This window comes from Schistocerca cancellata, chromosome 2, assembly GCF_023864275.1.
Source record: "Schistocerca cancellata isolate TAMUIC-IGC-003103 chromosome 2, iqSchCanc2.1, whole genome shotgun sequence".
Lineage (NCBI taxonomy): Eukaryota > Metazoa > Arthropoda > Insecta > Orthoptera > Acrididae > Schistocerca > Schistocerca cancellata.
The window spans coordinates 968,218,700-968,362,878 of NC_064627.1; positions in this window are offsets into that span (position 1 = coordinate 968,218,700).

Genomic DNA, 144,179 nt, shown 5'->3' on the forward strand with positions numbered 1-144,179 from the left:
TGCATCGCGTGCAGCAAACAGAAGAGCAGACAAAATGTAATTAGAATTCAATGATGTATTTCTTTCGGACTTTATTACTCGTATGTGTTTCCCGTCTATAGCTCCTATGCTACGTGTAAATTTGGCTTTTTGTTAAAATTTGGTAGCATCCTCTTGTAAAAGTTCTGAAGATAGAACAGAAAAACATTTTGATTTCCACGTCCACCACATACCTTCGGAAATGTCGCAAACGATCTCACGTGTCGTTGATAACTCAGCGCGATAGTCGATCTGCAGCTGGCACACGCTGCTGTCTGAGCCTTGGTACCTGGAGCAAGGTGTTCGTGGAAGTTTATAATCGCAGCGTATTACACATTTCGTTGTATAAATATGTAATGTGACAGTTGCACTTGAGGCAAAATAAGGCTTTTTACGTTGTTTTTGCAGCTAGTACTTGATAACGGCAAGAGAAAAGTCTCCGTGATTAATTGGAAGTGGAAACAGCCAAGAGGAGAAAGAATGTTGCATTAGGTTTTGCAGGATAGTTCAGGAGACAGTGTACAAGGTGTAACTCAATCCCTTTACAGACTTGTAGTGGTGACCAATACTTAAGGTTAGCAAAGGACCTTAGGTCCGGAAATGTACTGTACTCCCGCTACACACAGTCTACCACGACTCTTTCAAATGCTCGCATTTTCGATGTGTACTTAATTCACCGACCAGTTGATGTTCCATACCCACTACCGGTTGGCTTACATACCATTCATTTGTTCAAATGGATCAAATGGCTCTGAGCACTATGGGACTTAACTTCTGAGGTCATCAGTCCCCTACAGCTTAGACCTACTTAAACCTAACTAACCTAAGGACATCACACACATCCATGCCCGAGGCAGGATTCGAACCTGCGACCGTAGCAGTCGCGCGGTTCCGGACTGAAGCGCCTAGAACCTCTCGGCACCGCGGCCGGCACCATTCATTTGTGTTTGTGCTGTGCCTAGAGAGATGTGTCCCTCATATTGCGATTGTCGCCTTTTTTTGTACTATGCTAATGTGCAGTGATAATCATTCGCTAAATTGCAGAATGCAAGCTGTTACAGCATTTTTAGTGTATTGGTGTTGACCATGGTGAAATACACATTTGCGGAATACGCGACATGATTCTATAGTACGCTAAAGCTCTGTGCGATAGGAGGATTGCTCGTCAGTTGTATGTGGAGCGTTTTCCACATCTCCAGACACCTTCGCACTCCCTCTTTGCTATGGTGTACTAATGGATCTCGGAGACGGATATATTCATCATCAGAAAGGGCGAGTTTCTCTCGGCGGTGCCGCACACCCGAATTTGTAAAGGCTGTACTCCACGCATTGGAAGAGGACGCCACGACGAATACCAGAAACGTAGCAGGTAGGGTGAATGTGGAGCACGTGTTCTGCGTGAGCAGCAGCTAAATCCCTGCCACACACAGAAGATATTGGCAGTGCAGCCACAGACTTTTGCAACACTCTATAATGTTATGTGAGCCTCACTGCCCCTTTTTTTAACTAATTTGTGTCTGATTTTATTCTAAGAAGCTCACTAATGTATGTAAATACCGTAAATGTAAATTTGATTCAAAAAGTACTTACAGTGAAGTGAAGGGCAACTGGACAGCAACAAACTCTTTAGCGCGCAATCCCCGCAACGATAGGAGTTGTGAATCTTTGAGCATGGACTCTAAAAAAAGACAATTGACTTATAAAAAAAATAACTGTTAATCTGTATCTTGTGGAAAGGGGACGTGTTGCTAGGCCGTCGCTCAGAACGTATTGTTAAATTTAATGAAAATTGATATTTTAGTGATAAAACCGAGTAAAGTATGCGTAAGAGTTGCCAAACATTTATGTATACAAATTTTCTGGAAGTGAAGGATACAAATATCTTGTTTTTGGAAAAGGACGTGAACTCCATTGTTTCGCCGTCTATCAATCGACAGAATTGTAAGTGTACAAAGTTCACTAAAATACAGGGAAAGAAATGCATTCTCTATAGTTTTCATTCAATAAGGAACAACGTCTCATAATTTCTTTATTACAGTAATTGGATTATGTTGTTGTATAATAGTGTGGTGCTGAACTCCACTGACCAATTTTGATGTAGCAGGACGTAGAAGGAAGTTTGTGTGCTAAGCAATCTTCTTTCCTCACGAAAAGCAGATTGCTGTTTGAACTTATTTACTTACAACAGTGGTCCCTTAGGTATGGAAAGCTACGAAAACTTGGGCTCAATGCTATCCGCAATACGGCCAAGTAACTACCAGAGTCGTATTTTAAACCTTAAAGAACAATAACTTCCTCCAAATTGTAATACGTCACCGACTGGTGCAGAAGCTGATCATTCAAGGAGGCAGCAACCAAAATTCAGGTACCAGTTACGACTTAAAGTAAAAATCTCAATCAAAAATCTATCTCTCTCTCTCTCTCTCTCCAAACACATACATAAATATTCATGTTATTAAGATAAAAGTCATTTTATAACTCGCCCATTTTTGCAGGTGATCCTTGCACCATTGTGTGGACGAGCCCAACTTCCCACAGCGGATCCTTTCCCCACAGTGCCGGCCGGAATAGCAGAGCGGCTCTAGGCGCTACAGTCTGGAACCGCGCAACCGCTACGGTCGCAGGTTCGAATCCTGCCTCGGGTATGGATGTGTGTGATGTCCTTAGGTTAGTTAGGTTTAAGTAGTTCTAAGTTCTAGGGGACTGGTGACCTCAGATGTTAAGTTCCATAGTGCTCAGAGCCATTTCAACCATGGCGCTCCGACTGCTTGGGCTGCGCGTTCTCCCGATTTGAACCCGCTAGACTATTATATGTTGGGTCACATGGAATCTTTGATTTACGAGACCGCTGCGGCATCCGAGGAAGACCTACAGGGGAGGGTTATGGAAGCAGCGGACGCTGGAGGACCAGGGACTGGTCGTCGTGTGTGACGGAACGTGGTAAGGAAGTATCGTATCTGAACTGACGTCGTCACAGGCTCTCCACTGATCATCGTACGTTGGCTGGGGCGCGGCGGCACACACAGGGTTGCGATAAGTAATATTATTGATTTCGTACGTATGTACCGTGTATTTGTAAAAAAATTTTATGTGGTCTGGCCGCTGTATGTGTTGATTTTAGCCTTTGACTATGCCTATTTAGGCAAGCTGTTTTATATTTGTTCTGAAGAAGGCGTGGTTACCCGCGCTGAAACAACAGGCAGTTTGTGCAATCGATGCGGATTTTTCATAATTATTTCGATACTTAAGATTGCTGACGCGCTACAATGCTGAAAGTTCTTCAGTTAAGAAACGCTCTGAAAAAAAAAATAAAAAGAAAAAGAAAATATACGACGGACCTCGATAGATGTGATATACGTGTACAAACAATCAAATTATTACAATTCAGAATAACTCGATGATTTATTCAAGAGAAAGAGCTTCGTAAATTAAGCGCATCAGTAATGTGTCGGTCCACCTGCAAACAGTTGTTCGGCTTGGCATTCACTGAGGGATGTTCTCTTGAGGTATATCGTGCGAAATTCTGACCAACTGGCGCGGTACATCTTCAAAATCACTAGCTGGCTGGTGGGCCCTGGCCATAATGCTCCAAGCGGTCTCAATTGGTGAGAGGCCCAGCGACATTGCTAGTCCAGGTAGTGCTCCGCACGCACGAAGACAAGCAGTAAAAACTCTGGCTGCGTGCAAGCGTGCTTTCCCTTGAGGATGGCTCACCATGAAGGGCAACAAAACAGGGAGTGTATTATCGTCGTTGTACTACTGTGCTGTGAAGAGTCCTGCTACGAACTGAGATGGCACTCCAGACCATCAGTCCTGGCTATCGGGCCGTAAGGCCGCCGACAGTCTGTCGTGTCTCCAAATGCATCTTCGCTGGCCATCGGGGTTTAGTTCGAAGCGATACTCATATGAAGACAATTCTACTCCAGTCAATGAGAAGCAGGCCGAAGACGTGTCCGGAGATGTGTAGTGGGATTCCAACCAGACTGTGGCCCAATGCAGGGTCCGATAGCCGGGAGCGATGGTCTTGGGTGCCATTTCTTTTCATAGCAGCACGCCTTCAGTTGTCATCCACGGCACCGTAGGCTTACGTTTCACCAAGGTAACGCCCGCCTGCACACAGCGACAGTTTATGCTGCTTGTCTTTGTCCTTTCCAAACCCAATCTTGACTAGCAAGGCCCGCGATGTCTCCCCAATTGAGGACGTTTCGAGCATTATGGGCACGGCCCTCCAACCAGCTCGGGGTTTTGAAGATGTATCTTGCCTGTTGGACGGAATTTGGCACGATATCCCTCAGGAGGACATCCAATAACCCTGTCAATCAATGGCAAGTCGAATAACCGTTTGCATAAAGGCCGAAGGTGGACCAACGCGCTGCTGATCTGCTCAATTTGTGAAGCTTTTTCTTTTGAATAAACCACCCAATTTTTCTGTAATTACAATCATTTGTTCGTCTGTACGTGTACATCAAATATAGCGAATTCTCGTTTTTTCTTTCTTTCTCGGATGCTACCTCAACACTGATCGAAGACAGTCATTAAGGGACTAGGAAGTGAAGCAGTCATGGAATAAACAACTAACAATGAGAAACCACGAAAGAGCGGGAACAGACAAGAAGAAAAAAATATGTGAGGATGAGGAACTGCAAAAAATCCTGAAGACTATGTATTGGAAGTAAGAGAGAGAGATGCATGCGATGATGATAAGTTATTTTTGCTTTCGTTGCATCATGATTTAAAGATTTTCCCAGACCACATGAAGTTGTCTGAAAAGGGTCAGATACTTGAAGTGCTGTGCATCCAACTGCTTCTCCTGTAGCCTCTACCCCTCCGCAATTTTACACACCTGAACAATGTGGGCCCCCGACAGCAGCATACACTCAGCAAGCGCCTTTGCGGTTGCGCCACCAACAAACGACGCTCAGTCAGGTCCTTCAGTTAAAGCTTCCGGGCTGAGAGGCCCTGACCAGTGTATAAGACTGCTTTCTAAAGTAGCCGTTTTACTTCGAAAGATGTCTCCCGCAGTAGGAGACCAAACTTTACGAAGCATCGACCACGCTCTTAGCCCAGAAGTTTTAAATCAAGAAGATGCCGACCGTGAAAGCCTATACTGCATGCCTTAATCGGAGTGCTACTGCGTTCCTATACAAGGACAATGAGAGGAATCGACTGGGTGTACAAAGCGAAGAAAGCTCAAATCACCGTTACTTCAGAGTAGTGGTGCAGCGATTTTAGTAACTAAAGTGCGCGTCATTTATGTTGGCGGCCGAGTTTAGGTTCGTTCTGCGCCTCTGACGTCACAAAACACAGTCAGCCAATGAACAGAGAACGACGTTGCCAGATCTCGACTGCAGAGCAGAGCACGGACGAGTGTCTTCAGTTTTAGAAACGTACAGTCATAAATAAAGTAATAGAACAAAAGCAATGTCTTGATAGTAGACTTTCTTTTATAGAAAGTTTTGAAAAAGCATTCTTTATACCAATTGCTTCATATTCTATTAATTAATTAAACCAAACAAGCAATAAGACTCCTAATTCAGGCGATAGCAAGGAAAGGTGTTTGTATCAATCTCACGAACCGCTTTTTCGCAATAGAGAACAGCGGTAATTGTTTATTTCCTATTGTACTTCGACGAAGTGTGAGTAATTCATAGTCATACCAACAGTGTTTGTCAGTATTTTGCGTGACCTGTTAGAGTCCTCATGGAGTTGCATTGTAAGACCCTCATGGAGTTACGTTGTATGACGAGCTGCGTAAGTGAAAGGTGAAGAGTTCCAACCTTGAGCAGTGCCTAATATTTTCTTTATTTAAAAACTATATCGAAGTCTCTTACTTCACGAATTTAATTCGTTTGAATGCAATTTTTTGATTTTGCTAGTGCTTTGTCTCTTCATTAACCCTTTCGCTGCTGCAGACACGTGCTCCCCGCATTCAGCGCTGCGCGCGACTTTGTCATCAATGCACTGCTCGCATTGTTCCCACTGCTTTCACACACTTATCATTCGATTTCACAAAAACTGTTTGACCCAAAAATTAGATTTTTACACATCTTCTTGACCGATACCTTCCCCCCATAATTACTTGTGTTCTTTATTTATTTATTAGAAAGCACATGGGTGCTAGGTTACTGCCTATAGCATTCAAAGCTAAGAAGAAAATTGTATTGGTTTTATGTAAAAGGAATAAACGTTTATTATGTAATGGATATTATTTTTTCTTTATTTAGAACGTGAAAGTGGTCAAGCTTTGATTATTTAAATATGTTAAAATGTAAAATAATGTAGAATAAGCCGTAGCCAATCAGATGGATGGCTTCAGTAAAGGGAACTGCCCTAGTCAGCTGAGCGAGGATGTTCGGCGCACGGGCAACGCGGCCGTGGACGGGCAGAGGACAGTGCTGGTGCAGACGCGAAAGAGGACAGTTCGGCAGGAGACACCAAAGGATACAGTTCGGATGCAGACGCGAAAGCAGACGGTCTGCCTTTAGGCAGCTAGGAAGTGAAACGACTTAGAAAATTTCGCATTGTGTGGTGTCGCAAGACTTCGTCTCTGAGCGGTGAGCCGCCGCACGCCTGGTCTGAGCTCTAACTTCTAGTGTAGATTACTTGTATTTCGCGATGAGATTGTGAATGATCGAACTGTTTCAAATGGATATGCGCTCGAGTGTAACAGTAACTCTAAATACGACGCTATTATTTTGCTTTCTGAATATACGAGATGCATTCAAGTTCTAAGGCCTCCGATCTTTTTTCTCCGGACTGGAAAGAGATAGAAACATGCGCATTGTTTTAAAATGAGGCCGCATTCATTGTCAATACATCCCAGAGATGGCAGCACCGTATGGCAGATGGAATTTTACCGCCAGCGGCGAGAATGAGAACTGTTTTAAATACTTAAAATGGCGACGTTTTCCTTACTTGAACAGCGTGCAATCATTCGTTTTCTGAATTTGCGTGGTGTGAAACCAATTGAAATTCATCGACAGTTGAAGGAGACATGTAGTGATGGAGTTATGGATGTGTCGAAAGTGCGTTCGTGGGTGCGACAGTTTAATGAAGGCAGAACATTGTGTGACAACAAACCGAAACAACCTCGGGCTCACACAAGCCGGTCTGACTACATGATCGAGAAAGTGGAGAGAATTGTTTTGGGGGATCGCCGAATGACTGTTGAACAGATCGCCTCCAGAGTTGGCATTTCTGTGGGTTCTGTGCACACAATCCTGCAAGACGACCTGAAAATGCGAAAAGTGTCATCCAGGTGGGTGCCACGAATGCTGACGGACAACCACATGGCTGCTCGTGTGGCATGTTGCCAAGCAATGTTGACCCGCAACGACAGCATGAATGGGACTTTCTTTTCGTCGGTTGTGACAATGGATGAGACGTGGATGCCGTTTTTCAATCCAGAAACAAAGCGCCTGTCAACTCAGTGGAAGCACACAGATTCACCGCCACCAAAAAAATTTCGGGTAACCGCCAGTGCTGAAAAAATGATGATGTCCATGTTTTGGCACAGCAAGGACGTAATCCTTACCCATTGCGTTCCAAAGGGCACTACGGTAACAGGTGCATCCTATGAAAATGTTTTGAAGAACTAATTCCTTCCTGCACTGCAACAAAAACGTCCGGGAAGGGCTGTGCGTGTGCTGTTTCACCAAGACAACGCACCCGCACATCGAGCTAACGTTACGCAACAGTTTCTTCGTGATAACAATTTGAAGTGATTCCTCATGCTCCCTACTCAACTGACCTGGCTCCTAGTGGCTTTTGGCTTTTTCCAACAATGAACGACACTCTCCGTGGCCGCACATTCACCAGCCGTGCTGCTATTGCCTCAGCGATTTTCCAGTGGTCAAAACAGACTCCTAAAGAAGCCTTCGCCGCTGCCATGGAATCATGGCGTCAGCGTTGTGAAAAATGTGTACGTCTGCAGGGCGATTACGTCGAGAAGTAACGCCAGTTTCATCGATTTCGGGTGAGTAGTTAATTAGAAAAAAAAATCGGAGGCCCTAGAACTTGAATGCACCTCGTACATTACTCTAACCAAATCGCATCTGTGTGGCCTATATCATATATGGGTCTTTAATTTAGTTCCCGATATTATCATTACTGTTATTGTATGTTATGTTAACTTTGTATTTCGCAAACTTACCTTCAGCCAGACAATTTAGCCAAAGGGTCACAAGTATCTAATTTGGGGCATGTACTGCAACACCGGCGGTTCAACCCCCAGACGAGTTTGAGCCAAGACATTTCGACGAAGAGGAATCGCATGTGATCCCGAACAGTAGTAGCGCCACCAGCGTCAGTAAAAGCGCTGCTTGCGTGGCCAGGTGTGCAGCCAGTCTAAAATGTGGCAGAAGTGACAGTGAAGAGAGTGACAAATGAAAAGGGGACTGCAAATTCAGCTGAAAGCTCTGCTCTTATGATGCCTGAACAAAATCAAACAACTTCTGGCATGTGACAAATATTGACTGTATTGAAGGAAATACGATTTAGTGTAATATACGAGGAGTGTTTGAGAAGTCCGTGCTAAGTCCAAGAGATGGCACCACCAGCGCGTATCGAGGTCATGTTTAGTTAGTAGCATCTTTGGAAACAACGCACACCAAGTTTCAGCCATATTGGTCTATTTCTTTGCGTGTGGCATTCGTGTAAATCAAGGAAGTCGAGTGACTGTCAGAAAATGGACGAAAAAGAATTTCGTGTGGTGATTAAACATTACTTTATGAAACGCAAAACGCCTCAGGACACTAAAGAGAAGCTTTATAAACATTACGGTGACTCTGCACCTTCGATTCGAATAGTTTATAAGTGGTTTCAAAATTTTCGGAGTGGCCATATGGGCAAAAGGGATGCTAAACGTTTTGGACGCCCTGTGGAGGTTACGACTCCAGAAATCATTGATAAAATCCATGATATGGTGATGGATGACAGAATAGTTAAGGTGGGTGAGATTGCTAATGCTGTGGGCATCTCGAATGAACTGGTACATAATATTTTGCATAAGCATTCGGACCTGAGAAAGCTATCCGCAAGATGGGTTCCGCGATTGCTCACGCTTGACCAAAAACGGAATCGTGTGAAGTGTTGCAAGGATGGTTTGCTGCTGATCAGGAAGACTCCGCAGGGCTTTAAGCGCCGTTTCGTCACTGTGGATGAAACATCGATACATTACTATACTCTTGAGACCAAACAACAATCTAAAGAATGGGATACCAAAAGAGAATCTGCACCAAAAAAGGTGAAGACCATTCCTTCGGCCGGAAAGGTTATGGCAATTGTCTTTTGGGATTCGCAAGGGATAATCCTCATCGACTATCTGGAAAATGGCAAAACTATTACAGGTGGATATTATTCATCGTTATCGGACTATTTGAAAACCGAGCTGCAAGAAAAACGCCGGCGATTGGACCGCAAAAAAGTAATTTTCCATCACTACAATGCACCAGCACACACCTCAGCAGTTGTGGTCGCAAAATTAATGGAAATAGGATTCCAAATCGTTTCAAATCCCCCCTATTCTCCAGACCTGGCTCCATCGGACTACTATTTGTTCCCCAATTTGAAGAAATGGCTGACGGGACAAAGATTTTATTCAGACAAGGAGGTGATTGCAGCAACTAATAGCTACTTTGCAGACTTGGACAATTCCTATTATTCGGAAGGGATCAACAAATGGGAACAGCGTTGGACGAAGTGTATAAGTCTAAAAGCAGACTATGTCGAAAAATTAAAAAGGTTTACCCAAAACAACTAAGTAGTTTTTATTTTTACACGGACTTCTCAAACGCCCCTCGTATTAGGCTGGTGAGTCAGTCACTAATAATATATTCTCCTTCATCGTTTACAATAGTCTGCCAAGGCTGGGATAACTTTTCGGTTCCCTGACTGTAGAAATTATGTAGTTTTGAGACGAAGAACTCGTCGAGCCATGTTCGGAGCACATTTTCATCCAGAAAGGAAAATTCTTGAAGGTAGTGCGGCAGAGAGCGGAAAAGGTGTAAATCTGAGGGTGTAAGATCAGGTAAACAAGGAGGGTGTGGAATGACATCCCATCTCAACTCCCGTATGACTTTTCTTATCAGCCTAGCAGAATGAGACTGGCGTTATCATCGAATAGCATCACTTCGAGCAGTCTTTCTGGACGATGTTTTTGGACTGCGTCTTTAAGACGTCTCATTTGTTGACATCAAATGTCAGCAGTTCGTAGACCACCACACCGTCGCTGGTCCACCATATGTATAACATTAAGTTTTGCTTACGCGCTGAGGTCTTTGTACTGTGAGTTGCTGCTTAGTTTGGCCTCAACCATTCGTTTATTTTCCTCATTTCAGCATAAGGACACCATTTACCGTCACCAGTAACGATACAGGATACGAATGGTCGGTGTTGTTCACGAGCCAACTAATGACGAGCAAGCAGAGATACACACATGGCGACAAGCTGATTTTTATGATTTTGGCTTAGAGCATACGGTACGCAGACACCCGATTACTGAGTCTTCCCCATAACACGCAAATGCCTCACAGTTGAGGAATGATCGCAGTCCATCACAGTTCTCGAGTACACTGACGTGTATCATTGTGGATTAACGCGTTTACACGATCTTCGTCAAACTCCGAAGGTCTTCCTGAATGTAGAGAGTCACTACATCTGCATCCATACTCCACAAGCCACCTGACGGTGTGTGGCGGAGAGTACTTTGAGTACCTCTATCGGTTCTCCCTTCTATTCCAGTCTCGTATTGTTCGTGGAAAGAAGGATTGTCGGTATGGCTCTGTGTGGGTTCTAATCTCTCTGATTTTATCCTCATGGTCTCTTCGGGAGATATACGTAGGAGGGAGCAATATACTGCTTGACTCCTCGGTGAAGGTATGTTCTCGAAACTTCAACAAAAGCCCGTGCCTCCTGCAGAGTCTTCCACTGGAGTTTATCTATCATCTCCGTAACGCTTTCGCGATTACTAAATGATCCTGTAACGAAGCGCGCTGCTCTCCGTTGGATCTTCTCCATCTCTTCTGTCAACCCTATCTCGTACGGATCCCACACTGCTGAGCAGTATTCAAGCAGTGACGAACAAGCGTACTGTAACCTACTTCCTTTGTTTTCGGATTGCATTTCCTTAGGATTCTTCCAATGAATCTCAGTCTGGCATCTGCTTTACCGACGATCAACTTTATATGATCATTCCATTTTAAATCACTCCTAATGCCTACTCCCAGATAATTTATGGAATTAACTGCTTCCAGTTGCTGACCTGCTATATTGTAGCTAAATGATAAGGCATCTTTCTTTCAATGTATTCGCAGCACATTACACTTGTCTACATTGAGATTCAATTGCCACTCCCTGCACCATACGTCAATTCGCTGCAGATCCTCTTGCATTTCAGTACAATTTTCCATTGTTACAACCTCTCGATATACCACAGCATCATCCGCAAAAAGCCTCAGTGAACTTCCGATGTCATCCACAAGGTCATTCATGTATATTGTGAATAGCAATGGTCCTGCGACACTCCCCTGCGGCACACCTGAAATCACTAATGCCAAAACGATCCTCCTCAAAAGGGAAAACCATTTCTGGCAGTGTTCTGTCCAGTAGCATCGTCCCCATACACGGTACAAATATTACTGGCCTCCTCCGCTGCTGCCACCCCTCTACTGAACTCAAATAGCAGAATATGTCGAAAATGTTCCGATTTCTCCCCTTAGTACAACATCACAGCTCCACTCATTATCTTCGGATGATAAAATCTCAGTATTACACTCAACTACCAAAACTGAACTACAAATAAAAAATGCCAATCGTTAAATAAACTCATCTCAACCTGAATACCAACATGCAAAATAAAAACGCTACGAACTTATGCACCAACCTAATATTTGTGAATTACAACAGAAAATATTACTCTACTCTTGAAAAGTGTATTATCTCCTAATTAGAAAGCGACTTAATCTCAGACATCACAAGTCTTTCCATTATTTAAGGGAAAACATATACCTGCCATTCATGGTTTCAAATAGAGGAAAAACGGAAGTGTGTAATATGAATCAATCTTTAATGACATCTCGTAGTGTACGTTAAGAAAATTAAGTAAGGATGGACAGATAAATTGTGGAAGGTGGCTGTAATTTCGCACATTACAAGCACTCATCCACATACTTTGCCATGAACTACAACCACAATTAGATATCATTTGATAGGTTTTACATCGTATATATGAATATTTTAAGGAGACTGACGTTGTAAATAATTGTTAACGCTTATTGCATGAAAGGTGACGGAATGTCTTTATCATCAAAACGGCGAAATGAATGATTACCTGTACTAGTAGAGATTGGAACGCCAGTGGAGATGAAACGGTAGGCGAAACTCAAGCCCTGGATGGAAGGCCCACACAGGTGTGTTGGTCCTGCTTAAACACGGGAAGTAGCAAGACGGACGTCGTGACACCTGAGCGCGAACAGAGAATACAGGGGCGACCGGCCGCTATTGTAGTAGGGGCCGCAAGGATAACCGGATAATACTTCCGAACTCTGCAAATTTTGGACGCAGGTGCGAAAAGCGAAGAAGCGGCACCTCGGAAACCACGCAAGCCGGGTTATTTCCAAGGATTTTTACTCAGAAGCGTACCATTGTACGAGTACAGGTTGTAAGACGTATGCGTTGCCGGCGATGGGCAAGGCATAGGAGAGTCTCTGACCAGAGAGCAGTATGTAATTAGTTGTTGCTTGTCGCGAGTCGGCGTCTGTCGGCGTTAGTCTTCATTCCGTGCTAGTAAGCAGTAGTCTTGAGTAGTCTGCGTGAGTCGACAGTAGTCGGCGCGTGCCTGCGCGTGTCGGCAGTCTGCTCTGGTCGGGACTCTGGAGGATGAGTATTATTGTAGAAGGTAAAGAAGCAGCCTTGCGCATAGCTAGTAATGTATATTAACTGTCAGTAATTTCTTTTAAAAAAAAATGCCCCAATAATAATTTTTATAATATAAAGTAATTTTTTTAAGAAAAGCATTCATTTCAATTTAAAGAATATTTCCAATGCATGATCATTCCTTCCAAGAATCAAAAAAAAAAATTATATATATATATATATATATATATATATATATATATATATATATACGCCAGCATTGCACGAAGCTGTGCCGAAAAGTTTTTACGTAAGAGCAGATACATTCGCAGTTTTTATTGAGGTAAGAATTTTTCCATTTTTTATTCAGAATACAGGGCCGAGACGCAGCGCTGCTGTCGTCATAAAATTTACCGGGTTACTGAATTTTTTTTATTATTTTGGTGTTTAGGAATTTTTCTGTTCCCAACTTAACATTAAATGAGAAAAGAATTTTGTGGTTACATTAAATCTGAATGCATTTCAGCATAGAGATCATAAATGGGAGCCAATTTTGTTCAGAGGTTACAATATTCAAAATTCATTTAATTATTATTTTGTGCGGAGGTTACACTTGGTTTCTTTTTTAAATGTTTCCGTGGGGAGTTTACACTTGCTTCATGGTTCTTGGTTCCTTCTAAAATAATTTTGTGGGGAGGTTACACTTGGCGACCCTGCCAGGATTCGAACCTGGAATCTTCTGATAAGCCATATATCTGCTCTTATTTACTTAAACGTAGTTTGCATCTGGCGCAGCGCATTTACTAATTTGTCATTCTTTCTTTCACAGATCATCGGCAATTTGTTGCTCTTTCTTGTATTTGTGTTTGTTGCATTTTGCATTGTCCTTGTTTCGTTTGTGCTTAGTTTTGATTTGTGAAAAATGCCACGAAAAACTGTTAACAGTACACCGCGATGTGCAATGAGTGAAACAGCCGACTCGAATAATTTGACCGATAGTACTTGCAACACTCAGTGTAATAGTGACAGTCCTCCATTTACAGACAATCAGTGCGTACCGACCACTAATATTGACTTTGATCCTAGTGATGAGCAAATAAATTCAGTTGTGTCGTCTGTTAATTTAACGACAATGGATGACGCGGCACGTTCTGTTACAATGAATGCTGCCCAGCTTGACACACCCGGTTTGCAAAATTTACGTAATGAACAGATAATTGTTTCTAACGAAAATTAACAATGTACTCCAAGTACGACAGATTTATTTGATTCCGATTTAGTGACCAACAGTGCACATTCGATGAGCAAACCTTTTCAAGAATTACAGAATGACCAAATGGTTACAGATAACATGACAAATGCAAATACACCAACACACAGCATAGAAAATAGAGTCGCTAATTTTGGCTTGGATCAAATTATGGCAGTATTGCTACAGTTTAAAAAAGAACAAGACAACAATCACAAACAAAATAGTGAAAATTTCAAACAACTTAATGAAAATAATGAAAATCTCAAACAACAACTTAATGAAAGACAAGACAACAATCATAAACAACTTAGTGAAAGTCTCAAACAACAAATTAATGAAATTAATGAAAAACAAGACAACCTTAATGAAAAACTAGACAACAGTTCCAAACAGTTGAATGAAAAATTAGACAACAATTCCAGACAGCTTAGTGAACAGATTACAGCCGTTGCCGCGCAATGTCATGATACTAAAGAACAATTACGTGAGGAAATTAACGCTTGTGCTAGGAAAAGTAGTGAGGAAATTAGATCTGTTGCTCAAGAATTAAGGAATACGCAGGCAGCTGCAACAGAATCACTTAGAGACGAAATTAATGCAGTCGGTAAACAATGCTCTGACAACGCGACACAGTTACGCGACGAGTTTAAATTAATGTCAGCAGAACTTTCGCGCACATTGGATGCAAAGGTAGACGCGAAATTTGAACAACAGAACAGCCAAATTGACGAACGCTTTAATCACCACCTACAAAACAGTGAAACGCGTTACCATAAATTTATACAGGAACAAAATAAAGTAAAACGACAAGTCATGGAAACAATTACCGCACAGAGACTGGAAGATAAACGTAAATTGTTTACGAAAGCAAAAACATACGTAGACAACAATATTGCTGCTGTATCAGACGAAATTAATACAATCAAACAGTTGAACACCGAATTGCGTGATGAAATTTCCGATCTTAAATCAAAAACAGATACACACACAGTAGACTTTCAGACAGTGACCGACAGACTTGAACAATTAGAATTAATACAGAATCCCTATGCTATCAAAGCAGACGTTAAAAAATTGAACGAAATCACACGTAAAATACAAAAACAAATTAATGCTTGTGACACTAAAAACGATGATCAGGTAAAAATACTGACTGAAAAATATGATGAATTGGCCAGTCGTATTGACGTTATTGAAAGTAATAATGACAGCAAATCAGACGATACTTCACCGATTTCGTTTAATCAAACACCTGAATTTCAAAATTTACAGCAGACGATCAGTCATATAGATTCGTCCAATAATACATTACGTTGAAAATTGTCAACTGTACAGCAAGAAGTGACAGAGATGAAAAATGTTTCAGTGAATAACGCGTCACAGCATACGGCACATTCCGAACATTTGTCACACTCACACAGCCAGTATAATTTAGGTAATTTACAAAGAGTACATGACTTAGATTCCGAACAATCACAGACAAATAGATTCTCATACAATTCTGAACCTGTTCAGACATACAGAGACGATAATTTTGATTACAAGCATTTTCTATCCGTGAGAAAATTTAAAGTATTTAAAAATGACAGAACACATATTCACCCCTTGGATTGGATACAACAATTTAGCTTTGCTTTTCCACCAACTTGGCCTGTAACGCACAAACTTGAATTTATTTGCAGTTTTTTGGAAGGCGAACCGGCAACTCGTATGAGACCGATCGCGAGACAATGCTACTCGGTAGAAGAATTTCAGAATGCTTTTCTGTCAGCGTATTGGTCGAAGACGACACAGAGCGGAATTAAGGATCAATTAATTAGTTTACCGAATTATGAGAACTCAAATTTTTCCACTGTCACGCAATTTTTTGAACACATGGTCCAACAAAACCAGTACTTAAATGAACCGTACAGTGAATCTGCACTTATTCAATTATGTATTTCTAAGTTACCACGATCATTAAGAGTGTCACTTTTAACGGGTCAGCAGAAAGAAAATATCTCGGCATTCAGAGATCTGTTACAGCTTTTGGAAGTGCAGCAATCGGATTATTCCTTTATAAACAAAAATTTTTCATATAATAACCAAGGTCAACAAACATACAGCAATTACGATCAGCCACGCAATTTCAATAGCAAAGGTAATAGACGCTTCAGGAACGACAACCACCAGAACTTTAATAACAGACAAAATGTTAATTATCAGTATCGACAAAATTATCAGCAACAGGAACCACATTTTGGTAACAATAGACGTTTTTCACCGCAACAGCATGACAGCCAACCGGTTAGCATACCTAACCAACAATGTAATGTACAAGGTCAACCAAGCTTTAATGTTTCGCCGCCTACACGTATGGCGTCAGCTCCAACAAATAGTAACGCACAGCAACAAGGGAATCAGTACGTACAGAAAACACTCTATTTCAATTCCTATCGCAATGCACCGTATAGAAATGACTATCATGACAGACGTAAAAGTAATGAACACAATTTTCAGCGTACATTTAATAACAGTCGGTCTTATCAGCAGCAAAATCATCTGCAACAACATATTATCATGAATGAACCAGACAGTAGATATCATCCAGAACGTAATACGTCAGGAATAAATAACAGAACAGTACAAATAGTTGAAATGCCACAGCATCCTCCTGAAAATAATAGCGCGTCAGATAGAATTTGACTAGATACAGTACAGGTTGCATCTTAACAGTAACGCAAGCAATGCTTTTGACACGCAGAATTATGTTCACGAAAATGTTATTACTTTTGACGACATCCGAGATACTCTTTTGCAGGAAAGACCAGTTATTCAAAAAACCATTTCACACCGTCATTGAAGTAAAAATTGGATCATCGAAATTTTCAGCAGTAATCGATTCTGGACCTCCTATGTCAGTCATAAATGAGGAAACTTTCAATGAATGTAACAAAGAGAATACCTATCCTACGTTACCATTAGGCAAAACTAAAGTAAAAGGAGCAATATCTGGTAAAGGAGTAGATGTTAAATTACAGACACATTTATCATTTTGTATTGCAGGTCATACATTTCACTCAATTTTTTGGATTGTTCCCTTATTGACGACCGATGTTATTATTTTAGGTACGAATTTTCTGGTACAACACGACGCAATTATTGACTTTCAAAACTCTATTTAATGTTGAAGGATGAAAATATACAACTGGCTCTAGAATTTCAGCACTCTTTATCTGCAGAAGAACAAACAGTTAATCGTACAGAGGTCATTTTCGCATCACGTAACACAGACTGTCATTCCACATTGTTCACAGATACGTACGTACACAACTATAATACTCCAGACGAAGCCGACTATGACGTTATACAGATGATTTCTGATAAAGTTAAACAGAGCAGTGCAAATACAGACGACGAACGCACACAACTACGCAAAATTCTTTTACAGCAAGCTCCAATTTTTGACAACGTGCCTGGTACTATGTCCGGTTTTATGTATGAATTTCAAGTTAAACAGCACGACACATTTAAAGCCAAACATTATCCCATTCCGTATATTCACAGAGAACAAGTTAAGAAAGAATTGCAAGCTATGCTTGACCAAGGAATTATTGAACCGGCAGTTAGTCCGTACATAAACCCGCTCCATATTGTTAAGAAAAAGGATGGTCCACTTCGCCTCGTACTTGATTCGCGTCACATCAGTGACATTATTATTAATGAAACGGATCGCCCACAGACACTAGAAGAACTTCTACAGAAATTTGGTGACTGTTATCAATTTTGTAAATTACCGTTCGGTTTAACTATTTCTTCAGCAGCATTTATTCGCGGTTTGAATACAATACTTCCGACAGAACTTAAAGACAGAATCACAACGTATGTAGACGACATTCTTATTCCAGAAGATAACTGTTGCAAACTTTTCGTGCACAAGGACTGACAGTTAATCTCAGTAAATCGCACTTTGGTAAAACTTCTATAAAATTTCTTGGACATGTAATTTCAGCAGAGGGCATTACGCCTGACCCGGAAGAACTTCACGCTTTACGTGACATTACTGTTCCAACGACGAAGAAACAACTAAGCAGCTTTTTGGGTTTAATTAACTTTTTTCGTAAATTTATTCATTACTCTGCTTTAGACACCCCTAGATTACGTCAATTGACAGGTAAAAACACTATTTGGTCCTGGGATAAGCAAGCACATTCTGAATTTATGAACCTGAAACATGCTTTGTTGAATGCACCACTTTTAACGCACCCAGATCTTACTAGAAATTTTTCCGTTGCCACCGACAGTTCTAACACCGCTTTAGGCGTACATATTTTTCAGGAAATTGAAGAAGATGGTTGTACAGTAATTAAAAACATAGCCTTTGCGAGTCGCATTCTGTCACCTGCTGAACGCAATTATTCTGTTACAGAACTTGAAACATTATGTGTTGTATGGGCATTTACCAGATATCGGCATTTCCTTTATGGAAGACATACGACTGTTTATACAGACCATAGAGCGATACAGTTTTTAATTTCCGCTAAATTTACACACGACAGATTAAGCAGATGGAAACTTTATTTGCAGGAATTTAATTTTACAATTGTTCACATTCCCGGCACACAAAATATTGTAGCAGACACACTATCCCGTTCTCTCAGCAACAATCAACAAGACATCGTAACAAACTTCTGCAAAGCAGATTTCAGCGTCATGTACATTCAACAAGTTGCATTTGAAAATTTCATTTCGTCGTCATTACAAGACATAGCACAAGAGCAGAGTAAAGACAACGTATGGAAAGAGATTAAACACCTTTGGCAAGATAGGAATAACGTTACCATTAGAAACCATTACACTGTACGCAATAATATTCTGTTTCGCCGCTCTCACCCTGACAGCAACAATTGGTTATTATGCATTCCTGACGAAATTGTTAACAAATTAATCTGGTATACTCATTTAAGTTACGCACATTACGGAGCCAGAAAATGTTTTCTTATACTGAGACAGAACTGTTATTTTACCAACATGGAGAAACGTATTCGACGAGTTTTAGCGTCATGTAAAATCTGCCAGAAAGCTAAGTCAGATACGACTTCACATATTCCTCCATTAGATCCCATTGTACCTGTTAAATTGAGACACATGGCCGCTGTAGACATTTTTGGTCCGATTCCCAGAACTAATAGAGGTTTTTGCTACATCTTTGTCGCTGTTGAACCCACTTCAAAATTTGTTACCTTCACTCCGTTACGCAAAGCTATTGCTAAAACTGTTTCGAAAGCATTTGTAAAACATTTTCTATTTCGTGTAGGGCATGTATTGAAAGTAATTTCCGACAATGGACCACAGTTTCGATCTGCTATATGGACACGTATGTTACGAGCTAGAAACATTTCTCCAGGTACCATGCTTCTTCGAACCCTTGTGAACGATTAATGAAAGAAATTGGTAAACTGTGTAGAATATACTGCCATAAACGACATATTGATTGGGACACATACATACTCTCATTCCAGGATGTAATTAATTCCATACCAAATGAAACTACTGTGCTATCTCCGTCTGTTATACTGAAAAATGTTGAACCACCTAACAAAATTAAAAAATTAGTAACCTTTCCTACATCTCGTCGACTACGACACCATGAAATAATTGACATTGCGCTCAACAACATCAAACGTGCCGCAGAGCGCCGGAGAAGACAGCAAAAACAGGTTTGTACACGCCGTGACTTTCACATTGGACAGAAGATATTAGTACGTACACACCATTTATCCAACAGAGGAAAGAGTAGATGCAGTAAATTTGAGCTTCTATACGCAGGTCCATATCGAATTCGCAACATTCCTCACCCCAATGTAGTACACGTCGAAACTTTGAGAACCAGAAAAAGCAAGGGCAATCACCATGTCTCCAACATCAAATCCTTTATTGAATGAACATACTTTATGATTTATCACACTGTAATGCCATTTCCTAATTTTTTATGACCACTTATGCAATTATATTTATGTGACTACTTACTGATGATTATCGTATTTTTTCTTGGCAAGTGCCCGGCAAGGTAAGGTTAGCAGATCGCTTTTCTTGTCGTTACACATCAGATCGTGCATATTTTTCCAGATGAACTTACACATTTTATGACCACTTATGCAATTATATTTATGTGACTACTTACTGATGATTATCGTATTTTTTCTTGGCAAGTGCCCAGCAAGGTAAGGTTAGCAGGTCGCTCTTCTTGTCGTTACACATCAGACCGTGCATATTTTTCCAGATGAACTTACACATTTTATGACCACTTATGCAATTATATTTATGTGACTATTTACTGATGATTATCGTATTTTTTCTTGGCAAGTGCCCGGCAAGGTAAGGTTAGCAGGTCGCTTTTCTTGTCGTTACACATCAGACCGTGCACATTTTTCCAGATAAACTTACATATTTTATGAATAATTATGCAATTCTATCTACTGACATATTAATTTTATCAAATTCTCTCTCCATTAAAGTCTTCAATTCTCGTCTCTATTAACGACACAACATACAAGCCGAACACAAAGAAAGTCATTTCTTGTCGTTATATATCAGACTGTGTATATTTTCCATTTTTCATGTATGTATGATTGTTTTCCTGTTTTGTTTGTATGCACTATGAAATATTTAAGATATAATAAACACCAGTTGACTTTAACATTTTGCCTTATGATATCTGAACATCGTGACTACTTTACTTTTTCTTTTTTTTTCTGCTACATTGTGATACTCTGTGTACATTTTTGCCTCTGAACACTGTCTATGTTTTGACATATTACGTTTTCTGTCATGCTATGCTGTATGCTCAATTATGTTACTATAAACCAGTTTTTATTTAATGGGTATATGATTTAAATGCAAGACATTAATCTTTGTTCATCATTTTCAGAAAGAAATAACGTGTAAAAGAAATAAATTAAACAGAAATGGGAATTTCACCTTCGCAATGAACGAAAGAAGATGCAACACCTCGTCACGAAGAGTAAATGGATAAGAATTAACAAGCATTAACAAGAATATACTATACACATCGTAGAATAGCAGTCTTAACTAATTTTTTCTTTCAGAATACGAGGCGATTGATGCAGGCTGTCAGACAGAGCTACACATCTTAGTTTTAGTGATGAAATATGCTAGAAATAAGGAATAGTTGTATAATGAATAATGAAGTGATTTTTTTGCAGATGATAATGAATGATATGAATAGTGATGAAGAGTATGCTACTATAGATAATGAAGTTTTTCTTTACAGGTGATGATAATAATGGAGTTACAGTGATATGGATAATGAAGTTTTTCCTTGCAGGTGATGATAATGAAGTTTTTCTTTGTAGATGAAAATTATGATGAAGTTTATATATTTACTGTTAGTTAAGAAATGCTATGTAGTTATTTAGGTATTTGTTGCAGTTCGTTTTGACAGTATGTCTTATGTCTCATGGTATGATGACTGAAGGTTTTGGAAAGGACAGCTAGAGAACATATATATTTTATACACATTTCACTACCTGTTAATTCGAAGTTCACTACTTTTCAGCATAATATGCGTTTCTTCTTTCAGCTTAATAATCCATTTTGTATTTTTTGCAGGAGAAATTATTCACGAAAATAATACGCTATAAGCAGTTAATCATTAAACCTGTTGTAGTACTTGCATTTTTTCTTACCCATTTGTGTGTGTCATTCATGAATGTGATCACATATACTCCACTTGTTTCATAACCTTGCTACAGCTGACTCATGATGAATGACGTTACACATCTTCATTTGCAGCAATAACTCAAAAGCAAATATTGTTATGCCCCAGTAATTAATTATCGATCTCAACGCAATTCATTGCTAGCACCAAAAAAAATGTATTACCAGTCCCAAATAATGCTACCAGTTTAAGAGAGTTCTGAGTAATACTGAATAATGTTTTCTAACCACAGACCTTGAGTAATAGTTACAGTGTGTTACATTTTCAGTAAGTCCTATGTCACTGGAATGATCAGTTCTGAGTAATATGTCATTTGAATGATGAATTCTGAGTAATACTGAATAATGTTTTCTAGTCACAGACCTTGAATAATAGTTACAATACGTTACATTTTCAATATGTCCTATGTCACTGGAATCATCAGTTCTGAGTAATACTGAATGATGCTTTGTAATAATGCATAAAAACTATGCCAATAATTTCTGTAAATAATATTTTGTTATACTCTATAAATGCTATGCCAATAATTGACTCTCATTTTGAATGATAACTTCTGAATAATACTGAATAAGGTTTTATAAAATTATAAGAATACTTTGTAACTGGCCAATGAGTGCCAATAATTATTTTAAATATGTCGTATGTCACTTGAATGATGAAAAATGTTTTGTACTACTCAATACTCGCTATATGTTTTGTAACTGGCCAATGAGTGCCAATGATTACTATAACAAAGTGAATTATATTAATACTATGCCATTCATTAGCTCCTGTTTTGAATGATGACTTCTGATGGTTTGTAACTGGCCACTGAGTGTCAATGTTCACTGTAATCAGATGATTTATGAACATTATTCTGTAATACTTCATACATGGTACAGAAATGTTCAGTAACTGGGCGATGAGTGCCACCAATTACTCAAATCAGTTGTTAGACTAGTGTAATTCTCAATGAAGACTAGTATGTGACTTAATGTCCTTCACCTTCTGACCTAATTACCAGAAATTACTGCAATGTTCGTTTGTCCTGTCTATCCTCATGATCATGGAGCACTATATTTGGTTTTTGCACTAATTCTACGTTGGTGTACCTTACAAGAACGTGGTGTGGACACGACATGCTGTCCACCACCTTGAGCGATGGAGATGTTACTATGGTCCCACTGTTTGGTGTACCTAATGTACTACCAAAATGATAACATGGAATATTAATACGACATTTCAGTGTCTTGGCTATACTGATTGATACTTCTGGGAAAAGAACTTCAGATTGTCTCACTTGGTGTTGTGCTTCTGTAGAAAGATATGGACTTTCAGTGCAGCTGCGTGCAACCTAATGTGCTACAACCATGACGCAATCCTTCCCATTCCTTTCCTAGTTCTTGTAAAATGATAAAGACATATACAGTGCGTGTGCACTTCATTTCATTTGTTAACAAGATCAGTTGTCCTAAATAGGCTAAAGACTTCTACAGTGCGTGTGCACTTTATTTCACTCCATGATATGTTATGCTAAAGACTTCTATAGTGCGTGTGCACTTTATTTCACTCCATGAAGTGTTATGTAAAAATGCTAAAGACGTATACAGTGCGTGTGCACTTTATTTCAGTCCATCACGTGTTATGTAAATATGCTAAAGACTTTTACAGTCCGTGTGCACTTTATTTCACTCCTTGATATGTTTATTTGTTGTAAAAATGTTTAAGACTTCTACAGCGCATGTGCACTTTATGTCATCTTTAATATGATTTGTACTCATTCTGTATACTTTGTGATTTCCTGATATGTTCTGAACTACAGTGCGTGTGCACTTTATGCCATTTGTTAATATGATTTGTACTCATTGCTTATACATTTTGTGATTTCCTGATATGTTCTCTACTATAGTGCGTGTGCACTTTTGTCATTTGTTAATATGATTTGTATTCATTGTGTATACATTTTGGGATTTGCTGATATGTTCTGTACTGCAGTGCGTGTGCACTTTTGCCATTGTTTAATATGTTTTGTACTCATTGTGTACACATTTTGTCTTTGCTTGATATGTTCTGTACTCAGTGCATGTGCACTATATTTTATTTCATATTCTGCACTTTTATATATGTATATATTCTGTGACTGTAAACTTAGTTAATTAAGAAAAAATTTGTTGCTCATGGCAAGTCCAATCGACTCACTATCGCTGCCAAATTTTTGCCCTCCCAGTGGAGGGTTATGTAAGACGTATGCGTTGCCGGCGATGGGCAAGGCATAGGAGAGTCTCTGACCAGAGAGCAGTATGTAGTTAGTTGTTGCTTGTCGCGAGTCGGCGTCTGTCGGCTTTAGTCTTCAGTCCGTGCTAGTAAGCAGTAGTCTTGAGTAGTCTGCGTGAGTCGACAGTAGTCGGCGCGTGCCTGCGCGTGTCGGCAGTCTGCTCTGGTCGGGACTCTGGAGGATGAGTATTATTGTAGAAGGTAAAGAAGCAGCCTTGCGCATAGCTAGTAATGTATATTAACTGTCAGTAATTTCTTTTAAAAAAATGCCCCAATAATAATTTTTATAATATAAAGTAATTTTTTTAAGAAAAGCATTCATTTCAATTTAAAGAATATTTTCAATGCATGATCATTCCTTCCAAGAATAAAATATATATATATATATATATATATATATATACGCCAGCACTGCACGAAGCTGTGCCGAAAAGTTTTTACGTAAGAGCAGATAGATTCGCAGTTTTTATTGAGGTAAGAATTTTTCCATTTTTTATTCAGAATACAGGGCCGAGGCGCAGCGCTGCTGTCGTCATAAAATTTACCAGGTTACTGAATTTTTTTTATTATTTTGGTGTTTAGGAATTTTTCTGTTTCGAACTTAACATTAAATGAGAAAAGAATTTTGTGGTTACATTAAATCTGAATGCATTTCAGCATAGAGATCATAAATGGGAGCCAATTTTGTTCAGAGGTTACAATATTCAAAATTCATTTAATTATTATTTCGTGCGGAGGTTACACTTGGTTTCTTATTTAAATATTTCCGTGGGGAGTTTACACTTGGTTCATGGTTCTTGGTTCCTTCTAAAATAATCTTGTGGGGAAGTTACAAGGTTTTTCCTCGCAAACTTTCCGCGATGGACGACAAAAGACTAAAATATCGTTGGTCGGCGTTCGGAAGAATCTGTAGAGAGGGAGAATATTCCGTGGTTTTGAGAATATGATTCGTTTTCGGAATTACGAGGGTGGGGAGCCGAGCCTTGCTGTGAAGCCAGCGGTGGAGAGACAAGGTCTTCAGTTGTGAGCTGCCGTGTGTGACGGTCGCTCGACATCAGCTTTTCTTGGTGCAGACGGACTTGCTGTCTTTGGTCTCTGTAGAGTTTATAGTTAGAACAGTTAGGCACTGTACTGTTCCGAACCTATACGATTCTCGACTTCACCTCCGGGTTAGATGTCGTCGTTGAGTACGCAGCGTTCAGTAATTGAGAGCATTTCCTCTGCCTATACTTACGTTGAGACGTTATCTGAACTCCGTCCTTGTAGCTCACAGAGAGGAGAAGACAATATTAGAGTATATTAGTCAGAGGACCGCCTTCTGCCGTCCTAGTGTTTCAAAGAGTTTATTTGTGGCTGGAGTCTTTAATCGTCGCAGACGAGTACGAGAACCATCAGTTCGACATATCGGACGCAGTACGTACGGTGATATCGCAAATTGCTTCGGCTTATTAGAGCTATAAAAGCTAATCAGCTCTGATCACGTTAGTTTATTTCCACTGACGTTCCACACCATTGTATACCACCTTTGAAAGTAGTGTCTTCTAGTGTTTGGTATCTAGATGATGTCAGTCATTTCGCGTTATTGATATTAGATCGCGCACTCATAATAAGGGGCAGAGTTGGGCAAGTGATTACAAATTTTATTTGGGAAATGTAAACTTTGTAATATAAAGGTTTTTTCATCTACAATAAATATATAAGTAGGAACAACATTTATCATTTAGTAGTATTAGTTGCCTTAATCATTCATTTATGTTTAGGTTGTAATTTATATGTTAAAGTCCATTAAGAGATCCTAAGATCTCCTTCAGGGGGGATAGTCAGACAGGGCCAAATCTTCATTTTAGCGTTTATTATTTTCCGTTGCGCACATTCATTTTACACCCGCCAGGAATAGAATCTTGGATATTATTTCTGGTAAATGAACAGCAGAAAGTATGGAATACTATAAACACCGTACGCCCTTACATTGTCGCAGTAAAAATTTACAGCTTGTAGAATTCTAATTCCGGATCTCTACGAAACTAGGTGTGGAACTTTGTTATGAATTGCAGAGTTTCTGTGAAGCAATCTCAATTGTTACATCTATTTGTGAAATTTTCTCCGACTTAAGAGTTGAGGGTAGCGCGTTGAGTGCTAGCATTACACACCTAGAAGGAGCTCAATGTACAGACCATTGGTCTGTAGTCTGGCGGGGCTTTTACGCACCTTCCAGAAGCCATATGGACAAAAGTAGCCCTGATCCATCTTCTCCTAATCAAAAGATAACAAGCACGGTACCACAAGCGAAATTTAGATACTTTGCACTGGAACGACGTGTCGTAACAATCCTTCATGTAGAATAAGGGACATCATGGCGTTAGGAAGCCAACAATATAGAGAATCAATGACCAGGCACACATTAGAGTATGACTCATCGTGCATTTACCCTCAACTCAAATTAATGCAACGAAGGAAAAGAAGATTCCAGAGTGTGCACTGGCTACACCACGAATTAGCGATAGGCCACCAGAGCCGAAGACAATTCTGAGCGACTCTGCCGGACACAGTACACGAGAAAGCTCTTATATATCATTCCTCGGAACCAGGCCTGCCTAGATTAGCAGTCGACACTGCATCAGTAAGTAAATAACGTTACTCCCGGAAGGCGGATTCTAATGGAGAAACAACGCGGGAGGGAACGCAGCTAGTTGAATGAAAGCACCGAGTGACCCTGGGTAATGCGACTGCAGCGTCGCCCGTGATTGGATTGCCGGCGCCAAAAATGGGCAGATTAACGAAGTTGGTGGCCCCTGCCCAGCAAATTACCTGCTCTGGAGTCGGTAAGAGGTCGAATTACACGCTTAGCAACTTGGCTCTTAAGGAAACACCTCGCAAGTCCACGGTCCTGAGTACGGGGAAAAAAGTCAGTTTAGGGTTAACGCCGAGAATCTTCTGGTATGGGGGATTTGTACTTAACAGAGGTCTGTTTGGTGCGAAACTGAGTACTGGTTAAACGCCGAGGCTGTAACTGCAGGGAACGTAGAATAGAACTTATTCATAATCACATATTCCACGATCGTGCAGGAACACTTCAAAGTTCCTTAATAGCTAGGTTTTAACACCTTATCGACGGATCAAGTCTTGAAGGAGGCAGGGAGAGAGTAGCTGCGATTTGTGGTAGAATGCATGTGGGAACCCAAATCATCATGGCTCGATCGGTAGTTGTCACCGATGTTCCAGATACTGAATGCAATGTGTCTGTCATTTCCACAGCTAGTCTGATGAAACAAATGTATTTACAATCCTTTCCTTAAATATTATTACAATCTTCCTCTTATTAGACATCGTGAGCGTATTTCACCTGAAAAAGCTCCCAAACCATTGTTGCCCTTTCTGATACGCATTTCACTTTGTAAGACCATAGCTAGAAAGAATATCGCGTATCTGTCGGAAAACTCCGTCCGGAATGTATATCGCAAACAGAGGGTGAACAATGGTGTTAGAGGCGTGTTTATTGCCCATAAAAAGTATGACAATATCTAAGGAGATTCAAAAGTATCCTGGATATTTAAGGGAAAGAAAGTTATGAAGAATGGTCCCCAATCTGGAACAGGTTTCGTTGTAAACAAAAACACATTAAACTCAACAATAGAATCGGAATCAATTAATGATTTCCTACATTAACGTTTTTATCATCAAACAAAGTTTACACTGTTTAAAATATACGTGCACCAACAATTGAGAAAAACAGACCACAGAAAGAACAAACAGAAAATGTTGGAAAAATTTGTCACCCTAGATTACATTCCATTGAAAAACACTTTTGGACACTTTAATGCTGCACAAATTCGCAAAGAACGTCAGCACACATCAATAGTAGGACCGTCCGCCCCCGGTAGCTGAGTGGTCAGCGCAATGGGCTGTCAATCATAAAGGCCCGGGTTCGATTCTCGGCAGGGTCGGAGATTTTCTCCTCTCAGGGACTGGGTGTTGTGTTGTCCTTATCATTTCATCCCCATCGACGCGCAAGTTGTCGAAGTGCCGTCAAATCGAAAGACTTGCACCTGGCGAACGGTGCACCCGGCGGGAGGCCCTAGTCGCACCACATTTACATTTAATAGTAGGACCAACGCAAACGGAGGCTCTTAAGCCTGTGCAGATAGCATAACGTAGTACTAGAACCTATATTCTTCAAAAATTTTCTAGAAAACAAAGTACGTGGGTATCATCAAATCTGATTTTTGGTGAGAAACAACTCGATCACTTTGCTCTAAATAGATTCTCTAAAATGGAGGTGTTCAACGTAAAAGTTGCCAAGTGCGCCGATTTAGATTCAGATCACTACCTAGCTATCATTAAATTCAAGATTAGACAAATATTAAACAAAGGGACTAATACCAACTCAAAAAGTTTGACATACAGAAGTTATCTAGAGAAAATGATTAAAAAATGTATTGGATAAAATATTACCGACATGTTGGGAATAAGCTGAAAAATACATAATTCTGACTGCAGAAGAACTATTTCTCTTAAAAAGAAATGGAAACTTGCCTTGTGGAATAATGAGTGTGATGAGTTAATTATAAAGAGACAACAAGCTTGGAACATATGGACAACAAATAAAAATGATATCATCATCATCATCATCATTTAAGACTGATTATGCCTTTCAGCGTTCAGTCTGGAGAATAGCCCCCCTTATACAGTTCCTCCATGATCCCCTAGTGCTAACATTGGTGCCTCTTCTGATGTTAAACCTACTACTTCAAAATCATTCTTAACCGAATCCAGGTACCTTCTCCTCGGTCTGCCCCGACTCCTCCTACCCTCTACTGCTGAATCCATGAGTCTCTTGGGTAACCTTGCTTCTCCCATGCGTGTAACATGACCCCACCACCTAAGCCCGTTCGCCCTGACTGATACATCTACAGAGTTCATTCCCAGTTTTTCCTTGATTTCCTCATTGTGGACACCCTCCTGCCATTGTTCCCATCTACTAGTACCTGCAATCATCCTAGCTACTTTCATATCCGTAACCTCAACCTTGTTGATAAGGTAGCCTGAATCCACCCAGCTTTCGCTCCCAAACAACAAGGTTGGTCGAAAGATTGAACAGTGCACAGATAACTTAGTCTTGATACTGACTTCCTTCTTGCAGAAGAGAGTAGATCGTAGCTGAGCGCTCACTGCATTAGCTTTGCTACACCTCGCTCCCAGTTCTTTCACTATGTTGCCATCCTGTGAGAATATGCATCCTAAGTACTTGAAACCGTCCACCTGTTCTAACTTTGTTCCTCCTATTTGGCACTCAATCCGTTTATATTTCTTTCCCTCTGACATTACTTTCGTTTTGGAGATGCTAATCTTCATACCATAGTCCTTACATTTCTGATCTAGCTCTGAAATATTACTTTGCAAACTTTCAATCGAATCTGCCATCACAACTAAGTCATCCGCATATGCAAGACTGCTTATTTTGTGTTCACATATCTTAATCTCACCCAGCCAGTCTATTGTTTTCAACATATGATCCATAAATAATATGAACAACAGTGGAGACAGGTTGCAGCCTTGTCTTATCCCTGAAACTACTCTGAACCATGAACTCAATTTACTGTCAACTCTAACTGCTGCCTGACTATCCATGTAAAGACCTTTAATTGCTTGCAAAAGTTTGCCTCCTATTCCATAATCTTGTAGAACAGACAATAACTTCCTCCTAGGAACCCGGTCATATGCCTTTTCTAGATCTATAAAGCATAGATACAATTCCCTGTTCCACTCATAACACTTCTCCATTATTTGCCGTAAGCTAAAGATCTGGTCCTGACAACCTCTAAGAGACCTAAACCCACACTGATTTTCATCCAACTGGTCCTCAACTAATACTCGCACTTTCCTTTTAACAATACCTGAGAGGATTTTACCCACAACGCTGATTAAAGAGATACCTCTGTAGTTGTTGCGATAAAAATGATAAGAGCAGGAAAAAAATAATAGATGGAAAGTTTCAAAAAGATGAAAACACAACATATAAAAGATCAACTAACGCCAATTGAGTAACATTTTAAACGGGACAACACAAGAAACTTTTGAAAAACTTTCGAAAGTAGTTTAAAGAAGTACACACCATCAAGTTTACAATTTATAGATCCAAAAACACAGAAGACTGCATATAATACCACCGAGAACTGCAGAATACTTGCGGACTACTTCAAAGAAGTACACAACTGCGATTGCGCAAAAAGAAGAATTTCGTTTTGAAATGTAATAGAAAAACAACCATCCTCAAAGCCACGAACAATAGAGGATACCAGAAAAATCATAAAACAACTTAAAAATAACGAAGTAATCATTCTATGTTTAACAGAAATCATTAATGAAATTTGGATAACATACAGTTTACCACCAGAACGGACATCGGCATTAATACGTCCACTACACAAAAAAAGGAAGGAAAATTGATCCTAACAATTACAGAGGAATCTCCCTCTTTCCAGAGACGTTCAAGATCTTGTCCATAGCAATTTAAAAGAGAGCTAAAGGAATACTCGACCCACAACTAGGACAGTAGCAAAGAAGATACAGAAAGGGGTCTTGTGCAGAACAAAACCTAAATATAGAGAACGTAATAGAAGTGAGGAAAATTAGAAACATGAAATTCGTGAAAACCTTCGTAGATTTTAAAAATGTGTATGATGTAACTAATAGAAATGCACTAATCAACATTATAAAGGAATTCGGACTCGACAGTAAAACAAGAGAAATAATCAAAGGAACTTTAACAAACACAACATAAAATGTAAAATTCATTGGGAGACTGTCGAAACCTTTTGAAATAAAATCGGGTGTACGACAGGGAGATGGTTTGTCACAACTATTTTTCAACTATGCATTAGAGAAGGTACTGAGAGAATGAAACAAATCCATCAATACTAAGGGTGCTCAACTAGAAGGAAACCCAAATAAAACCACCCTAGACTACCTAACTTTTGCAGACGACATGCTATTAATTACTGACACAATGGATAACGCCACAGAAATCACAGAATTACAAAAACAAGCAGGCACAATACGACTAAAAATATCATTTCAAAACGAGAATCTACGACAAATATCAATGATGCCACTTCAAGTCTTAAAATTCGTAACAACACAACATCTAAAACAGTTTTAATTTACCTAGGTGAACGGATAACAACGAATACCAAAGAAAGACAATCAGGAAACAAAACAGTACATAAGATAGAAAGGGCATTCCAAATGTCAAAAAAAAAAACATAACAAAACCACTGTGTCCTGGAACACAACCTAGTCAGTAACTGCCACCTCCCTTTCCCAGGTGCCGCACCTAGCTCACCGTGTTTTAGAATTTCATCATCATCACCTTTGATCCATTTAATGACATCAGGGCTTTCCACAGACCTTTCAGTCGGTGATACTTTCTCAGTGCGGCACTGTAACAGCTGCCATTCACATACGAGACAGTTTCACTGACAGCGCATGGCCTCTCTGGTAACCACATTGTTTACTCACATTATGGCTTGTCAGATGAAAGCGTGGATGCCAACCCGTCATACAAACAGTGCACAGAGCAAGATTTTCACCTGATGGCCACAATTCAGACTAGTTTCTTTCCAAGTGTAAATCGGTTTCACATTAACGCAGTAGCATATCTACCAGGTTTTGTCACCATATGGTAAACACAGCCCACACTGGACTTCCGTGAATATCTGCACTTTACGGCATATTCATAATTTTTACTTATGGACCGTCTGACAGCAACTGAATAAAACACAGTTTTAGTGCCATATGCGTTTCGCTATTATTTTCTGCAAGGCACCATCAGTGGCCTGGGATATGTACATATGTTAGCTATTTAATTTACATTTTTTGTCACTGTGCCTATAGGTTATAATCGGTTCTGGTGGTTGGTATTTCCTATTAAGTAGTAATGTTTTGAACTGTACTTACAGGTTGCGTGGTCAATTTCTTACATATTACGCTCCTGATGCATTTTTGGTGTTGTTCTACTTCTTATGAATGCCAGTTTGCGGTTTTTTCCCACATTCCACAGCACTATGAACTGAACGTTTGTTTCAATGCAATGTTTTGGTTTCTGTTGGCGAATGTTAAATGTTTTTGCCAAAGATCGAATGTTATTGCCAAACTTTCGAGTGTAATTATTGAAGTATCTGTGATCTGTTCGTGCATGCATTTGTGTGTGCATTTGTGCGTGTGTGTTTGTGCGTGTGCGTGTGCGTGTGTGTGTGAGTGTGTGTGTGTGTGTGTGTGTGTGTGTGTGTGTGTGTGTCCAGATGGTGTGGGGAAGAGTTTTTTTCTTTTATGTTATCATTTCCTTTATTAAGTGCAGTAGGAAGCCTGTGTTGATGTGCGTTTGTTCATTTATCACATGTTTGTTTTCTGCTATGGCTTTCTTGATGTGGAAATTTTCTTGCGTTTGTAGAAGATGTTTGCCATGGTTCCTTATTCTCATTATTTTCATTTCTTGTTCCGTGTTTGTAGGATGATGGTTGTGGTGTTTTAAATGCCCTGCAAATTTGGAATGGTTTGTTTCATACTTCCAACATCTGATATGTTCTTTGTATCTTGTTTCAAAATTCCTGCATGTCACGCCCATGTTTACTGCATCACAACTTTGACATTCAAGTTTATATATTCCTGATTGTTGGAATTTGTCCCTCCTGGTAGCTGGCTGGCTTAGATGTGATTGGAGGATTTGCCCAGGCTTATATGCTGTAGCATAAAACAAAACACTCTTCCCCACACCATCTGGACACACACACACACACAGACACACACACACACACAACAACAAAAATTATACCACACAAAACCACATACACACACACACACACACACACACACACACACACACACAGCACAAAAAATATTTCACACCAAAACACACACACACACATAAATGCATACACGAACAGATCACAGATACTTCAATAATTACACTCGAAAGTTTGGCAATAACATTCGATCTTTGGCAAAAACATTTGACAGTCGCCAACAGAAACCAATACATTGCATTGAAACAAGCGTTCAGTTCATAGTGCTGTGGAATGTGGGAAAAAACCGCAAACTGGCATTCATAAGAAGTAGAACAACACCAAAAATGCATCAGGAGCGTAATATGTAAGAAATTGTCCACGCAAACTGCAAGTACAGTTCAAAACATTACTACTTAATAGGAAATACCAACCACCAGAACTGTTTATAACCTATAGGCACAGTGACAAAAAATGTAAATTAAATAGCTAACATGTGTACATATTCTAGGCCACTGATGATGCCTTGCAGAAAATAAAGGCGAAATGCGTATGGCACTAAAACTGTGTTTTATTCAGTTGCTGTCAGACGGTCCAAAAGTAAAAATTATCATTATACCGTAATATTACACGCAACTGAGGAAGATAGGACTAAAAAAAGTTGAAGAAGTCAATACAGCTATGTCAAGCATTCCCTGTCAACGTGTACAACAAGTTCAAGAAAATACATCTGAAACCCCATAAGACGATACAGCACATAAAATGCAACAAAACAAGCAAAAAGAATGATTTTATTCAAAGTTACATTAACGTAAAGGTTAAAAACAGTTCTACAGTGGAACAAAAGTCGAAATCATTTGCAGAACGATATTGGTTACTACATGAAATTAAGATGCTCTATTCGATAAAACAGCACCTAAACATGATGCTCTATGAGACTCATCTAGAATTGTCAAAAAAACGTAGGAAACGACACAGTTTTCATGGCACTAGTAGAAAAAACTGAACACAACACATACACAACAGTGAAACATTTACAAAACAAACATAAACAGAAGATAATGAAACTAACAATAAAAAAGACGCAAAAATACATTTACGTTTTAAATGTGAAACCACATGAACACCAACACACATTCCATCCACGTTTATTTAACCTATCAGAGAATGAACTACACGAAAATGAAAATATTTTCTTGGAGAAAGGTTTGAAACACTGTACCAATAGCAAAGTGAACAATCTATCCGTAGAAAATCTCATAGTAGAAACTGAACACATCCGTACACATGAAGAACAACTAAATAATTGTGAAACAAACGTAGGACTGACAAGCTAACTAGTAAAAGAAGAAATAAAAAGCATAATAAAACAAACACAGCAGACACACAATAAGAACAACCAAACAGAAGCAGCCACTACGAAAAGGTTAAAACAAAAGTTAACGAACAATAACATATTAATAACAAGAGCAGACAAGGGAAATGTAACAGTACTCATGGATAAAGAGCAATACATCACAAAAACCAAGGAATACATAAACACCAGTGCCATACAAAAACTGAAGTCCGATCCAACTACACCATTCCAGGCAAATGTGAAACGAACACTGAAAAACATTGAACACATATTCACAGACAAACATAAATACTACATAACACAGAAAAACCCACAAGCACCAACACTCCGAGTGAACCGAAAGTACATAAAGATGGAATGCCAATGAGAGCTGTCATCAACTTCAAGAAAGCCCCAACATACCACATAGCAAAACACCTACAAATGTTAGTTACAAAACACTATAAAGTAGAAAACAACAGAACAGTGATAAACACAGGAAACCTAATAAAAACATACAGAACATACAGGTACCACACACAGCATCACTGATTTCATTCGATATAGAAAATATGTATACCTCCATCCCTACCACAGAAACAATAGAAATCACAGAACAAAATCTCTCATCTCACAGCAACCTCACCAGAGACGCAACAAAAGAAATAACAGATATGCGCAGACTGACAACTGAACAAAACTACTTTCAGTTTGAGAAAGAATATTATCTACAAAGTGATGAACTGCCCATGGGATCCCCAATCTCAGGAACACTAGCAAACATTTTCATCAGTCACCTAGAAAATCAGATATTTGAAAAGATAACCACTAATGAAACTTTCAAAATCATATACTGGTACAGATACGTGGATGACATTATTTGTCTGGTAGATGAGCCAAGCGAAAAAATAGATGAACTCCATTCAGAAATAAACAAAGCTCATCAGAACATAAAATTCACACTTGAAAAAGAAAAAGATAATCAAATAAATTTTCTTGACATTCCATTAAAAAAAGAAAATGGCAAACATACCTTCAACAGCTTTAGAAAACCAACAGCCACAGACACAATAATACTTTCCACATCCAACCACCCCCACAGCCAGAAACTTGCAGCACTAAGACACATGTTATATGGATTACACAGAATCCCACTCAGTAAGAGAAACTATGAACAAGAAATGAGTACAATCATACAAATAGCTAGGAACAACGGGTACGACACATGTGTGGTACACAGGCTCAGTCAAAAAAAAACACAAATACAGAACAAACACACCATTTCCAGAATACAGAAGAACTCACAAACTGAAAACTTACTAACACACTCAACAAACACTCATAATGACAACACCACACAGAAAAGAACCAGATGGTAGACCATGACCTACACACAGAAAGTAACACACAGAGTTGCAAACTTCCTAAAGAGACAAGGCTTCAAAATAGCATATAAGCCTGGGCAAACCCTCCAACCACATCTAAGCCAGCCAGCTACTGAGAGGGACAAATTCCAACAATCAGGAATATATAAACTTGAATGTCAAAGTTGTGATGCACCATACATAGGCATGACGTGCAGGAATTTTGAAACAAGATACAAAGAACATATCAGATGTTGGAAGTATGAAACAAACCATTCCACATTTGCAGAGCATTTAAAACGCCACAACCATCATCCTACAAACATGGAACAAGAAATGAAAAAATAATGAGAACAAGCATCCATGACAAATATCTTCTCCAAACACAAGCAAACTTCCACATCCAGAAAGCCATAGCAGAAAACTAACATATGATAAATGAACAAACGCACATCAACACAGACTTCCTACTACACTTAATAAAGGAAATGATAACATAAAACAAAAAAAACTCTTCCCCACACCATCTGGACACACACACACATACACACACACACACACACACACATACACATACACATACACACACACACAGCACAAAAAAGTTATAACACACCAAAACACACACACACACACATACGCACGCACGCACACACATACACTCACATGCACAAACACACACACACACACACAAAAATGCATACACAAACAGATCACAGATACTTCAACAATTACACTCGAGAGTTTGGCAATAACATTCGATCTTTGGCAAAAACATTTGACAGTCGCCAACAGAAACCAATACATTGCATTGAAACAAGCGTTCAGTTCATAGTGCTGTGGAATGTGGGAAAAAACCGCAAACTGGCATTCATAAGAAGTAGAACAACACCAAAAATGCATCAGGAGCGTAATATGTAAGAAATTGACCACGCAACCTGTAAGTACAGTTCAAAACATTAATACTTAATAGGAAATACCAACCATCAGAACTGTTTATAACCTATAGGCACAGTGACAAAAAATGTAAATTAAATAGCTAACATATGTACATATTCTAGGCCACTGATGATGCCTTGCAGAAAATAAAGGTGAAACGCGTATGGTACTAAAATTTTGTTTTATTCAGTTGCTGTCAGACGGTCCATAAGTAAAAATTATCAATATACTGTAAAATTACACGCAACTGAGGAAGACAGGACTACAAAAGTTGAAGATCTGCTCTTTAATTACAACTATAATTATAACTACCCAGTGTAAAATGTACACATTCAACTTATAGACAAAAGTGATGCAATGCAATGGGGCTGTAATCATTGAATTTAGCCTCGAAAAATGTAATCAGTCAAATGCTTTACTAACCCAATGAAATCATAGCTTAATTTAAGAAAAAATCTTCACATATTATTGGATATAAGAACCCTCTCACTGTCTTCCACTATCGAAGAAATATCTCACTATTACACGAAACCACAACGCATATTCTTCCAAAACAGTATTAGCATTCCAGTACCGCATCCAGTGACCTACTTTTCTCCAACTGTAATTTGATTTATGAAAGTAACGGAGTATTTATTATTAATGGACAGCAATAATAGTATAGGACCGAATTATTTAACAATTCGTACCGTAACTGCTCAGCCTGAAGCTACAGGTCATTACAAGATGGCAGCACAGGAACGTGGAACTACACTCCTGGAAATTGAAATAATAACACCGTGAATTCATTGTCCCAGGAAGGGGAAACTTTATTGACACATTCCTGGGGTCAGATACATCACATGATCACACTGACAGAACCACAGGCACATAGACACAGGCAACAGACCATGCACAATGTCGGCACTAGTACAGTGTATATCCACCTTTCGCAGCAATGCAGGCTGCTATTCTCCCATGGAGACGATCGTAGAGATGCTGGATGTTGTCCTGTGGAACGGCTTGCCATGCCATTTCCACCTGGCGCCTCAGTTGGACCAGCGTTCGTGCTGGACGTGCAGACCGCGTGAGACGACGCTTCATCCCGTCCCAAACATGCTCAATGGGGGACAGATCCGGAGATCTTGCTGGCCAGGGTAGTTGACTTACATCTTCTAGAGCACGTTGGGTGGCACGGGATACATGCGGACGTGCATTGTCCTGTTGGAACAGCAAGTTCCCTTGCCGGTCTAGGGATGGTAGAACGATGGGTTCGATGACGGTTTGGATGTACCGTGCACTATTCAGTGTCCCCTCGACGATCACCAGTGGTGTACGACCAGTGTAGGAGATCGCTCCCCACACCATGATGCCGGGTGTTGGCCCTGTGTGCCTCGGTCGTATACAGTCCTGATTGTGGCGCTCGCCTGCACGGCGCCAAACACGCATACGACCATCATTGGCACCAAGGCAGAAGCGACTCTCTTCGCTGAAGACGACACGTCTCCATTCGTCCCTCCATTCACGCCTGTCGCGACACCACTGGAGGCGGGCTGCACGATGTTGGGGCGTGAGCGGAAGACGGCCTAACGGTGTGCGGGACCCTAGCCCAGCTTCATGGAGACGGTTGCGAATGGTCCTCGCCGATACCCCAGGAGCAACAGTGTCCCTAATTTGCTGGGAAGTGGCGGTGCGGTCCCCTACGGCACTGCGTAGGATCCTACGGTCTTGGCGTGCATCCGTGCGTCGCTGCGGTCCGGTCCCAGGTCGACGGGCACGTGCACCTTCCGCCGACCACTGGCGACAACATCGATGTACTGTGGAGACCTCACGCCCCACGTGTTGAGCAATTCGGCGGTACGTCCACCCGGCCTCCCGCATGCCCACTATACGCCCTCGCTCAAAGTCCGTCAACTGCACATACGGTTCACGTCCACGCTGTCGCGGCATGCTACCGGTGTTAAAGACTGCGATGGAGCTCCGTATGCCACGGCTAACTGGCTGACACTGACGGCGGCGGTGCACAAATGCTGCGCAGCTAGCGCCATTCGACGGCCAACACCGCGGTTCCTGGTGTGTCCGCTGTGCCGTGCGTGTGATCATTGCTTGTACAGCACTCTCGCAGTGTCCAGAGCAAGTATGGTGGGTCTGACACACCGGTGTCAATGTGTTCTTTTTTCCATTTCCAGGAGTGTATATTACGTGCGATAATAAATGAAAGACCTGGGTTGGGTGAAGTGATTAGGAGATATGTGACAAATAAGTTGTATATTGTTCTCTAAAAAGTGCAGACAAAACACTAAGACACATGGGTCCTCAAAGCATATAATATGCAGTGAAATTCTAGAAAAAAAATTACAAAATCATATGTTTTCAAAACAATATTTTTAGCATGGTGGAGCAGAGTCAGCAACTGTAAAATGTAATTATATTAAATTTCAGCCTCCAGTTGCATAAGCAAAGAAACTTTACGTAGGTACTCAACTGAGTTATGACTCAGCGCCCGCGGCCCACCTGTCTGGTCCGTTTGTGTGGCCTATCGGCAAAACATTAGTAGAAGTGACGCAGTCTTATGACTTTGTACCGTACTACTAACATTTTAAGTTTGATAAGGCTAATATCTGGCATGTTTTAATTTTATATTGTGACATCTCTGAAGAAGGCTACATTAATGTAGCCGAAACCTAGGTAAAGTTTCTTTGCTTACGCAGCTGGAGGCTAAAATTTAATATAGTTTTCAAAACACATCTTACAGCAAGGTAATAAACCACTTATAAGTGAGGATGATAAGTCTGAAACTACAATGCAAGGGATTGATAAGATATTACTCGATCCTATATATCAACTTCCATTTTACGAAAGACGAGCAATCTGTAAACGTCTGTATCGGTAAACCCAAAAATACCGCTTAAAATTACAATTCACTGCAAGTTCTATACGCAGAATAATTGCAAAAAATTACGCAGATATTTAGAACGCACGATAGAAGTAACCTATGCATCGTCTACTAGTCGCCACGGCAGGTAATTGTAAAAATTCAACGTCTTCATCATTGGAGGATAATGATACGCAACACGGTGATTCCAGAACACAATAAAAGCAAGTAGAGGAAGGCAGCTAACAGAATGTAGAACCGACGTGAGGAGATGACAGAATGGCACGAACTCTTCGATCTAACACGACCTTATGGTTAGATACCGGTGAACGTTCCCCTGGCTGAATACCGCAGCGCCATTGCAAAGATGTAAACACGACACAAACACATATCTCAAAGAGCTTGGCTCGACTAATAGAAGCTGACCGCAGGATTATCGATTATAATATTGAAAAGATAAACTCGCGAATATAGAAAACTACAAAAAAATCGTGATCAAAATGAGAGCGCAAACTGAACAGGCAACGCTCCAGCTTCGAGTCTATAGTATCCTTTCAGTGTACTGGCAAATAATACAATACGGACCATAAGGACATCAAACGCACTGAAAAACAGGTCAAACATTTATTTCATATCACAGCGATCTTATCCTGTAATTTTAGTAAATTTTTTGCTTGAGAATTATTATTCCACATTATAAACGTAACTTCGCTTGACCATGTTATCCCTATTTGAAATTAACCTATCAGGCATATATATATCTGTGGGTGTGTGGGTGGGTGTGGGTGGGTGGGTGGGAATGTGGGTGTGTGTTGGGACATCTGTTAAGACATGAAGGAATGACTTCCATGGTACTAGAGGGAACTGTAGAGGGCAAAAGGACAGAGAAAGACAGAGATTGGAATACATCCAGCAAACGATTGAGGACGTAGGTTGCAAGTGCTATTCTGGGATGAAGAGGTTGGCAAAAGAGAGGAATTCGTGATAGGCCACATCAAACCAGTAAGAAGACTGATGACTCAAAAAAAAAAGTTGACACAATCGGCAGGTATGTAAGTAATTAGTGACCTCATTGTGGGTCTCCATTCGGCCCGCTGGTCGAATCGTGGAGTATGCCGATTTGTGGGGAATTCGGATGTGGTTGTAAGAATGGTAAAAGTCTGATTTTCAGTCTATCAGGAGACAGTTAAATCTCTCTGCCTTGTATTTTTTATTTTTGTTTTTCTGCATGTTGACCCAAAAATTTAAAAAATAAACATACATCCAGTTTAAAGTATTCGAAACACACTTTAACCCTTCTACTAATCTAAGATTGTCACTATTTCCTGTAACAAACTGAAGAATTACGAATGAACGGTTTAGGAACCTAATTCATATTTATAAAGTAATTTATTCTATCAGTTTTCTGATATGAGCTGCGAAATGTCATCCCACTTAAGTAAAAAAAAAAATTGATATCTGTAATACAAACGATCATAAATTCGCATACGAATTTCGAGCAACTAATATGTGGTAATCAGGTAACACAGTTCACTCCCATTCCAGCTACTCCTGACAGTCTTTATTGTTTAACTGCTCATTGAATTCTGGAGCAAAACTAGATAATCTCCAAGAAACTAGTGATAGCAACAACAAAGTAATTTCTCTTTTCCATAAGGAGATATTATTTATGTTAATACAGTAATATAAGTCTAGTGCACACTCGTAGTACAGTAACACATTTTTATTTTGTAGTCCATATTATTTGAATCGTAAAGTGCTCAGAACTGCTTTTACAGCTAATCTGTTTACCATAGGCTGGCGTAACAGCCTCACTCTTTCTTACTTTAGATTTCATAAACACCTGAAAAAGAATATCGCGCACTAATTTTATTTATCTGTATCTCTGATGCAACACCATAAAAGCAACTGCTATACGAGTTCCAGTCAGTTTCAATCAACCATCAAGATTCATTAGTGACATAAAAAATAGTACATTTCCTTTTTTCCAGTGTATATTCTGACAGTGCAAACGTTTCTCTGCCCACCTCCAATTTATTACCTATTTGTTTTAAGCTAGAAAAACTGTCAGGTAGCATAGCACTCCCTTACCACAACTATCAAGTGAGAGCAGAGATGTTTCCTGATCATTCGAAGTGATGACCCAATACAGTCTTGGCAAAGTTATGCCACTATTTAGAGCAAACACTAAACCTACTTTTGATGTAGTACCAGCATAAAATTGAGCTGCAAATACAATAACGTTAACACGACTGAAAGATGTACAAAAACGAAAAAAAATCTATCAGTGAACATAAACGCCTACCTGCCTACCAACAAGTTGCACAAACAGTACACCTTTTACGTTAATAATATAACTAATTAGATTTCCAGCTTAGATATCTTCTCATTTCATCTAAAAACAAGCAAGAGTTGTGCCTCGTCTGAAGCTTAGTATGTTGATGATATGGTAAACTGTATGTTTCCCTGTTTTCAACATTTTCGAAAATAATAGAATAAATGGAAAAAGATGGTTAATTATTTATCTGAATAAATATAACCTAATCTGTGATTGTGACTTCGGTTTCTGAAATATGAGGTACAGATTTCGAATATGATCAGTGGGCAATAATTATCTCACACACATATTTTCTAGATCTCACCAGCTCTTTGATACTGTTGACAATAAATTCTACCAAAGATCACTAATAATAAGATGGTTAGACAATGACTGATCCAAATCACATATAAAAACAAGAATTCAGAATAAACTCAGCTCTAAAAATAAAGAGCAGTTTTTATGAAATATTTACAATATCCAAAATACGTTAAGATAGGAATATATTGAGGTAACATCTAAATGCTGTTATTGTTTTGACATATATCAGTGCTACATCATGCAATTTGAACAACGTCTCTTCACTGCTAATAAGGACATCATAATCCCAGACACAATACCAGGACGGAAAAAGAAAATTGAAACCTCAAGAATATTAACCAGTAGATAATGTGCAGTAAACTGTCACTGAACATAACAAACAACATGAATTGCATCTTAAAGAGGAAAATAATATTGTAAAACTAAACATAGCTGATGCCTTCATAGATTATGTAAATTCAGAGCAAGTTTATGGGTGAACAGTGACTGTCATTTGTAGTCTATGAACACATAATGACTCTAGCAAAGTGAATTTCATCAACCCTTAAATACACTGGTCATGAAACTGTTTTCTGGGAGTCAGATGCACTAACATTAGAAACTATTTTCAAATTATAGCATTGGGTCTTAAGAGCAACAGTTAAAAACAGTAATCAGAGTCGCTGTGAAGTACAACTTGAAAACATAAAAGATTTTTACTGCACAGCGCAGGTAAGTCTATCGAGTCACTATTCACATCAAAAAATATTTATAATTATTATAGACAAAACTCTATCCATGATAATAGAACTAAGAAGCCTAACTTAACTTGCTGTTACCAAGAAAAGTCTTCTTAATTCACAAAAATCATTATTTTTTACAGGAAACTAAAATGTGGAACAAACTGTCAAAGTATATCAATGATACAAACATATCTCTGAAATAAAATGTACTGGCGCGGATTATTCACATAGTACAGAATTGAAATTAGATAATATGTACCATAAATAAATTATAAAACTGCCACGACGTTGTACAATATGCTTTCACTGTGAAATATATATTAGTGAAAAATCGCATACCGAAGCTCTGTGTTGGACAATAACGACGTCTATTTCTTTTCGGGATATGGAAGAACGCTAACTTATTCTTTCCAGACAGTCAAAAGGGAAAGAATGGAAGCTGTCATGGAATGACAAAATTGTAGTCACACTACTCATGACCGTTGAAAGTGTGTGTGTGTGTGTGTGTGTGTGTGTGTATGTGTTTGTGTGTCAGGTGTAACACGTGTACATAAGTAATATACATACATAAAAGAGCACTGTACATGTAAAACATGTGCGGCCCATGCAGCAAATATTCTTATTTTTGTATTCTGACTCATTATCCACGTCCAAAATGATCGCGAAAAGTTATCCATGGATGAATCGAAAACAAAAAACAAACTAACTAAACATTTCAAGTGTTTTAACTCAATGGAAGAACACGAACACGATACTTAACACAGGTTAAAGAGCCGCGCGGAGTAGCCGCGTGATCTAGGCGTGTTGTAACGGTTCGCGCGGCTCCCCATGTCGGAGGTTCAAGTCTCCCTCTGGCATGGGTGTGTGTGTCGCCCTTAGAGTAAGTTAGTTTAAGTTAGATTAAGTAGTGTGTAAGCTTAGGGACCGATGACTTACGCAGTTTGGTCCCACAAGGTCTTATCGCAAATTTACAATTTTTACAAGTTAAAGATATACCTCAGTATCAGCACACGAAGTCAGCGTGAAGTAAGTCGTATAACTAATTTTTACACTGATCTCACTACTATGAACACATTTACGGGGGATGTATATCTTGGTAATTAATCACATACATCAGCTTGCGAAAGACATTGTGCATGACGGGTTATCTTACAAGAAATTGCCAGATTTCTTTGTAAGCTTCTGCATATTTATGAGTTGTTTCTTCAGGTCCTGATTCCTCCATTCTGTGGACATGAATTGCGACGGATTACATAAAAGTGCTTTTACGTCGAGTGCAGCATTTCCTGTAGCCACAAAATAAATTCTTATACCTAAACACGAGCGTCAACAATTAATCTTTCCTTGCATCGCAGATCAGAGATAGTATGTGTGTCCCAGTATCGAAATATCAAACTGACCATCGATACAGCAGTTTCATAATCTTTTGTGTTACAAATTATTCAGCCTACTCGAAATTGCCAACGGACTTTCCGTGGTAATCCGCTGTATATGTAGTATAGTAAATTTCATTACCTATGTCAACTGCACAATCTCGTGTTGTTATAGTCGTTGGCATTCGGACTTCAGTAACTTATTATCAGCTTCCCCACTTGTACGAAATCGCTGATGCTTAGACATTAACGTTCTGTGCTGCAAAATACTAAAGGGAAGTAAAAAAAGCCAAATCATTAAACACGGAATGACACTAGTGTGCTACTTCATAATTATTGCCACTGTGAAGCCTTAAATATGACTTTAACTTGTAATTGCAAAGTCATTATGAAAGATCTGTAGGTGAGGCTCAGCAGTTTCCTACTTGAAGTCAGTCCATACGTCGTGAATGTCTCATCAACGTCCGACAATGAATACAACTGACATTGATGTTCCAACCTTATCCATGATAAAAGTATCACTACTTGCTATACTCAAGTGATATCGTATAAAACTCGCAAGAAAGGAACGTGGTCGCTGTGTAGTCAGAACTTAAATTACACCAAATTGTGATACGTGAGTGCAATACAGGAAATCCTGCTTCATTTCTGTCTGGCGCAATAAAAGGTATCTATTAAACATGTAACAGCAGTCAATTGCATATATTATTTTGCAAACTTGGGACAAACTACGATCCGTAGGCACCTGGACAGTAAGTGACGCTTAACATGTAGTCTAATGGTAGAGGACTTAACACTTGTGTATCATTGGTGACGGAACTGATGTTTCATTGGCTTTGCTCTGAAGCAGGCAATGCTGCAAAAAAAAATCAGTAGGTAGTATGACGCGTTTCTTGCGTACCAGCCTCGCTACAAATATTAGCGCGTCTGGCTCTATTTACGTTACTCTTACTTTCGGTTTTAACATTCACAGAGCTCGTATTTGGTGCTTTTTGGAGACCATAGAAAGCTGAATATATATAGTGTACGATCCATCCGATGATGAACGCTTTAGTTATGTTTAATTGGTTCAAATGGCTCTGAGCACTATGGGACTTAACTGCTGTGGTCATCAGTCCCCTAGAACTTAGAACTACTCAAACCTAACTAACCTAAGACCATCACACACATCCATGCCGGAGGCAGGATTCGAACCTGCGACCGTAGCGTTAGCACGGTTTCATACTGTAGCGCCTAGAACCGCTCGGCCACGCCGGCCGGCCTACGTTTAATTATTTATACAGTGTTGTCAGAAACAGTCTGAGAGTACTGTAAGGGTGATGCAGGATAGGTTGTGCTGAGATATAATTTTTAAGACAAAAATAGATACTTTGTACCGTTTCCGAGTTACTTAGCACTGAAATTAGCGAATCAGGCCGCTGTGCACTAAATTTCAAGCGGCCCACCGGAGAGGGTGTTGCCAAACGTTTTCTTCGTTTGATTTTCTAAAACTGGACACTAGAGCGATGCAAAACTGGACGTGAGACGGCACAAAGGATCGAAGCCTGCCAAACGCTGAGCAGACTCGTGCGCTATCATCTGCGCTATGATAACAACTAACATTACCTGTATCAGGTGAAGCTTGAATTTGTTCGCACATCGAGGCGATTTTCTAACTTTAATGCCAATTATCTCGGAAACCGGGAAAGATATCGATTTTCTTGTCAACGATTATTTCTCAGCACAACCAATCCTCCAACACCCTTACAAGCTTTGCGAGGCTGTTTCTGACCGCCCTGTATACATACATTATTTATTGGCTACATCATCCATACAGTCACCATCATTTACAGAAAGACAAGTTTAACATATACATTAAAATGAATTATGCCGGTGTCACAAGTGACTACAGTTTTCTGTTGAATTCAATGTCCTTGTGAGCATAATTATTTACATATCCACTTTATGTATATGTCGAATCTCACTTGGCTCCTTACGCAGTATGGCATGGGTAGCCACAAAGACGCTCTTGCGTCGATGGAGAGCGCCTCGTGTGGACTTTTCAGATATTTCCAGTACCTTGGTATAATACACGTAGTTCCAAAAACTGTCAAGTACAGTTGGTCAAATGCCGAAACATGACACTACAAAGCCTTCAGAGATTAAATCTACAAAGAAGAGTTTCTTGATGCATGCTGCTGTTGCTTAGTGAGATAGCTGCCAGTAGGTAACGTTCTAGACCGATTTTACAGTTAATGAATTCCGTCAAACAGTTTCTGCTGGAAAAAGGAATATCTTTCCCTCAGCTTTACGACCAATCCTGATTGTTATATATATATATATATATATATATATATATATATATATATATATATATATATATATATATATATTTCATTAGATAGAGAGGTGGCTCAGAGTTGACGCCCCGTCGACAATTAGGTCATTAGAAACAGAGCACAAGCTCTTTTTGTGGAAGGATAGGAAAGGAAATTGGCCGTACCCTTTTCAAAGGGAACATCTGAACATTGTCCTTGAGCGACTTAGCGAAAAAACACAAATCTGGATGGCCGCACTGAGATCTGAACCGTCGTCTTCCGAATGCGTTGATTCTTGATTCTGTTAGAATAGTTATCCAGCATTACAAACGATAAAACTACATTCAAAAGAAGCGAAAAATCTATTTCTGATATTCGCGTTAAGTGTGACTTAAATCTCACAACACATTAAGAACGTTTCGGTGAGATCTTGAGACAAAGCATTCGCTAATTTCAGTGCTTGAAAAAAATTACTGAAGTTCCTCCTGATATACAACTAGAGACAGAAGATCATGTAAAGTGTCTGACATTACTGAAGTAATCAATGAGAGATGTAATGATCTGAGGTGACCTAAAACCTCAGATTCGTTTCTGGAAAGTCCTTTGATGTTTTTGGGGATGACTATCCCGTTTTACCAACGATTATTCGGAATTCAGTAGTTTGTCACCTGTGTCATCTACGACTATGTGATCGTCTCATTTTATATACCTACAAATTGTTAAATATAGGTATTTGTATGAGTTGACCTATCCCAAAAGTGATTCATTGGTATTATAGTCAGAAGATACTATGGTTTTCTGTTTAGTGAACGGCACAGCTCTACATTTCTGAACATTTAAAGCAAGCTGAGTATCTTTGCAACATTTTGAAATGTTATTAAGGTCTGACGGAAAATTTGCACAGCTTCTCTCAGACAGTACTTCATTATAGATAACCTCAGAGGCGCTGAAAATTCTGAGGTTGTTTTTAATATTGTCTGCAACGTCATTAATACACAGTTTGAACAGCGAGGATCCGTTAGCACTTTGCTGCTTTCTTCTAACCAGTAATCCTCATTCTGGTCATGTACTTTTGAAACTAAGCTTAGACGTGGTACCGAGTCAGATGTTCGGAAATCGAGGAACACTGCTTCTACCTCATTGTCTTGATCCATGGCTTTCAGAATACCATGTGACAAAAGCGCGAGTCGGGTATTACATGTTCTGTGTTTTCGTAATCCATGCTCGCTGGCACGGAGGAGGCCATTCTGTTCAAGATAACTCATTACGTTTACCATGTGTTCTAAGACTCTACAACAAATGAATGTTAAGAATGTTGGACGGTACTTTTTCTGGATATCTTCTGCTACAATTCTTGTAGACGGGTGTGACGTGGTCTTTCTTCCAACTATGGGCACTGTTTCTATTGAAGGGATCTATGGTAATTGTAGCTAAAAGAGGAACTAACTCAGTGTGCAATCTGATGTGGATTCTATCCGGTCCTGGAATTTTTTTTTTTTTTGTTGTTGTTGCAATTCTAACGATTTCAGGTGTTTCTCAAGACCACTGACACTAACATCTATTGCACTCATCTTTTTAGTGGTACGAGTTTTAAACTAGGACAATACTTCTGGGCTTTCCTTTGTGAACATTTGAAAATAGAGTTAACTGTTTCTGTATCATCCACGGGAGACGCTAACTTTGATGCCACCCGTACATACGACTAGAATTTCTTTGCTTTTATGAAAGATCTTTCGACATTATTCGGGTAATGTAGTCACTGCAAGCTTCACGCGTTGCCCTCTTGATAGCCAAACGCATTTAATTCAGCGTAACTCTGTCTGGAGACCTCTGCTTTATTTTACACATATTATGCAGTAGCCTCTGTTTATTTGGGCATTTTTTACTGTGACTGTACATGATGGACGGTCCCTCCCATCACGAACTGTTCTGCTGGGTACATATATATCTTCTGCATGGTCAATTAGTCCTTTAAACTTGAGCCATAGTTCCTCTACATGCGCACATCCCGAGCTAAAAGCTTCAAGTTCCTCATTGAGGTATGATACTTCTGCTCTTTCATCTACTTCGCCAAACGTCTATATCTTTCTACTTGTTTTAGTAGCTATTTGTAATTTGGTAACCTTTGTTACTACAATTGCCTCATAGTCACTGATATCAGTTTCGATGCGGATATCCTCAAATAGGTTAGGTATATTTGTTACCATTAACCTTAACATATTTCCGTTACGAGTGGGATTCCAGACTATATGTTCTATTTATTTATTTCATGTAGGTGATTTTCAGATAAGGCATATGGCAGTGTTTCACAAGCTGTGTTGTTATGACCAACATTAACCAAAATCGTAATAATCCCAGTTGATTGTTAGTTGACTCAAGTTCCCTCCGATGATTGGGGAGCTTACGTAGCAGTGAACTGAAATTTCCTCAACAGATCTCGGTTAAGTTATGTATGACATTAGTTTTAACTCTTAAAAGTAAACGTTTATTAGTTAATGAAATAAAAAACTTAGCAGCTATAAATTAGATAGCCAAGATACGGAAAAAAGTTTCATCAGTAATGTCAACTATTAGTCTCTAAACAAAGTGGATCTCTTAGAATCAGTTTCATAAACTTTCGCCTCGCTTAGGTAGGGTTAGAGACCACCACTGATATATGGCATCAAATTCAAAGTATTTTTTTGAGTCTTCAAATCTTATATAAATTACAGCACCACACTGTACGTAAGTCCTCAAATGTTAATGCTTGGATAAAACACAACAAATCCAACAATCGGTTATTAATTACGATTTGAATAACGTGTAGAAATAGGTATTATGAGGATCAATGATCAGTCACAGTCTTTACCACAAGTAAACCTCAAAACTGGGTACAACATCAATTCTCTCTCAAAGAAAGTAATGGTTTGTAGCTATGTCAGTAATCAACCACAAAAGATTACCATTACGTCGAGAGGCAACCGAAAAAGGTAGATTCTATTATTCACTTGACATAACATCCTGCGTACACACCGCGAAATCAATAATACATAACACTAACACTAACAGGAAGTGCGATTTTTCAACGTTGCCGACTCAAATTGAAAAAACGAATACTAAAACGCAAAAAACGATCGTTTTCGACATAAATGTTGGTTGCTCGTAGGTTTTAAGACGAAATATCGATGCATCCTTGGGATTTAACCGATATGTTAGATTGGCAGAAAAATACCAAAACGACACATGTTTATTTAATTTTCCCAGAATGTAGCAGAAATCATTGGGCAAATTTAGATCAGGGGATCCTCAAGCCAAAACACAGAGAAATGTGACAAGAAAAGACCCCTTATTAAATTATTATTGAAAAAAATTATAAAAATCACATTAGATGATTACCAATAAAAGTTTTATCTGACTGGAATTGTTCACAATGTCGTGACCCAACAGAAATTCATAGGAAATTTTCGGTTCATCTTTATCCTGTTCTGTAAGCTCAAGGTCGTATTATCTCGTTCGCTTTCACGCTCTTTCAAAGACGTTCAAACAGTATCGAAAGTTTTCGTTCGTTTTCAAGACGTGTTGGTGAAGTATTTCTCCATGCAGAATTTCCATTGCATAAATTGTCTCAGATGTTCCAAGCGTAATAATTTGCAGAACTGAAATCGGGCGGATGTGTAGTTTACGGAACTGATTCTCCCACGCCTCTCCACATTTTACGGTGTACCACGTTATACGTGACATAAATGTAATAGATCCTAATTGTTCATAAGCCTGTAACAGGAGTGAAAGATTACAGATAAAATGATTTTCAAACCACATGTTGGAGAACAGAAGTACGTTTGATGATATATTTACAAGAGGATTTTATGACGATCCGCTAATAACTCTGTCCAAGCATATTTTAATTACACTGTAGACATGTTACATCGCACTGAAAGGCTGATTAACGCTAGGAACTCTTATACAAAACGGAAGATTCATCCAGAATGGTGTCTTTGGATACAGATCTGAAAATCTAAGAGCAATCACAGACACACACACACACACACACACACACACACACACACACACACACACCCATACACACACACACGCACACACCACACACGCACTACATATGCGTGTTCTATGGCTGTCGTAAAAAGAATCTGGAAAATAGGGTGCACTACCCCATAGAATGTTTAACTATCCAATCACGAAAAACCTTTCTTTATTGTATTCATTAAGGGATTGCTGCAGTTTCTAATGTGTTTATATTACGAACTACAAATTAATATTATATTTAATTAGATTCATTAGGCAATTGGCTTCATTAGTATTAAAAACGTGTCAAAATGTCACTGAAAATTATTCGTTGTACTACTCGTATTGTTACTTGTATAAGAAAAGTAATGATATGTATTTAGGTCAAATGTATTTCGCTTTGTATTTCTGAATACATCATTTGTGACCAGAAATTATAACGAAGTTTTAGGAAACAAAAACGTATAGATTTCTTAAGCACCGCAAATGACAGTGACTGTGAAAATACGTGTACCTAAACACAGAGTGTGTGTGTGTGTGTGTGTGTGTGTGTGTGTGTGTGTGTGTGCTGGGAAAATGTGCATTGTCAGAATGAATTTGTCATGGGTAACACAAGGCAGTGCAGTTACCATACCCCCTAGCGTCTAACGACAAATGGCACAGAGTACAATATTCTTGTAACACCTCCATCTGATAATGAGGCTGCGATGGCACAAAAACTGGTACGAAATTACAAAAGCGTCTGGTTGCATACTATACTCACATAAACGGCCAATTTCAATGGCAGTTGCAGTTCTTCATCCTAAACAGATATAAAGAAAATAATTGTTGGTATACAGGGTGAACCAAAACTTCACCGACAAACTTACACAGGTAGTTCAGCGACACCTTCTGAGTGTTTTGCTATTAAGCGATCCACGGTCTCTGGCGGCTGGTTACAGATTTATTGCGTTTCCGTTGTTTTCTTGCCCCAAATAGTTTTTCATCTGTATTGCAATGATAATAGTCCTCAAGATTCCTGCTATTGACGACAGTTACATGCTCCTTACCCCGTTGCCGTCAAGTTTGCATTCAGTACTGTTCAGTTGAGCAAGCAATAAAGAAAACAAAATAAAAATTCGGAGTAGGAATTAAAATCCAGGGAGAAGAAATAAAAACTTTGAGGTTCGCCGATGACACTGTCATTCTGTCAGAGACAGCAAAGGACCTGGAAGAGCAGCTGAACAGAATGAACAGATCTTGAAAGGAGGATATAAGATGAACATCAACAAAAGCAAAACGAGGATAATGGAATGTAGTCGAATTAAATCGGATGATGCTGAGGGATTAGATTAGGAAATGAGACGCTTAAAGTAGTAAATGAGTTTTGCTACTTGGGGAGCAAAATAACTCATGATGGTCGAAGTAGAGAGGATATAAAATGTAGACCTGGCAATGGCGAGGAAAGCATTTCTGAAGGAGAGAAATTTGTTAACATCGAGTATAGATTTAAGTGTCAGGACGCCTTTTCTGAAAGTATTTTTATGGAGTGTAGCCATGTATGGAAGTGAAACGTGGACGATAAATAGTTTAGACAAGAAGAGAATAGAAGCTTTCGAAATGTGTTGCTACAGAAGAAAGCTCAAGATTAGATGGGTAGATCACATAACCAATTAATTGGTATTGAACAGAATTGGGACGAAGAGGAATTTGTGGCACAACTTGACGAGAAGAGGGGATCGCTTGATAGGATGTATTCTGAGGCATAAAGGGATCACCAATTTAGTATTGGAGGGCAGCGTTGAGGGTAAAAATCGTAGAGGGAGACCAAGAGATAAATACTCTAAACAGATTCAGAAGGATGTAGGTTGCAGTAGGTACTGGGAGATGAAGAAGCTTGCACGGGATAGAGTAACATGGAGAGCTGCATCAAACCAGTCTCTGGACTGAAGACCACAACAACAACACTGTTCAGTTCAGTCTAGAGTTTTGTTTTCCGGCAGTGTTAATTGTGCGTTGACAGTGGTACGCAGCAGTAGTGTGGACAGATTTACCAATGGAGACTTGGTCGACGTGCTCCTCGTGTTTGGGTTGGAAGAGTGCGAGGGGGAAGCGGGACAGCGACCGCATCGCAGTACTTTTGCATCTGCACAAAGGAGCCTACCGGAAACTGGGCCCTTTCCTGTCAGAAACGAAGATACTGGCTGTGTGAGGTATGCTACGATACCCGGTACTGAAGACAACGTGTTACGCGCTATTGGTGACATTCCTGCCGCTAGTAGCCGGCGTATTGCTCGAGCTCTGAACACAAGCCCTTAAACTGTTTTGAGATTGTTACATGAACAACAGTTGCACCTATACCATCCACAAAAGGTTCAATCATCGCTGACTGCGCACGTAACATTCGAGTGGCTGCTTCAGATTGGTTCCTACCGTAACGTTCAGAAAACCCCAATTTTCCAGTTTTGATGTTTTCTGCGGTCGAGGTCACGTTTACAGTTAGTTAGTTAGTTGGCTGCGTGTTCCATTGATCAGTCGCACGGTACAGTAGCCGTTATGATGTGGAACCTTGACACGTTCCTCATCACACGTTCACATCACAAAAAATGCACATATGATGCAACATTATATATATATATATATATATATATATATATATATATATATATATATATATAGACTTAAAGATTAATATTTCTATTATTTATCCCATTTCCTTAAAAGGCACAACATGCATATACTATATTTATAGATTTATTTGTTCCTATTCAAGAATTCATCTATGGTATAGAAGGAGTTGTCAAGGAGATATGATTTCAACTTATTTTTGAAGCTATTACTGCTGTCTGTCAGACATTTTATTTAATCTTGTAATTTGTCGAAAATTTTTATAGCAGCATATTTTACCCCTTTCTGTGCCAAAGATAGGTTCAGTAAAGGGTAGTGTAAGTCTTTCTTTTTCCTGGTATTATAATCATGAATGTCACTGTTGTTTTTAAACTGGTCCATGTTGTTGAGAACAAATTTCATTAGTGAGTAAATGTACTGTGCCGCCGTTGTAAGAATTCCCAATCTTTTAAAAAGATGCCTACAAGATGTGCGACTATCAACCCCACACATCATTATAACCACTTTTTTTTGAGCGTTGAATACTTTTTATCTAAATGTTGAGTTACCCCAAAATATTATTCCGTATGACACCAGAGAGTGAAAAAATGCAAAGTATGTTACCTTACTAATTTCTATATCCTCAGAATTGGCAATTATTCTGATTGCAAAAGTTGCTGAACCTAGTCGCTTTAGAATATCCAAAATATGAATTTTCCAATTAAGATTCTAATCTATATGTATAACCAAAACCCTAGCTACTCACTTCTTTTGATTTGTTATGTTTGTTGAAGGAATTGGACTTTTTGCAGCAGGAAATTGGATGTACTGTGTTTTTTCAAAGTTCAGAGCAAGCTCTTTCGCGGAAAACGAATTAATAAATTTTCCAAAGACCTTATTTGTATAATTTTCAATTAGAGTTTCTTTTACTGGATTAATAATGATTCTGGTATCAGCAGCAAACAGTGTCAGTTCAGCTTCCTGTTTCAGATAGGAACGGAGGTCGTTCACATATGACTGAACCCTGTGGAACACCTAATGCAATTTCACCCCTGTTAGTTGAAGTGGAAAACTTATTTAAATCACTTGACGCATATAAGAAAACTTTTTGCTTCAAGTTCTGTAGGTATGACTTAAGCCACTCATATGCTATTCCATTTATACCAAAGAATTGTAATTTCTGTAACATAATGTCATGGTTCACACAATCGAATGGAATCTACAAGAGAGGAAGTGTTCAGCAGTAGGAACAGCCATGTATGGATGACAAAAACACACACTCACCGGTGTGTCGATCGTGTCAACAGACGTTTGCCTCCCACAGTCCCTAGAAGATGTGCCTCTGAGAATTTGTCAGCTTGTGTGGTTTCAACATGAGGGAGCGCCGGCACACTCCACTCGAGGTTGGAAATTACAATGAAGCATAGTCTAGATGACAATGGATTGGTCGTGGTGGTGCTGTTCCATCGGTCACTCCGAGCACTACTTCTTCTGAGGGTGTGTGAAGAGCCTAATTTACGAGACTGCGCTCGATGTTCGCACTGTCTTGCCCTATCACAGCTGCGGAAGTATTTTAACAGGTCACACCAAACTCCTGGAATTCTTGATCGTGTAACACAGTCGACCGTGCGTCGCTGAAAACTCTGTCGTGATGGTGGTGGTCGATATTTCGAACAATATATGTAAGTGAACAGTTCTGCTTTTGTTACGTGCTGTACTGTGAACTGACAGACCAGACTGAACACACTGTAATGAAACCGTACTTGAATATTTCGTTCATAAAGGACGGCAATATCAGGACATCAGAGACATCTTTTCACAGCAATAGGCCAAGAACAGTGAAGGTAATGTTGCGTCTTTGAAAGGCGGTAGAGTCATAAAAAGTCTGCATACTACTACCTTTTGTATGTCCTCTCCACTGTGCATTGTCTACATTATCTCTTCAAGCAGATATGCTTGCTTACTTTGGATAAAACGATAAATGATTAGATGGTTATGAACATAAATATTTTTTCGTTTCATTTTAAAAAATATGAATGGTCTGCACTATAATATGACACACTTCCATTTTTATATTAATTTCTTATACATAAAAAGATTACAAAAGATCTACTTAATTCTTTTATAGAGCCATATAAATATCAGAAGTTAATGTAAAAATGAACTATTTTCTGGTGTAACCTGCTCGTAATGTTTGCAAAAAGAAATATATATTTTTGTAGGAACCATTTAATCTTTTATCTTTGCATTCAGTGCAAGCAAGCGTATCTATAACGTATCTTAACTGACGGGGGAGAGGACATGTATGCAGAATTTTTACGACTCTACCACCCTGCAAAAGACGCAACGTAACCTTTACTGTCCTTGGTCTACTACCGTGCAAAGACGTCTGCACTCTTCACCAATACTGGTTGTGTAAGTAAACGATTCTCCACCTGAAGATAAGGAGTGAACCATAGAAACGCGTAGTGGCAAAATAAGCAAGTGACTGACGCAGAAAATTGCTTTATTTCTAAAAGCGCACGTGTTTCGTCTGATGGTCGTTGCATTCCTATGTGTTATATGTTGTACGTTTTGACAATTGCGTATTACAGGTTTTTTCGTAGTTTTAAAGGATTGCACAGAAACAAGGGAGATAACGGCAAACAACCGAATAAATCATAATTACATTATTAGTCTGCACCGAGCCATCGCAGACTGTAGGTCCCTTATATCAAAGAACTCAGAAGATATCCGTGAACGGCGCACACACGGCAAAATGACCACTTTAGGCGGCCAAAGTTCAAATATGTTAAATAATATGTGCATTTATACTTAGAAAGGCTCCTGACCTTGGGGTTGATGTGTATTCGGACTTGACAAAATTCTGGAAGTACCTACCAACCTAGAAGGTGATTTATAGGAAGCTGAAAATGAAAATTAGTATATTTTACTTAAAGTTTACAGATAGTATCTTTCACCATAATCATCCATTGTTCCGTCGTCGTCGTCGTCGTTATCATCATCATCATCACCATCATCATCCATTGTTTCTTCGTCACCATTATCTTCAAGCATTTTCACAACAGGTTCTTCTAACATTAACAGTACCTCCTTAGGAAAGGGTTTTCTTTTTTTAATGTGCCTCCTCCTCTTGGACGCAATGACCGGATCTGAAGTTACCAGCATCCAGTGGACAATATCCGTATTGGTATGTATTCTTGAAGTTTTCCTCGCATGGAAAAATCTTAAACCTTTATATTCTTTCTGACTACATTCCAAGACATCTTCTGAAAAAAGGCCCACAGGCAAACGTATTTCCTTTATTATGCCTGCACCATGTATTAGCAGCTTGTGCACAGATGCACTAGTTTTGTACCACTTGTACGTTTCTAAACAGATTTTTGCTGTTTCGAGGCAATAATTTTTAAAATTACTGTAATTAACATTAAATCCACAAGACTAAACTCTTAGGATGTTTCCAAATCTGTGTATAATTTCGGGCTCTAGACCTGTTATAGTCGCAGATTACGTGGGCTCCGCAAAAAATTTTCTTGCAGTATTCCCGTCATTGGAGTTACCTCCTCCTTGCATGGGCTGGTCTACCACTAATCCCATTTCACGATAGAATTTAGTGGTTATTTCTTCTTTTCTTCATTTTATATTTTCTTTGGCTTCTTTACCTCTTGCTTTCCGCTGCTTCAGTTCCAATTTATATGATGTATGTAACAAGTACTCGTAACATCTAAGGTATTAGTGTAAAACAGATATCCCAAACTCAAATGAACTAGTCGTAGAATATTATTTTTGCAAAAGTAACTCAAGGTTGTTGTGTTCTTTGGGTGTTGCCTTGCACATATTACACGTTTGTGTTGACGATGTGTCTGTGAGCACATCACACGGTTTTCCGTCCATCATTGTACATACAGCACGATGGTTAAATGTGTAAGATTTAGCCCCAAGGGTCACCTCGGTAGGCTGCAAATTTGGTATTTGTTCCTCAGTTGCTTCGTAATGTAGTTTTACTGATTTCTTTGTCTCCTTTCCAATCTGCAGGCGAATGATGCGATTATATCTCGGCGAAGGACTCGGGTTTTGCCAGAAAATCTGTTTACCATTCGTTGTGACCTCTGACACTTGCAATGGAACTATAGTACATATAATTATGTTGGTATCTCCATACAGTGAGTTGTTGGCAACACATTGTTTGTAAATAGAACGTCCACCACTGACGTCAAGGGCCCACTTGTAGATGACTTCAATCGCTGAGCTTGCAGTGTGATCGTGGTGTAACAGATATACATCCTGCTGTACATGAGCAAGTCTTTTGATTGTGTGGTCCAAAATATCTGGAACTGCAATTTGCACTTCGGTCTCCGTGATTGTTATGTTACTCGGGTAACATTGCTTCTTTGTTTGTGCTATGACATTATAAGGTGGACAGATGTTCGCGCCTCGAGATTTCGCCCCTTTTTGCCAATGAATATAATGTTCTTTTCCCATGTCAGAGTCAATAATGAGCGCTAAAGCTTCTTCGTGTGAGTAAGGCTTCATAACCGAATAGGATGGCTTTTCGTGAATGTGTTTTCATGCGTTTGTATCTGCGAGGGCTTGTGGCTTGTGCGCAGTTATTCTTTCTCCACTCTTATTAAGGCTGCTTTGAACAGCAGTACACAAAAGCTCTGGGGTTGACTCAGCAATAATTGGTTGCACTATTCTTCGTTTTGATCGTTGAGAGCTCTCTTCAAAAGATTTTGGAGGCCTTCCTCTGGGTTTTTCACGTGTAAATCTTCGTTTGTGGTTCTAATGCTTAGAGCTGGCAAGATCAAGTCGTTTTTTTAACCATTGTGAATTAGATTTGTTAAATCTTTCCATATTCCAATTGGATTTTTTCCACTTTTGTAGCAATTTTGGGACAAACACTTTTAAAACTGACTTAATTTTACATACACTGTCTTTTGACTGTTTATATTCACTAAATTTATCAAATATGTGAGTCGTTAATCGTTCTTAGACTGTGACTGTTTGTAAAAGTTCTCCTTTTTTAACACTAAAACTAGAACCATTTTCCTCATATTTAATTCTGAGTGACTTGGTCCACTCCGACTACCTGTAAAGGAAAGAGTCAGGTGTCACAATGCGTTGGTTTGAGTTCCTAGAATTTACAATACTAATAGCCAACAAATGCACAAGTGTACATATTTAGGACAGAAAGCGGTACTAAGCGGAACTTTTTTTGAAAGTCTAAGGAAAAATATTTTTTATAAAATCGTCATTTACTATTAACATAGGTAAAAAAAAGGAATTGTAACGTTGTCTATTTAATGAACACACCTGTGTCTTCCACCTCCATGATAAATATTGAGATTTTCGCATCAGATGATGAAAAAGTTCACGTTATAATACTCTCGAACTATCAGTTTAATAAGTCACAGCTGCAAAATACTAACGCGAATTCTTTACAGGCGAATGGAAAAACTGATAGAAGCCGACCTCGGGGAAGATCAGTTTGGATTCCGTAGAAATGTTGGACACGTGAGGCAATACTGACCCTACGACTTATCTTAGAAGAAATAATAAGAAAAGGCAAACCTACGTTTCTAGCATTTGTAGACTTAGAGAAAGCTTTTGACAATGTTGACTGGAATACTCTCTTTCGAATTCTAAAGGTGGCAGGGGTAAAATACAGGGAGCGAAAGGCTATTTACAATTTGTACAGAAAGCAGAGGGCAGTTATAAGAGTCGTGGGGCATAAAAGGAAAGCAGTGGATGGGAAGGGAGCGAGACACGGTTGTAGCCTATCCCCGATGTTATTCAATCTGTATATTGAGCAAGCAATAAAGGAAACAAAAGAAAAATTCGGAGTAGGTGTTAAAATCCATGGAGAAGAAATAAAAACATTGAGGTTCGCCGATGACATTGTAATTCTGTCAGAGACAGCAAAGGACTTGTAAGAGCAGTTGAACGGAATGGACAGTGTCTTGAAAGGAGGGTATAAGACGAACATCAACAAAAGCAAAACGAGGATAATGGAATGTAGTCGAATTAAGTCGGGTGATGCCGAAGGAATTAGATTAGGAAATGAGACACTTAAAGTATTAAACGAGTTTTGCTATTTGGGGAGCAAAATAACTGATGATGTTCGAAATAGAGACCGTATAAAATGTAGACTGGCAATGGCAAGGAAAGTGTTTCAGAAGAAGAGATATTTGTTAACATCGAGTATAGATTTAAGTGTCAGGAAGTCGTTTCTGAAAGTATTTGTATGGAGTGTGGCCACGTATGGAAGTGAAACGTGGACGATAAATAGTTTGGACAAGAAGAGAATAGAAGCTTCCGAAATGTGGTGCTACAGAAGAATGCTGAAGATTAGATGGGTAGATGACATAACTAATGAGGAGGTATTGAACAGAATTAGGGAGAAGAGGAGTTTATGGCACAACTTGACTAGAAGAAGGGTTGGTAGGGCATGTCCTGAGGCATCAAGGGATCACCAATTTAGTATTGGAGGGCAGCATGGAGGGTAAAAATCGTAGAGGGAGACCAAGACATGAAGACACTAAGCAGATTCAGAAGGATGTAGGTTGCAGTAGGTACTGGGAGATGAAGAAGCTTGCACAGGATAGAGTAGCATGGAGAGCTGCATCAAACCAGTCTCAGGACTGAAGACCACAACAACAACAACAATACTTTCGAGTTTCGAATGCAATTTGCCTGTCAGACCCTCACACGCCCTTATTATCAACATAACTAGGGATATTTTACGGCAGTGTGATAGACCAGTTACCTGAGGTGAAGAATACAAGGACCTTTAGACCTAATCTATAAGTGTGAAAATCGATTTTTGGCCGCCTAAAGCGGTCATTTTGCCGTGTGTGCGGCGTCTGAAAGTTTGGCTGTGGAGTCCTGGTACACCCAATACAACAGTTACTGCGGAAAATGGCCGTGCAAACAGTTTTGTGCTTCATCTCGGAGTAGTTCGGCCACTTACAGCAACTGTAGTGCGTCGTTCAGGGGAATCGTTAGCGGTAGGATATCACCTGGAACTAGACCCGCCCACTCACCCCCGGTTTCCCCGGTCTTTGTTCGGCGCCTGGGCATCGTTCCAGTTGACCCACGTGGTTTACCGCGATGGGCTGCACTTGGAGTGAATGTTAAATTAATATCTTGCTAGGTCTTAAATTTTGCCAGATAGTTCAAAGACACGTTACAAAAAACGTGCACAATTGGCCTCAGCTGTGCCAGGTACTTCCACAGCAAACATAAGAGAATACAATTTAGCACTGAATTCTGTAAATACGAGAACTCGGTATGCAGATGAATAGCCTATGACGAAACATACTTCTATGTGAGAAAAAGCACCCAAAGCTAAAACAGGAAAAACCTACCCTTAAAGAAATATTTGCTTGGAGAAAGAGAAACCACACTATACTTGACACTCAAGTTTCAGAACTCAGACAGTATGTGTGAAACAAGCACCAATGTTCACTATACTTCCAGAAGGCATCAAAAGTACTTTGTTCTTGCGAGATCGATCCAAGCTGTTTTTGCGTGTTATTCACTGAATAGTTTTGCTGAAAAGTTTTAGGGGTGGAAGAAGAGCTAGCACAGCTTGAAGGACGTTTTACAGCCGTGAAACACTGCAGCATTTATTTTCTCCGTAACTGCTCTGTGACAAACATACATATCATCATTATTATTTTTAAAAAAATGGTTTGAATGAGATTTACGAAATTAATAAGTCTTTTGGTTAAAAACAGACAGGACAAAGAATAACGACAGATTATTTTCCTGAGACGTTTGTAAGAGCATATAGGACACTAATCACACAGAAACAGTCACAATTTTTTATAACCTCGTTTATAATGAGCAGGTATGGCATTGGAAGATTTACAAGTTAAAATTCACGCATTACTCGTGCAAATACTAACGAAATATGTCATATAAGTAAATATCTTACTGCTTTCAATATGCATTTCTACTTTATGACACTCTTATATTCTTTCATTTTCGTGAGCTACTATGAGGGCCTACATAAACAAAACGACTTTGACTTATTTCTATAGAACGTTGATTTTAGATAACAGAGTTATTATACTGCATCCGTGGCTTTACTACCGACACGACAGATTCAAGACCATTGTTTTCGCATTGTATGTTTGCTCTGCTGTTTCCCTCAAATAAACGTATTATAACAAGTGAATCAGTTAATGAAAATTATTGCCCTTGAATAACATCACGTCATTTTTTGTTTTCTATTGCTGGCAATGCTTTCTATTGTCTATAAATATTTTTATTTCTTTAATAATGCACATTCATATTATATTACTATCCAGAAAAACTTAAATTTCTTATCATTACTGAATTTCATCACTGTGTAACATGTGTTGGACTGTGACGATAGCAACTTCAATGTAGCTTCCAGTTTGCGGAACTGGCCGCTGTTTAGGGGAAGGCCTTACACTATGGATAGACGTGGAGGCGGGTGAATTGGCGGAACGATTTGAAGTGGAATGATCATATAAAATTAATTGTTGGTAAGGCGGGTACCAGGTTGAGATTCATTGGGAGAGTCCTTAGAAAATGTAGTCCCTCAACAAAGGAGGTGGCTTACAAAACACTCGTTCGACCTATACTTGAGTATTGCTCATCAGTGTGGGATCCGTACCAGATCGGGTTGACGGAGGACATAGAGAAGATCCAAAGAAGAGCGGCGCGTTTCGTCACAGGGTTAGTTGGTAACCGTGATAGCGTTACGGAGATGTTTAACAAACTCAAGTGGCAGACTCTGCAAGAGAGGCGCTCTGCATCGCCGTGTAGCTTGCTCGCCAGGTTTCGAGAGGGTGCGTTTCTGGATAAGGTATCGAATGTATTGCTTCCCACTACTTATACCTCCCGAGCAGATCACGAATGTAAAATTAGAGAGATTGGAGCGCGCACAGTGGCTTTCAGACAGTCGTTCTTCCCGCGAACCATACGCGACTGGAACAGGAAAGGGAGGTAATGACAGTGGCACGTAAAGTGCCCTCCGCCACACACCGTTGGGTGGCTTGCGGAGTATAAATGTAGATGTAGATGTAGACTTGTTCCGGGAGAAATCCCAGCGCTAAGGGCACGTATCGTTCGGCTGTGGGTCGACCGCGAAGGACTTGGCAACGTGCGGCTTGTGAAGGGTGGCCGGGGTGGGTGCATCGGCGGGTCCCAGCCCCCAGAACAGATGAGTAACGCGCCGCGCCGCGCCGCATCCCTGACCAGCGGCAGAGCGCCGCAGATGTGCGCCCGCCCCCTCCGCCCCCGGCCTGTGTGACTCACGCCGCCGCTCCTTGGCCCGCGCCCCGCCGTGCAGCGCCGCTAATGCAGTTGCACGGGGTCGCCGCGATGACGTGGCCGCCGCCTCCGCGGGCTCGGGGCTGCCAGAAGCGCAATATCGAGCAGCGCTCTCCTTATTAGCCGCTACAGGGGACGCAATTTGTGTCCGCAAGCGGGCGCGCAGTACAAAGCAACGGCCGCCGAATGGTGAGAGGCTGTAAGAATGGACGTTCCCCACTGTGCTGGACTCGTCAGTTGTCCCTTGGCCTTTTTTTTTTTTTTTTCATGTCTACGGTACCAGACTTTTCATAACAAGTCTACCCAAACTCTGCAAACTAGTAAGACGCACCACGATGGAATTATCCAAATATGATAGAAAATAGATATGATGTACACGTACAGACAATCAAATGATTACAATTTTGTTGTTTGATGCAGCTCTCCGTGCTACTCTATCCTGTGCAAGCTTCCTCATCTGCCAGTACATACTGCAACCTACATCCTTCTGAATCTGATTGGGTTTCATCTCTTGGTCTCCCTCTACGATTTTTACCCTCAACGCTGCCCTCCAATACTAAATTGGTGATCCCCTGATGCCTCAGAACATGTCCTACCAACCGATCCCTTCTCGTAGTCAAGTTGTGCCACAAACTCCTCTTCTACCCAGTTCTATTCAATACCTCCTCATTAGTTACGTGATCTACCCATCTAATCTTCAGCATTCTTCTGTAGCACTACATTTGAAAAGCTCCTATTCTCTTCTTGTCCAAACTATTTATCGCCCATGTTTCACTTCTATAAATAGCTACACTCCATACAAATACTTTCAGAAATGACTTCCTGACATTTAAATCTATATTCGATGCTAACAAATTTCTCTTCTTCAGAAACGCTTTCCTTGCCATTACCAGTCTACATTTTATATCCTCTCTACTTCGACCATCGTCAGTTATTTTGCTCCCCAAATAGCAAAACTCCTTTACTACTTTAAGTGTCTCATTTCCTAATCTAATTCCTCAGCAACATGCGACTTAATTCGACTACATTTCATTATCCTCGTTTTGCTTTTATTGATGTTCATCTTATGTCCTCCTTTCAAGACACTGTCCATTCCGTTCAACTGCTCTTTCAAGTCCTTTGCTGTCTCTGACAGAATTACAATGTCATCGGTGAACCTCAAACTTTTCATTTCTTCTCCATGGATTTTAATACCTACTCCGAATTTTTCTTTTGTTTCCTTTACTGTTTGCTCAATATAAAGATTTAATAACATCAGGGAGAGGCTACAGCCCTGTCTCACTCCCTTCCCAACCACTGCTTTCCTTTTATGCCCCACGACTGTTATAACTGCCCTCTGCTTTCTGTACAAATTGTAAATAGCCTTTCGCTCCCTGTATTTTACCCCTGCCACCTTTAGAATTTGAAAGAGAGTATTCCAGTCAACATTGTCAAAAGCTTTCTCTAAGTCTACAAATGCTAGAAACGTAGGTTAGCCTTTCCTTAATCTTTCTTCTAAGGTAAGTCGTAAGGTCAGTATTGCCTCACGTGTTCCAATATTTCTACGGAATCCAAACTGATCTTCCCCGAGGTCGGCTTCTACTAGTTTTTCCATTCGTCTGTAAAGAATTCGCGTTAGTACTTTGCAGCTGTGACTTATTAAACTGACGGTTCGGTAATTTTCACATCTGTCAACACCTGCTTTCTTTGGGATTGGAATTATTATATTCTTCTTGAAGTCTGAGGGTATTTCGCCTGTCTCGTACATCTTGCTCACCAGATGGTAAAGTTTTGTCAGGACTGGCTCTCCCAAGGCTGTCGGTAGTTCTAATGGAATGTTGTCTACTCCCGGGGCCTTGTTTTGACTCAGGCCTTTCAGTGCTCTGTGAAATTCTTCACGCAGTATCATATCTCCTATTTCATCTTCATCTACATACTCTTCCATTTCCATAATATTGTCCTCAAGTACATCGCCCTTGTATAGACCCTCTATATACTCCTTCCTCCTTTCTGCTTTCCCTTCTTTGCTTAGAACTGGGTTTCCATCTGAGCTCTTGATATTCATAGAAGTGGTTCTCTTTTCTCCAAAGGTCTCTTTAATTTTCGTGTAGGCAGTATCTATCTTACCCCTAGTGAGATAAGCCTCTACATCTTTACATTTGTTGATTACAATATCAGAACACATGGATGATTTACTCAGTAAAAGAGTTTCACAAATTGAGCAAGTCAATAACACACTGACGCAATCCGTAAGTCGGCTTGGCATTGATTGATAGAGTCGTAGGATGTCGTCCTAAGAGATATAGAGATATCTCGGTGAATTCTCTCCAATTGGCGTGTTAGATAGTCAAAATCCCGAGCTGTTTGGAGGGCCCTGCTTATATATATATATGTGTGTGCCATCTTTCCGGAGTTGCTGTTCACTTGCACAGCGCTTACTTGACGCAGTCTTGCGTTGAAAATGAGATGGTGGTCACTTACGGAAATATCGGCGGTTATCGACAACGTCACTCTGCTGTATTCCAGAAAATTATTTGAAAAACTTCTGTTTTCATCCACACACCGTGACGACGCTGCCTATAAGCCCCAAAAACTGAGTATATGATGATGATGACGAATGATTTGATTTAAATGCTGCCATTATTAGTATTAGATATTTGTCTTCGTCTAAATATCTACGTGTAAGTTGACCTGCGAAACGTAAGTTAACGCAGATGAGTAGCAAAAACTAACTTCGAACGTTGGAATGCAGTGTTAGTACAGGACTGCCTGACACAGTGACGTCGATTAAATATCCTGAGTTAACTTTGCAAAACGATATGAAATGGAAAGATCCTGTATGGTCGGTAGTGGAGAAGGCGAACGGTCAGCTTCTGTTTATTTGGAGGGTTCTAGGGAAGTGTATCCCACAGATAAAGCAAACCGCGTATAGAACGCTAATGTGACACATTGTTGAGAGCTCCTCGTGTATTCGGGATACCCACCGAGTCAGATTAAAGGGAGACATCGAAGCAATTCAGAGGCGTGTTCCCATATTTGTGATTGGAAGGTTCTTTCATCATGCGAGTATTATGAATGTGCTCCATGAATTCAAAATTGAGTCTTTAGGGGGAAGACAACTTTCTTTTTGCGAAACACTATTGAGAAAATTTAGAAAACCACCATTTTCGAGTGACTGCAGAACGATTCTCCTGCCACCAACATATATTTGGCGTAAGGACCGCGAAGACAAAGGAATTTAGGGCTCGTGTAGAAGCATAAACGTAGTCGTTTTTCGCTCGCTCCATTTGCGAGTGCAACAGGAGAGGGAGTGGCTAGTTGTAGTAGTACAGAGTACTTTCTGCCATGCACCACATCGTGGCTTGCACGAAGTGTGTATCTAAATGTATACGAATTGGAAGACTGTAGAAAATATTAAAAATACTATTGGATAAGGGAAATAATCTCAATCCTTTGTAATAAGCTCTCAAACAACATTACGACGATTACACACAAAACAATAATAGAAAGCTTACGTATATATGGATCGGTAGTCTGGGAATCGGTAAGATAAAAAAAAAAATATGAACTGCTGTCAATGGAAATTTGTTACTGTAGACGAAGTGCTGGAGACCAAAGATTAGAACACTTCAAAAACGAAGGAATTAGAAAAATTATAAAAGTGTAATGGAACACAATAGAACCTACCGAAATGGTAGTGTGGTCATTTAGAATGAATAGGTGATAATAGATTTCCAGGTATCAAGGTGGACCTTAGAGAAAAAAAAGGATAACAAGTGCACTGCCCGTAAGATGTCAGGGGAGATACGACTCTGCAAATTTCCGAAGGGGTGCTGGGAAGACCGTAAGCTGCAGTGGCTGATAAGCGAGAAATGACATTACCTGTAAACAGCTCACAAACGTAACTTCCAAATATAGTTTCATACAATCTTGACAACGTGGAAACCACGAAAAAATTGCAGTTAACAAACTGTTCTGATATTTCAGCAACGTACAGCTACATGATTTATCAGGAAAAATGTATGGAACCCACTGATGGTGGTGAAACTCTTCACCGATGCACAAATGGCTGGAAAAAAACTAGAAAATTTTGTTTGCTTAAGGAGTAATCATTTCTAAACGTATTTGTACGATGAAACAGTTTGAACTTCATGACCATTCACAAACGAATGAAATATCTTCTTACAGACTGTTTCGAAGCAAACCATCTCATCGTCAGATACATACCTCACATTTTTTCTGGTTTAGATTTCGTACGAGCGATGTTATTGTGGTGTTTAGCATAGAAGCGCAGTGTATCGCTGATAAGTGAACATAATTCTATCACAAACTCGCCTGCTCTGCTCTACGTAAAAATACCACAATAACACGGGCTACACAAATATCAAATTATAACGTAATGAAATTATTTATCTAATGATAACGTGGTGTATGCAAATATTTCATAATAATGTGACTGGTTATGCTGTACAATCTGTTATATTACTGTGCCTATCATTACAACTTTTGTGTAAATTGATTGAATACTTCTCCTTTGTCCTAATCTTAAACCAAAAACCTGTTGCATTTACGTTGTAGAAGTACTTCATACAAACGGAGTTCGGTGGTATACATTCCGCCACAGCTGAATAGTAAATTTCTAATGGTTTTTATTGCACCGACCGTCACTACCTTAAGTTCTGTTACGGAGTAATGGCTTCCTTCTCTGCTACTCTGACCTAATAAAGCATGATAATACGTTACATCCTATGAGAGTGGCACTAGAAATTGCTTCTGCATGCTCTGGGTAATGGGAAGTTTAACTGGAAAGCAAAGTTTGGAGGGCAGACTGAAAAAGTCTGAACAAAAATGTACGTAGTTGCAGACGAAACACTTGAAGGATAATTAAAAGTGTAAACAATCCCGAAAACTCAGCAACAGTAAAAAATAAAATTAAGAAAGACGTCGGAAACTAAATTAAAATGTAATCGTCTTGCAGTTAGATAAAATTGATCGACATACGGAATTGGACTATTAGTGTGCAATGTTCAGTGCGAGGCTAGGAACTAAGAAGTAAAGTTATATCAAAAAACACATATGTCGTGGCAGCAACGCAAAAAACCTGACAACAAAAAAACACACCGAGAATTTTTATAGTATGAGTAGACCAATTTTTTTTTCTTAAGGTCCAATATCACTACTGTAGAAACTGTGTATATCAGCAAAACAAACAGCGAAGTGCCGAGATGTGTGGTGAAAAATAGTCGTTGTAAAATAGTGAAACATATATGAGATTAAATAGATAAAGACATCTGCTCAGTAGCCTCTCGTATTACCAAATAATTTGAATGTATGGGTAACTCTATTAAAACATTCGATTACAAGATATCCGACGGATGGAAGTGTGAAAATCACATCACGTTACAAATGACCGTTGAAACATTTTTTTTGTCCGTGGAGTAATCCAATTTAAAAAAACCTTCTGATGCTGAAGAAATGCTGGGATGCACAAGATTTCGATTCAGAGTCTGATTTTTCAGAATGAAAGGTGTGGTAGTGACTTGATGCGATAGCTGTACTTGCTATGTTGTTTATGTTGTCGAAACTGCTTGTTGTATTCATGCCTATGTCTCCCTCGCTTCTTTTAGTTAAGTTATGCCGTAAATTTCTTCTCCTCCCCCTCCCCCTCTCCCCCCCTTACCTATCGATTCAATACCTCGTTATCAGCTACTCTATCTATCCACTAATGTTCAGTAATTTTCTGCAGTACAACATTTCAAAAACTTGCGTTCTCTTTTTATCTGAAGTGCTTATCGTCCACGTCTCATTTCCATGCAAGGCTACATTCAAGATAAGTACCTTCAGAAAAATTTTCTTAACACCTAAATTTGTATTAGATGTTAACAATTTCTTTTTCCAGAAATTCTTTTCTAGGCATTGCCATTCTACATTTTACATCTTCACTACTACGCCCACCACTAGTTATTATACTGCCCAAACAACGAAAGTAACCGACTGCTATTAGTCTCTCATTTCCTAAGATCTTCAGCATCGCTTGATTTAATTCAACTACATTCCAGTACCATCGTTTTACTTTAGTTGATGTTTCTCTCTTATCTCTTTTCAAGACATTGTCCATACCGTTCATCTGTTCTTCCAAGCCGTTTACCGTCTCTGACAGAATTATACTGTCAGTGGCAGACACCAAACTTTTAATTTCTGCTCCCACAGCTTAAATTCCCTCACCAAATTTATCCTTGATTTTCTTTATTGCTTCTTTAATGTGCAGATTGAATAACATTGGGGAAAGACTACAGCCTTGTCTCACTCCCTTCTAAACTACGGTCTTCCTTTCATGCCCTTCGATTATCATAACTGCCGTCTGTTTTCTGGAAAAGTTGTAAATAATATTTCACACCTTGTATCTTATTCCTGCAACTCTCAGAATTTCAAAAACTGCAGTCCTGTCAACAGTGTCAAAAGCTTTCTCTAAATTTACAAATACTATAATTTTAGGTTTGCCTTTCTTCAGTCTGTCTTATAAGGTAAGTCGTAGAGTCAGTACGATGAAGATGTGGCCCATTCAGCGACTCTTCTTCAACCAGTGTAGTGTTCCGAAGATGCGGTGTCCATTCAGTCTCACTATCACCGGTACGGAGGAGCGCCATTGTCGCTGAACGTTACTGGGCACTTTCACGCAGTGTCCAGGTCGACTACCGTCCATTCGGCCACTTTGTCGAATACTTCTCGTCGTTTACAACTCTTAGCATAAAGTACGAGCAACGCAACTTTATAACATAAGCAATCAGCATACCACAACTCTCTGGGACCAGTCGTTGTTTAATAGCCTTACTTCAACAAGAAAGAAGAGAATAGACAAGAAGATAGTAGAAGGTTTTGAAATTTGGTGCTACAGAAGAGTGCTGAAGACCAGATGGTTAGATCACGTACCTAATGAAGAGGTACTGGATAGAATTGGGGAGAAGAGGAATTTGTGGCACAACCTGACTAAAAGAAGGGATCGGTTGGTAGGACACATTCAAAGGCGTCAAGGGATCACCAATTCAGTATTGGAGGAAAGCATGGGTAGTAAAAATCGTAGAGGTAGACCAAGGGATGAATATACTAAGCAGATTCAGAAGGATATAGGCTAGAGTAGTTACTCGGAGATGAAGAAGCCTGCACAGGTTAGAGTACCACAGAGAGCTGCATCAAACCAGTCTCTGAGCTGAAAACCACAACAACACAGAGAGAAAAGTGCAATGAACAGAAATGCAGCGTTTTCGTCATTTTAATAATTTTGCAGATAGGATATATGGAACTACAGCAACTGAATATCATAAGACTGACCACATAACAGTCCATGTCCCTTCTTATTTATACTTTAGCGAGCTAACCCAGCTTCGTGGTAATAAATTATACACCCAAATCTTCTTCGTGAATCAGTACCGATTAATTAAAATCGTATCACAGACCTTATATTAGTTATGAGGTTAGCCACCTCACATAGACAGAAAAATGCGGCGTGGGTCTTTAAGGTATAACGTATGTAGATGGCCGGTTACAATTAAATAACCATCTTCAGACCAAACTTTCTGTAGGCAAATGGCAACACTGGTAATGCAGTACCTTACACTAGATACTAGTCGGTTGTGCAAAGTAAACAAAGCAGTACCTAATACTAGTTACCTGTCAACCGTGTACAGTAAATGACTTGAAACAATCATGTTGTTTGCCTTACGCGAATAGTTGGTCTCGGAAACATCTAAAAACAGTCCAATTAGCTTTTCGCTTACAACTGGCAACAGGTTTCGGTAAAATAACCATCGTCAGACCAAAATTTTTGTGACGAGCAGGCAGCGTTGAAGAAATAGACCTAACTAATAGTGCACTAATACCTGATGGTATTACTTCATTATTACTGCCAACACAGTCTCCTCATCATAAAGAGCTCCGTCTGGCGATGGTTATTCCACCAAAATCTGTTGCCAAATGTAAATAAAAAGCGAGTTGGGCTGTTTGTAGATCACTTTCCGTGACTTTTCTTGAAGGAAGCACGATTCACTTCCGTTAGGTTCATAGTTTCAAATGCCTTTTTCTTACAGCTAATAATAATACTTGACTTCCAGATGCCGTTCGCCTTTTGTATTGAAAGGCATCATCAATGGATCTTTAGTTGCTTTTTGCCTGCACTGTCAAAATCTGCTCTTCGTCCCAAGTTACCAAAGGTTAACAGATACACCTCCACTTCAATTAACGAAACGTTTGTACATATTCGCAACGAATTTACTAAATGATACAAAACATCGCGCTGTAGATACGACGTCAGCTTTACAGTTACAGAACACTGACGATTTTTGCTGGAGGTACTCTCTGTTTAGTTGGTGTCTGTTGCCCTCTTTGTCTCAAACAAAACGTAACTAAAAATCCACTGATAATAACGCAGGCAAAATGCATGTGGAAGTTGTTGTTGTTATTGTGATCTTCAGTTCAGAGACTGCTTTAATGCAGCTCTCCATGCTACTCTATCCTGTGCAAGCTTCTTCATCTCCCAGTACCTACTGCAACCTACATCCTCCGGAATCTGCTTAGTGTATTCATCTCTTGGTCTCCCTATACGATTTTTACCCTCCACTCTGCCCTCCAATACCAAATTGGTGATCCCTTGATGCCTCAGAATATGTCCTAGCAACCGATCCCTTCTTCTAGTCAAGATGTGCCACAAATTTATCTTATCCCCAATTCTATTCATTACCTCCTCATTAGTTATGTGATCTTTCTCATCATTAGCATTATTCTGTAGCATCACATTTCGAAAGCTTCTATTCTCTTCTTGTCTAATCTATTTATCGTCCACGTTTCAATTCCTTACATGGCTACACTCCATAAAAATACTTTCAGAAATGACTTCCTGACACTTAAATCTATACTCGATGTTAACAAATTTCTCTTCTTCAGAAACGCTTTCCTTGTCATTGGCAGTCTATGCTTTATATCCGACCATCATCAGTTATTTAACTCCCCTATTTTTGGAAGTTAAATATTATTAATTGCAGCAAGGAAAAGGCGTTAGGATTTTTAGAACTAATATTTTTATTTTTTCTATGGAACATCGTTTCCACTAGGCACGAAACTAGCTTAATAAAGTACTACTTATAAATAACCGCCTGGAGTAAACAGTGACGTTCTTTAAATTTATCAAGACTGTGGTACGTACTCAGAAACATTCAGTTTGTTCGGGGTGTTCCCGGAAGAGCGTGCAAAAATGTAACAGGCCGCAGAGAAAGCGCCATTGAACAATTTGTGGTAGAGAATCTGGGATCGGAGAAGGCGGCTTAAGGAGAGGTGGTGGTGGTAAGTTCCAATGGGATCAAACTGCTGAGGTCATCGGTCCCTCGACTTACACACTAATTAATCTAACTTAAACTAACTTAAGCTAAGGACAACACACACACTCTTGCCCGAGGGAGGACTTGAACCTCCTATGGAGAGAGCCGCGGCTTAAGGTGTAAGTAGGCTGTTTAGGTTCTTATATTGGTAACGCCGCCGCCACGTAGCGCTCTCTGTATGAAAATCACTGGCTGTGCTGTGTGCAGTCTGTGGCTAGTTTGCATTGTTGTCTGCCATTGTAGTGTTGGGCAGCGGCAGCTGGATGTGAACAGCGCGTAGCGTTGCGCAGTTGGAGGTGTGCCGCCAGCAGTGGTGGATGTGAGGAGAGAGATGGCGGAGTTTTGAAATTTGTAATACTGGATATTATGAACTGCTATGTATATTATGATGTTTCAACACTATTAAGGTAAATACATTGTTTGTTCTCTATCAAAATCTTTCATTTGCTAACTATGCCTATCAGTAGTTAGTGCCTTCCGTAGTTTGAATCTTTTATTTAGCTGGCAGTAGTGGCGCTCGCTGTATTGCAGTACTTCGAGTAACCAAGATTTTTGTGAGATAAGCGATTTGAGAAACGCATAGGTTAATGTTAGTCAGGGTCATTCTTTTGTAGGGATTTCTGAAAGTCAGATTGCGTTGCGCTAAAAATATTGTGTGTCAGTTTAAGGACAGTCTCGTATAATTGTTCTAAGGGGATGTTTCAAAGGAGAGATGGAAGTAAACTTGTCTACAGCTTTGTCTAGCATTACTGTTTCTCATCGTATTTGCAACTAAGATGCTCACAAGGTTACACTATTGTGCTGTTTATTTACATGTTCATTCTTTATTTTCTGAAAGGAAGCAAGGAAGACGAGCCTGATTACCAGGAAGTCATAGTGCATGTTTCGTTTACTTTACTTGTCCATAAGGTGGCTCTGTTGTATTGTAGTTACATTGTCCCATGACAGAACGTGGTATGAATCAACGACAGAACCAATCTTTACTCACAAGGGAACCTCCCCATCGCACCCCCCCTCAGATTTAGTTATAAGTTGGCACAGTGGATAGACCTTGAAAAACTTAACACAGATCAATTGAGGAAACAGGAAGAACTTGTGTGGAACTATGAAAAAAATAGGCAAAATATACAAACTGAGTAGTCCATGCTCAAGATAGGCAACATCAAGGAGTAACTGAGCTCAGGAGTGCCGTTGTCCCGTGGTTAGCTTGAGCAGCTGCGAAACGAGATGTCCGTGGTTCAAGTCTTCCTTCGAGAGAAAAATTTGTTTTCGCGAAGTTATGTTCTGTCAGTTCGTTCATTGACGTCTCTGTTCACTGTAATAAGTTTAATCGGACGGACGGGCGGACAGATAATAATTGTCTGAAAATAAAAAATTAAACTTTTCACTTGAGGGAGGACTGATCCAAGGACCTCTCGTTCCGCAGCTGCTTGACTATTTCGTATAGGGATATAGTAATACCACAAACTGAGTCCACCTTCATGAAAACACCGTGTTATTTGTTTATTTCTTTATTATCCCAAACTAGTTTCGGCGACAAATATCACCATCATCAGTGGTTTCTTTTTTTTTTTTTTTTTTTAATCTAAAGCATTCGGAAAATGTTGTGGTTATACAAACACTGTAAAACATAATTACATTTTTACAAATCGTCTTATGAAATATAGTTTTATATTGGTACTTTTATACTACCTTATTTATTGTATGCTACAGCATGATTTAAGCTTAATAGCTTATTGGCGCTGTTTGTGACATATTTTCTGTGCTCTCTTTCTGTTGCCGTTTTTTTATACTTAGCGAACATCAAGTCATCTGCAACCATGTGAGCGGCTGTTAGTAAACAAATACTCAAAGGTGAACTTCGTATGTCAGCAGTATATACTTGGGGTTGTGGTAGTGTTTGTGGAAACTAGTTATTTTGGTGTGTTTTTAGCTGTTGCTTAGCCGTGGTCCCGTGGTTAGCAGTGAGCAACTGCGGAACGAGAGGTCCTTGGTTCAAGTCTTCCCTCCTGTATAAATTTTAACTTTTTATTTTCAGGCAATTGACGTGTGTCGATTATCAAAGTTCAGGCACTCACACATAATCAACTTCGCTCTCCAAAATTCCAGGACACGTTCAGATTTGCTTGGACATATGCAGGATTTGTCGGTCTACACAAGGAAAAAATTGGAAAACGTTAAAAACATATGTTTTGACAGAGCACAGGGAAAACTGTGCGACTATGAAACTGTTGCATTCATTTGTTGTAGTTTATGCGACAAACTCTTGTTATCATCACTTTTTTGGGAGTGATTATCACATCCACAAGGAAACCTAAATCGGGCAAGGTATAAGAATCTTTTTACCCATTGGCCAAGTGTACAAGTTAGGTGGGTCGACAACATATTCCTGTCATGTGACGCACATGCCGTCACCAGTGTCGTATAGAATATATCAGACGTGTTTTCCTGTGGAGGAATCGGTTGACCTATGACCTTGCGATCAAATGTTTTCGGTTCCCATTGGAGAGGTACGTACTCTCGTCTACTAATCGCACGGGGTTTTATTGGAATAAAAAAAAAAGGTATTGCTAGACGCGTGAAAGATCTCTTGCGCGCGTCGTTTGGTGATGATCGTGTGCTCAGCCGCCACTTTCGTCATGCTTGGCCTCCCAGGTCCCCAGACCTCAGTCCGTACGATTATTGACTTTGGGGTTACCTGAAGTCGCAAGTGTATCGTGATCGACCGACATCTCTAGGGATGCTGAAAGACAACATCCGACGCCAATGCCTCACCATAACTCCGGACATGCTTTACAGTGCTGTTCACAACATTACTCCTCGACTACAGCTATTGTTGAGGAATGATGGTGGACATATTGAGCATTTCCTATAAAGAACATCATGTTTGCTTTGTCTTACTTTCTTATGCTAATTATTGCTATTGTGATCAGATGAAGCGCCATCTGTCGGACATTTTTTGAACGTTTGTATTTTTTTGGTTCTAATAAAACCCCATGTCATTCCAAGCATGTGTGTCAATTTGTACCTCTCTATCAACATTATTCCGTGATTTATTCAGTTTTCAAATTTATACTGACTTTTTGATCACCCGGTATATACAGGGTGTCCCAGCTATCTTGTCCGCACAAAATATCTCTGGAACAATAACAGCTATTGGAAAACGACTTTCACCGGTATCAATGTAGGGATGGGGCCCATGAATGTACATATTTGGAAACATTCTAAAACGAAACCATATGTGTTTTTTAACACAAAATTATGTTTTTTTTAAATGGACCTCCTATATTTTTTCTTCAGCAATCCATAGCATGACAAAGCACATACACATTGGCGTTGATTGCATCGCAATATTCCCATTACATCCCGAGATATTGAGACGCGAAGTTGACGCTTGAAACACCCGACATGCGCTGCTAGCGCACGTCCTGATGCTCAGGCGTGAACCCCATGCTGCCCGTAATCGCGATGTGATTGACATGTGTAATCACACCTCCATACTTATCAAGAGGTCCGAAACGAATAATACGGTCTGCTGCCATCAACTCTCATAAGCACATAATGGTTTCCCTCTTGCACGTTTTACGTATCTACGTACACAATATGAACCAGTACCGGTCGGTGTACACCCGTCAGGTTGTCTTATTTATCCTGCACACCCAAAATAAGGTTTATCTAATGCGTTATATAACCCATTGTGTCTGTCGCGCAGGGCCTGGCTCTACCTAGTCAAGTGTCCAACGTAGTTCCCACTACTGCCACAGTTACCACTTCGTCTTGTTTATGATTTGCGACCCATGCAAACTCCTGTACTCCACCACCCACCGAGCATCCCATTTGTTGTTGCTTTGGCGTGCAGTACACCGCTTGCCAGTGTAGTCGTGCATCAGAGTAATCTAGTGACGGCACGGAGGTAGTACACATTGCGAATAAACGTTGTTTTGTGGAACTTATACTGTACAGTATAATGTACACACATGAAGATATGGTAGAAATGCTGCTGATCTATGGAGAATGTACATTGACGGGAAATACGTTATGAGATTGCTTGTTTGTTGATAGTACTGCGAGCGAACGTTATGATTGTTAAGTTAATATGTCTGTTTTTCTACCCTACTCTACATACCTGTACTGTACCCTGTTGTAGGTGGACGAAATGCTGTTCAGGCAGAACGACTGTACAGAAGACGATTCCCTGACAAGCCATCGCCTTCGCACCGGATGTTTGGTCGTCTCACATCTCGTCTACGTGAAACGGGAAGCTTAAATCCAAGACTTCGACATCGTCCTAGAACATGCACAGATGAACGTGCTGAAGTTGCTGTGCTCGCTACCATAGCTGTGAATCCTCAAACCAGCACACGTCAAATTGAACGTGAAGTTGGTGTGTCGAAATCAAGTGCACAGCGTATTCTTAAACGTCTTAAATTTCATCCTTACCATGTTCATTTACACCAGGATCTTCATGGAAATGACTTCCGCAATAGGGTAACATTTTGTCGGTGGGCTCAGCAAAAACTTCTGACTAATCCAAATTTTTTTGCAGATGTTCTCTTTACCGACGAGGCATCATTCTCCAACAAAGGAATTGTCAATATGAGGAATATGCATTATTTGTCCGCAGACAATCCAAAATGGCTCCGACAGGTAGAGCATCAACGTCCGTGGAAAGTTAATGTTTGGTGTGGGATTATTGGAAATACCATTATCGGACCTTTCTTTATAAATGGCATCCAAAATGGCAGACAATACTCCAGATTTATACGACACAATCTTCCTGTTCTCTTGGACACCGTACCTCTGAACCGGAGAATGGTCATGTGGTATCAGCATGACGGATGCCCTGCACATAACGCCTTACGAGCACGACGACTTCTGAACCGTAAGTTCCCTGGTAGGTGGATTGGACGAGATGGCCCAGTTAGGTGGCATGCCCGATCTCCGGACCTTACACCGCTGGATTATTTTCTTTGGGGAGCAGTGAAGGATGCTGTTTACCAACATGAACCAACAACACCAAAGGACATGAAGCAACGCATTATTGATGCTTGTACAGCCATCAAAGAGCAAAACAGTAGCACGAAGTAGGGCATCCTTCATCCGCAGAGTGACCCTATGTGTGAGAGCCAATGGGCATCACTTTGAGCATGAGATGTGAACGCAATGTTTAGTATGTAGTGCTGGTATCACAGTGGAAGTTTCTACAAAGGGCCATTTTACCCAGTGATGTTAAGAAACATTTGTTTGCAACAATTTGTCATTTAACGCATTAGATAAACATAACATTGATAATTATGTGATAATAAAACTAATTGGTTAAACATGTTTACATTCATCTTCTATGTCCTACCTGAACTTCCCAAATCAAAACATTTTTACCTAAACAACGGTAAAACTTTTAGTCCACTTGCTCGTTTCACTAAAACCATCAACATGAATTTTACTATTACGAGTGAATGATTAACTGTTACTTGCGCTAGATCTACAGTAAAGTAAAGTTTTAACGTTGAACGGCATTACCTTTTTAGTAACGGATTAACGATAAGCGAAGTTAACTTTGTGACTAACGTTGCGGTACACAGATATGTTACAGAACCGCATCACCCCTAGCCCATGGGATAAATACCTGCTCGAATGTACGACGTTAATGCAGGATGGCAGCAGACCGTATTATTCGTTTCGGACCTCTTGATAAGTATGGAACTGTGATTACGCATGTCAATCACATCGCGATTACGGACAGCATGGGGTTCACGCCTGAGCCTCAGGACGTGCGCTAGCAGCGCATGTCGGGTGTTTCAAGCGTCAACTTCGCGTCTTAATATCTCGGGATGTAAAGGGAATACTGCGATGCAATCAACGCCAATGTGTATGTGCTTTGTCATGCTATGGATTGCTGAAAAAAAATATAGGAGGTCCATTTAAAAAAAAAACATAATTTTGTGTTAAAAACACATATGGTTTCGTTTAAGGATGTTTCCAAATATGTACATTCATGGGCCCCAGCCCTACATTGATACCGGTGAAAGTCGTTTTCCAATAGCTGTTATTGTTCCAGAGATATTTTGGGCGGACAAGATAGCTGGGACACCCTGTATATATATATATACAGGGTGTTTCAAAAATGACCGGTATATTTGAAACGGCAATACAAACTAAACGAGCAGCGATAGAAATACACCGTTTGTTGCAATATGCTTGGGACAACAGTACATTTTCAGGCAGACAAACTTTCGAAATTACAGTAGTTACAATTGTCAACAACAAATGGCGCTGCGGTCTGGGAAACTCTATAGTACGATATTTTCCACATATCCACCATGCGTAGCAATAATATGGCGTAGTCTCTGAATGAAATTACCCGAAACCTTTGACAACGTGTCTGGCGGAATGGCTTCACATGCAGATGAGATGTACTGCTTCAGCTGTTCAATTGTTTCTGGATTCTGGCGGTACACCTGGTCTTTCAAGTGTCCCCACAGAAAGAAGTCACAGGGGTTCATGTCTGGCGAATAGGGAGGCCAATCCACGCCGCCTCCTGTATGTTTCGGATAGCCCAAAGCAATCACACGATCATCGAAATATTCATTCAGGAAATTAAAGACGTCGGCCGTGCGATGTGGCCGGGCACCATCTTGCATAAACCACGAGGTGTTCGCAGTGTCGTCTAAGGCAGTTTGTACCGCCACAAATTCACGAAGAATGTCCAGATAGCGTGATGCAGTAATCGTTTCGGATCTGAAAAATGGGCCAATGATTCCTTTGGAAGAAATGGCGGCCCAGACCAGTACTTTTTGAGGATGCAGGGACGATGGGACTGCAACATGGGGCTTTTCGGTTCCCCATATGTGCCAGTTCTGTTTATTGACGAAGCCGTCCAGGTAAAAATAAGCTTCGTCAGTAAACCAAATGCTGCCCACATGCATATCGCCATCATCAATCCTGTGCACTATATCGTTAGCGAATGTCTCTCGTGCAGCAATGGTAGCGGCGCTGAGGGGTTGCCGCGTTTGAATTTTGTATGGATAGAGGTGTAAATTCTGGCGCATGAGACGATATGTGGACGTTGGCGTCATTTGGACCGCAGCTGCAACACGGCGAACGGAAACCCGAGGCCGCTGTTGGATCACCTGCTGCACTAGCTGCGCGTTGCCCTCTGTGGTTGCTGTATGCGGTCGCCCTACCTTTCCAGCACGTTCATCCGTCACGTTCCCAGTCCGTTGAAATTTTTCAAACAGATCCTTTATTGTATCGCTTTTCGGTCCTTTGGTTACATTAAACCTCCGTTGAAAACTTCGTCTTGTTGCAACAACACTGTGTTCTAGGCGGTGGAATTCCAACACCAGAACAATCCTCTGTTCTAAGGAATAAACCATGTTGTCCACAGCACACTTGCACGTTGTGAACATCACACGCTTACAGTAGAAAGACGACGTACAGAATGGCACACCCACCGACTGTGTTGTCTTCTATATCTTTCACATCACTTGCAGCGCCATCTGTTGTTGAAAATTGTAACTACTGTAATTTCGAAAGTTTGTCCGCCTGAAAATGTACTGTTGTCCCAAGCATATTGCAACAAACGGTGTATTTCTATCGCTGCTCGTTTAGTTTTTATTGCCGTTTCAAATATACCGGTCATTTTTGAAACACCCTGTATATATATATATATATGGCCTCAGGGGGTTAAGCAATTGTGGGGACCGGACACATTCACATGTATTCTTGTTTAAGACAGTGTTTTCACTTCCCAAGTACCCTCTTTAATAACGTGCAAGAACGTTTAGTAGGTTTTGTGATTCAGGAGCTGTATCCTTACATGGCACACACGTTCTTGTTAACAACTTGCGCGCATTGGAGAAGAAGAAAGAAGATTCACTATGCAAGTTGTTTTCCCCAACGCCAAAACGGTTAACTGGCCTTGTCTGCAAGGCAGCATCCACCTGTCCGTGGGTGCCCCGACTTCCCACTCCAATGCCAACAACCCGCCCCCACGCCCTCATCGCCCACCCCTACCCCCTACCACGATAAACATCGCTGTGCGTACCGCCGCACCGCAAATCACCGCCTGGCTTCGCATGCACGCCGCAGTCGATAAACAAAGCCTTTTGTTTACCCTCCGAAGAGTAAACATCAAACCTCCGCGGTAATAGTTTCATGCGTTAAAGCAAATGGGCCACACTGCCGTCTGTTATTCTATTTCTTGAGCAAAGTCGAAATATTTGCGAAGCGTGGTGACCTGACCGACGAATGCTACTAGCCTGTTAGAGGGAACGCGAAGCGTATCGTGACGTGAAAGCATAGCAAACAGTTGTGCAGCCTCGTGTCCGTCAAGTGTCTGTGTTCCCGCGGGAGTGGTCGCTGGGTTCGAATCTCGATTTGCGGAGGGCCACTTTTCCAAGCAAAGCGTGACTTTTATATTCATCTTTGCACTCACCCACATGAATGCCACAATTACCTAGCTTACACAAACAACCAATTATCCGTTAATGTGAAATTTTCTTGGCTGATTAATCGCTGACTGAGTTTTCAGGAATGCGTCCTATAACACTACAATCTTTAACTTCCAGCTGGTGGCACCGCTATAGACTGAAGATAGCTCGAAGATGTTGCTCGCAAATATCAGTTTTCTCCACTGGAAGTTCCGAGTTTTTAGATAGTATAAGCAGTCTTGTATCCATACGCCACACATTGTGCACAATTTTCACCTCTGTTTATTTATTTTATTTATTTATGCATTTATTTTACCTGGCAAGATTAGGGCCTTCAGGCCCTATCTTACACCTAACCAGGCATACTCAGATTGAACGAGTTACAGTTTCTACAGAACATTAAGGACATATAACGTGTTATACTGTATTAATGTTAAAGAAAAAAGAAATAGAGATTATAACAGTAGTACAATGATAACTATAACAATTAAAGAAATAATTATAACAATCAATAATAATAATAATAATAATAATAATAATAATAATGATTATGTATATGAAAGTAAACATATTTTTCTTTTATGAATGTCAGTCCTATTGCTAGTTGGGAATTTTCTCGTTATGTTCTTGCAGCTTGTGAGTTATTCTCATTGAGCAGAGACATAAGACGACAGAATGGGGTGAAAGAGATATAGAAGAGGTAGATAGTTTAGAGGAAGAGAAATAGAATGGTAAAATTCGAAGTTATGATGGAGAGGAGAAAGAAAGAGATGAGAGGGGCACAACAATGGTGGCTATACCGTCCCTAATATGTAAGTTTTGAGTTCCCTCTTGAATGTTGAGTGGTTCTGGATAAGACCCAGATCACAGGGGAGCGCGTTCCATAGTCGTATGGCTGAGATGGAGAATGACACGGAGAAAGATTTTATGTTATGTAAAGGTACAGCCAAGATGCTAGACGTATCCGACCTGGTATTGCGGTTGTGGAATGATGATAGGTGTTTAATGTGAGAAGATAAGTATTGGGGGCATCAGTGGCTAAGAAATCGATGAAGTAAGCACATCGTGTGGAGATCGCGTGCCTTATGTGGGCGTATCCAACCTAGCTGGGAGTATGAAGGACTGATATGATCATACAACCGTATATTGCACACATATCTAACGCAAGCATTCATCACTAGCTCGAGGCATCTCGAATTTTCGCTATTTGTGCCGTGTTGAACTACATCACAGTAGTAAAGATTAGGCAAGACTAGTGTTTGGACTAATTTTTCTTTAACATGGGTTGGAAATATTTTTCTAAATTTTCGAATTGCATGGAGGGAGGAGAGCGATTTCCGGCAAGCTGTGACTGTTTGTTCTTCCCACTTTAAGTGTTCATCCAAGATTATTCCAAGGTCTTTTACTATTTTTGGTATGGTAGTTGGGTACCATTGAGGAGTATTTGAGGGAATTTCTCCATTTGATAGGAAGAACATTCACGCTCGCTGAATACCAATCGTGTTTGAATCAATTTGTCGAGGACACAGTAAGTGAAACTGATAACTAAGACCTTTGCTTTGAAAAATTTTGGCCAAATAAATAATGAGGATTCGACCACACTTCAGGAAACTTGCCAGTAACAAGTAATTTTTACTTACTTATTCAAAGCGTGAAGTACCGTTCGGTAAAAGAGTGTGCTTTTACAATACACAAGCCCTTGATTTTATTTCGCTTAACAGTGACAAAAGCGTCTTGTTGTGCTGAGAGCACGCAGCAGAATACGGCGTATATCTCATGATATCCTGCATCTTTATTATAGATAAACTATCTTCCATGTTTTTGGGAAATATGTTATATGGCCGTTTTCCCACATGCAACCATCACTTAGTCACCACAATACTGATGCGTGGAATATAGAAGAGACAGTACTTCAGAAGTATGTTCTGAATCTTCCGCTGTAGCTTTTTGTACCGGTGAACATTTATAAGCTGCTCATTCATCCTTGAAATTTACCTCCGAAAGGCAAGGCACCTTATTCTTCTGTATGCTTTGTTGCTTTTGCTTTGGTTCCTTTTACGATAGTTTAATATTACTGACAGACTTTGTACAAAAGTACAAGTACCTTGTGAAACGAAAGGTGGTTCGAAAGGAAGAGAAGTTACGTGGACATTCGAGTCTTCGTTGTAATACAGAGTTAAAAACATCATTTAACGAAAAATACGAGTATATCACAGATCAGTAAGCAGTATTTAAAACATCATGTAACGAACAATCTATCATGGGCGAATATTTAAATGAAGACTAAAACTACCATAATACAGTACTGACAGTACCGCTGTACAAATAGATATCATCCAGGAACTTATTCGAACATGTAAATGGCTTCACAGTATGTAATAAACAATAATTAATATTGATAGTATGAAACAAGTTATGTAGAAAGAATGAGTGTGTTTGAGAAAGTCTGGGATATATTCAGAATTGTGAAAGCCGTTCTCTGTAATTTAAACAATTTGCTCTCCAGCGGAGGTGCTTCAAGAGTGATGTAGTTACTGTTGCTGCAGATTAGAATGACCTAGTCATTAAAATGAAAGTGACACCATCTATGCATAACCTCTGTCTTTCAGCTGTTGCATGCGTTGTTACTGACGCTCCAGATGATATGAGTGTAACCTAATTAGTCGCATGAAGCTGTCCATCTCGAAGCAAGGATAGCAAGAGTAAAACTTAAGTCATTTTAATACGGGAAGAGCTGATATGGCCTTGAAACGAATGTAACGTAAAATTTTTGGTACTATAAATCTTGAAGACAGGTACATCGATACTTGAAGCATCTTCCAATCTTTAATTACAGTGCTTGCTCAGTTATAATTGAAAAATGATAAGAACCTCGCTTCTGAGTTTGTTTTCAGAAACAAACAAGATTTGCTTGAGGGGATTCCCTAAATGCATTCACCCTTCAAGGCGACATTGGTACACGAACGGTTTGGCTAAAGGTGTGAATTCCCCACCCCCCTCCCCACCACCACCAACTCACCACTCAATCCCTCCCTCAAACCCCAACAAAAAAGGCTAGTTACCTTCGCTGGCAAAGCGTAGGTTCTGGGTTCAACTACCACTTCGTGCATGTTCCGTTAATGTATACAAAATCTATTTTTAAAATGTACATCATATTTCTGGTAAAGTGCGTGCTTCCTTCGGTCTTTTAGTTGTAGTGTCTGGACACTTCCGAGAAACATAAGAAGCTTTAGACAGTGAAACTAATTTTTGTTGTCGTAGTCTGGATATCTGAGTACCGCATTTTCACGAATGTAAATGGTAGCTCACGGAATAGTCAAAGAGTGAGTAGAAACTCAGGGAAGCTTAATGGTGGCCTTCACCTGTATTCTGAGAATATGGGTTACTTGTTAATGGCGTTGCACCTTTCACTCAAGAATTTGAAGATAAATTTCTGTCGTCTGCAGAGGGCGTATCTGCTGAGGTTTTATAATTCACATCTTACGGATGCAGCCTGTCCTCGCTTTAGAGGCAGCATTAACAATAACCTTGTGGAACATATAAGCTAATAAAACCACCAAACGGTATAAGTGTTGCACACAAGATCACTATTCCTGTTGGTATTGGTAAAATATAACTCTTGTTCACTTTCATCGAATTGGATCGTTTCTTAAAAGAGCAAAAAATAAGTGATCTCGCTTTTGGAAATTCCTATTTTCTCTTTTCCTTTATTTCGAAATTGTGAAAAAACACAATATTATTTCATGTTTATTCTTTACTTAAACATGTTTCGAGGTCTGTTTCTGCAACCAAATTAATTTTTATGGTGGAGTTATACAAATTAGCTTGACAGCACGACGAGTGTGCAGTAAGAATGTACAGTAACACTGAAATCATAACATGCTGTTGAAACGCATAAAAGTAGGTCAACTTTAAAATTAATGCAGTTTCAGAAATAAATCGATACACACTGAATATGATACAAACGTGTCAAAAACAATTTGTCTTCATAATAAAAAAGGGAAAAAAACAAGGCGTTGTTTAAGAAACACAAATGCAACAAATGAGATACAAACGCCACGTATTGATCTAATAAAGACTATCCCGTAACATCTACTTTATTCCATAAAATTTCGGGCGAACTTTAGTATGTCAGTACCTTGCTTTTCGTAATGGAAGCACAGAAAAAATTTCAAATATTTAAGAAGCGCCTGGCGCTCATATCGGTGACTGACGTTGACTACACTTAAGCCCAATGTAAATCGAGTGTCGTCTAATTGTGCCCATGTCGAAACTGGTCTACAAAACTGCTAAAGTATTTCGCACAAGAAACTACAATGTTGCAACTAGAACGCATGCTGTTATTAATAACGCTAACTATTAGTTACTAGCTTACGAATTAATAAAGTTAAAACAAAGGCTTTTCTCGGCACCGCTTCTGTAATACGCAAACCAGGAAGGGTGCAGACCGTAGCGGTTTCTTGCCGAATCTAGTCTTGCAGACTCGAGCTATCCGATGTACGGCAAACAAAATTTGTATTTACATACCCTAGATCCCGAGAAACTTTTTGTAACGTGCCATTTTTAGTGTGATTTTGTGTTTTTCCCTGTTGTTACTTTGTATATTTCTTATACTTCTCTTCTCTTTTGTTATCCTTTTCTACTATACAATATCGTGGTTCTGTTGATAATGAACGCCTGTCTTTCATCAGTATTCATTGGTAGTCTTCTAGCGTAATATCGAAATTGTACATCCCTGTCTTATGCTAAAACGTACTGAGCAAAACTAAGTATTGATTTTTCGTGTACACTCATCTATATACCGCAGTTTCCTGTTGGTTGACAAGCTATGCAGAATTCCTCTTTGAAGGAAGAAGGTGTAAAGTATATCATGCCGTCGACAAAGAAGTCATTTGAGAAGGAGCACAAAATCGGGATACGAATAAGGAAGAGGAAAGAAATCGGTCGTGCCCTTTTCGAAGGAACCATCCCGGCACTTCCTAGGAGAAATTTTAGGTAAATAGCGGGAAATCTGAATCTGGATGGCCGGGCGCGGATTTGAACCAGCGTCCTCCCGAATGCGAGTCCAATGTGCTGGCCACTCCCCACCTCCTTTGATATTTCCTTTTCCACTACTTCTGAAGGAGACGTTACCATAAAAGTAGTAAGTAGTGTTCTTCTTGTCGAGAGGGGGGAGTATTGATTAGGAAAAACTGCGCTCAAATCGCCCGTAGCTCTGATGAATTAGGTTTGCCGTGGTTTCTCTCAATCACGTCAGGCAGTTTTCGGGCTGGTTCTGCAAAATAGACTTTAATCCTCAGTCCTTTTCCAACTGATCTAGAACACGGCTTCTGAAGCTCTCGACGTCTTCAAAACCATGGGAAAATTGTTCATTGCTCATTTAGTTCCTGCTAATAACTTCTAAAGAATTTATTCTATTACAACAGCTTTCGAAAGATTCTGCAGGTTTTCATTCTTGCTATTCGACTCAACTCGCACGTACATACCATTCGAACTTCCACCAGCATACGTAAAAAACATTATCTAACATAAGTCGTTTTCAGGTATTTTTATGTCCCATATCTTCCTAGGCCGTCCACCACACCCAAACGTAAGAGAACTACGTTAATTTAACGCAGCAGGATAGTTTTCTGCTAGTTTTTACGCATACGTGTTCCAAGTGTGGTTCAAATTTCTCCTAGAGTTCCAGAAATGTGCTTGCATCTCACCATTTAAATAAGATTGTTAGGTGTGCCTTACCCTGACGTTATTGTCTGTTGGTCCTCGTCATGTGTGTACCAAATGTTTTTTTTGGCGTTACCTTAAGAATTTCAGAGTTGTATTTTACGTGATTTCTATTTTTTTTAGTTTTTTTGGTGTTTCGTAGAAATGAACCACATTGATGTTATCCATTTGGAAATATATTTAGTAGATGGAGTTCTCAACCAGAAATGATTGGAATTTCTTTTTATTATCTACCACCACATTTAATTCAAAAGGGAGTTGGTCTAGTATTTTCACGGTAGCATACTTTGCTCCTTTCTGTGCACAAGTAAGGATGAGATGTGGACAGTGGAGGCTTTTTTTGTTCCTAGTGTTACATTTATGAATGCTACTATTATTTTCAAATTGTACCTGACTGTTCACAAAAGAACTTCATGAGTGCCTAAAGGTATTGTGTGGCTTTTGTTAGTATACGTAATGTCTGGTAAAACGTTTGAGCGGAGCGAAAACAAGACTTCTATCAATTACACAATGCGTTTCTGTCTGAATAGCCAAACGAAGAGTAGGAATGGGCAAATGGGATATCAAATTGACCACCGTGAGTTCTGCAATAAAAGGCTGACATGCAGAATAATTACGAGAAACCTAATTAGTGATTTGAGGGAAAATTCTTTTGCCAATTGTGATAGCCAAACGAAGAGTGTGAAATGAACAAATGGGGTTTAAAATTGTGCAAGTGCAAGTAATAAGTGGTTCGAGAGAAAAATCACTCAGTGTATTTTTATTTCAATTTTCATAGTCAAAGAAAGATACGAAATGCACAAACGCGGTTTTGTGCATAAAAATTGCATTAGTGTAATGTTTGTCAAAATCGCTTCTTCGAATCAAGTACTAAATTCAGGACATTTCTATAACAAAAGACCCTAGGAAAACAAATGAGATGTCAAAAGGATCATGCTTTCTAAAGCAAAATATGACAATAATAAAAAATTGAAGGAGAAAGACCAAATGTTTTGTGAAATGACTTGTCTAAAAGTAAAGAATTAACTGGACTGGAGAAACATCTCATCATATAAATCATGTACAGCAAATGAGGTAACGCTTGAGAATTTAAAATTCAATCTTTAACGTAAAATCTCAGATTGGCATTTCCCTGGTGGATTGCGTAAACAGTGCAGTCTACTTTTCTTTGGTCTTGACATATTTTTTTCATCTACGCCCGAATGTTTAAAGAAGGTCCAACAATTTTTCAGTCTCAAAAAATTTTCAGTAGGGAATCCTTTAAGTGAAAGGAAAGAGAATGTGCATTCTCAGTCGGTACCTCATTTGCATGATGTCGAACCTCATTCAAAGGCACGTCGAAAATTTCTCTAATTTATTTTATTTCTTATTTTTAGACAAATCATTTTACGGAATATTTGACCTTTTTTTAAATTTTTGTTTTATTTAAACAGCTGTTAGATCAGTTTCGAGTACTATCACCACACATTATAGCACATTTCTGTGTACTGAGTAGTTTTCTTAGTGCGTTTGTGGCTAACTATCTCAGAAAATTATTTCATATAACATTTGTAAGTAGAGGTACACAAGTAAGCTAATTTTGTAACACTTTCATCAGCAAAATCAGCATTTACATTTGCAGCAAATGTAGCTGGACTGAAACGTTTGAGAAGATTCAGAATAAGGCATTTCCAGTTCAAGTTCTGATCAATACGCACGCCGAGGAATTTTGAACAATCAGTTCTTCATATTTCCTTTCCGCTATACTGTATTGTTATTGCTGATGATTCATCTCGTCTTGGACATATCCGAATGAACTTTTTCTTTGGCTCAAATGGTTCAAATGGCTCTGAGCACTATGGGACTTAACATCTATGGTCATCAGTCCCCTAGAACTTAGAACTACTTAAACCTAACTAACCTAAAGGCATCACACAACACCCAGTCATCACGAGGCAGAGAAAATCCCTGACCCCGCCGGGAGTCGAACCCGGGAACCCGGGTGTGGGAAGCGAGAACGCTACCGCACGACTACGAGCTGTGGACGAACTTTTTCTTTGTAACTCGATTGACCATCTACCAACCTGCAATCAGGAATACTTTTGAATATTTCATCCTTGCCTATCTCCACTCCCACCCTTAAGTGTACATGCCCTAGGGACCGTCAGCAATAAAACCCCGAAAACTATGGATTCTACACCAATATAATTCCTCCGTCCTTCACACTCTAATTCCATCCCAGACAGAATGCTTTTCGAGGGCGAAAGTCACATGGACATCATTTCGGTTGAAATAGCTACAGGAGTTTCATAGTTATAGTTCATCACATATCCACTCTCAGCCTTACAGATTGCGAAGCTATGAATCTTTCACCTCTACAGTAATTTTTTGGTGGCTCTACGTCATAAATGTTCCCAGTTTGTGACATTGCTGCAGGCAGTCCAGAGCTACACTGTAACAAACACACACTCATGACCACATACATACCTTTTTATACAGAAATTGACGTAATGTCTTTCAGTTGGTAAAATACTGATACGTGTTAGTTACCACAGCATTTAATCATTGATTGTATTTATCGTTTTATACATACGTACTTTTTCCTATGCCGAGCACTTACTTACTGGAATGAGGATTTTGTAATTGCATGTGATATTCACATTGTCTCTGATCTAGCTGCAAGTCGCCCAATATACTTATTACAGTTTGCTATAACTGGTTATTCTTGTGTACTATATCGGAAAAAACGGAACACGAAATCTGTGTTTAATTCAATAACTCACCAAACGTCCTTGGCTGTCAGAATCCCGATCAGTATTGGAATGAGCTTCCAAATGAAAAACTGCAAGTGTAGCCTGTTTTAAATTTGAAATTAGAGCTGCCATTCTTTAACATTTCGTATGAAAAAGGAGAATATCATGCGCAAACTTTGAAACGAATTGCAACTTACTGCGTTTCGTATAGCGTGTGGAAATTTATATCAGACGCGAGCAATGTTTTGCCGATAATCATAATGTCCGTGAATTCAATTTTAATCTAGCTCTGAACCGACTGTGAGCGGAAATCGTTTGCTGTAGCAGAGATTTTTAATTCCGTAATACGTATTGTCTCACGTCACTGGTGTGGGCGGGAACTTAATTGCCATGATCCACATTCCTAAAAGAGATACTGACGGTACAATATTGATGCTGTTTCTTCTTCCTTCACGAGGCAAATCTATGCTAGTGAATGCTGAGAGAAGTACAATGAAGAACCGAAAACACGTTTTCTTCTTGTAAGAAATTTCGTACGCTGAACACAAAGATTATTTTTCGCGGTTATTGCAACGTATGGTACAGAGTAATGACTATGTATTTTTTGTACTCGAATAACATTAATGGTGTTGTACTTACTTTCGCTGTGGTCAAATTACTCATTACAGATGAATAAGACAGCGTCTCAGGAATGAAAAGTTCCGCGAACTTTCAGTATTTACAATATTTGCTGATTACGATATTGGTGACTCCGGTACTTACAAAAACCCTTAACATTTAACATGAAGAAAAGGAAAGCGAGTCACATAGTTTTGACAAAGGTAGACATGTAACGTGAATTTGTGTGCTCTTACGTCGGAATTGTACTCAATACCTTGAAAAATAATTCCTCGATTTCCTGATAGAGTGTTGTTTCTTTCCGATAAACGTGTTACCTTATTCTGCGTTATTTACATACTAGTGTAGTAACAACTAGTAGGATTGTGGACACGAAACAATCCTTCGCTGTCTTAATTGGTGTAAGATGTTTGAAATCTTCAGTAAATTACGCTATAGGAAAATGGGGATAATATGTACGAGAACGAACAGTAAGTACGAAGGAACAAGAAAGAAATGATTGCGTCTGTATCGCAGCCATTCTCGTCTAATGTTCAAGATGTATATTCGTAGAAGAAGCAGTGAAAGAAAATAAGGAAATAATCAGAAGTGGAACTAAAATTAATGTGGTACGGATATCGGTAAGATTAACTGGTTACATTGTGGACGAATTAGAGGACCTATTACATGTACTGACTAATTTACACAGCACAGAAAAGGATTGAGTGTAAAACAAAGAGTAGTAGTTGAGGAGTAGTAGAAATGTGTATAGCGGCAAGCTGAACCTCAAAATTGGTGGTCACGAAGTAGGTGAAGTCAAGGAGAACTGCAATCCTGGATGCAAAATCACATATTACAGATACAGCAGACCAATACAGAAGGAGGATATTCCTCGATAAAAGACGTAAGAAATTTATTGTTGGCAGACGCCGACCTTAATTTTAAAGATAAATTTCTTTAAATGTACCACGTGGTTATAGTTAAAGAGCAGCTACTCACAGAGGTCTATTGTGACTGTAATTATCGAATGCCAGAGAAACTCAGTAGATATTGTAATGCGTTAATGTAAAACCGCTTTACACTGAAAAAAATAGTTCTATTTTTTACCACCAGGTGCAAATCTGGTGCTGTGAATGCAAGAAGGATGTGTAAAAATGTTCCCATGTGTAATAAATTGGAAAGGAAACGTGGGCAGAAGAGTTCAAACAAGCGAGAAAAGGCATATTGTTGATTTCATTATTAACCGCCGCTTACACAATTTTTTCAATATGGACACCGTAGACTTCGACGAGATGCTGAACAGCGCCAGATTTGCATCTGGTAGCCAAAATTATAACTAATTTTTTTGCGGTGTAAATTGGATCTGCATTAACGCATTGGGTTATCTACCATACGGTAATTATAGCCCACACTGGAGCTCCGCGAATAGCAGCACTTCAAATATAACCACCTGGCACGTTCATGGTACGGAGTCGTGCTCTGTGGGAAAACCAGAAGAGAAGAAAACTGAGGTATTTGAGGTGTGTTACAAAAGGACGCTTAAAATGACAATGAACTGACAAGAAGTGAAGACGCTCTCCACAGAATCGTAGAGGACAGGAAGAAATGGAAACCTCTAACTGGAACAATGGTAAAAATGATAAAACATGGTCTAAGATGTCAGGGAAGGATTGCAACTGTACTAGAGGAAGCTGTAGGGGGGGGGGGGGGGGGGGAGAAATTGTAGGGGAAAGCAGAGACTGTAACACACCCCACAAATAATTAAGGACGTTGCGTGTGGGTATTGCTCTGGCTGAAGAGATTAGCACGTTACTGAAAACCGTGTCAGGCAACATAAGACTTATTAGGAAATAGACGAAAAAAAATAAAGGAAAATAAATATCTACATAACAGTTTGCACTTGAGAATAAGGAATATATAACGAGATACGCGTTTGACATCAGTTGTTACGGTCGGTTTGTTTTCACACTTATCATTATACTATTACTCACGTTTTATTTGCAATATCTCTGGCACATAATTTGTGTCATACAGACTTTCTGAAGACTGTCTGCAAGGATGTGTTTCAACTTTGCAATATATAATGGGCAGTCAAATGAAAATTAGACACATGGAAAAAGAGTAAGTAAACGGTTTATTATTTTAAAAGTAATTACTTTTGATATTAGCCTCTGACCAAGACGGTCCATGTCTTCATGGAAAAATATTTTCAGTTTCCTACATAACCATGATTGTAGTCCTGAATGCACCTCTTTCTCAGAAGCAAATCGAAGACCGCGAATGTCTTTCTTCAAGGCTCCAAGAAATATAGAAATCGAATGGGAAGCCCTTACACATCCTCTATACAGTTGCCATTTCTCTCCATGCGTTTTCCGTATTTTTAGAGCCCTTAAGAAAGATATTCGTGGCCGTCGATTTGCTTCGGATTGCGACGTGCGCGCCTGGTTGCAATTATGGTTCCGTGGGCAACCGCAAATATTTCTCCATGAAAGATTGACCGTCGTTTCTCTCAATGGGATACAGCGATTACTTTTGCTATAATAAACAGTCTACACACTTTTTACGGTTCCATGCTTCAGTCGGTGAAAGTGGATCACTTACAGGATCGCTTTGTTAACAGCCCGTTCGTCTGTCCGACTGTTAAGAATCATTTTCCTCAACACTGGGTATATGTATCAAGTTGAAATCTATGTCAACGGTCTCTTGGCGGCATAAAACATTTAATCTTGAATGTCACTGCAAGCGAAAGAAAAAACATGACATCTGAACTATCTCTTTAAGAGCCCTTGAACTGATTTTTATTTATATTAAAGTCTTGAAACTTGGTATAGTCAAATTATTTAATGGCTGTAATCAAGTGCTGACATGAGAACTTTCTATCATTAATAAAAATGATACTTAATCTGTTACTAAAAAAAACAAGATACGTCCATTTTTATCATACATAAACTCACTCATCGAAACCTATAGGGGTGCTTCTCATTGACTTAGAATAATAAAATGTGGCAAGAAGCTAGGTTTCGCGGTACAAGTAAAGGAAAAGAACCCGAGAATTGTTAATTTGTAATTCTATAATAGGAAAAACTATTTTTATCGTTTTGTCTTGTTATGTCTGTCGGGCCGTCTCTTAAGACCACTTTATTAGAGGAACGGGTGGGAATATGATGTTCAAATTTATGTCATATACTAAGGTCTACGGTCCCTTGGCGGTGTAAAACATTCAAGCTTATAAGTCAATGCAAGCAAAAGATAGTCCATTTATGTCATATATTTTGATACTCGCAAATTCGCTCCCGTTTGACCTAGAATCATGTCGTTTGGCAAGAAGCTGGATTTCACAGTTCAATTAAAGGAAAAAGGACCAAAATTGGTAATTTTTAATTATATCACGCGTCTGTCTGTCTGTTCGTCTGTTAAGAACCGTTTTCCTCAGGAACAGTACAATGTATCAAGTAGAAGTTCATGTCACATATTAAGGTCTACGAGCCCTCGACAGTGTAAAAAGTTTCAGTTACTAAGTCAACGCAATTAAAAGATACTGTCATTTATGACATATTTAGATGCTAGCAGACTCACTCATCAAAACATATAGGGCACGCCCCACTGAGCTAACATGATGAAATTTCGCAATAACCAAGGTTTCCAGCACATGTAAAAGAATGACTAAAAATTGTGACCGAGGGCTCATTTGTTTCAATTTTAATTTGTAAACGGTCACTGAACCAAGCCACCATGTTCAAAACTCCGAAAAATGTTACATTGTAATTATATCACATTAAAATATTTTTTTGCCATTAGAACTTACACTGCAAGCATTTTCCGTCAAAAACATAACTGAAAAATATTACTGCTAACATAAAATTTAAGGTGAAGTCATGTTTTAGTAAATAAATAAAAATATTTTATTAAATCTTCTCTCTGTACGTATATAAACTGAAGCCCATATTCGCTTCCTTTTGTACGTCCGGGCTTGTCTCGAGAACTATTGTGAAATGGAATGACTTGAGACTGGCCACACAGACATGTCTCGCGTAGAACTACTTCCAGTTCCAAGGGACTCTTTATAAACAATTAGATGGTTTAGCTATGGGTTCCCCTCTTAGTCCACTGTTGGCTGAAATACTAATGGACCATTTTGAACAATTTTTTCTAAAAACAGAACCTTTGAGTGCAAACATCAAATACTGGTTTAGATATATAGATGATGTCCTGTGTATGTGGACTGACACTACAAGACAACTCAACACATTCTTGAAAAACCTAAACAGTCAACATAAAAATATACAGTTCACTATTGAGATTGGCAACAAATCCATAAACTTCTTAGATCTCACCATTGACACATTGTTTCAAAATTTACAGAAAAACAACAACTACAGACACAGTAATACCTTCTTGCTCACAACACCCCATAGCTCACAAACATGCAGCTTTCCACTCAATGGTACACGTCTCATATCTATCCCCATGTCCAGAGATGATTTTACTGTTCATATTTTACTTTGCCCATTTATTTAATGTATGTTTCTACTTCAGTCTAGATGTGTTACTTTTCTTCCACTCAGTAAATGTCTGAAGATGGCCTTGTAAGCCGAATACCGGTTGACAATAAAAGTAATATTGTAGAACAAAAGCAAACTTGGTGCTTTTCATTTATGATTGTAGAGACGCTAATAAGGTCTTGGAATTCCCGTGCCCGTTAACGATATCCCTTTATATCAGTGATTGCTTCACAATAGGTTCTGTTGTTTCCATGCAGAACTTAACGTATTCCAGTCTTGAATCTTGCGGCAATAAAAATATTTGTTGACATTTATTTCAAGTGTACGGTCACCTTTCCGAGCTGATTCTCCTAACTGAATCAGTGGCACTGTCTAAATGATTTAGAAATAAGAGCAAATACTAACAAAGTGAATCACGCAAATAAATACGCGCAGTATGAGCAGTCGTAACATTGCGCTATGTAATGTACTGCTTCTAGTTAGTAATGAGACTTGGAAGGTTGGAGCCCTGGATCTAGACTGTAATGTCTATCTGCCTGAACGCTAGACATAGAAATAATGTTTTTGGCAAGTAAAGATATTGAAAGCAGGTTCAATTTTCTGTAAGATCAATGTCAGTTTTTCCGCAGTGTTATACACACCCCTCTTCTCTCGGTGTAAAAAGCAGACAATACACCATGCATTATCTATTTCCCCTAGAATTCAGAGCGGAACCTGGAAGTTACGCAAGCCAGCAGATGCCGGACAGCACGCCTTATCGGACGCAACGCGCGCCTGCTGACGCGTCCGCGTCCGCGGCGGAAGTAAACAAACGCCGCCGCGTGCCTTTGTTTTTTAAGTGGTGGCGCCGCGTCGCGGCGGTGACGTCACTGTTAGGGCCCCTCCCACGCCACGTGGTGCGCACATTCTAACCCCACCACCGGCATACCCCTGGCAAAAAGTGGGGGAAAATCGCGTGCAGCTTCTCCTCCAGTGGGAGGAGATTGTCTGCGTCCGCGTCCCGACACTACACAGCGACGCGGCGCGCGCGTGCGCAGAAGAGCGCCGGCCAAATTATGCCGCAGAGGGAGTGACTAATTTGTGAGTGCGCGCGGCACGTTTACAGCAAATTTCTATAAACGCGCTGTGCTGCAACATAAATATCGTGCAATCACGCTAAACAGCTGAAGTTTATTGTTTTTCGCAGCGGTCTCCATTGGTTAACGACCTCTGTTCCATTCCTCACGACATGAAGTGATGTTACTTTCAGTTGAATAACTAATAGAAGATAATTTTGTGCTCGGACGTGACCGACGTCTGTTTCTTCGCACAGAAATCTACCATTATACGCAGATACATTTACTCCTTCCAACGAAGAGCATTATTACATTTTTTTTTTTCAATCAATTCGGCATATTTGAAAATCTTTCGCCCTGTAACTGTCAATAGAAATGAAAAGTAAAAGTCTAGATCACTATTTACTTTCCTTTTAATGGAACAAAATTTGAAAGTAAACTTCAATAAACGACAACTTAAGCTACATTTTATTCCAAATTATGGAAAGGTTTACACCAAACGTGAAATTAGAGAGGCAAATAAGTTAAAAGAAAATCTGAATAAAGAAATGTATGGACTCCTTTTACACCTGAGTAATCAATTATCACCTTTGGTGCTTCTGATGGTGCTTAACTTTATATATTTAAAAATAAACAACATACAGGATAACATAAATACACGCAAAAGAAATAATTATGTAATTACGAATGATAAAAAAGACAATATCCTTTAATTCTACAGGAGGGTAATGATCATCACAGAATAAACTTTAATAACCAATAAACTCAACTTCCGCCAAGAAAGTAAAATGCATCATTGCAGATCTCGCGACAGCCAGCGAAACTGAAAATATCGAATCAGTTCAGACTTACCTTACAAATCAAGAACTCTGTTCAAATAAAGGAAAATAAACGAAAACACGGTAAGTATATAGAAACTGTGAAAAGCATTAGCATTTATACTGCCTGGTTGGAAAGGCAATGGTCATCAACGCGAACAAAGGTAACACACTTGTAGCTACAGGGGATGATTGTATTAAAAAATCTAGTCTCTATTTTTAAATAAAATGGTATTTCTTATATACCAGAACACACAACTATGAGGTCACATAAGAAACCATGAAACCAAATAGAAACCAGCAAAATTCTCTTTACGCCAAAGTAAAAGGACATCTGTAAGTTATTGGTCCACAACAACATACACTGAAGGCACAACTGAAATTGCGTAACCCGATTAGACCTACTGTGATAGCAAAATGGAAATGAGCGTATGGCATCGTTGGCCGGGAAAACCCTATTCGGGGAAGTTCGGCCGCCACGAGAAAGTCTTATTTCATTCGACGCCACATCGGGCGACTTGCGCACCGGTGATGACGATGAAATGATGATGAGCACAACACAACAACCATTCCCTGAGCGGAGAAAATCTCCAACCCAGCCGGTAATCGAACCCGGGCCTGCTTGCATGGGAGGCGAGCACGTTACCACCCAGCTAAGCACCCGGACACTGTGACAACATTAGTTGTTCATCTTACAAACTGAATAAAAAACTAAGGCGAAAAAGAACGAAAATAAATCACAGTTTTTACTATTTACATCAAGTATAATCGCAGAAGTGTCAGCACGATGAAAAAAATATTATACAAATTTCTGTTGACTGCCTTAATGTCGTCCGCAGCTCGTGGTCGTGCGGTAGCGTTCTCGCTTCCCGGGTTCGATTCCCGGCGGGATCAGGGATTTTCTCTGCCTCGTGATGACTGAGTGTTGTGTGATGTCCTTAGGTTAGTTAGGTTTAAGTAGTTCTAAGTTCTAGGAGACTGATGACCACAGATGTTAAGTCCCATAGTGCTCAGAGCCATTTGAACCATTTGAACCTTAATGTCCATTGGTTAGTGTCACTGGCTGTTGAGGCGACAGAAGCAAAATTCATGTACGGTATTCACATCAGACTTTAGCGATGTTGAAAAACGTGGAACTGAGTTCGGTCAGGCCATGTGAGTAGCTGTTCTCTCGATGAAGTCGAGACGTCACATGTCAACACTGATGAGACTCCGGCACCATCATGGGAGCTTCGAGCCAGAGGTAGTGGCGCCGTACCAATTACAGTCGTATCTTGAAGAGGAAAAGGATATTATCGAGTTTAATGGCAGTGTAATCATAAAAGTTCTCGTTTGGTAATGAAATCTGCGGCAGTAGCCTGTTCCCACAGCCTGTTTCATTTGGGAAGCATTATGTGGTACTAATTCACGTTATCTTTTTACCCATACTGCAAAGTTTTCAGTCCGCAGCTGATGGGATGAGAGGCGCAGGAAACAACAGTTCCGCGTGCAACCAGAAGTTTGTTACACTCAGGAGGCATTTCGCCCGCGAAGCAGTCATCTTCAGTTGGTAGTTACAACGCAGCGCATTGCCCGGTGGGAGAAATGAGAGCTAGCATCAGCCATTCAAGACACATTTAGAGGTTATATTTCATCTGGCACTAGGAACATTAGGTCGTTGATGTACTTGTAAACGTTAATGAACGTTAGTAACAATGCCCGTAATACGCATTCACAGTACATTTATGGTCAGCACTTCCTCATTAGCTGAGATACGTTTACCATTGGATGCAGCTTATAGCGATATAATTGCAGCCTTTTATGGATCAATTACGCACAGCGAATGTTGCATAAGGACGTCCGTGTTAATTTTATGCCTATACTTTGTAGCAGTCAATTACTGACGGCTAAAAACACTGACTATGTTTCTTCAGATTGATGACATACAGTTTGTGAGTTAAGCATGGACACGAACATAATAAAAGGAGATGGAGACATCGTCCAAGCCACATGATCCGCTCACTCCTGCAAGTTGGACAGTTTTACACAGAAAAGGCTACCACGTGTAGAAATATGAAACCGGAATTTGGTTGCAATAATTACACGTTTGTTGTTAGAAATGATAAACAGCATTTTATTCAAAATAATGTCCATTGCTCTTTCTCCCACCTCTCTGAATGCCACGCGAAAAAAACAGTTCTTCTCTTGAAGCGAACCAGTCAGTGAGCCATTTCGTTCATTTTCTACATCTACATCCATACTCCACAACCCACTTGACGGTGCGTGGCGGAGGGTACCTTGAGTACCTCTATCGGTTCTCCTTCTGTTCCAGTCACGTAGAACTCAGTCTTGCATCTACTTTACCGACGATTAATTTTATATGGTCATTCCGTTTTAAATCACTCCTAATTCCTATTCCCAGATAATTTATGGAATTAACTGCTTCCAGTTGCTGACCTGCTCTATTGTAGGTAAATGGTAAAGAATCTTTCTTTCTATGTATTCGCAGCACATTACACTTGTCTACATTGAGATTCAATTGCCATTCCATGCACCAAGCGTCAATTCGTTGCATATCCTCCCGCATTTCAGTACAATTTTCCATTGTTACAACCTCTCGATATACTACAGCATCATCCGCAAAAAGCCTCAGTGAACTTCCGATGTTATCCACAAGGTAATTTATATATATTGTGAATAGCAACGGTCCTAACACTCCCCTGCGGCACAACTGAAATCACTCTTACTTCGGAAGACTTCTCTCCACTGAGAATGACGTGCTGCGTTCTGCTATCTAGGTACTCTTTTTTTTCACAGTAATTGAATCGTCGTTCAGCGAAAGCGTGTCCAAGTCAAGCAAATAGTTGATAATCGGACGGAGCCAAGCCTGGACAATAAGCCGCATGCCCCAGTATTTCCAAACTGAACGCCTCTATCGTTTCCCTGACCAGTTTTTCTGTGTGTGGTGGGGCGTTATCATGGAACAATATGACTTTGCGTTGCCTTTTTCCATATTTCCGTCGTTTCCCACGTTGGTAGTGATCAGTGTTAACGGTTTCACCAGGTTTTAGCAGCTCATTATAGATGACACCCTTCTGATTCTATCAAACACAGAGCATTGTCTTCTTTCCAAAGCGATTTGGTTTTGCAGTGGATGTCGATGGTCTGCCAGGGTTCACCCATGATTTATAACGCTTAGGTTTCTCAATATATCTTTTTTTTATCACCCGTCACTATTTGATGGAGAAACAACTTTCTTTTGTATTTGGCGAGCAGCATTTCACAAGTGATCTTTCGATTTGCTTGCTGTCTTTCATTCAGTTCATGCGGAGCCACTTTCTGCACCTTTCCCATAGCTTTCAGCCTAAGAGAAACGGCTTTCTGCGTCACATTCAGTTGTTCCGCCAAGTTCCTGTTGAGTCTGTGTATCATCTTCAGCGAATAAGGCCTGCAATTCGTTGTCTTCAAACTTTTTCGGTGGTTCCCCGCGCGCGTCGTTTCTCACGTCAAAATCACCACGTTTGAATTTTTTGAACCACTCGAAACACTGTGTTTTTCCAGGAGCATGTACGCCGAAAGCTTCGACAAGCATTCGATGGTTTCTGCAGCAGTTTTCTTCAAATCATAACAGGAAACCAATGTTGTCCGCAAATCGTAGTTCGTAGGCACAAAAGTCGAGAAGATGTTTACGGGTTTGAAACGGATACCGATGCATGGGACTTGAGTTACTGTGTGTTGACATTCGTCGTCAGCTGTTACAGGAACCAGATGGCGCTGCAGAGGCGGTTTCACGGGTCCTACACTGACAGCTAGCACCATCTATAGGGAAATTCCGGTTTCATACTTCTACACCTGGTAGATCAGAGGTAGTCAACCGTTTTTAACTGTCGTCCACGTTTGTATCTCTGTAAATACAAAATTTTCCTAAGCGCCCTCTGGTGTCACATTAATAATGATTCATAAAGTAGGGAAGTAACTTTATAAAATTTGTAAAGCACACTTACAAGAAGGTAAAGCATGTAATAATAATTGCATTTTATGTCAGAATTTTATAAAAATCTAACGAAAATGTTTTTAAAATCCCTATCGTCTCCCGCCCACCGTGAAAGCTGGAGTGCCCACTAGTGGACAGTAGGGACCAGGTTGACAACCATTAGGCTGGACGATGCGTAGCGTCTTCCTCACAAGGCTAACTGTAAGCAATGGCTGTATGAGTCTAATGTGGGCACAGAAATAACAGTCTTATTATAAACTATATTTTCAGCAATCCCAGACGATACCTGCGTTGATAGCACATTAAAATGTAACCTTTCTCCATTTTGAAATAATGATTTCATGCAGGATGTGAATAACGGCTGCCTGCAATTGAGTTGAAATCTAACTTAAAAGGTTGACGATCAAGCAATGTTTCTGTCTTATATGTTTCAGTTGGAAAAATACTTGCATCTACCAGTCTGTGTCTTAAAACTGCTTACTGTCCTATAGGTCCTTATTAAACCTAAAAGCACTGCCTAAATATTTGAAATCATGCGGAAGAAAAGTTTTCAAAAATTTTAAATGTAATTGTGATTTGCATCATGTTTTAAGTTCGCTTTGGAAACGAATGACACGTTTTAAATATTTTAGACACACACAGTTTGATTCGTTGATTTTGGAAACACCCTTAATAGCCTACAGCTCATAAATTCAATGGATATTCCGAATCAGCCGTGTAAGCTCTCAGCTCCAATCAAGCTCGAAACAGGTTTTTCGCGAGTCAAAGTACTGGAAGCATCTGGGATTCGTGTGTATGATCGATCAATGTTATTAAGTTTTTCATCTGCCGAGATATTCGAGCAATTCAATTTTCTTTAATCTTTCCCTGCAGATCAAGACAAGTGCTATATCACCGTAATCCACTCGCTCTAAAAATATATTAAAACACTCGCTTCAGTTTTAAAACTGAATGATTTCTTTGGTATTTCAGTAGATAAAAAAATGCAACGAAGGATTTGATTATTTGTATATGACCACTTTACAAATACCTTGTTTCATTACCTACAACGGTTCCGGAAGTATTTGACGCTACGAACATGGTTGACTTGCAGAATAAATTTTCAGTCTGCAGCGCAGTGTGCATTGATCTGAAAGCTGCTGGGAAGGACTCGAGCCTGGGAAATGATTCGAGTTCCGGTTCGTCAAACAGTTATCATCTGCTCGTAAGTTTCGTAGTTAACTTTTCTATGTGCAAACAGAGACTTGAAACTTATTTTTGATATCTGCTACGCAAGTGATTGTTGGTACTTGTCTCTACTATTGGTTGTGACCAACACTTGAAACCCATACTTTCAGGATTTTTAAGTCCTACGAATTTTATTTAGCGTTTTTCACTATACACCTTCTATTTGCAAATTGCACGATTAGTTCCTAATTGGATGGCACAATTCGATAGATCTCTGCACACCTCGTATCAGCATTTCAGCATTTGTATTGCCTTCACTACAGTGAGGATTGCTCAGCGTGTAATGGTGAGATGCATATTGTGAGTTACTACGAGGGGAACTACAGAAAATAAGTTACACACGTAGTCCCACGCTAAAACCATTGCGCAAAAAGAGTGGGGCGTTGTCAGGAGACAGTACGTGTTCCGAGTTTTCTGCAGATACGGTTCTGCTGCAGTATGGTGGCGGGTGCGTCATAGAGCGAGAGGGGAATGGCGCGACAACCTGAAACGTTCTCAAACGTGGAAGTGCGCGGGGCAGTCCGATTCTAGTCGGAGAAGCGTCTAAATTACAGACAGTTTCACCGTAAATTCCCGGCGATATATTGTAAGGTGGGCTACAAAACTATTTGTTTGTGGTTCATCTAAACTATTGTAATATTTTGCTTTAAAATTTTCGCATGTTGGTAACATATTTTCTGTACATCTAAAGTAAAGTGTGCAATACTGGAGATGGAAGTTCTTTGCATTGTATGTGAGTATTGTAAGTAAAATAACATGCAAATTGTTTATTATGTTAAATAATTTTCTGATGACATTTGTATTTAAAATATATGTGTGTATAAATTGTTCATGTTGATGTAAATTTGACAATTGTAAGAAATGGTCACGCTTAGGAACAATGTAAGAAATATGTGTTACGTAAAAGCCAGTGCGCTTTTGTTTGAAACGAAAGTGGCTCTGGGGAGTGGAAAAGGTGGCAAGGGCGAAATGGCGTGCTACGTAAAGCAAGCGTGGAAAGTGGGTCTCACAGTCTGTAGGCAGCAGTGGTTGAGGCGACACCCTTGTGGAGCAGGAGAAGCTTTGCCTGCAAATTTGCACATAATTGCCTCGGATGAAGACTGCAAACGGCTTACGACATACCTGCGAGTTGTTGGGCTACTGTATGTAAAACTGAACGACGCCAAGAAGAGAAATTGAGCCCATACAGCAAGATACTTGCAGGCCATACTGAGGGTAGTGTAGCCGTCATAATTGTTCGCCACACCCAGGCCTACAGCCAGCAGATAAGATTTTTTTTATATTTTACTCTTGTACAAAGTGAACCAGTAATTTAAACTTTTTTAAAAATAATCATTCTTGAACTTTAAAGAAACTGGTTCACCCTGTTATTTCATCCTAATCATACACCTATACAGGGTTCCTTCCTCGTGTTTTATTAATCCGAGCACCCTGTTTTACAGATATATGAAGAGCCAATTTAATATAAAGAGACATCATTTCAATTATTTTTGTGTAAATAATGAGAAAGTTTTCTTAACTGCTGGAAAGTGTTATAGTAAAAGTTTGCTTAGTTAAAATTCAGAGTGAAGCAAAGTTACTAGAATCTATTAAATGAATATACACAGTTAGTTCAAAGAGTAATAGCTTTTGAAAGTAAATTTCAGTAAGAACGAGGTTTTTGTGAAGTGAAATGACCGGTATAAAAAGTGTGTGTATCTAAGTATTTTAGTGTTTAAGTTTGTTAATTATAGAAAGCGCTTTTCTAAAGGTCCCTTCTGGTCAAATTTTTTTAGCTTCCTTGAAGTTATCTACTGGGCTTTTTCTCTTTTAAGAAAGTAATGTATAAGGGTGAAGTCCAAGATTGTTTACGTGGAGTAATATTTATCTGAAGAAGCAACTTAAACAGTAGCAAGAAAGTAGGCAAAAATCATGCTTATGCTTTTCCAATACTTCTCTGTTTCATTGCCTGGATAGACTGGCGATCGTTAGTACGTATTTTAAACCACTAAATGAACTTGAAGATGAGTTGTCCTAGCCTCAGTATTATTCATGCTGTGTTTCTTTCTAACCGCTGGGTAAGATCTTAGGAAAAGAATTGAATAGTCTGATTTACTTATCCATTAGACACAATACACGGTCAAATCCTGTAAAAAGAGTAACTCTATTGGTTAGCTTTTCCTATTAACAGGACTATCTTCTCATAGTGTACTTTATTTGAAAACTAAACCATTTAGTAAGATGGTTATACGTGGCAACATAGAGACAGGATTTTCTGTTATTTAGGTAAAAACATTGTTTTCTGATGATCAAGTAGTAGTAGCACAAGATGGGGAGGCTGCTAACTATATGTGCAATCAACTAGCAGTAGCATACAAAACTTGGGGTTTGAAGATTAATTACCAAAAAACAGAATACTTGACTAATGACTCAGATGAGCTATAGATTGAAGGAAAGAAAATCACAAAGATAAACACTAGCTGTTATTTGGGATCCATTTTAGAAATCGAGGGAAAATCAGAGTAAGAAATCAATAAAAGAATTAGTAGCGGACGGAAGGTCATTGGGATGCTTAACTCATTATTATGGAGCAGGAATGTAATGAGCAGAACTAAAAAATTAATATACTAATCCATATTAGAGAGTGTGGTTTTGTATGGAATGGAGACCTGGACAGTTAACCTGAAGAACATTAAAAAATTACAAACTCTAGAGATGGACTTCTGGAGAAGATCGGCAAGAATCTCCAGGAAAGAAAAGATAAGGAACACCGAAATAATAAGGAGAATGGAAATAAAAGAACGAATATATGACGTAATGGGTATGAAGAAATTACAGTGATACGGGCATGTACGACGAATGGAGAAAGCCAGAATACCAAAATTGGTACTGGAGTGGGAACCGGAGGGGAGAAGAAGAACAGGACGACCAGTGACCATCTGGCTCCAGAATGTACAGCACACAATGAGGAGAATGGGTGCAGGGGAAGAGGACACACAAGATAGAAACACCCGGAGGAATATTTTGGAAATATAGTTTAAGAACGTTTTTTTCTTTGTACTGTAATTTCCGAGTAAATTATCATGTTGGAGATAAGCCTCTGTAATGAGAAAAAGTTCAAAATAAAAAAAGGTAAAAACATACTAAATTACAATAGTAATGGTACGATTATAGGGCATGTCATTTTGATTTTTGTAAGTTATCGATGCGCACGTCCCAGAGAGTGCAAGCTGTGTTGCTGTTAAACAGTCTTTGGTGTTGTTGTGATGAAAGATTGATTGAAAAAGACAGCAAGTATGAATATGATTTGTGTATTGGAAGGCGGAAAGAATATAAGTTTTGAATAACATTATTTTTGAAGAGAAGAAGTTTGGGGTAAGACAGCAGCACTGAGCAACTAGTTTATAAGAATGATTATTGTCAGCTAGTTAACTTGCTCAGAACTGAGGGAAAGCCTACCCCACTTTCCTGAGTCATACATTAAGGTATCAAATGATTAAGCTGTTTGATTTTTACAGAAATTCTTTGGTTACACTATACCCTTTTCAAATAATTGTTCTCTTTGTTAAGCGTAGTATTCGGAACAATGTAATGTGTCAAGATGACGTGAAATTTTACTCTGCCTGTCTGAATATATGCTTAATTCTAAAATCTTTATCTTGGAATATCATTTCACAGGAATAGTTACTTTCCCCATCCCACCGTTTAAATAAGGTTTATCATTACGCATTTTTACATAGCACCATATGATATACAACAGTTTGAATATTGATTGGAAATTTTATTTAAAACCAGAAGTCTAGCTTAGTCGCTGCCTGCTTGTTGTTTGCTGTTGTGCCTTCGAGAAATCTGCAACAATGTTGCAAAGACGCGAAATAAGTAGAAATTTTGATTAGGACCAGATAATTGTCTTACTTCAGTTGCGCATTTAATATCAAGACAAGTTGCATTCAGGCGAGGTATAGTTTAAAAATTATATTCTGTTTAGTCCAAGATTAGCATACGAGTTAAAGTTGGGTAACAGTTTGTGGGTACGTAGTTTTGGCAATACGTAAATTTTTTATACAGTGGGAGTTAAATTTAGGCTACATTTGATGCAGAAACATATAGTGGGGAAGCTACAATATAGGTCATCTACATTTACATCATACTCCACAAGCCACCTAATGGTGTGTGGCAGAAGGTACTTTTCACATCACTAACTGAGCCCTGCCGCGCGGGATTAGCCGAGCGGTCTAGGGAGCTGCAGTCATGCACTGTGCGGCTGGTCCCGGCGGAGGTTTGAGTCCTTCCTCGGGCATGAGTGTGTGTGTTTGTCCTTAGGATAATTTGGGTTAAGTAGTGCGTAAGCTTAGGGACTGATGATCTTGGAAGTTAAGTCCCATAAGATTTCACACACACAACTGAGCCCTCCAACCCTGTTCCACTCGCGAATAGCGGGTGGGAAGAATGTTTCTCGGTAAGCCTCTGTATTGGCTCTAATTTCTCGAATTTCCTCCTCATGGTCACCACGCGACACGTATGTAGAGCCGGCCGGGGTGGCCGAGCGGTTCTAGGCGCTACAGTCTAAAACCGCGCGACCGCTACGGTCGCAGGTTCGAATCCTGCCTCGGGCATGGATGTGTGTGATGTCCTTAGGTTAGTTAGGTTTAAGTAGTTCTAAGTCTAGGGGACTGGTGACCTTAGAAGTTAAGTCCCATAGTGCTCAGAGCCATTTGAACCATTTGAACGTATGTAGAGGGAAGTAATATGTTGTCCGACTCTTCCCGGAAAGTGCTCTCTCAGAATTTCAGTAGTAAATCTCTCCGTGATGCACAACGCCTCTCTTGTAACGTCTGCCAGTGGAGTTTGTTCAGCATCTCCGTAACGGTCTCGCGCCGGCTAAAGGACCCCGTGACGAAACGGGACGCTCTTCCTTGGATCTATTGGATCTCTTCTATCGGTCCTATCTGGTAGGGATCCCAGATAGACGAATAGTACTCCAGAATGGGTCAAACAAGCGTCTTATAACACACTTCCTTAGTGGGTGAATTACATTTCCTTAAGAATCTACCTATGGATCTGTGTCTGGCATCTGATTTTCCGACTGTTTATTTTATGTGGTCAATCCACTTAAGAGCGCTCCGGATAGTTATTCCTAGATATTTTACGGCAGATACTGTTTCCAGCGGTTTTTCATCAATAGTGTAGCTATACAGTAGTGGATTTCTTTTCCTATGTAAGCGCAATATGTCACGTTTATTTACGTTCAGGGTCAGCTGCCAGAGCTTGCATCTTTCATCAATTCTCTGGAGGTCATTCTGCAAATCGTTACTGTCTTCTGCTTCTGGCGTTGCTACTCTGCTAGACACACCCGCATCATCTTCGAACAGCCTTAGAGAGCATCCGACTTTTTCTACTAGACGTCGTCTTTTCAAGTGGACTATTTTTTGCCGGAGGCGTATCCACACATCAAAAAAAAGTTTTACATCACCCTTGTTCCCAGAACTCCTGAAGACAGACGTTGACTGTGGATATTGTATCACAGACACAGTCCCTGTGACTGTTCAGAGGTGTCACTAAGCCCGCCCAACGATGTAAACAACCATGCATGAGCAGCACCTACTAGACGAAGGGGGTCCGACAGCCGATCAGTTCCAGTCATTCCACCATGAAGGAGGTATACGGCTCCTGTTATCTGTACTTCATGCATGCCTAGATGGTAAATACCGAGGTTCGATCACGTCCGCTTTGTTACTTTGTGCATGGAAGGGCTCTCAACAAGGGAAGTGTCTAGGCGTCTCGGAGTGTTCCAAAGCGATGTTGTTCGGACATGGAGGAGATACAGAGAGACAGGAACTGTCGATGACATGCCTCGCTCAGGCCGCCCAAGTGCTACTACTGCAGTGGATGACCGTTACCTACGATTATGGCTCTGAGGAACCCTAACAGCAACGCCACCATATTGAATAATGCTTTTCGTGCAGCCACAGGACGTCGTGTTACGACTCAACCTGTGTGCAATAGGCTGCATGATGTGCAACTTCACTCCCGTCGTCCATGGCGAGGTCCATCTTTGCAACCACGACACCATGCAGCGGAGTACAGATGGGCCCAAAAATACGCCGAATGGGCCGCTCAGGACTGGCATCACGTTGTCTTCACCGATGAGTGTCGTATATGCCTTCAAACAGACACACATTATGTGGTGTACTCCGCTGGAAGTCATGAAAGGTACCGTAACTGCTGTACGATACGTGAATGCCATTCTCCGACCGATAGGGCAACCATATCGGCAGCATATTGGCAAGGCATTCGTCTTCATAGACTACAGTTCGCGCCCCCATCGTGCACATCTTGTGAATGACTTCCTTCAGGACAATGACATCGCTCAACTACAGTGGCCAGGCTTGAAACCTATCGAACATGCCTGGGATAGACTGAAAAGGGCTGTTTAGGGACGACGTGACGCAGCAACCACTCTGAAGGATCAACGTCGAATCGCCGTTGAGGAATGGGAAAATCTGGACCAACAGTGCCTTGATGAACTCTGGATAGTTTGCCACGACGAATACAGGCATGCATGAATGCAAGAGGATGTGCTACTGGACATTAGAGGTACCGATGTGTACAGCAATCTCGGACCACCACCTCTGAAGGTCTCGCTGTATGGTGGTATGGCATGCAACGTGTGGTTTCCATGAGCAATAAAAAGAGCTGAAGTGATGTTTACGTTGATCTCTATTCCAGTTTTCTGTACAGGTTCCGGAAATCTCAGAACCGAGGTGATGTAAAACTTTTTTTGATGTGTGTATATAAACAGTAAAAGTCCTATCACACTCTTGGATACATCTGTCGATTTTGTTCCATGGAGAGCGACATGTTGAGTTCTGTCTGCAAGGAAGTCTTGAATCCAGTTACAAATCTGCTCCCATACTTGATAGCGCGTATTTTTTTCACTAAACGGCCGTGAGGGACTGTGTCAAATGGCGGCGCTGTGGCTCTGATGAAGGAACAGAATCTCTGTTTGCGGAATCCGTGTTGAAGCAGTGTCGCGTCAAGCCGTAGCGAAATGGTGTCTACAATTTGACCGAAACATCACAGACGTGGGAGACGACGATCGGGGAGGAAAGCCATCGATATCGACCACAGGCGACAAGTCATCAGGCAATCGAGGAACTGATTTTTTGACGATGAGGACGTTCACACAGCGGTTCTCGAATGGGTCCGTGGGCAAGGAGTGAATTTCTATCGTTGAGGAACTAACGAGTGGCAGAAGAGTCCCACTGTTATGTACAGAGATTTGGTGACAGTGTTGAAAAGTAGGGCCATGCATTTGTGTTACTCATACAAGAGACAGGAAAACAAATAAAAGTATCAGGGAACAGGTGGGAGTGGAAGCTATGACTGCAGGTACGTGATGCGGATGTGTACTTGACGTGGAGTCAGGTTAATGCATAATAGATGGACAAAGGGTGGTCTTTGCTGGAGAAGACTGAAACAAAAAAAAACATATATGAAGCACACGCGTACGTAGAAACAAAGAGTGTAATGCATGTAAAGATGTTCGCAGCTCGTGGTCGTGCGGTAGCGTTCTCGCTTCCCACGCCCGGGTTCCCGGGTTCGATTCCCGGCAGGGTCAGGGATTTTCTCTGCCTCGTGATGACTGGGTGTTGTGTGCTGTCCTTAGGTTAGTTAGATTTAAGTAGTTCTAAGTTCTAGGGGACTGATGACCATAGATGTTAAGTCCCATAGTGCTCAGAGCCATTTGAACCATGTAAAGATCTGAGAGAGGCACCTGCCCAGCTGCAGATATCAAATGAGGTGCGATGATGAAACTCTTATCTACATCAATATTCTGTAAACCACCGTGAAGTGCATGGCAAAAGTTGCCAATTACTAGGATTTATTCCTGTTCCATTCACGTTTGGAGCGCGGGAAGAATTATTATTTGAATGCTGTAATTAATCTTTCCCATGCGATCTCTCTGGAGCGATACGTAGAGGATTGCAGTATATCCCTAGAGTCATCATTTGAAGCCTGTTCTTCTGCGAATAGTTCGCTCACTGAGCGTCTATCTTTTGTCTGTAATATCGTTGCCGTTCATTGTAGTGGACTAGGAGGCGACACCTGAAATAGCAGTATATTCTTTTTTGTATACAGGCTCATATAGCAGCACGGATTTTTATCACTTTTCACACAGGTTTCTAAATGATGCTCCACATAAACCTAGTTTTCTAAAATAAATTATAAGAAAGTTGTAACTTTGCGTAGGTGATAACTTCACAGCCAGGAAGAAATTTGTAGTACCAAAAGGACGATACACTGCAGGGCAGGGCGAGTCCGCAACTCGTGGTCTCGCGGTAGCGTTCTCACTTCCTGAGCATGGGGTCCCTGGTTCGGGCCCAGCACAGGCGCTACCACGACAACTTCAAAACCTTCATGCAGATTCCACTGCAGACAGCAATCGCCAGAGTCCTTCCCAGCCTGTGACCCTCAGCACCGCCACCAGCCACCTCACCACACTCACCACAAGAAGAACGTGTGCAGTGATAGCGAACAAGTGCAACACAAAAGACAAAGTGCTTTCTCCTCTCGCATCAAATAGTGAAGTATAGTAGTATAAAATGTTTTTTTTTCTTAGTGAATTCAGTGATACAAAGTGCTTCTCACCATACATCTGTCATGCTTGCAGCCAAAACAGTGTCAAAAGTATGGCCAGTAGTACTACCAGTTTTTTTTTGTTTAATCAACTTTTTTTCATTATTTGTACTATACTGACTAGAAAACAAGCATTACTTAGTGGAAAGTGCCTACTACTCATTATTATTACTACTATTATTATATATTTTTTAAATGATTTCCTTTACTTTGTGCCTATAAAATTCTATTGTTTACTCACATTCTCCTTTCTGCTTCTCTTATGTAATATGACAAAATTTTCTCTCTTCTTCCATTTAGATATATTCTGTAGTATATGTAAAAAAGTTTCTTCCACTTCTGCTCCATCTATCGTAATGACGTTTCCCTCATACTGTCCCACTTAACAGTGTAACTAGAGGAAGAGATCAAACCAAAATACACAATGTGCCTGTGGCATCACAAGTGCATCACATACAGAAACATAAACTCAAAATCAATGCATCGATGCCAAATATAAACTGTTATGCTTGTCCTGCAATGTCTACCCCCCCTCCCCCCCCAAAAAAAAAAGACGACAAATGGCCAAGTAAAAGGGTTTAAGGAACAACAATAAGAGAAAAACGAAAAAGGAAAATATAAAAACGAAAACATATAAAATTACAGTAATATTAACCAATACTAGGAATATAATAGGTTAATAGAATAAAATGTCTTTTTTGTTAAATGTATCGTTGTTAATATACTTAAATAAATAAATATGGTTACAAAAAAAAAGATCCCTGGCAGGATGAGGGATTTTTACCTGCCTCGAGATGACTGGGTTTTTGTGTTGTCCTCACTATTTCATCATCATTCATGAAACGGCGAGATTGGGCTGAGCAAAGGTTGGGAGTTTGTACGGGCGCTGATAACCGCGCAGTTGAGCGCCCCTCAAACCAAACATCGTCATCATCACCGAAGAGCGATGGACACTGCTCTTAAGGAAATCTGATAAATACAAGTAAATTTTCTTCCTTGGTCTGCAAGTAACTGTGGTGTCACCGCCAGACACCACACTTGCTAGGTGGTAGCCTTTAAATCGGCCGCGGTCCGTTAGTATATGTCGGACCCGCGTGTCGCCACTATCAGTGATTGCAGACCGAGCGCCGCCACACGGCAGGTCTAGAGAGACTTCCTAGCACTTGCCCCAGTTGTACAGCCGACTTTGCTAGCGATGGTTCACTGACAAACTACGCTCTCATTTGCCGAGACGATAGTTAGCATAGCCTTCAGCTACGTCATTTGCTACGACCTAGCAAGGCGCCATTACCACTTACTATTGATGCTGTAAAACATGTACCTTCAAGAGCGACGTTCACCATTTACGGATTAAAGTTAAGTATTCCAACAGCTACGTCCTTTTTTGCGACAGTCTAATTTCCTTGTCCTGTTCCAGACCTCACGCCAGCCTGCGTGAGCTAAAACGCGTGCCTTTCGGCTTCCTCTCATAACTGGTGTTGGCTCTCCTGCCAACCCACAACAGTAACTAAATGATATAGTACACTGAAAGCTACCTGAATAATAGAAATAAGTTACGACGTCGGTAGATGTTTTTAACCATGCGCTATATTTTTAAATAAGTAATGGAGCTGATCATTGCAGCATTCAGAAAAAACGAATTGTTGTGAAATAAATGCAGTATATACAATTTTTTTGTAGAACACAAGCAAAGTTAATAAACATTTAGAGTCTTAGTATAAACTGAAGTGACAATATCAACATAATGCACAGTGGAGAGGTAATACAACATGCAGCAGTGTGCAGACGTTTTTTGTTTCTACCGCCCCTCGAAAGACGCAACATAGCCTACACTGCCCTTAGTCTGCTACTGTGAAAAGACGTCTATACTATTTGCCAACATCGGCTATGTAAATGAACAGTGCGCCACCAGAAGATGGTGTGAACCATCGAAACCCGTAGAGGCAAAATAAACAAGTGACTTTTATTTGTAAAATGTTTCACCGTATATTAATTTCATATCTTCGAGATTGATTGACAGCTGATAAAACATGCCCCATCATGACCGATAAATTACTTAAGTCATAGGTACGCATGTAACTTACACAAACAAATTAAAAATATATATCGAAGGAAATAATTCGCTGATTTTCAGAACAACCTGCTGCAGCAATAGCCGCTGTTACCGGCTAAACTATGCGTTCAATTGAAACTTTGCCACTATAAAATACTTCGTTTTCACACATTTAGATACAAATGACCCTCAATACCAGAAGAATGGCGCCGGTAACAATGTAAACGTCTTGCAATTAAGGTTATGGTAAACTATGACTCAGTATCGACGTCTTAATGTATTTAAATGGTTATCTGGTAATGAACTGAGCGTTGAATGCTTTATGCTTTACGGCAAATGAAATTGTACAAGCAGAGCACGAAATTGTACATGCGACAGCGACAGATACAACCGTGAGTAAGATCATTCTTTTCTAACAGCTGTTTACCACTGCATCAACAGGTTCCGTTACTGTGACGGACTTCGGTGATGATTTGTTGGTACATGGCTAGGGCGCAACTGCTACTGTCAAGTGAATTCACTCCTTGATTCCAGTGAAAAATAAATCAGAGGCCGAAAAATCGTTGCCAAAAATATCATTAAATTATATTTATGTAGTGTGGGCTCTATTTCAATTTAATTTTTGGATGGATGTTTTAATACACAAATTAAGTTCACAGACAGACGTGAGGTCTGTGGGGTAGAAGGTGTTACACATTTTATGGAACACAACCGTTGTCCTCTTGCGGCTCCACCAGCTACTAAGACTACCCGAAAATTAGTCTACTCTTATCAGCGCTGCCGCCGAAGTCCCTGCTTCCGTACCCGACTTTGCTAACGCACACAGGTGGCGTGGCGTTCGACTTAGAGGAACTCGGTTCAAATTGTAGAGACAGAAGAAATTTTCATCTCCAATATTTGGCCATAAAAGGGGGAAAAGGTGCTGGCAAATAGTTCCTGATCTTCGCCATGTCATATTTCAAAGCATAAAACTTTTAGGCGTTTACATAAAAAAGAAAGCTCGAAATTATCTTAACGCAAATTTCAATATTCAAACAGTCTTGAGGTTAAAATCACTCTTAAAACTTATTAATAAGTAGTAAGAAAAAACAAGATATTTGTCATAATTTTAATAACGACAGTTTAAAAGGGGGGAATAATGTGAAAATACTTAACAATAACAAAACCACAAATTTTCGGACTGAAATATAAATGAATGTAACTCCCATCTTCTGTCTGGAATATGGGACTACGGCTGGTTAGCAACAGTTGCTAACAGTTGTCCTAGGAACACGCATGCCCGTAACAATCGTTACGAGACCAGTTTAAAGTGCTGCTGTATTTTGTAACATGAAGGTTATTCGATTGAAGCAGGCCTGCAGATGACGTAGTGTATCGTCGAAACTGGTAGCCTAAAAGTAAAACCTAAATAACGGCGATTGGTATTGTTTTATTGAAATATAAATGGCGTCGATATCAATGAAATTTTGTTTCTGCTCTGTTACTGCATTATATTGCACAGTAATGTACATCACCCGTGAACACCATGGACGGAGAACTTTTGTTTGGACGGCTTCTTGAAGTAATCTTGCAGTGTGTTTTTCGTTCAAATAAATATCGTGCCGCAGTGCCATCTTTTTTTTTTTTTTAAAAATTTATCTCCAATGTAAATTCATTGTAAGCTGACGTAGATTCCTCCTTCCCTGACCATACGTATCTCGCAAAAGGGCAGATTGAAGTGCGTCTCAAAATTACTTTCACAGATGAAAACGTTAAATTCGGCTATTCATGATTACGGATATGTGCAGTACTTGGTGCTATAGTCTTATCAGAAGAAAAAGTATGAAACCTTTTATTTGAAGTATGGTGTGTGACAAGCCTTTGTACAAGAGGTACGTTGTCGAAACACAGATAAAAATAATTGGTCAGCTGTGTTTTGACCGGTTTAAAACGAAACCAGTTTATTACTGTAGATGACATGCAGGTACAATACTTTGCAGTACAGATGAAACAGTTATGTAATCTGTAGGTTAGGGCACCATAAAAGCTGAAGTCGATTTCATCGGCCGGAAAGGTTGTTGTCAGCTGTTTTTAATGCAAAAGCCTGCCTTGCAACGGATAACTAAAGTAAGTGTCAAATATTGGAAAAATTTTCTGAACGAGAAGTATTTAAAAAAAGAACGTAATTAGTAGCATCTGTTCGAAATACACACTAAGGATACTCAATAATTAAAGAGAAAATGATGGTGTAGAAATTGGAGAGTTTGTAGGAGGAGTTGTTTACTTTCATGACTTTAAGTTGGCGACACTGGGACGAGCTAAGACCAAATGAAAGAAACTGTTTCCTTCGAAACCTCAATATTGCATTTAACGATGGCACGTCCGCTTGAAGTTTCCACATTAGCTGAACAATGTTCATTGATCCGTTTTTGTTCCTATCCGAAGGAGAAGACCCGGCGAAAATCTTTTCTCGAATGATTTTAATGATTTTACAGTATGGTGAAAGTTGTGTGAATCGCAAATTTTTTTATAAATGGGTGAAAAGTTCAAAAACGGGAGACCCTCGGAGTCTGACGAGCTGCAGCCTGCCCGGCCAGTTGTACTTTCAACTCTTTCGCTTGAAACCCACACTGACGCTATTAGCCATGAAGACCGACGTGTTATAGTTCAACATATAGCGAAGCAGTTGCAGTAAGTGTTGGCACAGTTCAAAACACTGTCAGTAACAAGCCCAAGTACAACAAAGAAGTGCAAAGAGCATCCCGAAAGAGTTAACGCAAGAGCACAAGGAAACAAGCCTCGAAGTGCTTACGGACTTGACAAAAAACTATGAAAGAGAACGTGACCGTTGTCTAAACAAAATTTTAGCGTATGATGAAACTTGGGTTCACCGTTTTGAACCAGAGTCTAAAAGACAAGGCATGGAATGGAAGCACACCATTTCATCTGTCCGAAAGAAATTCAGAACGCAAGCATCAGGGGGATAGTCATGTTGACCGTGTTTTGGAATGCCCAAGGACTCGTCTTATGTTATTATTCGGAATATCAGAGTACCGTAAACAGTCCCTACCACTCAGACATGCTGATAAAAAACGTCGCGGATCTCAAATGAAAGGCGTTTTATTGCCAACACCCCAGTGCTCGCCCTGACACAGCCCAACTGACCCAAGAAGCCGCTGAAAATGTGGGTTGTGAGACACTACCTCATCCTCCCTACGGTTTAGGTTTTCCTTTGTTTGCTCCACTCAAGGAGGCATTTCGTGGGAAAGAGTTCATCAACAACAAAGAGATCAAAGAATTTATGGGAAGGCGGCTCAAAGTAGACAAGGACTTCGTTACATCACGTATAAAAAGAACAAGGTCATCGTTGGGACAAGTGTATTAATATTGCTGGGGATTGTGTTGAGAAGCAGTAAAAGTCCTATTTAGTAAAAATACACAGGTTTTTTCCTATATCAGTTTGTCTCTCCAATTAGTGAATGTGCCTCGTATACGTAAAAATATCACCCATCACCAGGGCAATGTAACTGCTCCGTTGAATGAATTGCTGCCTTGAGGAGAAAAAACTGAGGCCAATGAATCGGTTATAACAGACTTAGTTACCGAATGCGTTCACTTGAAAAACACAGGTCGAAGAACTAAAAGTGATCCACACCGATAAGACTAGGGAAGAATGACCGATAAGACTAGCGAAGAATGTTTGTGGATAGTCCTCTGTATTAGGTCTCTGTATTTTCTTACCGTGGTCATTTCGAGAGACCTTTGTGTGGGAAGAAGTACTCCCAAGAAATTTCGATAGTAAACCTCTCCATGATGCATAACACCTGTCGTGTAGTGCCTGCCTCTGGAATTTGTTGCGCCTCTCCGTAATGCTCTCGCGTCGACCAAACGACGCAGCGACGAAGTGCACCGTTCTTCGTTTTATCTTCTGCATCTCTTCTCTACATCGTACCTGGTAAGGATCCCAGATTGATGAACAAACTCAAGAATGACTCAAACAAGCTCCTTGTAAGCATTTGTTTCGTGGAAGAGTTACATTTCCTAAAAATTCTTCCTATGAATCTCGGTCTGGCATTTGCTTTCCCTACTGTGTTTCATGAGGTCATTCCACTTAATGTCGCTCTGGATAGCTACCCCTAGATATTTTATTACAGTAGATAGCAATTTATCATCGACAGTGCAGTTGTACAGAAGTGTATTCCTAAGGAAAAAAACCTTCGTAAAGTTCAAAATGTATAATGTCAGCAAATTGATTTGCGATGTGAATATAAAATGATCCGTGAAACATGCAACTGACTTTCATATGTCCGCGCAATATGTTGCATTTATCGATGATCAGGGTAAACTCCCAGAGCCTGCACCATTCATCAGTCCTCGGTAGGTCATTCTGGAAATCGATACTGTCTTCTGGCGTTGCTACTTTGTATTAGACAACCGCCTCATCTGCCAACAGGGTTACAGAGCTTCCGACACTTTCTATCCGATCATTTATATACAGGGAGGTCCACTGATCGTGACCGGGCCAAAGATCTCACGAAATAAGCGTCAAACTAAAAAACTACAAAGAACGGAACTAGTCTAGCTTGAAGGTGGAAATCAGATGGCGCTATGGTTGGCCCGCTAGATGGCGCTGCCATAGGTCGAACGGATATCAACTGCGTTTTTTAAAATAGGAACCCCCATTTTTCATTACATATTCGTGTAGTACGTAAAGAAATATAAATGTTTTAGTTGGACCACTTTTTGCGCTTGAGATAGATGGCGCTGTAATAGTGAGAAACATATGGCTCACAATTTTAGACGAGCGGTTGGTAACAGATAGGTATTTCAAATTAAAATACAGAACGTAGGTGCGTTTTGAACATTTTATTTCGTTTGTTCCAATGTGATACATGTATCTTTGTGAACTTGTCATTTCTAAGAACGCATGCTGTTACAGCGTGATTACCTGTAAATACCACATTAATGCAATAAATGCTCAAAATGATGTCCGTCAACCTCAATGCATTTGGCAATACCTGTAACGACATTCCTCTCAACAGCGAGTTCACCTTCCGTAATGTTCGCACATGAATTGACAGTGCGCTGACGCATGTTGTCAGGCGTTGTCGGTGAATCACGATAGCAAATATCCTTCAACTTTCCCCACAGAAAAAAATCCGCGGACGTCAGATCCGGTGTACGTGCCGGCTTCGACGACCAGTCCACCTGTCATGAAATATGCTATTCAACACCGCTTCAACCACACGCGAGCTACGTGCCGGACATCCATCATGCTGGAAGTACATCGCCATTCTGCCATGCAGTGAAACATCTTGTAGTAACATCGGTAAGCATTACGTAGGAAATCAGCATACACTGCACCATTTAGATTGCCATCGATAAAATGGGGGCCAATTATCCTTCCTCCCATAATGCCGCACCATACATTAAACAGCCAAGGTGGCTGATGTTCTTCTTGTGGCAGTCATCGTGGATTTTCCGTTGCCCAATAGTGAATATTATGCCGGTTTACGTTACCGCTGTTGGTGAATGACGCTTCGTTGTTAAATAGAACGCGTGCAAAAAATCTGTCATCGTCCCGTAATTTCTCTTGTGCCCAGTGGTAGACCTGTACATGACGTTCAAAGTCGTCGTCATGCAATTCCTGGTGCATAGAAATATGGTACGGGTTAAATCGATGTTGATATAGCACTCTCAACACCGACGTTTTTGAGATTCCCGAGTCTCGCGCAATTTGTCTGCTATTGATGTGCGGGATAGCCGCGACAGCAACTAAAACAGCAACTAAAACACCTACTTGGGCAGCATCATTTGTTGCAGGTCGTGGTTGACGTTTCTCACGTGACTGAACATTTGCTGTTTCCTTAAATAACGTAACTATCCGGCGAACGGTCCGGACACTTGGATGATGTCGTCCAGGATACCGAGCAGCATACATAGCACACGCCCGTTGGGCATTTTGATCACAATAGCCATACATCAACACGATATCGATCTTTCCCGCAGTTGGTAAATGGTCCATTTTAACACGGGTAATGTATCACTAAGCAAATACCGTCCGCACTGACGGAATGTTACGTGATACCACGTACTTATACCTTTGAGACTATTACAGCGCCATCTATCACAAAGCGAAAAAAGATAATATACTACACGAATATGTAATAAAATGGGGGTTCCTATTTTAAAAAACGCTGTTGATATCCGTTTGACCTATGGCAACGCCAACTAGCGGGCCAACCATAGTGCCATCTGATTTCCCTCTTCAAGCTAGACAAGTTTCGTTCTTTGTAGTTTTTTCGCTTGATGCTTATTTCGTGAGATATTCGGCCCGGTCGCTATCAATGGATTACCCTATATATTGTAAAAGGTAACTGTCCTGTCGGGCTCCCTAGTGATACTCTGGAAATTACCTTTACGCCTGTCGTTTATGTTCCGTTAAGAGCTAAGTTTTGATTCTATCTGCAAGGAGGTCCTGAATCGTGTCGCTAATCTGGTCCGATAATCGGTAAGCCCGAATTCTTTTCACTACTTGACAGTTCGAGACTGTATCAGATTCCTCCCCGAAGTCAAGGAACACCGCCATCAACTTATGTGCCGTTGTGAACAGCGCAAGACGAACAGAGCGCATCTCTGTTTACGGAATAGACGTTGATTTTTAAGGTTTTGGTTCTCCAAAAACGTCTTGAGTGTAAAAGAGGTTACATAGTTCTACAAAAGAATCCCCGTTTGCGATGTAGATTTATAGCTATATGCATGTGTCCTGCGACCCTTCTTCACCAAACGAAAATGACCTACGCTTTAGGAGAGTGCGGCGAAGGCGTAAATGGGCTATGGCAGCAGAAGACCGACGCGAGAGCCTTTCTTAACAGCGCTATATCGCCTGCAGTGCCGTTCCTGGCCTCGTGACCACAAAGTTTGGATCCCTAGACGGTTTGAAAACCGTGGCCTGGTCGGAAAGAGCTGATGTTTGGTTTCGCATGTGACGCAGGCAGCACGAAGCCACCAACAGAAGTTGTCAACAAGCTGGTGGTGGCTCCATAGTGGTATAGGTCGCGTTTATATGAAATGATCTGGGTCCTCTGGTCCAACTGAACCGATCAGTGACTAGAAATGCTTATGTTCCGCTACTTGGAAATTATTTACAGCCATTCGTGGACTTCACGTTCACAAACAAAGATGGAATTTTTATGGATGACACCGTGTCATATCACCTGGCCAAAATTGTTCGCGGCTCATTTGAAGAACATTCTGGTCATTTAGAGGGAATGATTTGTCCACCCATATCGCCCGACGTGAATCCCATCGAACATTTATGGGACATATTTGAGAGATCAGATCGTGCACATCATGCACACGCTACGCTTTCGCAGTTACGGACGGCTACAGGGGTAGCTGGACTCAATATTACTGCAGGGGACTTTCAGCGACTTGTTGAATGAAGGCCCGACACAATATTAGGAGCAACATTCGTGTGAAACCCAACTATATCTGTTCGTTGACAAAAACCTCGAAAGCAGTAGACACATTGGCGCCCAGGTTGTGGCGCATTACTTATCTTCCAGAAGCACAGGTATCCACTGCTGCATAAAGAAAACATTATGAGCCTTAGGAGTATCAGATATCAGATCAGCTGTGTGATTTAAATCAACAGTACGCACCAAACAGAACACAGCATGCCACTCTTCATGCGAGGGCCATATTGACACCTAGAGAGCAGATTTTCGATCTCAGGATATGTCACAACAGTGCGCGTTGTTACCTCATAGTAAAAGCATGGGAACGATCGTGAAATGTATCTACGGATAACCGTGACGGCTTACTATTAACGCCTTTAAATTTGTTAATGATGAGACGGTCAAAGGAGAACAGTGCCAACGGCGAAGGTGACGGACGTACGAACAAAATATTAAAGTTCAGTTAGTCAGTATTATGCAAGTTACGGGAGGTGGTACTCGATGCTGTGGAAGTTGGATCCAGGTATCAGCCCTCAAGAAAGATGTGCGCGGAATAAAAAAAAAATAGAGAAAAAATCCCATTCGCGATATCCATAAATGTCTTATAAAGCAGCAATTTCTGCAGTATTACGAACACTACAAGGAAATACACACTCTACGAAAATTTCACGGATGTTGTCGCGCAGAAGCGGGCGTAAAAGCCAACAAGAAAACTTTGAAGAAAATTGTTTTATAGGATTTGGTGTAACATAGGCACTGTTGGTCCAGATTGTCCCATTCGTCAACGGCCATTCGGCGTAGACCCCTCAGAGTGGTTGGTGGGTCAAGTCGTCCATAAACAGCCCTTTTCAATCTATCCCAGGTACGTTCGATACGGTTCATGTCTAGAGAACATGCTCGCAACTTTAGTCGAGCGATGTCGTTATTCAGAAGGAAATCGTTCACAAGAGTTCCACGATGGGGGCGCGAATTGTCATCCATGAAGACGAATGCCTCGCCAATATGCTACCGATACGGTTGCACTATCGGTCGGAGGATGGCATTCACGTATGTACGGCAGTTACAACGCCTTCCATGACCACCAGCAGCGTACGTCGGCCCCACATAATGCCACCCCAAAACAGCAGGGAACATCACCTTGCTTCACTCGCTGGACAGTGTGTCTAAGACATTCAGTCTGATCGGGTTGCCTCCAGCCACGCATCCGACGATTGTCTGGTTAAAGGCATATGCAACACCCATCGGTGAAGAGAACGTGATGCCCATCCTGAGCGGTCCATTCGGCATGTTGCTGGGCCCATCTGTACCGCGCTGCATGGTACCGTTGTTGCAAAGATGGACCTCGCCATGGACGTCGGGTGTGAAGTTGCGCATCATGCAGCATATTGCGCACAATTTGAGTCGTAACACGACGTCCTGTGGCTGCACGAAAAGCATCATTCAACATGCTGGCGTTGCTGTCAGCGTTCCTCCGATCCATAATCCGTCGGTAGCGGTCATCCACTACTGTAGTAGCCCTTGGGCGGCCTGAGCGAGGCATGTCATCGACAGTTCCTGTCTCTCCGTATCTACGGATAACCGTGTCCGAACAACATCGCTTTGGAACACTCCGAGACGCCTAGACACTTCCCTTGTTGAGAGCCATTCCATGCACAAAGTAACAAAGCGGACGTGATCGAACCTCGGTATTTACCGTCTAGGCATGCATGAAGTACAGATAACAGGAGCCGTGTACCTCCTTCATGGTGGAATGACTGGAACTGATCGGTTGTCGGACCCCTACCGTCTAATAAGCGATGCTCATGCATGGTTGTTTACATCTTTGGGCGGGTTTGGCGATATCTATGAACAGTCAAAGAGACTGTGACTGTGATATACCGGCCAATTAAAATTGCTACACCAAGAAGTAATGCAGATGATAAACGGGTATTCATTGGACAAATATATTGTACTAGAACTGACATGTGATTACATTTTCAGGCAATTTGGGTGCATAGATCCTGAGAAATCAGTACCCAGAACAACCACCTCTAGCCGTAATAACGGCCTTGATACGCCTGGGCATTGAGTCAAACAGAGCTTGGATGACGTGTACAGGTACAGCTGCCCATGCAGCTTCAATATGATACCACAGTTCATCAAAAGTAGTGACTGGCGTATTGTTACGAGCGAGTTGCTCCGCTACCATTGACCAGATGTTTTCAGTTGGTGAGAGGTTTGGAGAATGTGCTGGCCAGGGCAGCAGTCGAACATTTTCTGTATCCAGAAAGGCACGTACAGGACCCGCAACATGCGGTCGTGCATTAGCCTACTGAAATGTAGGGTTTCGCAGGGATCGAATGAAGGGTAGGGCCACGGGTCGTAACACATCTGAAATGTAACGTCCACTGTTCAAAGTGCCGTCAATGCGAACAAGAGGTGACCGAGACGTGTAACCAATGGCACCACATACCAACACGCCTGGTGATACGCTTCCAATGTGAGTTCACCGCGATGTCGCCAAACATGGATGCGACCATCATGATGTTGTAAACAGAACCTGGATTCATCCGAAAAAATGACGTTTTGCCATTCGTGCACCCGGATTCGTCGTTGAGTACACCATCGTAGGCGCCCCTGTCTGTGATACAGCGTCAAGGGTAACCGCAGCCATGATCTCCGAGCTGATAGTCCATGCTGCTGCAAACGTCGTCGAACTGTTCGTGCAGATGGTTGTTGTCTTGCAAACGTGCCCATCTGTTGACCCAGGTATCGAGACGTGGCTGCACGATTCGTTACAGCCATGTGGGTAAGATGCCTGTCATCTCGACTGCTAGTGATACGAGGCCGCTGGGATCCAGCAATGTGTTCTGTATTACCCTCCTGAACCCCCCGACTCCATATTCTGCTAACAGTCATTGGATCTCTACCAACGCGAGCAGCAATGTCGCGATACGATAAAGCGCAATCGCGATAGGCTACAATCGGACCTTTATCAAAGTCGGAAACGTGATGGTACGCATTTCTCCTCCTTATGCGAGGCATCACAACAACGTTTCACCAGGCAACGCCGGTCAACTGCTGTTTGTGTATGGGAAATCGATTGGAAACTTTCCTGATGTCAGCACGTTGTAGGTGTCGCCGTGGCGCCAACCTTGTGTGACTGCTCTGAAAAGCTAATCATTTGCTTATCACAGCATCTTCTTCCTGTCGGTTAAATTTCGCGTCTGTAGCACGTCATCTTCGTGGTGTAGAAATTTTGATGACCAGTAGTGTGTGTATATACACTATGAATTCCTCTCCTGCGGCAACCTCTTCTTCCCAGTGTAGCACTTGCACCATACGTCCTCAGTTATTTGCTGGATGTATTCCAGTCTCTATCTCCCTCTACAGTTTTTGCCCTTTACAGCCCCCTCTCATGCCACAGCACGTGTCCTATCCCCCTGTCCCTTCTTCTCCCCCTCAGTGTTGTCCGTACTTCCCTTTCTTCGCCGATTCTGCGGAGAACCGCCTCAATCCTTATCTTATCCGCTTACCTAATTTTCAACTTTCTTTTGATGCACCTCATCTCAAAAGCTTCTATTCCCGTTTGTTCCCGTTTTCAGCCTGTCCATGATTACTACCATACATTACTATGCTCCAAACATACAGCATCGTAAATTTCTTCCTCAATTTAAATCCTATATTTGGTACTCGTAGATTCTCTTGGCTACGAATGCCCTCTCTAAATGTGCTAGTCTACTACTATGTCCACCTAGCTTCGTCCGTCGTGGTTATTTTGCTTCCGAGGTAGCAGCTTCTCGCTATTATCATTTCTCCTGCTTCTCATAACTTTTGTCTTTTTTCAGTTTATTCGCAATTTAGATTCTGTACTCGCTAGACTGTCCGTTCCATTCAACAGATTCGCAAATTTTTTTTCTCCTTCACTGAAGATACTGAAACGTCCCCTTAGAACAATTGTACACGACTGTGCTTAAACTGACGCACAATATTTTTAGCGCAACGCAATCTGACTTTCAAAAATCCCTGCAAAAGAATGGCCCTGACTAACATTAATCTATACCTTTCACAAATCACTTACCTCACCAAAAATCTCCGTTACTTGAACTACTGCAATACAGCGAGCGCCACTACTGCCAGCTAAATAAAAGATTCAAACTACGGAAGGCACTAACTACTGATAGGCATAGTTAGTAAATGAAAGATTTTAATAGAGAACAAACAATGTATTTACCTTAATAGTGTTGAAAAAGCATAATATACATAGCAGTTCATAATATCCATTCTGTACTCAAAAATCCGCCATCTCATTTCCCACATCCACCACTGCTGGCGGCTCACCTCCAACTGCGCCACGCTATGTGCTGTTAACATCCAGCTGCCCAACACTACAATGGCTGACAACAATGCAAACTGGCCACAGACTGCACACAGCACAGCCAGCGATTTTCATACAGAGAGCGCTACGTGGTGGCGGCGTTACCAATATAAGAACCTAAACTGCCTACGTACAATAGCAATGTTATAGGCGAATCTTATCACTGAAATTCTTTCGTCCTGAAGTTTAATCCGACTCTTGGACCTTTCTTTCACTTCCAATATTGCTTCTTCGCTGTACTGACTGAAGAGTAAGGGCGAAAGACTACATCTGTGTCCTACAGTATTTTTAATCCAAGCACTTCATTCTTTGTCTTGGAATCTTATTATACATATTTTTATCACCTCTCTTTTATGTGGCTTACTCCTATGTTTGTCAGAATTTCGAACATCTTGCACCATTTCACGTTGTCGAACGTATTTCCTACATTGACAAATGCAATGAGCGTATCATGACTTTTCTTCAGTCTTCCTTCCATCACCAAACGCAGAGTAATAGATGTCTCTCTGATGTCTTTACCTTTCCTAAAACAGATCGCCATCTAACAGATCCTCAGTTTTCTTTTCCATTCTTCTGTATATTATTCTTGTCAGCATTTTGGATGCATGAGATTGTAAGCTGATTTTGCGACACTTGTATCATTTTTCGACTGTTGCTTCGGAATTGTGTCCATTACATTATTCAAAGGTCTTATGCTACAAGTCTCATAGATTTTACACATTAACTTGAATATTCGTTTGGTTGCCATTTTAGAAATTGCGATGGAATTTTTTCTATCCCTTCTCCTTTGTTCGAACACAATTCTTCCAGAGCTCTTTCTACTTCTGTCTCTAATACTGGATCCCACCGCGCGGAGTGGCCACGCGGTTTGAGGCGCCATGTCACGGATTGCACGGCCTCTCCCACCGGAGGTTAGAGTCCTCCCTCGGGCATGGGTGTGTGTGCTGTTCTTAGCATAAGTTAGTTTAAGTAGTGTGTAAGTCTAGGGACCCCAGACCTCAGCAGTGTGGTCCCTTAGAAATTCACACGCATTTAATCATTTTTACTGGATCCCCTACGTTTTTCTTATCGACTTCAACTACTACTATTATGTCCTCCCCCTCATATAGGCCTACAGTATAGTCCTACCACCTATTCACCCTCACGTCTGAGAGACCCATTAGTGTATGATTACCTCATTGCAGAACAATCACTGGAAGCAATCAGTTCCTTAAAATATGTAGGAGTACGCAGATGGAGCGGTGTAATGTGGAAACACCGCATAGAACTACTTGCGTGCAGTAGCCAGACGCATACGTTCAAAGAGTTCTCAGGAAGTGTAACCCACCCTCAAAAGGAGATAGGTTACATAACACTAGCTCGACCTATACCCGAATATTGCTTCTGTCTCTGGAATCTGTACCTGATGGGACTGATAGAGAAAATAGAGAAGATCAAAACGAGTAGCGGGTATCGTTACAGGTTCATTTAGTAAACGCGGAAGCGTTCCGGAGATGGTCAGCTAACTCCAGTGGCAGACTCTGCATGAGAGGCGTTCTACCTCACGGTGTGGTATACTGTTAAAATTCCGAGAGCGTGTGTTGCTTCCGCGACTGGAACAAAAAAAAAAAAAAGGTCTTATGATACAAGTCTCATAGATTTTACACATTAACTTGAATATTCGTTTGGTTGCCATTTTAGAAATTGCGATGGAATTTTTTCTATCCCTTCTCCTTTGTTCGAACACAATTCTTCCAGAGCTCTTTCTACTTCTGTCTCTAATACTGGATCCCACCGCGCGGAGTGGCCACGCGGTTTGAGGCGCCATGTCACGGATTGCACGGCCTCTCCCACCGGAGGTTAGAGTCCTCCCTCGGGCATGGGTGTGTGTGCTGTTCTTAGCATAAGTTAGTTTAAGTAGTGTGTAAGTCTAGGGACCCCAGACCTCAGCAGTGTGGTCCCTTAGAAATTCACACGCATTTAATCATTTTTACTGGATCCCCTACGTTTTTCTTATCGACTTCAACTACTACTATTATGTCCTCCCCCTCATATAGGCCTACAGTATAGTCCTACCACCTATTCACCCTCACGTCTGAGAGACCCATTAGTGTATGATTACCTCATTGCAGAACAATCACTGGAAGCAATCAGTTCCTTAAAATATGTAGGAGTACGCAGATGGAGCGGTGTAATGTGGAAACACCGCATAGAACTACTTGCGTGCAGTAGCCAGACGCATACGTTCAAAGAGTTCTCAGGAAGTGTAACCCACCCTCAAAAGGAGATAGGTTACATAACACTAGCTCGACCTATACCCGAATATTGCTTCTGTCTCTGGAATCTGTACCTGATGGGACTGATAGAGAAAATAGAGAAGATCAAAACGAGTAGCGGGTATCGTTACAGGTTCATTTAGTAAACGCGGAAGCGTTCCGGAGATGGTCAGCTAACTCCAGTGGCAGACTCTGCATGAGAGGCGTTCTACCTCACGGTGTGGTATACTGTTAAAATTCCGAGAGCGTGTGTTGCTTCCGCGACTGGAACAAAAAAAAAAAAAAAAAGAAAAAAAAAAGGCTCTGAGCAGTGTGGGACTTAACATCTGAGGTCATCAGTCCCCTAGAACTTAGAACTACTTAAACCTAACTAACCTAAGGACATCACACACATCCATGCCCGAGGCAGGATTCGAACCTGCGACCGTAGCGGTCGCGCGGTTCCAGACTGACGCGCCTAGAACCGCTCGGCCACAACGGCCGGCAACTGGAACAGAAAAACTGTGTGGGGGGGAGGGGGGGAAGTGATTGAGTGACAGTGGTACACAAAGTACCCTCCGCCACACCCCATAAGGAAGCTCGAGGAGTATAGCTGTAGATGTAGAACTGGAACGTGGATGTACCTGATCACGTGACTTTTTTTTAATTGGCTTTCCGGACGTTCCCATAGAGTCATCTGATCAGCTGAGCGGAGCAGATCTCCGAACCAGCGGGGAATCGAACTGGGGCCCCTTTGTTAAACAGACGGACACGCTAAACGCGCAGCTACCGAGGCGCCCGTCATCTAGGTAGTTCAAGCTTTCGCCACATCTAAGGTTCGCTTTGTCGAGTGATAAGTCTGCCGCTGGAGATTTCCAGAGCAGATCGGGCACAAATGATCCCTCCGACAATCCCGGAGCCGACCGCAGGCAGGAGCGAGTAACCGCCGATAGAAGCGGCGGTTGCGGCGTTCGGTCCGCCTCTGTTGTGCTGTTCCTGGAGTTCCGTCTGCCGACGGAGGGGACGCGCCGTGGCAGGTAATCGGGCAGCTATCAAAGGCGGAGGCGCCCACCTCTGACAGCTGAGCCGACCGACTGTACTCTTGAGCGGGGGCGGCTGCGTGACTGGGAATTCAGGCTGCCCACGCGTGTCGTCCTCGTGACAGCACCACGTCGTCTGTCTACTACAAAGCCCCGTACTGTGTCTGGTGCATTAGTGTACCACTGCCATTACAACCACTTCACGTTCGGGAGGAATGAGACAGTATGCGTCAAACCGACGGCGTGACACAGAAGTTTGCAAAATGGACTACCTTTCGATAGGACCGTGGTTCAAATCCCCGTCCAGCAATCCAGATTTAGGTTTCCCGTGATCTCCCTAAATACACTACTGGCCATTAAAATTGCTACACCACGAAGATGACGAGCTACAGACGAGAAATTTAACAGACAGGAAGAAGATGCTGGGATATGCAAATGATTAGCTTTTCAGAGCATTCACAGAAGGCTGCCGCCGGTAACGACGCCTACAACAAGCTGACATGAGGAAAGTTTCCAACCGATTTCTCATACACAAACAGCAGTTAACCTGCGTTGCCTGGTGAAACGCTGTTGTGATGCCTCATGTAAGGAGGAGAAATGCGTACCATCACGTTTCCAACTTTGATAAACGTCGGATTGTAGCCTATCGCGATTGCGGTTTATCCTATCGCGACATTGCTGCTCGCGTTGGTCGAGATCCAATGACTTTTAGCTGAATATACAATCGGTGGGTTCAGGAGGGTAATACGGAACGCCGTGCTGGATCCCAACGGCCTCGTATCATTAGCAGTCAGGATGACAGGCATCTTATCCGCATGGCTGTAACGGATCGTGCAGCCACGTCTCGATCCCTGAGTCAACAGATGGGGACGTTTGCAACACAACAACCATCTGCACGAAGCATGGACTATCAGCTCGGAGACCATGGCTGCGGTTACCCTTGACGCTGCATCACAGACAGGAGCGCCTACGATGATGTACTCAACTACGAACCCAGGTGCACGAATGGCAAAACGTCATTTTCTCGGATGAATCTAGGTTCTGTTTACAGCATAATGATGGTCGCATCCATGTTTGGCGACATCGCAGTGAACGCACATTGGATGCGTGTATTCGTCATCGCCATACTGGCGTATCACCCGGCTTGATGGTATGGGGTGCCATTGGTTACACGTCTCGCTCACCTCTAGTTCGTATTGACGGCACTTTGAACAGTGGACGCTACATTTCAGATGTGTTACGACCCGTGGCTCTACCCTTCATTCGATCCCTGCGAAACCCTACATTTCAACACGACAATGCACGACCGCATGTTGCTGTTCCTGTACGGGCCTTTCTGGATGCAGATAATGTTCGACTGCTGCCCTGGCCAGCACATTCTCCAGATCTGTCACCAATTGAAAACGTCTGGTCAATGATGGCCGAGCAACTGGCTCGTCACAATACGCCAGTCACTACTCTTGATCAACTGTGGTATCGTGTTGAAGCTGCATGGGCAGCTGTACCTGTACACGTCGTCCAAGCTCCGTTGGACTCAATGCCCAGTCGTATCAAGGCCGTTATTACAGCCAGATGTGGTTGTTCTTGGTACTCATTTCTCTGGATCTATCCACACAAATTGCGTGATAATGTAATCACATGTCGTCGTCAACACTATCAGTTCTGTCACATTTCCTTATAATGCTGCTCATGCGACGGTCGCTTCAGGTAACGTCTCCCTTTGAAGAACGATGTGGGACTGTATAATAATAATAATAATAATAATTGCGCGTGACTAGGGCCTCCCGTCGGGTAGACCGCTCGCCTGGTGCAAGTCTTTCGATTTGACGCCAGTTCGGCGACTTGCGCGTCGATATTTTTCTTTTTTTTTTTTTTTCACGCTGAGCTACCGTGCCGGCAGCACTCAGCTACCGGGGGCGGACGTAGGACTGTAATAGCTAGGAAGTCTGTAAGTAGGCTGTTTAGGTTTTTGTGTTGGTAACGCCACGTAGCGCTCTGTATGAAAAATCACTGATTGTGTTGTGTGCAGTCAGTGGCTGGTTTGCATTGTTGGAATATTTGCTATTGTAGTGTTGGACAGTTGGATGTGAACAGCGCATAGTTGCGGAGGTGAGCCGCCAGCAGTGGTGGATGTGGTGAGAGAGATGGCAGAGTTTTGAGAGCGGACGATCTGGACGTGTGTCCGTCAGAAAAAGGAAATTTGTAAGACTGGATGTCATGAACTGATATTATCCTAGCCCCCAAAGTTTCCTACGTTTCCAGCCTCCCGCCTACAAATACCTGACGTAGCTCTTGCCATGTCGTTTTCGGCCGTCCTCTCCTTCTTCTTCTTCTTCTTCTTTTTCTTCTTCTTTTTCTTCTTCTTCTTCTTCTTCTTCTTTTGTCTGAATGCATTCCATCATCTTCTAATGCTTTGGTACCTACTGGCGACCACATTGGAAGCAGACCCATGGATATTAACAACAAAAGTCGCCCATACTGTAGCAAGCCAGCACCCAGCATTACGCTTTGAAATAGTTCTGTATCCTCCTGTAAACCATCTGAAGACAAGCCTGAAAACCGGTTCATGGAATAAACAACTATTTCAAAAAAGTGACTGGTTGCAGTTTTCTGTATATACGTGTTACTGTGTTTGTATATTACAACTAAATTTGCATTGCAATACAACCTAAACGTACACTATGTGATAAAAAGTATCCGGACAGTCCCAAAAACATACGTTTTTCATATTTGGTGCATTGTGGTGTCACCTATTGCCAGATACTCCATATCAGCTACCTCAGTAGTCATTAGACATCGTGAGAGAGCAGAATGGGACGCTCCGCGGAACTCACGGACTTGGAACGTAGTCAGGTGTTTGGGCGTCACTTGTGTCATACGTCTGTACGCGGGATTTCCATACTCCTAATGGCCGGCCGGAGTGGCCAAGCGGTTCTGGGCGCTACAGTCTGGAACCGCGGGACCGCTACGGTCGCAGGTTCGAATCCTGCCTCGGGCATGGATGTGTGTGATGTACTTAGGTTAGTTAGGTTTCAGTAGTTCTAAGTTCTAGGGGACTGGTGACCTTAGAAGTTAAGTCCCATAGTGCTCAGAGCCATTTGAACCACACTCCTAAACATCCCTAGGTCCACTGTTTCCGATGTGATAGTGAAGTGGAAACGTGAAGGGACACGTACAGCACGAAAGCGTACAGACCGACCTCGTCTGTTAACTGAGAGAGACCGCCGACAGTTGAAGAGGGTCATAATTCGTATTTGGCAGACGTCTAGCCAGAACATCACACATGAATTCCAAACTGCTTCAGGATCCACTGCAAGTACTACGGCAGTTAGGCGAGAGATGAGAAAACTTGGATTTCATGGTCGAGCGGTTGCTCATAAGACACACAACAAGTCGGTAAATGACAAACGACGCCTCACTTGTAAGGAGCGTAAACATTGGACGATTGAACAGTGTAAAAACGTTGTGTGGAGTGACAAATCACGGTACACAATGTGGCGATCCGATGGTAGGGTGTGGGTATGGCGAATGTCAGGTGATCGTCATCTGCCAGTGTGTGTAGCGCCAACAGTAAAATTTGGAGGCGGTGGTGTTATAGTCGCTTTTTTATGGTTGTTTTGCGTGGTACCATCACAGCACTGGCCTATATTGATGTTTTAAGCACCTTCTGGCTTCCCAAAGTTGAAGAGCAATTCGGGGATGGCGTTTGCATCTTTCAACACGATAGATCATCTGTTCATAATGCACGGCCTGTGGCGGATTGGCTACACAACAATTACATCCATGTAATGGACTGGCCTGCACAGAGTGCTGACCTGAATCCTATAGAACACCTTTGGTATGTTTTGGAAAGCCGACTTCGTGTCAGGCCTCACCGACCGACATCAGTACCTCTCCTCAGTGCAGCACTCCCTGAAGAATGGATTGCTATTGCCCAAGAAACCTTCCAGCACCTGAATGAACGTATGCCTGCGAGAGTGGAAGGTGTCATCAAGGCTGAGGATGGGCCAATACCATACTGAATTCCATGTAGAGAGCCACGAACTTGTAAGTCATTTTCAGCTAGGTGTGCGAATACTTTTCATCACATAGTGTACATTAATATAATTAATTGTTGCATTACATATTTTTATAACATTGTAATAACCATGTAACATTTACTAGCTAGTATTAGTTTCAAATTATTGTTTTTATTGGACTATGCCTCCTGTATGCGAGTGATGTGAAAGATATGCAACTGTTTCTATATAAATATTCAGCTTTACTTGGGTCACTCAGATCCTTTCTCTAACCCTTATATGCAATGCGTGTTGTTGTACTGCTGCACTGAACTGCGAGGAAACTTAGGAGGATGTACACAGGTAGTACAGAAGTTCGAATCTCCATCGATACCTTCTCTTCTCGCTTTGCTCACCTTTACTGCCAGTTAGCCTCAAGATACTGCCACTTCGTCCCTACCCCTTCCACCCAGCCACTCTCACCAACCTCTGCCCTCACCTGCCCTTTTCCCATTCTCTCTCTCTCTGATGCAGTCGTGGTCTCCATCTCCTGAGGCCTTGGGGACACGACATACTCTCTGGAATTACCCTTCAGGGCTTCGCATATCTTACAGATGTCTGTCAGAAAGAAAGAAAGGTACGGTAATGCTTTTCCCCAGAGTAAATCAGCTGAAAGAGGGATAAACATACGTGGAAGAGAAGATCCCGTATTCAGCATACTGATTACTACTCATGTAAGCTCTAAGGAGGACTAACACTTTGCGGATTTGGATCTGCATCCAGAAAGTATGTAGGTTTCATCTCAACATTGGAAAACATGTTATTAATACACTCCTGGAAATGGAAAACAGAACACATTGACACCGGTGTGTCAGACCCACCATACTTGCTCCGGACACTGCGAGAGGGCTGTACAAGCAATGATCACACGCACGGCACAGCGGACACACCAGGAACCGCGGTGTTGGCCGTCGAATGGCGCTAGCTGCGCAGCATTTGTGCACCGCTGCCGTCAGTGTCAGCCAGTTTGCCGTGGCATACGGAGCTCCATCGCAGTCTTTAACACTGGTAGCATGCCGCGACAGCGTGGACGTGAACCGCATGTGCAGCTGACGGACTCTGAGCGAGGGCGTATAGTGGGCATGCGGGAGGCCGGGTGGACGTACCGCCGAATTGCTCAACACGTGGGGCGTGAGGTCTCCACAGTACATCGATGTTGTCGCCAGTGGTCGGCGGAAGGTGCACGTGCCCGTCGACCTGGGACCGGACCGCAGCGACGCACGGATGCACGCCAAGACCGTAGGATCCTACGCAGTGCCGTAGGGGACCGCACCGCCACTTCCCAGCAAATTAGGGACACTGTTGCTCCTGGGGTATCGGCGAGGACCATTCGCAACCGTCTCCATGAAGCTGGGCTACGGTCCCGCACACCGTTAGGCCGTCTTCCGCTCACGCCCCAACATCGTGCAGCCCGCCTCCAGTGGTGTCGCGACAGGCGTGAATGGAGGGACGAATGGAGACGTGTCGTCTTCAGCGATGAGAGTCGCTTCTGCCTTGGTGCCAATGATGGTCGTATGCGTGTTTGGCGCCGTGCAGGTGAGCGCCACAATCAGGACTGCATACGACCGAGGCACACAGGGCCAACACCCGGCATCATGGTGTGGGGAGCGATCTCCTACACTGGCCGTACACCACTGGTGATCGTCGAGGGGACACTGAATAGTGCACGGTACATCCAAACCGTCATCGAACCCATCGTTCTACCATTCCTAGACCGGCAAGGGAACTTGCTGTTCCAACAGGACAATGCACGTCCGCATGTATCCCGTGCCACCCAATGTGCTCTAGAAGGTGTAAGTCAACTACCCTGGCCAGCAAGATCTCCGGATCTGTCCCCCATTGAGCATGTTTGGGACTGGATGAAGCGTCGTCTCACGAGGTCTGCACGTCCAGCACGAACGCTGGTCCAACTGAGGCGCCAGGTGGAAATGGCATGGCAAGCCGTTCCACAGGACTACATCCAGCATCTCTACGATCGTCTCCATGGGAGAATAGCAGCCTGCATTGCTGCGAAAGGTGGATGTACACTGTACTAGTGCCGACATTGTGCATGCTCTGTTGCCAGTGTCTATGTGCCTGTGGTTCTGTCAGTGTGATCATGTGATGTATCTGACCCCAGGAATGTGTCAATAAAGTTTCCCCTTCCTGGGACAATGAATTCACGGTGTTCTTATTTCAATTTCCAGGAGTGTATAATTAAGGGTACCAACATGGTTGTAATACTTCGTCTTTATTAACCATTATTCCTTAGCTGCCAAACTGTCTAAAACACTTATAATGACTATTACTATCACTGACTAACGTCACTGTTACGTCAAGAGGACGGCTGCGGACAGGCTCTTTCAACGAGGAATTTAAAATGGTTCAAATGGCTCTGAGCACTATGGGACTTAACTGCTGTGGTCATCAGTCCCCTAGAACTTAGAACTACTTAAACCTAACTAACATAAGGACATCACACACATCCATGCCCGAGGCAGGATTCGAACCTGTGACCGTAGCGGTCGCGCGGCTGCAGACTGTAGCGCCTAGAACCGCTCGGTCACTCCGGCCGGCAACGAGGAATTTAGTTTGGTAAATGATGCGTGCCCCGAAGATAGATACCTGGCGATACACTCCTGGGCGCCACAGATTTTACTCCTGTGAGCGTTGGCCGCTAGGAGACGCGCATGCTGCGCACTGAGGCCTTTTAGCGCGGCTGCAGATCCGCAGATGGTCAGCCTGGACTAGGGCATGTTTGCTTGAAGAGTGCAGTACGCCTTTAGGCAGCATAGCTAGTATTTTTCCCGGCTGGAATCACAAAGAACACGCAGCCTGTGTCGATGATGGAGCACAGCCAATCACACCGGCGCTCCAGAATACAGGGTGATTCAAAAAGAATACCACAACTTTAAAAATGTGTATTTAATGAAAGAAACATAATATAACCTTCTGTTATACATCATTACAAAGAGTATTTAAAAAGGTTTTTTTTTCACTCAAAAACAAGTTCAGAGATGTTCAATATGGCCCCCTCCAGACACTCGAGCAATATCAACCCGATACTCCAACTCGTTCCACACTCTCTATAGCATATCAGGCGTAACAGTTTGGATAGCTGCTGTTATTTCTCGTTTCAAATCATCAATGGTGGCTGGGAGAGGTGGCCGAAACACCATATCCTTAACATACCCCCATAAGAAAAAATCGCAGGGGGTAAGATCAAGGCTTCTTGGAGGCCAGTGATGAAGTGCTCTGTCACGGGCTGCCTGGCGGCCGATCCATCGCCTCGGGTAGTTGACGTTCAGGTTTCATAACTAACCTTTTTCGTAGGACTCTCCATACAGTTGATTGTGGAATTTGCAGCTCTCTGCTAGCTCTGCGAGTCGGTTTTCCTGGGCTGCGAACAAATGGTTGCTGGATGCGTGCTACATTTTCATCACTCGTTCGGCCGTCCAGAACTTTTCCCTTTGCACAAACACCCATTCTCTGTAAACTGTTTATACCAACGTTTAATACACCACCTATCAGGAGGTTTAACACCATACTTCGTTCGAAATGCACGCTGAACAACTGTCGTCGATTCACTTCTGCCGTACTCAATAACACAAAAAGCTTTCTGTTGAGCGGTCGCCATCTTAGCATCAACTGACGCTGACGCCTAGTCAACAGCGCCTCAAGCGAACAAATGTACAACTAAATGAAACTTTATAGCTCCCTTAATTCGCCGACAGATAGTGCTTAGCTCTGCCTTTTGTCGTTGCAGAGTTTTAAATTCCTAAAGTTGTGGTATTCTTTTTTAATCACCCTGTACATCGCATCAACTGCGCCCTTCAGTTGAGGAATGGACAGGAAGTCTTGTTGAAGGCAGGCCACATAGGAGAGAACCATCGGCCGTGAGAGGAGAGACACAACAGCTGCTCGAATCTACTATAACCGCGGAGGCCCTGCCAAAAGACTTCCGAGGGTGAACGCGTTTTTTAACAGGTCTAAGACCACAATTGCTCGGCTGCATTGTGCGAACTTGAATGAAATAAGGACGCCCAGGCAACTAGTTTGCTGACCATTTATTTTGTTTAGCTGCGGCTCTAAGTCCTCTTCGGTTAGCCATGAGGCAATCTGAAATGTTCAGAAATTCAGTGGGTTGATCAGTGATATTGCTCAATCTCTCATGGCATTACAATTACTAAAGAGCTTCATTCTTGTCCTCTGTACTTACTCAGTTCATTTTTGTTCACAAATCCATTGTCTTGATCACCACTCAGGTAAGTCTCTAGTAACCAATTATAAAAGGGTCTAGATCGCGAAGACACGTTTATTACCAGGTCACTAAAGTGCGCGTCATTTATGTTGGCGGCCGAGTTTAGGTTCGTTCTGCGCATCTGACGTCACAAAACACAGTCAGCCAATGAACAGAGAACGACGTTGCCACATCTCGACTGCAGTGCAGAGCATGGACGAGTGTCTTCAGTTTTAGAAACGTTCAGTCATAAATAAAGTAACAGAACAAAAGCAATGTCTTGATAGCAGACATTATTTTATAGAAAGTTTGGAAAAAGCATTCTTTATACCAATTGCTTCATATTCTATTAATTAATTAAACCGAACAAGGAATAAGACTCCTAATTCAGGCGATAGCAAGGAAAGGTGTTTGTATCACTCTCACGAACCGCTTTTTCGCAATAAAGAACAGCGGTAATTGTTTATTTCCTATTGTACTTCGACGAAACGTGAGTAATTCATAGTCATACCAACAGTGTTTGTCAGTATTTTGCGTGACATGTTATAGTCCTCATGGCATTAGATGGTCAGACGAGGTGCGTTAGCGTAACGGCTACGGTGTTGGGCTGCTACGTGAAAGGTTATGAGTTCAAACCTTGTGCAGTGCTCAATAATTTCATTATTTAAAAACAATATCGAAGTGCCTTATTTCACGAAATATATTCGTTTGAATGCAATTTTTTGAAATTTCTAGTGCTTTGTCTCTTCATTAACCCTTTCGCTTCTGCAGACACGTGCTCGCCGCATTCCGCGCTGTGCGCGATTTTGTCATCACTGTACTGCTCGCCTGTGCAGACACATGGTGTTCCCACTGCTTTGACACACTTATCATTCGATTTCACAAAAACTATTTGGCCCAAAAATTAGATTTTTACACGTCTTCTTGACTGATACCTTCGCCCCATAAATAACTTAATTTTGTTTCGATGTTCAACGCAGTTATTATGCAGCATTAAATGTAGTAAACCATTGCACGAAATTTTGAAAAGTTTGAGGAGGTAGAAGTCCATAGTGTATACTTTCCGTATGGTCAATTTTAGTTGCCACAATGTTGAGAATGAAATGTGGACAAGATACATAAATTTCATATAAAATTTACTGTATAACAATATCTCATTTAATTTAAGTACGACATAGGTGTCGTATGTAATATTGAGAAATATTCCGTCTTTCGCGACTGTAATAAAAGTATTATTTACACTGGACGCGTTTGGCTTTATTTTAAAGCTCTTCAATCTAGGAAAGGTATGGCACATACACAATAGTACTCATGTTCTATTTCTTGTTTTTGTTCCACAGTCGCAGTTTTCCCAATGGTACTGAAATATATTCCTCTTCTGCAACTGTAATAAGGGGCTTATTTAGACCAGACGCGTTTCTCTTTTGAAGCATCTTCAGTGGACAGTATTTTGTCTCCTCCATTGCCAAGTCACCTTTCGTAGTTTTGTGCTGCGGTAACACAATATTCAACGTTTGTGTTGGCAGATCAGTGTTTTAGCAAATAAATGATGTTTGTGTGTGCCATACACAAAAATTATATTTGACATAGCTCAGAGCACTTCACTGATAGACGGTATATTCAAGTCCTAATGTTTTTGTAAATCCACAGTTTTGTTTAATGTATTTTGTCTACTTCCTTTTGATTGATTGAAGTGCTTTAAAATAAAGCCAAACGTGCTCAGTGTAAATAAAACTTTTGTTACAGTCGCTAAAGACGGAATATTTCTCAATATTACATACGACACCTATGTCGTACTTAAATGAGCTATCGTTGTACAGTAAATTTTATATGAAATTTAGGTATCTTGTCCACATTTCATTCTCAACATTGTGGCAACTAAAATCGATCGTACGGAAAGTATACTCTATGGACTTTCACCTCTGCAAACTCTTCAAAATTTCGTGCAATGGTTTACTATATTTAATGCTGCATAATAACTGCGCTGAACATCGAAACAAAATTAAGTCATTTATGGGGGGAAGGTATCAGTCAAGAAGATGTGTAAAAATCTAATTTTTGGGCCAAATAGTTTTTATGGAATCGATTGATAAGAGTGTCAAAGCAGTCGGAACACGATGTGTCTGCACAGGCGAGCAGTGCAGTGACAAAATCGCGCACAGCGCGGAATGCAGGGAGCACGCCTTAGTAGCAGCGAAAGGGTTAATGCGGCCGTGGTGGCTTTACTTCGTTAACTGCGCGCTCCCCCCTAAACGTAAGCTTGCGAACTGTGCTATACTATGGCGCTGCTTCTATTGACGCGTGCGTCGTGTGCAACTGGAAACGCAGCAATCTCCCGCGTCTGGGCGGGCATGCGCGAGCCGCCAAGATAAAAGAATTGAACTATAGTTTCGATACTAAAGTGATCATCTTTAGGCCTTCACAACCGTATTGATGGACATTGGGTGTACATAGAGCAGCACATTGGGGCTTAATAAATTGTAGTTTGATGTGAATTTCTCATTGCCCGGTCCATCCACTCATTAAGCAACCAGTAAGGCTGTCATGTGCCGGCCGTTGTGGCCGAGCGGTTCTAGGCGCTTCAGTCCGGAACCGCACAACTGTTACGGTCGCACGTTCGAATCCTGCCCCGGGCATGGATGTGTGTGATTTCCTTAGGTTAGTTAGGTTTAAATAGTTCTAAGTCTAGGGGACTGATGACCTCATGTGTTAAATCACATAGTGCTTACAGCCATTTGAACTAGCTGTCGTGTGTCAATAAAGTTTTTTGTATGTTCTTAGATAATGTTACAGTTGACACACTATAATGTGGATGTGTCGATATGTTTACACCCAAGATACGTGTTCTCTCAGAAAACGTGGCTACATGTTCGAAATTTAAATAGCCGTATGTTCTTGTTCTCACCTCGTGTCACGGTTTAGGGGCCGATGCCACATTTGAAGCCTCACCCCAGACGGCAATTGGCACCAGTGCTGGCGGTGCGTTCCCACCACAGCTGAGAGCGCACTAAGCTTCAAAGCACGAGAGTGGAGCACCACTGCGAAGCAACAAGCAGTCGCGAGTGACTGCCGGAAACAGTCTGGGGTGTGGCAGCGAGTGATCACAACTTAAAGCGAGCACTGGGAAGTCGCGGGCAGCAGCCGCTGGACAAGATATGGAGTGCGGCACCGATCCACGGAGCCCAGAGGAAGCACCATCCGGTTTTATGTCCTGGAGTGGCCAGTTTCTGCAATTTTCCAGCAAGTAGCAGCCCTTACGGGTTGCATAGCAGACGTCTGGGCAGACGATCTGCATCAACAGTCTGACATCTTGGGTAAGCGCTCTGGTATGCAGTTGGTCAGACAGCAGCGGCAGTGCGAAACCTGATAGCTGTTGGCAGCCGGTGGTAGTAGCCCCTTATGTCTGGAGGTCGGTGCTTGGGACTGGAAGCTGAAGTCAGGCAGACAGCATTCAGTGGAGAGCTACCCAAAAGGGTGCAACAGAGGTGCATTTGATCTGTACTGACACAGTGCAAGTTTCCGTGGCCAGTAGTCTGTTAGAGTCGGGAGTCGATGCCTCAGCTAGCAGCTAATGCGTATCAAAATGTGGACTTCACTTTCTGTTCCAGGTAAGCGGATGGTGAACGGCGTCTCGGCGCCAAGTACTACTTACGGTGGGTGCTCTTGAGCGGCAATGCACAAGGAGAATACTGTGCGGGAAGTGCTTGACGGAAACATCGAATTTGCAGTCGTGAATCAGCAGCTACTGTACTATCAGATGGACGGTTCAGTCTTTACCTGTTTACTAATGACCTAACGACGAGGCCACAGCAAAGCCGAAGAATTACATTTCAATTGTTGAATATTTTTGTGCGTTAAATCACGAAGTGTTCTCTTTTATTATGAAAGTTACATCTATGTAGTTGGGAGCTGTATGCTGGAAACGTGCATAATTGAATTTCTCGCTAACTGTCTGAAAACTGACTTCTAAATTCCGATTACAGATTGAGCTGGAATCAGCGTAGGTACTCTACTTTTGAACATGAAGATATTTACTCAAATTACTTTTTAGAAATGTGATTTTAATTAATCTGAAGCGCAACTGACTGTTTGTAAATTAAATTACATAAGAAAACAATTCACAATAGTACTCGGAATGGCTAACAGTTACGTAATTTAAATGTCTAGTAACACCCCCTCTGCACGACTCCACAATTACTACCGCACAAGGCTACAACTCAACCCGACAGTTACCCACTAACTTGCCAGCGCTTTTCTTAACAATACGACCTCCGGAAACCAGAGGCTGTGTATCACTCACGTGTTCAGCGTGTAAGGATATCTGAAATGGCAATATTGAAAATAAGCAGATAATTTTCATTATTTTTTGCATGTGAAGATGCACCAAGTGGAAATATATCAAACCAACTGTGATTTAATACTGCTTCATTTAATGTGTAAACTTTTCAGGTATTGTTAAGTTTCATTTAAAAGAGTGACCTTTTATCTAATCGGTTTCCCTAGTGTTTGATTTTGTTGGATCCATGGATCTTGTCTATATACATAGTTCTTCCTGTGTTGTTTAAGTTGTCTGTTTCGTAATGCCATTAGTGGATTGGCGGAATTAATATTACCTTTAGGTGTTTTGTGTCAGTTCCCATTTGAATTTTTGAATTGTATCCTGGACGTGTGGCCACCTGCCCTGTTCTATTATTGTTCCTTCCAGGTCGTATGGTCAGCTGTAGGCTTGCTTTTTTAGCTTGTGCTCTCTTGTTCTTGTGCAGTTACGTTTATTTTAAGGGCCAGGAATTTTGCCGAGTTGCCATTTTTGTTAGATATTACATTAATGTTTATTTATTGGCTTTAAGCACAACTAACATTTCCTCGTGTTTTTATTATGCGCATGCGCTTTGAATTGCTGGATGTTCGTAGATAAGTCAATTATTTTACGCAATTTAGTTATATTTTTGTTTATTTGGTAGTATTATCGTTTTACGTTGATGACGCATGCTTTGTTTATTTGTTGTTATATCTTTGCAATTTCCAAGGTGCTAGGTTAGTTTCGTTATCTCTGCCGCGCTGTTAATAATGGCTGCCCCACTATCTATTTGCACCAAAGAAGAGCAACGTTCTACGATCCGTTTTTTGTGGACAGAAGGCATATAAGGGGCCGAAATTCATCGAAGACTTTCGGTACAGCACGGGAACAGTGTTATGCTACAACGGAGTGTCTACGAATGGATTGAAAAATTCCGAAATGTTCGCACAAGTGTTACGCACGATGAAGGAGCCGGACGACCGTTTACCGCCACAAATGAAGAAACCATTGATCGTTCACGTGAAATGAATCTCTTAAGACAGACAATTAACTATTGACGAAGTGGCACATCGTCTGCAATTCAAAAAAAAAAAAAAAAATGGTTCAAATGGCTCTGAGCTCTATGGGACTTAACATCTTAGGTCATCAGTCCCCTATAACTTAGAACTACTTAAATCTAACTAAGCTAAGGACATCACACACATCCATGCCCGAAGCAGGATTCGAACCTGCGACCGTAGAGGCCGCACGGTTCCAGACTGAAGCGCCTAGAACCCCTTGGCCACTCTGGCCGGCGTCTGCAATTAAGTCACGGTTCTGCCTACGAAAGGATACACAACAGACTTGGGGTTTCATGAAGTTTGTGCAAGATGGGTCACAAAGCAACTCACACAGTTGCATAAACAAACGCGCTTGGACATCTGCAAAAAGCATTTGGATCGCTATGGTAATGAAGGGGACAACTTCTTAGACAGGATCATTACTGGTGACGAAACATGGATCCATCATTACGAGCTATAGAGTAAACGGCAGAGTATGGAATGGAAACATCCAAATTCGCTGTGCAAGAAAAAGTTCAAGACCCAACCATCCGCAGGAAAACTAATGCTTACGGTTTTTTGGGTCGCACAAGGTCCAGTACTGGAACATTATGGGGGAAGGGGCACAACAATATATAGTGTACGTTACAGTGAGATGCTTACTGCATTTCGAAGGAAACGCCGAGGATTGCTGTCAAAAGGTGGTGTGTTGTCGCAAGACAATGCCTGTCCGCATACTGCTGCCCACACTCCTGAAACGCTCCAGAAACTCAAATTTGAAGTAACGGATCATCCTCCATATAGTCCCGATCTTGCCCCTTCTGACTATCGCTTGTTTGGTCCACTCAAACAGGCATTAAGGGGCCGTCGCTTTGCCTCGGACGAAGCAGTGAAAGAAGCGGTGCATTCCTGGCTCGCAGCTCAACCGAGAACGTTCTTTTATGAGGGCATCAGGAAGCTTGTACAACGATGGACCAAGTGCGTTGAAACGCAAGGAGACTATGTCGAAAAATGATGTTCTTGTAAGTTTCCTATTTGATCACAATAAAATTTTATAACTGCTTTGCGGTAACAATTGAGTCACCCTCGTATTATGTTTTTAAGCTTGATAAAAGTATTTATTCCTCCACAACCTTAAGCCACTAACCATTACCGACGTTTCTAGTGCCATAATCGATAACAAAACTTACAAATGTAAGACAGTCAAACACGTACTATATATTCAGAAATTCATGTATGCAGTCATCTAAAAGCTAAGTTCCTCAACAGAACTACTACATCTCTACTGACACCCACTGTAGTGGTAACTCGATGAATAAAAAACTATCGGCTAAAGAGAGGTGGTGACGGACACGATCTAAAAAAGAAAAGAACACCTAATTCGGCGGAACATTTATAAAGAAAGTTTTCAAAGAGAAGCCTTTCTCATTAGAATCAATAGGCAGGTTCACGACATCCATGCCGTAAAGTGTAATCATTGTAACGAACTCCAACAGCTACAACCGAATGGTACAACCGCTGAAACACAGAAGGAGGGCCGCATCGACATGGCGCTATCGTTAGCGAATGATGAGGGGGTGGGTTATTTTCATCAGCTAAATGAAATGAAATGATCGTGCGGTATTGTTGGCGGGAGGTTCTGTCCGGGGGGTGTCCGCAGATCGTGGTCTTGCGGTCGCGTTCTCGCTTCCCGAGCACGGGGTTCCGGGTTCGATTCCCGGCGGGGTCAGGGATTTTCACCTGCCTCGAGATGACTGGGTGTTTGTGTTGTCCTCATCATTTCATCATCATTCATGAAAGTGGCTGGTTTGGACTGAGCAAAGGTTGGGAAATCGTACGGGCGCTGATAACCGCGCCGTGGAGCGCCCCACAAACCAAACATCATCATCGTCATCATCTGTCCGGGGAAGTTCGGCTGCCGGGTGTAAGTCTTATTTCATGAGACACTACATTGGATGACTTGGGCGTCGGTTAGGGTGATGACAACACATCACCCACACCACGGGCGGAGAAAATCTCCAACCCGGCTTGGAATCAAACCCCGGCCCACGGCATTGTAGGCAAGCACGTTGCTACTCAGCTAAGCAGTCGGATAAGTGATCAGCTAACTATGCTTACGTTTAAAATATCTACTTCGCTCGTACGTCGACTGACGCAAATAGTGGCGAAAGTAGTCGTCATTTAAATGTGTGCTTAACTACACCAGCTACAATATCTTTGAGAGAGATAGACAAAAGTGCGCCCTTTAAACGAAGATGAAAGTAAGTATCAAATAGTAAAAACTCGCGTGTCAAAATGACCACTGAGCTATTAAAACAGACAGTAACGCCACCTTGTAGGTTGAAAGATCTCTGTTGGATTCCTTTCATGTTAATTTCTTAAATCTGTTGTAATTTAGGGCATAAATTCCACTTCTAAATTTACTGTGGTGTTTCTGACTCTATCTGGGAGGAGACTGAGCAGTGAAATGTGTTACTTTTACACATAAACAAGAAAGATCTGTCACACTACTACACATTAAGACACAGTTTATATGTAATTCATGTCACAGTCTCATATGCAACCTACATGCGCTTTCTTTTATATACTGTATATGATAAGATACTGTCATCCCCCTTCCCTTCTGTGTGAAAGGATGAATGAGCAAATGTATTTCTAGTTGCATGCTCGATGGTAGCAGACAAGCCGGTCTGCTAGAGAACAGTAGGACCAACGTCGGAACAGGTAGCTACGCTTTCTAAAAGCAGAGACGTTTCTATTCTTGGTATGGTCCTGTCCGTCCCTTGTCATGTTGGTATGGGAAGCTGCCTCTCTGGTCACTTCCGTCTGAATCTCTGAAACACCCTTGGTAGGGGCCCACGCAGTCTGTCCGCGGCGAGCGTCTGAAGTGGTAAGATCTCCGGCTAAGCGCGTGTCTGCGAAGTCCGTAGGACAATGGATTTCTTAAGTTCAGCCTAACTGAAAATTTAATCACCTTTATTTCAGGTTTAGATCTAAAATATCTTCTGTTATCTTAAATTGTAACGCAGTGTAATTCGAGTGTGAAGTTCAGAATATCTTCCAGCAGTTGCTTTGTCACTACTTTGTGAGTAAAGTGGAACCACGTGTTGATGATCTGTAACTCTAACTAAGATCAACAATCTTAAATGCGAATGTGCGTGACATTATAACGTCTCGTCTTGACAATATTTTTCAATATAGCAACTTTTCTTTATGTTCAACCCACATGGGGTGTACTTTGTGAGACTAGTACCACGTGCTTATGCAATTGTTTGACCCATCAGGTTAATATTAAGACGATAGTAACCAGTTCGAGGTTTTGCTTTTGTAAATTGCGTTTCGATGTAATTTATTTTAATTATCAAAATTATTGTGGAGTTACACTCTTTGTGTAAACCAAGTTGACCACGTGAAGCATGTGGTGTAAGCATCAAAGTAGCCATCAGCTATTCTTTTCGGGAAGATTTCACAGAGAGTTAGTATGAATTTAGTATACCAGTGTGTGGTAATTTCATGACCGACAGGATTGACCTACGAACGTAAATTCTTTGGGTGAAAATTGAATCGGTTGGTTGTGGTTATTTTCCCCTTGCATGTGTTTCAACGTTCTTCGTGTGTTATTTTATGAATGCAGTGCTGTATGCAGTCTCCCAGTCTTGGCTCCATATTTGATGTGTTCCGTAAGATTACAAACTCACATTTTCACAATCCTAAATAGGGCACCAGTTTAGTTATGAATCAAGTTTAACATGCTGAAATTTTAATGGAACAATGATCAATGTTAAAATAAATGTCCAAATATAAACTGATTTATTTCTTTTTATTTAAATTCTCTTTTTATATACATATCACCGGTTGTCGTAAGATGACTATTACAAGATGAGTTGTTAGTCTGGTTGGGAATTTGGTAAGCTAGACTGGATACCTGGTGAAACAGTTGCTCAGTAATGCAAGGTTAACTTCCCAAGATAGCTCACAGCTTTTAACCCGCTTTTATTGTCTTGAATATCAGCACCGCATTCAGAACAACTTAATGCATCAACTTTAGAGGGTTTCTTTTGCACATTTTATATCACGCCATGAATAGGGTTTTTGACGCGTGAATGAGTTTAATTATTTGAAAC